General features: G+C 44.6%; 1 protein-coding gene and 2 pseudogenes across 2 annotated transcripts; 1 reads left to right on the top strand and 2 right to left on the bottom strand.

Moving 5' to 3' along the window:
• Nucleotides 1-39,507: 39,507 nt before the first annotated feature.
• On the bottom strand, nt 39,508-41,107 carry LOC142456354 (small ribosomal subunit protein uS5 pseudogene; annotated as a pseudogene).
• Nucleotides 41,108-53,959: 12,852 nt separating this feature from the next.
• On the bottom strand, nt 53,960-143,877 carry OGDH (oxoglutarate dehydrogenase). Of its 2 annotated transcripts, none has more exons than XM_075558109.1 (23): nt 143,793-143,877; nt 132,016-132,262; nt 101,645-101,836; nt 99,386-99,476; nt 77,669-77,784; nt 71,354-71,508; nt 70,727-70,873; nt 69,868-69,958; nt 69,229-69,408; nt 67,212-67,340; nt 62,281-62,460; nt 61,597-61,749; nt 60,817-60,919; nt 60,251-60,379; nt 59,696-59,846; nt 59,271-59,398; nt 58,974-59,152; nt 58,361-58,432; nt 57,601-57,729; nt 56,662-56,734; nt 55,411-55,574; nt 55,074-55,228; nt 53,960-54,982 (listed from the first exon to the last, which is right to left on the bottom strand). In XM_075558109.1, the coding sequence occupies exons 2-23, from the start codon at nt 132,235-132,237 to the stop codon at nt 54,862-54,864; spliced, it is 3,060 nt and encodes a 1,019-aa protein (XP_075414224.1). In that variant the 5' UTR covers nt 132,238-132,262; nt 143,793-143,877; the 3' UTR covers nt 53,960-54,861. The 2 variants fall into 2 exon arrangements, with proteins under 2 accessions (XP_075414224.1, XP_075414222.1); XM_075558107.1 differs by lacking the exon at nt 99,386-99,476 and adding an exon at nt 99,161-99,263.
• LOC142455970 (protein LLP homolog) lies at nt 139,103-139,458 on the top strand (annotated as a pseudogene).
• Nucleotides 143,878-144,179: the final 302 nt, after the last annotated feature.

Raw genomic sequence — 144,179 nt, 5'->3', positions numbered from 1 at the left:
AATAGAGGGGGCAAATCAGACAAAACAGAATGCTCTTGAACTTCCATCCACCATCCTTAGCCTCATCATAAGGCAGAGCTTTCACCCAAGTCAGGCCATTTTGTGTGAAAGCCAAACATCCACTTTCTAACAGGCTATAAGGTCACTTGCTGTCTGTGTTTTACCTTCGGATATTTCCTGTTGTGATATTTAATATTACACAACATTCTCAAAACAGCACAAGGATAAAAAGTAGCTACATAATTTAAAACTGTCTCAGTTAGTGTGGTAGTTACATAATTTCATGTCAACTTGTTAAATAGGTTATATGGGTGGAGTGTAGCCTGTCAATCAGGTCACAGCCTGATTGATGCCTTCTTCTTATTTTTTAAAATCATTTTATTAGGGGCTCATACAACTCTTATCACAATCCATACATACATCAATTGTGTCAAGCACATTTGCACATTCATTGCCCCCATCATTCTAAAAACATTTGCTCTCCACCTAAGCCCCTGGCATCAGCTCCTCGTTGTTTGCCTCCTTCCCCGCTCCCCCCTCCCTCATGAACCCTTGATAATATATAAATTATTATTTCATCATATCTTGCCCTGTCTGACGTCTCCCCTTGCCCACTCTTCTATTGTCCGTCCCCCAGGGAGGAGGTCACATGTAGATCCTTATAATCAGTTCCCCCTTTCCGGCCCACCCTTCCTCCACCCCCTTGTATTGCCACTCACACTACTGGTCCTGAAGGTATCATCGGCCCTGGATTCTCTGTGTTTCCAGTTCCTATCTGTACCAGTGTACATCCTCTGGTCTAGCCAGATTTGTAAGGTAGAACTGGAATCATGATAATGGGGGAGGAGGAAGCATTTAGGAACTCGAGGAAAGTTGTATGTTTCATCGTTGCTACATTACACCCTGACTGGCTCGTCTCCTCCCCAAGACCCTTCTGTAAGGGGATATCCAGTGGCCTACAAATGGGCTTTGGGTCTCCACTCCGTACACACACACACACCCCATTCACTATGGTATGATTTTTTGTTTTGATGATGTATGATACCTGATCCCTTCAGTACCTCGTGATCGCACAGGCTGGTGTGCTTCTTCCATGTGGGCTTTGTTGCTTCTGAGCTAGATGGCCTCTTGTTTACCTTGAAGCGTTTAAGACTTCAGACGCTATATCTTTTGATAGCCGGGCACCATCAGCTTTCTTTGCCACATTTGCTTATGCACCCATTTGTCTTCAGTGATCGTATGAGGGAGGTGAGCACACAATGATATGATTTTTTGTTCTTTTATGCCTGATAACTGAGATTGATGCCTTCTTATGGTGTGGCCTTCTCATGAGGATTCTGGGAGTTTTCCTGTCTTCCTCCCTTGATTGGGGGACAGGGGACCCCTCTCTCTGCTTCACATTCCTGTTAGTAAGAACACAGGGAGCTACACTGATGGAGTCAGAGCCCTGGAGCTGGAGGAGCCACGTAGAGACCCGGCCCAGTTCTGAGATGCTTTCACTGCCACTGGATCCACAAGACTTTCCATGCAAGGGTCTGTGATCTGCCTGCATTCCGCATCATTGCATGTGTTTCGTGATTCTGAAGAGGAATTTATAGACTGGTATTGGGCATATGGACTAGTATCAAACTTACGGACTAGATCTGGACTGGGCTGGGATGTTTTCTTAATATACAATTACTCTTTCATATAAAGCTCTCTGTTACACACATATGAGTGTCTCTGGATTTGTTTCTCTAGTCAACCCAGACTAACACAGTTAGGATAACCTATTTTTAAATGACTGAAAATGTTCTTCAAAGCTGGTCAATATTCTAAAGAATCCTTGGTAGTGGAATGCTAATTTTTCCGGCATGAGTAGGGAAGAGGCATTCTTTTTTTGTAAGTATCAATCTAGAATCTAGGTGATTTCAGCTTCATTCTCTTTTTTATCCCATCCTGTCCCCATTCTCCTCAGCCTCGACGTAGGCTTCTTCCTCTTTTGGTGTGAATATAATTTTTCTTCGTTTCTTCTTTTATAATAGTGGTGTCATGCGATATGTGTTCCTGAACTTGAGTCATGTTGCTGAATATAATGGCTTCCCAATTGTCCGTGTCATGATGTGTCAGACAATTTCATTGTTGTTTCTTTAGAGTTGCATAATATTAAATTATATACAACTATGTATATGCCAGTTTGCTGATCCCTTCGACCACTAATGGGCATTTTGGCAACTTTTTTTTCCTATTGTAGCTAGCACTGTGTAAACATGGATGTGTATATATCTGTTAATATTTCATTCTTTGTTTCTTTGGGGGATATACTGAGTAGATATTGCAGGGTCATATGGTATTTCTATTCATTTTTGTGTAAGGAAGCACCATTGTGATAGGTAGGTTTATTGTGCCAACCTGGCCAATGAACACATGTAGGATTAATTGAAGGGTGGAAAGATAAATGGCTCAATGAGCCTCGCCTTTCTTGTCCCTTGCTCTTTGATGATTGGACCAGTGTGTGGCTGCTTTAGCTTGTTCTCTGCCTCAATTTGCAAGCTGTACTACCTGTGGGACACCTAACCCATGGACTGTGTTGCTGTAGTTTGAGGTTCCTTCAAGACCTACTTCGCCATGCTAACAGAGTATACATCACTTGAGCTGGGGACTGTCGGATCCCGTCATCTGGCTGACTGTTGGTGACCCACCTTGCTGTTTGCTGCTTGTGGCTGGATTGCCTGAATTGCTCTACAGAGGATTACCCAGCAGCCCTCAAGACTTGAAGGACCGCCAGTGTATTATCTGTCTCATGTAAGTGAGTTGCACTGAGCCATTTGTAGTACTCTATAGATTAATTAGCACTTTATTTCTCATGTTATCTATCTATCTAAATATATATACGCTATAGCTTTTTGAGATTAGCCCTTTATCCAATATATCATTTTCATGTTTTTCTCCCCAAACTGTGGGTTCTCTTTTTACCCTTTTGATGAAGTCTTTTGATGTACACAGGGGAAACCACCCCCCTACCCCACCCCCAAAAAGAAAAAAACAAGCTCCACTGGGCAAAGCTTTAGTAGGACACATTTTTCCCACTAAGAAAACATCAAGCAACTTTCTCTGAGTTAGTGCACCCAGTGCCGTCACCTGGGAATGTTCTCTCTGTTAACAGTGAATTTTTGCATAGAGCAATTTTGTTCTAACCTCATTTTTTGTGATGGCTGATTTACGAGAACAGTGTGCGGCTGTGAAGTTTTGTCTCCTGCTTGGGAAAAATACCACAGAAACTGTTGTGATGTTGAACACAGTTTACAAAGACAGCACTATGGGGAAAACTCAAGTGTATCAGTGTTTTCCTCATTTCATAAAAGGTGAAATGTCGATTGATGACAAACCTCATTCTGGATGTCTGCCAACTTCCCAAACGGATGAAAATATCTACTCATAGTGCATTTGGAGTTCGTTCCACCAGGCCAGACTGTTAATCAAGTTTTCTATTTAGAGGTTCTGAAGATATAGCATAATAGTGTGAGACAAAAAAAGGCCTGATTTATAGCAGACGGGGGCCTGGTTTTCTCACCAAAACAATGCACCTATTCAAGCAACTATCTCAGTCACCAGTTTTTGGTAAAAAACCACATCTCTCTTGCCCCCACACACCTTACTCACCTGACCTCACTTCGTGTGACTTTTTTGTTTCTTCGAATGAAGAGGGACATGAAAGGACAGTGATTTGATGGCATAGAAGAGGTGAAGAAAAAAATGAGGGAGGTGCTGTCAGCCATTCAAACAGATGAGTTTGAAAAATGTTTCCAAGAATGGAATAGCAGATTTGGCAAATGTATTAAGTGTAATGGAGAGTACTTTGAAGGTGATAGGTTTTTTGTTTGTTTTGTTTTGTTTTGCTTTTAATGTAAATACATAGTTTTGAAAAAAAAATCATGGTTTTCTTTTTGGTAACCCCACATACATAAATGTAATATTTTTAGAAGATCCCAGCCCTCTATGTTGTCTTCTGTACTGTGGGTATTTTCGTTATGTTTGGTAGTATGTTTATGTCTTATGTTAGGGCCAATAAGTTTGTCCTAATTTTTCCTAGATCCTTACCATTCTAGGGTTTATATTTAGGTCTTCAATTCATCTTGAGGTTGTTTTTGTAGACCGTGTAAATTGTGGTTTCTATTTCATTCTTTTGCAGGTGGAGATCCAATTTTTCCAGCACTATCTGTTAAAAGACTATCCCTTTCCCATTTTATGTGTTTTAGTCTTTATAAACAACCAGATGTCTGTTGGTGGGTGGGGATTTCTGAGTTCTCTGTCTCGATCCAATTGCCTATGTATTTATCATTGTACCAAATATCAAGCTGATTTGATAACCATGCATTATAATAGGTTTTAAAATTCAAATGAAAACCCCTCAGGAACAGAAATGAGAATAAGGATACCAGAAGGGTAGGGGGAAGGTGGGGGGAGGAGGTGAGGAAAAGGGAACTGATTGCAATGATAGACACATAACCACATCCATCCCCATCCGACCCCAGGGGACAAACAACAGAAATGTGGGGGAAGGAAGACAGCAATCTGTGTAAGATATGAAAATGATAATAATTTATCAGGGCAGAGGCAAGGGAGGGGTAAAAGAGGAGTTGATACCAAGGGCTTAAATGGAAAGTAAATGTTCAGAAAAAATGATGGTAACATATGTACAAATATGCTTGATACAATTGATATATTAATTGTTATAAGAGCCACAAGAGCCAAAAAAAGAGACATAAGAGCCCCCAATAATATGATCTTAAAAAATAATTCACATAAGTACTTTGTTTTTCTTGAGTTTCTTTCTTTTATTTTTTTATCTTGAGTTTCTTTACTTTCCCAGTGAAGTGGGTGAATAGTTTTCCATTTATTTGAAGAATTGTGTTGGGACTTCAATCAGAATTGTATTGAATTTATAGAGTGTTTTCATTTAATACTGATATTTTCATTATGTTAAGTCTTCCTATTCACAGAGATTTCCATAGTCAACCCTGGCCTGGTTTTGACCTCCTAATATTGAGCTTCTCCAGTATCTCTTCCAACAGATGTAGTCAACTTGATTTTTATGTGTTCCACCTGGAGAAGTCCATGTGTACAGTTGCCTTTTGTGTTGTTGAAAAAAAGTATTTGCTATGAGTAAGTCGTTGGTTTCACAAACTCTACCATGAAATCTCCACCTTTGTTTCTCTCACCAAGTCCATATTTTCCAATTACCTTTCCTTTTTCTTTGTTTCCAACTTTTGCATTCCAGTCACCAATAATTATCAATACATTTTGATTACATGTTTGATCAATTTTTGACCAAAGTCATTGGCAAAATTCTTCAGTTTCTTCATTATTAGCTTTTGTGGTTGGTGCATAAATTTGAATATTTGCTGTATTAATTGTATTTCCTTGCATGTGGATAGATATAATCCTATCACAGTATTATACTTCATGACTGATCTTGCCATGTCCTTTTTGACAATGAATGTCAAGGCACTCCTCTGGTTGTGTTATACCCAAAATAGTAAATATGATTTTCTGACTCAAAATGGTCAATAGTCCATTTCAGCTCAATAATACCAAGGATAACAATCTTGATGCATTCTATTTTATTTTTGACCACTTCCAATTTTCCTGACTTATAGTTCGCACTTTCCAAGTTCTGTTTGCAGCTGTTTCTTCTTACCCTGAATGATGCCCCAGCAGCAAGTGAATATCCTGAAGGGTTCACTTCCACAGGCTTTGCCCCACTCACCTCACCATGACCAGCTGCACTCCAGGAATTAACTCTTCCTCGGTCACACTTTGAGTGCCCTCCAACATGACAGGCCAATCCTCCAGCACTATCTCTGACAAGGCTCTGCTTCTATTCACTGGGCCTTCAGTATCTGACAATGTTTCAAAGCTATGAGTAGGGTTTCCAGTGATTCTCCTCTGAAATGGCTAGCTGAGACCTTCACTATCTGTTAGTCTGGAAGCTCTGTTGAAACCTGTTACCTTTGGGTGACCCTGTTGGCATCTGAAATACCAGTGACATCGCTTCTAGCATCACAACAACACACAAGCTACCGCAGTATGACAAACTGACAGACAAGTGGTGGATGACATAGGAATCAAATTGACTATATTTGTGAGAAGAGATGATAAAATTCAATATCAGCAACAAAACCAGGTCAGGGGCTGACTGTGGAACAGATCATCAATTGCTCATATGTAAATTCAGGATAGAGAGGAAGAAAAGTAAAACAAGTCCACCAGAGCAAAAATATGACCTTGAGGCTATCCCATCTGGATTTTGAGAACATGTCAAGAACAAATTTTCTATACTGAACACTAATGACAGAAGACCTGATGAGCTGTGGGATGACATCAAACACATGATTCATGAAGAAAGAGAAAGGTCATACCAAGGGCCCAATAGAAAGTACATGTCTAGAAAATAATGATGGCAATATATGTACAAATATGCTTGATACAACTGAGTATGGATTGTCTTAAGAGTTGTAAGAGCCCCCAATAAAATGATCTTTTAATTAAAATAAAAGAGAGAAAGGTCATTAAAAAGACAGGACAGAAAGAAATGATGTAAGTAGGCAGATCTCAAAAGAGACTCTGAAACTTGCTCTTAGTTGTAAAGTAGCTAAAGCAAATGGAAGAAATGATGTCAAAGAGCTTAGTAGAGAGGGCAACAAATGTACAAATGTGCTTGACACAATAGATGTATGTAGTAATTGTGATAAGAGTTGTATGAGCCCCTAATAAAATGATTTTTTAAAAGAAAATTTTAAAAAGCTATATTCATAAAACACCAGAGAAATGACTTTCCAATCTCCTGTAAAAATATTTTTCAAAGCCTTTTGAACAGTTTAAATATGATTTGAAATGATAAAATATTTTTATGATCTGTGAAAAATGTGATTTAAAATGAAAAAAATTAACATAAAATTGAACCCACAAGTTGTGAAGAATCTTTTGCACAAAAATTCGTAAGTAATGCATGCAAGTTGGTTGACAAAATCATAAAATCTATTACACTGGCAAATAATTAGATGTATTTTTTTATTTCAAAGAAAATATTTATGGAACAATATGTGATTTTTATGGTAATTCATAGTGATTCTACCATATAAAGATGCTACTTTCCTTTGGTGCTGTGTTGTTATCTAAAAGTCTTTAGAAATAATGCAAAAAAAAGCAAGATTAGGCAAAAAAAAGAGCTTAATAGAAATCTTCACAGGGCTGATCAAGAAAACAAAGCTAAATATAATAAAATATGCAAAGACCTAGAATTAGAAAACAAAAAGATAAGAACAAGCCCAGCGTATCTTAAACGGAAAGAACTCAAGAAAAAAATCAAACCTCAAGTCGCAATTCTGAAAAATCCTATGGGCAAAATAACAAAGGAGGAAGGAAGCATCACAAGACAGTGGAGAGAACAGTCTCGGTGCCAAAATGAATTAGTCGACATCCCACCATTTCAAGAGGTAGCCTATGCGCAATAAGTGATGCGGGTAAAGGAAGAAATTCAAAGGGCACTGAAAGCATTAGCCAAAAACGAGGCTCTAGGAATTGATGAACTGCCAATCGAAACATTGAAATGTTTCAACAAGCCGATGAAGCACTCGAAGGACTCACTTGTCTGTCGGGAAATTTGGAAGACAGTTACGTGGCCAAGTGACTGGAAGAGATCCATATTTGTGCCCATTCCATAGAAAGGTGGCACAGCAGATTACTCACATTACGCAATATCACTGATCTCACATGCAAGTAAAGTTTTACGGCAGATCATCCAACAAAAGTGGAAGCAGCACGTCGCCAGCAATGTGCCAGCGGTCCAGGCTAGATTCGGAAGAGGATGTGCAATAGTGGATATCATTGCTCTCGACCGAAAGCAAAGAATACCAGAAAGGGATTGACTTGTATTTTATTGACTGTACATTCAACTGTATAGATCATAAAAAACTATAGAGCTTTGAGAAAAATGGGAATTCCAAAGCACTTCATTATACGCACGCAAAACTTGTACCTGGATCAAGAGGCAGTTATGTGAAGAGAACGAGGGAATATGGTTTAAAGTCAGGAGAGGATGCAGGGCTGCATCTCCTCTCTAAACGTATTCAATGTTTGCTGAGCAAATCATCAGAGAAGCTGAATTATATGAAGAAAAAATGTGGCATCAGGATTGGAGGAAGGCTTATAACAACCTGTGATACGCAGAAGGCACAACCTTGCTTGCCTAATGTGAGGAGGACTTGAAGCACTTGTTTGTGAAGATCAAGGAGGGCAGAGTCTCCAGTATGGATTATGACTCAACATAAAGAAGACCAAAATCCTCACAACTGGACCCATAGGGAACATCATGATCGATGGAGAAAAGGTTGAAGTTGTCAAGATTTTGTCTTGTTTGGATCCACCATCAATGCTCATGAAAACAGCAGTCAAGAGAACACAGGTGTGTTACATTAGGTAAATCTGCTATGCAAGACCTCGTTAGAGTATTGAAAAGCAAGGATGTCACTTTGAGGACCAGGGTGTGCCTGACTCACGGCATGGTATTTTCCACTGCCATATATATATGAAAGCTGAATGTTGAATAAGGAACACTGAAGAAGAATCAATGCACTTGAACTGTGGTGCTGGAGAAGAACATTGAAAGTACCGTGGACTGCTAACAGGATAAACTGATCTGTCATGGTAGAAGTATGGTCAACGCACTCCTTAGAGGCAAGGATGGCAAGACTTCATCTTACATACTTTGGACATGTGATCAGGAGAGACAAGTCCCTGGAGAAAGACATCGTACCTGGTAAAATAGACAGGCAGGACCTCAGCGAGGTGGATTGGCACTGTGGCTGCAACAATGGGCTCAATCATAGGAACAGTTTTAAGGATGGTGGAGGGGCATGCACGTGCCACTCTGTTTGCATAGGCTCTCGATGGGTTGGAACCGACATGCATGAATGCACATCAGCAACATATATACACACACCTTAAAAACCACTTCAACAGAGGACAGCTCACCTCAGTCAGTTTTTCAAGATAGGAAGAGATGGAGGAGATCATTCAGAAGAAGTCACACAAAATTGTTCTAAGGTCACCCCCACACCAACAGACCCTCCTACCAGAGTAATAAGGATCCTTTACTGGACATTAAATTCAAAATGAGGGAAGGGGAACAGGTATGCTTCTGAGAAAGCAATTCCATTTCTGTTGTAAGGAAAACAGGGAGGACCAATCTGTCGTGTGTGTGTGTGTGTGTGTGAGAGAGAGAGAGAGAGAGAGAGAGAGAGAGAGAGAGAGAGAATTAACAATACTTATATGGAACTCAAGGGGGAAATATGCCTGGAACTAAGTTCCTAATTAGATACTTTTTATCTAGTTTCTATCCAGCCTTTCATGACTCAGGCTATGTGCTATAGACCACTGGGAATTTAGACTGTTCTTTTGAGGCCCCAAAACAACATCCTTCACAGGCCACACCGAAAGGACTGAACGTGGAAACCCCACTAAGTGAACTGGGCTCTACCTCAAACTCACCTGCAACCTTGCTCTTAAGGCCGAAACTCCCCAGTGTGAGAAGAAACAGATGACTGAAGCCTAAAGCTGGTGGACATTGGATTTTGGCTTGAATCTCCTACCTTGAGGATGTCCAATGAATGGCGGCCCAGAACTGCCATCTATTACTATGGTAATGCCCTCCTTGCCTCATTATGACACATATTAATCTGGTAGGTGGGGAATTAATGAGAATGAATATTGAATATTGTTGAAAGCTTTGTCCTATCATCAACCCCCATCTAGAGAAGTCAATGTATATCATCATTTTTTGTGTTGTTAAAAAAGGTATTTGCTATGGACAAGTTGTTTTTTGTTTTGTTTTCTTTTAAAAGCATTGTATTGGGGGCTCGTACAACTCTAAACACAATCCATACATACATCAATTGTGTCAAGCACATGCATACATTTGTTGTCATCATGATTCTCAAAACATTTTCTTTCTACTTGAAGCCTTGGTATCAGCTAATTTTCCCCCTCCCTCCCCGCAGGCCCTCCCTCCCCGCAGGCCCTCCCTCACAACCCTCGATAATTTATAAATTATTATTATTTTGTTATGTCTTACACTATCCGACGTCTCCCTTCACCCACTTTTCTGTTGTCCGTCCCCGAGGAAAGGGGTTATATGTAGATCCTTGTGATCGGTTCCCCCTTTCTACCACACCTTCCCCTTATCCTTCTGGTATCGCTACTCTCATTATTGGTCCTGAGGGGTTTATCTGTTCTGGATTCCCTGTGTTTCCAGTTCCTATCTGTACCACTGATCTAGTCAGATTTGTAAGGTAGAATTGGGATCATGATAGTGGGGGCCGAGGGGGTGGGTGGGAAGCATTAAAGAACTAGAGGAAAGTTGTATTTTTCATTGTTGCTATCCTGCACTCTGATTGGCTCGTCTCCTCCCCAAGACGATTCTGTTATGGGATGTCCAGTTGCCTACAGATGGGCTTTGGGTCTCCACCCAGCACTCCCCCTCATTCACAATGATATGATTTTTTGTTCTTTGATGCCTGATACCTGGTCCCTTCGACACCTTGTGGCCACACAGACTGGTGTGCTTCTTCCATGTGGGCTTTGTTGCTTCTCAGGTAGATAGTCATTTGTTAATCTTGTATAGTTCTATCGTGCGATCTCCAGCTTCATTTCTATCACCAATTCCATATTTTCCAACTATTCCTTCCTCTTTGTTTTTAACTTTTGCTTTCCAATCATCAATAATTACCAATGAATCTTGATTGCATTTTGGATCAATCTCTGACCGAATTCACGGCTAGAATTCAACTTCTTCATCATTAACTTTTGTGGTCGTTTGAATAATAGTTGTATTGGCTGGACTTCCTTGCAGGCAGATAGATATAATCCTGTCACAGACAGCATTGAACTTCATGATGGATTTGCAAATCCTTGTTGACAATGAATGCCTCGCCATTCCTCCTGATTTTGCTCTTCCTGTAAACCATATGATTTTTTGACTCAAAATGACCAACACCAGTCCATTTCAGAGAACTTTTACCAGTCTTTATCTGTTCTATTTTATTTTTGACCACTTCCAGTTCCATCCCTGGTTCTAATCACATGTAAAGATCCTGAAGACGCTACTCCCACAGGCTTCCCCCAACTCAGAGCACCATGATCAACCCCCCTGCCACGAAAGCAGGGCCTCTGCTCCCACTCATTGGGCCTTCAGTATCTGACAATGTTTAGGAGCTATGCATAAGGTCGATAGTGGCTCCTTCCGCCCGACAAGGGCAGCTGCCTCCTTTGTTGTCTGTTCTTAGTCTGGAAGCACAGCTGAAACAGTCTACTTTGGGTGCCCCTGGGGCATTTGCAATGCCAGCCACAGAGCCTCCGGCATCACAGCAACACACAAACCACCACCGTACAACAAACTGACAGATAAGCGGTGGGGTGCCAGTCTAGTACCCCAATTTCCATCAAGGGCATACCCAGCCAAGTCCCCGAGGAAGAGGATTCCCTACCCATGGACTGACTAGTGTAGCGGTAATAATCGACTTTTGTTCCACTGAGTCCCAGCCTGGTTCTAATCCTCGGTTCTGTCTTCTTGGAAAAAAGAACTAAGCCAAGAGACACAGCCCACAGCAAAGCATTACAAAGTTTTTTTGACAGTAAGTATGCTCGGGAAAACATTAAAAAGTGTGAGTACGCTTGACAGAGATTCAAGTGGGCAGCTTGGTGCCCACCTGGTGGGTTTCCTGTTTACAGTCCCTTTTCCTTCCTTAACCCATGAGTCAGCTTCTTTGTGGTTATTGTTGGCCTAGCTTTTCTTTGGAACTGTTTTGCTGGTCAGTTTCTCATTCCCAGGATCAGTTCCCTTTTGTCCCCTACCCCAGCTCTAAACTATCTCCCCAGACTCAAGAGATTGGGACCAAAATTAGTTTTGGGAATTGGGCCAGTGGAATTGCTGCTGCTGCTGCTGCTGCTGCTGCTGCTAAGGTCCAGGATGCCTGCCGTTGTTTTAGCCAAATTCAGGTTGATTCAAGAAATTCTACATTTATTTCTGCAAACACTTGACTGAAGGAAGCAGCAAGGTTGAAACCTCCCAAAACTGCTTCAAAAATTCCGTGACAGGCGAGCAAGTTACAGACCTTCAACCGTGTAGTAGGTGGAGGGAAAGTTTAACGAGCAGAGGGCTTCAGCAATGGGACAAAGGAGGCCTGGTCACAGAAACATGGGACATCCTGTCACTCCCTCAAGGTCTCAGGCTCCATTCCTTATCTACAAGGCCCTGCCTGCTCTGCTGGTTTTGTTTTTAAAAGAATTTTACTGCACGGGGCAGTGGGGCAGGAGGGTGGGGTGGGGGCTGGGACCTTGACTGTTACATTTGGATTTTTCTGTACACCAAGTCTTAAACAGACCAGATCTCAAGCCAGGTCATATTTCCAGTGCTGATTAACAGCAGGCTAACTCAAGTCCCCCGCCCCCGTCTCATGAGGGTGGTACGGGATTTTATTTTGTTGTCCAGAGGGTCCCTAGGAACTAGAACCAACTCAATGGCACTTAACAACAGGGAGAAGCTTTGGTGATGTGATTGGCATTTCAAAACCACCAGCCGTTCAATGTGAGAAAGACAGTTTTCTATTCCTGTGAGAGTTACAGTCTTAGCACACGGGAGCTACGTGAATCGGAACAAACCTGATGGCAGTACGTTTGGAAGGCTGCATGGTCACGAGTCATAGCCCAGATAGGGTGGCCAAAGGCCGGGGACCAATCCTGAATGTTTCTAACCTTCCCTGGGTGTCTATGCCAATAGCGGTCCCTTTCCCAGTGATGAATCTCCTGTGCTGTCTGTGCCTCATATTTTAGTTGCTTGGCTGTGAATCCTTTGGACATTATGGCTGGTGTCACCCACGCGTCTGATTTGTCTTTGTCTTTTTAAGACTTAATAAAATGAGTCTCTATAAAACGTATTTCAGTTTAGTACCTCTTCATCCCCTGTAACGGCACCAGGTTTCCAAGCTGCATCCCTGGAGTGGCGGGCATCAGGATATCATATTTCGTATCGAGTTTAAATTCTGAGCACTAGGATCGTGGGAGACTATTGTTTATAGTAGGAGACTTACATCCATTTTGGAGTCTCCACTCAGATTCTGCCTCCATTGAGTTCTCTCTGTCCATTGAAGAGCTTTACCCTCAGGCAGAGTGTGTTGAAAAGTGTTAGGTAGTTGGACAGTGTGAAGCCAGAAGAGGGGAGGAAAGGGAACCCTACCCTATGGAGGAGAAGCTGGCCACCAAAATAACCCCGCAGAAGCTGGTTCAATAAGATCCAGAAATTGATGAGTAAAACAAGCCCAAAGAAGCCGATTCAAAAAAATAAAAATAAAAAGAAGAAGAAGCCAACTCACAGGTCCAGGTGGGTGGTGGGAAGGGCCTATAAAAAGCAAGCCAGGTGAGGATCTGTCTTTCTGAGCTGCTCTCCTGAACCTCTCTCAAGTGTCCTGAAACTTTCCTACGCTTTGTTGAGCCTCTGTAGTTTTACTGCCAATGAAACTTTGCCTATGCTTTGCTGCATGCTGTACCTCTTGGGCTGTAGTCTTCTCTTAGAAGACTAAGAGCCAAGGAAAAGCCGAACCAGTCTGGGATCCACAGTAACATTTTCGGTGCCATGACTCGTTAGCTTCTCTTGCGCAACAGAGTCCTTGCCATCTGTGTCAGGCTGGTTTGTCAGGAGAAACCCGTGACACTCATCTATGTACAAGAAAGAACTTTCTATCAGGAAGCAAATTGACATCAGGAAGGCATCTCAGCCCAGTTCTACTCAAGTCCATAGGGTCAGTGCTAGCTGGCGCCCTCTTAGAACTCAAAGACCCCAAAAGGTGAAGCAGGGAGATCACAGTCAGGTGGGCCCAAGGCTGGTGGAAGCCTGGCAGGACTCTGGTTACCCTCAAAGTCGTGTAAAGTGGCCCCACATGGAGGCCTACATGGCCTCCCAGGGAAGCCCTAGCACAGAGGAAGGCCAAGTGACAGAGAGGAAAGTCTCTGGTCGACCTTGTTCTTATACAAAAGGCCACACCCACAAGGAGGTGTCATCAAACTGCCACTTGAGTGACAGACTGAACTCCGCCCCTGGCCCGGAGTGTGTCTAGTGGACATGTCTAACTCCCACACCACTCCGGGCTAGTGCCAAAGCCTTTTCTTTGCTCTGCCGGCGCTACCTATTGGTCTGCAGCGCCCCTTGACTTCCTTCCCACTTGCTGATTCCCCCAAAACCTTCCCAACTGCACCCAGTATCCTGGAGCGGGGTGCCTCTGCCTGCCAGGGTAGGTAGGGGTGGGAAGGGGACGAGGGGTGTCCCTCTGTCGTGTTCCCTACATGGTGGTTGGCACATGGCCATCTCCAGGGAGGGTGCCATCGGGCTGACCATGAGCCCGAGCTGGTACTGAGGGGTCATGCCACAGGCAGAAGGGAGGTCCTGGTTCTCTGCCCACAGGAGCCGCTGCCCAAAGACCCTCGCAGGCGCTAACACAGTGCTGGCCTCCTCGCTGGCCTCTGCGGATGTCCCTGGCCTCCCATTTCCCCCAATCTGAGGATCAGAAGGTCAGTGGCTTGAACTCGACAATGAGCTGTCACGTGTCACTCAGCCAAACACTTATTCAAAGGGAAAAGTACGTTGTGAAAAAGAGGAACTGGTCATTCTCCGCAGAATCGAAAAGATGTGTTACAAAGCAAGGGTTTTTATACCATGCTAACAGATCTCTGTGAACGGAGAGGAGTAGTGAGTTGTTTTGTTTTCCGGGAATAGGAGGGGATTTCTCAGAATTAGGGCGCCTCCCCTTTCCAGCCCTTATTTTGATCCGCTATGGCTGTAGAGGGCGTGAGATTTAGTATGCTGGTAGAACAAAAGCTATCTCTGGGGCACTTGTGACCCCCTCATATGCGTGCCCCAATTTGGGAAAGCCCCTCACCCCCAAGTTTCCTGCTTTGTGGTTTTAGCTCCTCTTTCTTATTGGTCAGACAGTGTAGACAGTTATTTCTGGAGAAGGCACCAGGCTAGGCATTTCCCTGATCCGATCCTAACAATGGAGCCGAGCAACCACACCCCGCACCCACGGGGAAGGCCGGGAGCAGGTAGGTGCCACTAACCTGAGAATGGCAGAGCCCAGGCTGGGCAGAGGCGGCAGCGCCGGGGGCCTCCAGGGAGACTCAGTCAGCCATGGACCGTTAGCAATGGGCCTGTCTGCTTCTGCTGCAGAGTTCTCCTGTCTGCCAAGTACCCACCCCACGCCCACGCCCACGCCCACGTTCAGTGAGATTTCACTGGCTCTCTAATTGAGGTGGGAGGCCCGCACTTAGCTTTCACCTTAGTGTAAGGAGGGGGCCAGCGCAGCTCGAACCCCACCAGCTCCTGGGTCCCCACGCTGTGATTGTGCACAGGCAGCCACAACAGAGCCCAGGGCACGGATGGCAGGGAGGGTGGCACTCACGGGGCACAAAACAGACCTGCTTCCCACCACCTGTCTGCTTCAAGGTGATGCCTGACGGTGTGTGGCCTGCCCTGATGCAAGCACACCCACCGGAGACTCCTGTCCCAGGGAGCTCCCAACAGAGGCACTTTCTTTCTTTAACAGTTTTATTGGCACGTCATCCATGTATCATACATTTCAGTAGTTCACGCCTATCAAGAAGAGTTGTACAACCATGACCACAATTTGAGAACAGTCTCTACTTCCTGTTACTCATTGTTACTCATATAACTTTTCTTTAATTTGGACAGAAAACATGTGCAATGAAACATGCTCCAATTGAACAACTTCTACATGTATGATTCAGTGTCATTGATTACACATCGCATGTTGTGCACCATTATCGACACCCCTCTCCAAACTGTCTCACCACCACTAAAATGAACTCAGGGCCCGCAACCAAGAACGCTTCCTCTTCCTTTTTCACCATGGCAACCATAGGTCAAGTTAATTGTGTGTGTGTGTGTGTGTGTGTTTCTCCTGACATACTATTCATATATACACTTCCATAATTAAATCATTTTTATTTTTAAAAAGATTTTATTGGGGGCTCATACAACTCTCATCATAATCCATATACATCCATTGTGTCAAGCACATTTGTACATTTGCTGCCATCATCATTCTCAAAACATTTGCTTTCGACTTGAGTCCTTGGTATCAGCTCCTCATTTCCCCCTCTCCCTCCCCACTCCCCCTCTCGCATGAGCCCTTGATAATTTATACATTATTACTATTTTGTCATATCTTACACTGTCTGATGTCTCCCTTCACCCACCCTTCCATTGTCCATCCCCCAGAGAGGAGGTTATATGTATATCCCTGTAATCAGTTCCCCCTTTCTACTCCACCTTCCCTCCACCCTCCTGGTATCACCACTCTCAGCACTGGTCCTGAAGGGATTAACTATTCTGGATTCCCTGTGTTTCCAGTTCCTATCTGGACTAGTGTATGTACATCCTCCCATCCAGCTGGATTTGCAAGGTAGAATGGGATCATGATAGTGGGTAGGCGGAGAGGAAGCATTTAGGAACTAGAGGAAAGTTGTATGTTTCATCATCACTACACTGCACCCTAACTGGCTATCTCCTCCCTGAGATCCTGCTGTAAGGGGATGTCCAGTTGCCTACAGATGGGCCTTGGGTCCCCAATCTGCCCTCTCCCTTATTCACAATAGTATGATTTTTTTGTTCCTTGATGCCTGATACCTGATCCCATCGACACCTTGTGATCATACAGGCTGGTGTGCTTCTTCCATGTGGGCTTTGTTGCTTCTGAGCTAGATGGCCACTTGTTTACCTTTAAGCCTTTAAGACCCCAGACGCTATATCTTTTGATAGCTGGGCTCCATCAGCTTTCTTCACATTTGCTTATGCACCCACTTTGTCTTCAGCGATCGTGTCGGGAAGGTGAGCATCATGGAATGCCAGTTTAATAGAACAGTGTTCTTGCATTGAGGGAGTACTTGAGTGGAGGCCCAATGTCCATCTGCTACCTTAATACTAAACCTAGAAATAGATGCACATAGATCTATTTCCCCATCATCATATACAAATATATTTACATATGTACATACTTGTATTTAGACCTCTATAAATACCCTTTGCCTCTAAGTTCTTTCCTCTATTTCCTTTGACTTCCCTCTTGTCCCACTATCATGCTCAGCTTTCATTTGGGTTTCAGTATTTCCCCTGTTACATTACCCTTGCTCAAGCCCTACCAGGCCTGTTACATCCTCCTTGCCACTGATTTTGGATCACTTGTTGTTCCCTTGTCTCTGGGTTTGTTAACATCACTTCTTTTTCCCCACCTCCCCCTTGCTCATGTCCCCCGGAACCATTGGTCCCATTGTTTTCTCCTCCATTGTTTATCCAGGTATGCTCCCTTCTTGATTCACTCCATTTTGGGGGATTCAGACCATGCTGCTTCCCTCCCATGTGACCCCAGAAATGTCTTCTGGCACAGTCTGCTCCAGTAGGGGATAGCGTGACACGTGCTGTTGTCATTTGCCCCATTAGCTCCCCGCAGGGACATCATCCTCCAATAAATAATTTTTAAAAGAGTTATATATACTTCATCGCAATAGTTCTAATGCTCCCTCTCCCTTCCACATTCATTGACTCCTCCTCAATTCTCTTCACCCTGTCCCACCCACCCCCAAGCCCCCCTTTCCAATAAACCATTGATCAGTATTTTGTCTCTATGAATCCACTCCTGTGTTTTACAAACTAGGAAATCCAACAGAAACAATAAACAAAAATAAAACAGAAAGAAGAAAATAATAATAATGTAAAGATAAAAATAAAGAGTAAGAAAGAAAAGACAAAGAAGAAATTTTTGTCGTGAAACAATCAGGGAGTATTTGAGCCTAGAGTAAATTCAGGTTGGGTCTAGATGGAGGTCAACTCTCACATTCTACCATGGTTCAATCCGCCATGATCTAGTTGACAAGAATCTCTGTCTGAGCTGTTCAGTCTCTCAGCTGTCGCCAGAGGAGATCTGCCAGAGGCTTCATCTGACTAGACGCTCTGCAGATGGATTTTAGGGAAGTTCCCACCACCCTCCACAGCCGTCTACAAACTGGGTGTTCACATTTAAGCTCTGGTACTTTTCCCTTCATTTTCTTAATGTCATCTTTGGCTCGCGTAGTCTGATCACATAAGTGTGCTTCTTCTATGTGGACTTACAACTGAGGCAGTGCCCTGTGGGAGATGGCATTGGAACTAGCATTGGAGGGTCTCAATCCTGATGGAGAAAGCATCCCACATAGTTGTTAACCTGCACCCTCCATTTGAGTTAGCGGCATATTTTATTATAACAGATTTTTTGACATATAGTTCACATACCATACATTTCAGTGGTTTAATGATATTAAAAGAGTTGTACACTCACCACATTTGATTTTTGAACATTCTGTTCATTCTTGTACTTATTATTAGCTCCCCATCTCTCCTCAACTTCCTCTGTCAAAACTCTAAGAGTAACCAATCCAGTTACTCTCTCAATAAGTTGACCTTTTCTGGATTTGCATACATAAAATATGTATACCAAAAACCCCCACCAACAATGAAATGAAAAAACCCCAAAACCATCGATCCAAAAGAAAGAAAATAATAAAACTAGAACAAATTCAAAATGGGTCAAAAAGGAGAAACAGTGATAGACTTGTCAAATTTTAACCTGACTACATCTGTATCCATCTACTTTCCAATGCACTTGGATAGCAAAGTTTGGTTAGAGGGGATTAGCAAGGTCATATCCTAAGTCAATGGTCAGAGGGGATTCACCGGAAATTTAATCCAGGTGAGGGCTCTTCAAATAGAATTTGAACTTTCTCTGTCATTCATAACCCTCTGTAAAATGGGTGCTCAGAAATTAAGCTCTCATACAATTCCCTTCTCTGGTCTTGGATTTTATTATTGACAATCTTTGGATCACACAGGCTGGTGTGCTTTTCTGTACAGACTTAGCTGACACCTCACTTAGATTGCTGCTTATCTTAAGACAAGCCTTTATGTCCTTGGTCCACTCTTGAGACACTTAAAATTTTATAAAAATATTACAAATAATCCCCATGGGACATTTGGTAATTTTATTAACAGTATCATTAGCCTAGCCAATGATATAGAATTTTAGTTACTGTTGAGAAAAGGAAAACATGTATGTACATTACAGCTTTTTAGACTAAAATACGTGAACCACTGTCTAATACAGATTAAAAACGAGTGATTAGACACTATTTACACAAACAATGAGAGTTGAAGCTAGGACAAAACTAAGAATAATGCTCATTCACTAAGGCAGAACCTTGCCTTCTGGTCGAAGACATGTCATAAAAAAACAAAGTACAAAAACAGCAACTATGTGGTAGTCTTAAATTGCTAGTTATTGGACACACTCAAACAAGACATCTGAACCACAGCCCAATAACTTCCAAATCCACACCGTGTGCTTCTTCTCACAGTGGGGCGTTTGATCTATAAGTATAAGGGAGCATTTCGTCCTTTAATCTGTGTACAGTTGTGTTGAAGGTAAAATCCAGTGAACACTGCGGGATGTGGTGCGCCTTGAAACGGCAAATTCTAAAATGCTGGCTGTTTATAGTCTGTGGCCTGGGTCACCAAGTTCCTTTGAGTTTTTATACATCCCTTGGGAATTATAAATTTCATCTGTGCATCCTTCCTGGCAGAGAAGAACTCATAAGGGGCAGCCAGATGTCATAACCTTCATGGTATGAAGTGGGGGTGGGGTGGGGAATAATATAAAAATAATCATCTGGAACTTTAGTTACCTGGATAATCTCCTTGGGAACCCAAGACTTGGGTTTGCCTTTAATAGGGGTGGAGAAGGCATCCATCCAACTGACAGGGTGGGCTTCAGGGCAAGCAGGTTACGGGTAAGGATAGCTCTTTCCATTAACCTCAGGTGCTTTGACTCGGGATGCCTAGACAGACCCACCTGGGGTTTCCATTTAGCAGCTGGGAAAGGAGAAACAGGGACACCCACTCCTTTGTGCTCTCGCTTATCTCTTACTGTAAAAAGGCGCACAGGGGCCCATGTTTGAACTCTGACTTCCGATTTCCACCAGGCAGAAGTCAGACATGTCTCTACCCTCCCTCTATCTTTCTTCTCCTCTTTATACTTATGGTCCCCAAATGGCACAATACATTTACGGTGGGCTCATTTATTCATGGCAATGCACACAGGACTCACAAACAACACTCGTGAGCACAGGGGCTGACTAGGAAAGTTAGTAGGCTACCTTCACACATCAGGATCAGTAACAGTAAGGATACAGCATTGGTCCACGGCAACACCTCTCCTCAGTCAGCAGCCAAGTTCTTCTCTTATCCTCAGCCTCTCAGCTGTGTGGTCCTTGGCTTCTGCCTCTATGGGCCAGGAAATCTGCTCAGGGCTCTGCCTTACAGTCTGAGTCTCCGTCTCCGTACTGCTCCTCTGCTCTATCTCGTGGTCTCTTTGCCTCAGACTCTGGTCTGGCCTGGCTCCTTTGCTCTGTCCCATGGCATATTGAAGTTTCAGGAACCTGACCTTGGCCTTGGAATTAAGCTGGAAGGATATTACTATTATATGCAATCAGACCTTCTCAACATGGGGGAGACTGACGGGTGCAGAAGCAGTCTGACAGTTGGCTGATGGAAAGCACGTGCAGAAGCAAACAGCATATTGGGCTCCCCCAAGGATAAACCACCACTGGACAGCTAGCACTTCTGGGGGGACTTAATCCAGACCACATGCTCCGATGTGTAATAAAAGCTTATAGAATGAAGCCAGCCCAAATCACACCAAGCAGAGGATGCAAGAGAATGTCACAGCCTTTCTGGAGTACTGAAAAACGACCTTGTTCAAAGGTGCCAACCTAGACCCCACCTTACCTGAGGGAGAAATGGTTCTGAAGGACTGATCCCAGACTGGGCAGCCTCAGCTATTAGGAGAAATCTACAAAGATCAGGGGCTGGCGCATGGGAATCCCCTCAGTGACATTTAAAAATTGGCCTCCTCGGTCTTTTGGTGTCTAAATCAGGAAGAGAAAGAAAAACTTGAGAAAGAGGGAAGAAATGACATAAGGCGGGGGATCAGATGAGAGCAGTTTTACCAAGCGCCGACCCATGTCACAGAAGACCCACACCAACCCACACTAGTAACTACCCTGCTTCGGGGAAGCCTGACCAATTAGGAAGGGCACCGTCCCCTCCACGCCACATTTGCAAAGGGCTCAGGCCCTGGGAGAGGGTCTGTCTTGAGGGAAAGTCCCCCACCCCGGATCCAGGGCCTCAGGCTCTAGCAGCCTTAAAGCAAATTTCCAGCCATCTCCCCAGGGAGCTATCCTCATTGGACGGGCCGAAGCACAGTCAACCCCGGGTGTTCACTGGCAGGAGAGCCATGCACTGCAGTTCAGCGTGCGCAGGCACCTGGAACCAGCATGTACAGACCCCGGACGCCCTCTCTAAGTACCGGCTCCGCGTGCAAACGCTGCCAGCGGCCGCACACCTCCCACAGGCGGCGGGAGTTGCAGAAGGGAAGGGGGAAACGGAAGATGGTACTGGGGGGCAGAGATGCGGCTGCCAGGGAGCAGCGCTGCACAGACGCCGCCCACTGGTGTCTGCATCGCCACCCACACGCGAAAGCCTTCTCCCCAGGAGGGTGAACGGGGCAGACCAGCAGGGATTGCCCGGGATCCAGATGGTGGTTAGAGCCTCCTACCCCAGCCTTGCAGTGGAAAACACTTACAGCCCTGCATAGCTCGTTCCACCTGAGGAAGGGAAAAATCTACCCAGTTTGCAGCTGTGTCCCTTTTCAGGCTGCGCAAGGCCATTCGCCACGTCGGCCATACGTGCTCCTTTGTGCTTCCACCGACCCCCAGAACCAGGGACCTTCCCCTCTAGTGCAGCCAGCCCACCAAAGAGGAAGTTATCCCGGAGAGCGCTGTTACCCACACAAATATGTGCCAGAAGCAAGTGTACCCTCCTGTCTCCAAAGACACCTCTCTAGGATGGCTTGCGGCCCTCCCTACCTGGACAGCAAAGGCCTAGAAAATCTCCCCATTTTTATTACAAGAATGAATCCCTAGATTGGGCCTGTTGGAATCCCTCCACAGTGATAATGGCCTTGCCTTTACCTCCCATGTTAGGTAGCAAGTCACTCATACTGCTTGGAGACCCCAGTCCTCGGGCAAGCTGGAAAGGGCCAAGCAAACTCTTCAGTGCACACTTGGGACAGATGGAATCAGTGCAAAAAGATGGCCCTTTCTTCCCTTGAACTAGGACTTCTTACGGTAAGCTTTGGCGCTGACATACCTACGTTTCTTTCCTGTGACCTAGCTGCCATGAATCTCCGAGAGCTCACGATACTGTGCCATCTTCACAGTAGCAGTCCAGACCCCGGAAGTAATTTAAGTCCCCTCAATGCCAACTCTGACCCCGATGACAGGCCACCCCTCCCCTGGACAGATAGCAAGAGAGTGCACCAAAATGCCTCACTGCCCTGACTCAGCAAGTAGGTCTGATACAGAGTTATCCTGCTGTTAATCAATGTTGGAAATATGACAGGGGGAAAAAAAAACCATTGAAGAAAGAGGCTCTAGAAGGCATTCACTTTCTGATAGAAGAATTCCTCTGGCATGGGCAACCCTGGTATTGCCGCTATCCATACATCACCCCAATAGTCCTGGTATAGAAACTTGGAACCCGTGAGTACCATTTTGTGGGCTATAAGCCGGATTGGGTGAGACTCAGGCTTTAACCCTGACAGCCTGCTCCCTGCGCTCAGAACAGAGCCTCTCTTACATGATTGTGTAGAGAATATTGAGCAAGTGCTCCGGAGCCACCCTGACCTGCAGCACAAGCGTTCGCTCAATCCAGACTGGACTCTCTAGATAGCTGGAAGCAGCTTCATGGAGAATGGAGCCCAGAGAGTGGGACATGCTCTCGTCACCTTCCAAGCCACTGTGGAAGCTGCCATTTTAAGCCTCAGAACCTCAGCACTGAAAGCAGAACTGGTAGTACTTTCTCGAACCATATCAATTCAGGTATTTCTCAGGGAAGCCGGTCCAAATTTAGTCCTGCTTATATACCCGCTGATCTGCCTACAGCTGATAAGAAGGGCTTCACCTTGGAAGACTATTGGTAGAGAAAATGAAGAATGCTTCTCTGTCCTAAAGCTGTGGTTAATCCAATAATCTAACATGTACACCTTGACATTCACTTTGTCCAGGACTCCTTGGCCGATTCTCTCAGGCGGTGGTTAGCTGGTGACGGCTTAGATCAAGCAGCAGAGCTAGCCTTCCGGAGACGTGGACCGAACTAGAGAAGTCATGCAAAAAGAGAAATCCACCCAAATGGACCTGCCCAGAGTACCAGGGACGACAACCATTCAAGGATTGGCGGGTGAACTTTACACACATGCTCCGGGTGGTAATTCTAAATGTCTGCTAGCTCTTGTAGACACCTTCTCAGGTAGGGTGAGTGCCTTGCCAACCAGGACTAAGAGATCTTCTGAAGTCACCAAACCCGTTAAAAGAAATTATTCGCAGGTGTGGCCTGTCAGCCACCCTGTAGAGTGGCAACGGACGACTTTCATGTCAGAGGTAATCGAACCAGAGTAACACCATGGAAGGATTACACCATGTGGAGGCCTTAGCTGTTGGGAAAGGCTAAATGGACGACTTATACTCTCAAAAGGACAATGGCAACATTCTATCAGGAACTTCAACTGATAACTGAAAACAGATACGTATTTTTTCTTGCCTGGCTCTGTCTTCAGGTGACTCCCTGAAGGTGACTCCCTGAAGGTGACTCCCATTGAGTCCCTATGAAATTGTATATGGGAAACCGTCATATTAGTGTTTCTTTTTTCTGTTAGAAGAGCCAGTTAAGGTCAAGGCCTATGTGAGGCACCTGTCTCAGGCTTTGTCTCCAGGGCATGGTTTTGCATTGCGAGGTCTCCTTTTATTCTTACAGGTTTTCTATACAGTATCGAGCTTAGAATCCGAGTTCTGTGGAACACGTGGCAGACTTCCTCCCCACAGGACAAGCTCCACGAGCAGTGGACCAGAGCAGTGGACATGCTTCTGACCACACGGACTGCCCGAGAACTCTTACCCGTCAGGCCTTGGCTACCCACAACGGAGTGAAACCAGTCACCTCTGCAGAAGGGAGTGTGAAGCCGCGGCCTGGACTGAAAGGACACTTTGTATGGTCTTCATCGCTGATCTTTTTCTTATCAACGTCCCAGAGAGTGTGGTCCAGGATGCTATCCCTCTCCAGAAGAATGAGAATTTGTGGGGCTATTTAGTTATGCATGTGATGAACATTTCAGATTTCTGTCTACTCGGTGGTACCTATCTAGAACAAACCCTCACTCTAGACTGAATAGGGCACCAATATTTGCATCTTAAACAGACCTCACAGACGGGAGACCGTTCAGATGAGTAGTGGGGAATGGTAAGGGGGGATGGAGCTAGCCTACTGTGAATAAATGCTGAAAATGTGACCTGGTTTGGGATCTGATCTGTTTAAGACTTGGTTTGCAGAAAACCCCAAATGTAACAGCCCAACCCCGCCTCCTTGCAGCAAAATTCCCATTTAGACCTAAGAATGTTCTAATTCACCACGTTTGGACAAACAAAACCAGCCGAGCAGGCAGGGCCTTGTAGATAAGGAATGGAGCCTGAGACCTTGAGGGAGTGACAGGATGTCCCACATTTCTGTGACCAGGCCTCCTTTGTCCCATTGCTGAAGCCCTCTGCTCGTTGTAACAAACCCGTTAAAATTTCCCTCCACTTACTACTTAGTTGAAGGTCTATAACTTGCTTTCCTTTCACTGAATTTTTGAGGCAGTTTTGGGAGGTTTCAACCTTGCTGCTTTCTTCAGTCAGGTGGTGTTTGCAGAAATAAGCTTAGAATTTCTCAAACCAACCTGGCCTCCGTATTTGGCTAGACTAGTGAAAAGCCTACTGGACCTTATTAGCTAGCCTCATCCACAATGGTTCCCATTGTTGCAGACCCTCTGTCGGTCCTTCTTGTTGAGGGGTTTTGAGGTTTGTTTGTTTTCTTGCTGCCTGTCTCCTTTACCAAGTATTTTGCCCTTCTCCAGCGACCAGTCTCTCCTGACACGTCCAAAGTATGTAAGACTAAGTCTTGCCATTTTTGCCTCTAAGGAACACTCTGACCTTATTTTTTCAAGATAGATTTGTTGGTCCTTTTGGTAGTCCAAGATCCATCTGACGTCAGCAATGATATCCTTTGTTCTCCGGCCTCTTCTGTATCCAGCCTGAACCTCAGGCAGTTCCCTGTCAAGGTATTGCTATGTTATTGGATGACCTTCAGCAAAATTTATTTGCACTTGATATCAATGATATTATTCATAGATACAGTTTAAGCATTATTGGGTCACTTTTTTGGAGGATGGGTACAAATATGGCTCTTTTTCAGTCAGCTGGCCAAGATTAGTGCTACTGCAATTGCTGAACATGATCCGTTCCAAATTTGTGTTCAAACACCAAAATATTGGAGAATTGAACATATCTTTCCCATAAGAAATAATGGAAGCCAAATAACTGGTTCTGTGGCCCAAAAATTACGCTCATAAATTCATTTTTCCATGAGTCTAAATCACAACGAAAGCTTTCAGTCTTCTCACATTGCTGGCATACCATGCACTCTCACTATCGAGTTGTTTCCGATTTATTCAATTAACAGTAACATTTCAACGTCTTCCATGGCCTAGGTTCTGCGTCTCCTGGATATAGTTTTCACTCCTTTTACTACATTGGCCGTTTTAATCGCTGTTTCCCCCGGAAGGTGTGGATCATGTCGACTTAGCCATGTTGTATTCACCTGCCCCATCAGACAAGCAGTAACCCGATTCAGATTGCACCCTGCTGCCTTGCTTCAACTCTGCTGTGCTGCTCAGTTTCCTCCCAGCTCTCCGCCTGACATCACTCACTTCCTGTGGAACCAAGGTTACGGCATTTTGCACAAATAAAGCACATACCCCAAAAAGCACAATGAGAAGTGTTTGGATGCATCCATACACGCACTCTATGCTGTCCGAGCAACAGTGGCCGTTAGACTGCAGTGTGACCCCTTGGAGGCTGCAGCAAGATGCGACACGGGACTCGCTCTCAGCCTGTACCGATGTTTTTGAGTCAGACTTTCAGTTTGACTCGCTAGCAGAGTTATGAACACCGCTGAGCAGACTTTTCTTGAACTGTGCTGTTCCGGTTATGGAAAGTTCGAGTCGGCGCGTTTGACAACTGAGGTATCATGGCAGTTGTCTCCAAAATTCCTGGCATAGACAAGTAAGTGCTTCTGGTGCGTCATCAACTGGTTAAGACATTCCAGTATGGTACTCTACAAATACCTGGAGCCTTATTTTTGGCGAATGCTTCCAGTGCAGCTTGAACATCTTCCTTCAGCACCATCGGTTCTTGCTCATAGGCCACCTCCTGAAATGGCGGAATGCCGACTAATTCATTTGGGCACCGTGACTCTATCCTTTCCATCTTCTTTTGATGCATCCTGCATCACTTGGTATTTTCTCCATAGGATCTTTCAATATTGCAACTCCCGGTTAAATTTTTCCTTGAGTTCTTTCAGTTTAAGATATGTGGAGACTGTTCTTTCTTTTTTGGTTTTCTGTCTGTGTCTTCGCACATTTCATTATAATATTTTACTTTGTCTTCACCAGCTGCCCTTTGGGATTTTCTTTTAAAAAAAAATCATTTTATTAGGGGCTCATACGACTCTTGTCACAATCCATACATACATCAATTGTGTAAAGCACATTTGTATATTTATTGCCCTCATCATTCTCAAAACATTTGCTTTCTCTCCACCCAAGCCTCTGACATCAGGTCATCATTTTTTCCCCTCCCTCACTACTCCCTCCTCTCTCATGAACCCTTGAAAAATTTTAAATTATTATTTTGTCATATCGTTCTCTGTCCCACATCTCCCTTCACCCACTTTTCTGTTGTATGTCTCCCAGGGAGGAGGTCACATGTAGATCCTTGAAATCGGTTCCCCCTTTCCAACCCATCCTCCCAGTATCGCCACTCACACCACTGGTCCTGAGGGGATCATCCGCCCTGGCTTCTCTGTGTTTCCAGTTCCCATCTGTACCAGTATACATGCTCTGGTCTAATCAGACTTACTAGATAGGATTCAGATCATGACAGTGGGAGGGGGGAAAGGAAGCATTTAGGAACTAGAGGAAAGTTGTATTTTTCATCATTGCTGCATTGCACCCTGACTGTCTCTTGTCCTCCCCAAGACCCTTCTGTAAGGGGATGTAGTGGCCTACAAATGGGCTTTGGGTCTCCATTCCGCATTCCCCTGCTCACTCACTATGGTAAGATTTTTTGTTCTGATGATGCCTGATACCTGATCCCTTGACACCTTATGATCACACAGGCTGGTATGCTTCTTCCATGTGGGCTTTGTTGCTTCTGAGCTAGATGGCTGCTTGTTTACCTTCAAGCCTTTAAGACCCCAGATGCTATATCTTTTGATAGCAGGGCACCATCAGCTTTCTTCGCCACATTTGCTTATGCACCCATTTGTCTTCAGCGGTCGTATCAGGGAGGTGAGCACACAATGATATGATTTTTTTGTGCTTTGATGCCTGATAACTGACCCCTTCAGCACCTCATGGTCACACAGGCTAGTGAGCTTCTTCCACGAGGGCTTTATTGCTTCTGAGCCAGATGGCCGCTTGTTTACCTTCAAGCCTTTAAGACACCAGACGCTATATCTTTTGATAGCCGGGCACCATCAGCTTTCTTCACCACATTTAGTTGTTCACCCACTTTGTCTTCAGCAGTTGCGTCGGGAAGATGAACATCACAGAATGCCAATTTAATAGAAGAAAGTATTCTTGCATTGAGGGCATACTTAAGTGGAGGTCCAATGTCCCTCTGCTACCTTAATACTAACCCTATAAAGTTATGCACATAGATCTATTTCCCCATCCTCATGTATAAATATATTTGCATATGTACATTTCTTTATCTGACCTCTATAAATGCCTTCTGCCTCCCAGCTCTTTCCCCTATTTCCTTTAACTTCCCTCCTGTCCCACTATCATGCTCAGTCCCCACCAGGGATTCAACAATTCCTCTTAGTTACATTACCCTTGATCATGCCCAACCAGGCCTCCCACACCCTCCTCACCACCGATTTGGATTGCTTGTTGTTCCCTTGTCCCTGGGTTTATTAACACCACTACCTTTTCCCTCACCTCCCCGTCTCCCATGTCCCCACAGAACTATCAGTCCCATTGTGTTCTCCTCCAATTGTTCATCCAGCCTATCTTATTTAGACAGATCTGCGGAAATAATAACATTCACAAAAACAAGACAGAGCACAACCAAGCAATAATATACAACAAAACAACAACAACAAACCAATGACAAAAACAAAACACAAGAAAGAAAAGCTTATAGTTAGTTCAAGGATTGTTTGTTGGCCTTTAGGAGTGTTTTCCAGTCCAGTCTGTTGGGGCACCACGCCCTGGCCCCAAAGTACACCTTCAGCATTCCCTGGGGACCTTGCTGCTCCATTCCCTTACTGTTCTGTTGCACCCCCTTAATGTTTTGCCTCAGTGTGGCGGGATCAGATCAGGTGTAATTCCCACACTGTGTCTCTGGTGTTGACCCCTGTAGGGCTATGGGTCAGTGAGGGACGTCATGTCTCCTAGTGGGGCTGGCCATGTGGTCCTCTCTGTCAACTAGCTGCTCTAATCGGGAACATCGACCTCCTGGCCTGGTGGGCCATGATGTGCTTCCACTCTCTCCTCCTCCCCCTTCATCTGCTCCCGTGTGCGCCGATCAAATTTGTCCTTCTTCCGGAGCTGTAGATTCAGTGCCATCCTTTGAAATACATTCTTCTGAGGGGAGGGGCAGGTGTCCACTTAGTAGTTGGTGTTGGGGTCAGCCCCCCAGACCTTTCCACTGGTTCCCTACTCCCTGCCAGCATGTTGCATTCACATCTTGGAGCACTGGGTTGAAGTCTGGTCCCTCTTTCCCTGGGGAGACACAAACAATACCCTCCCCTTGGGTGGGTTAGTGCCCTGTGCCCTCACTATCCTTTTCTTTTTTTATTATTATTAATTTTTTCCTTTCCCCACCTCCTTTTTAGTTGTCTACTATGTGTATCCCTGTATTTAGTCTGGTCCCTGCCATATTACCTGGTCCTCACCCCAGGAATATTTGTATACCGTAGCTTTTACCTTTTATTTTTTAACCTCAGCAGCCTTTCAAGTCTTTCTATATTTAAGTCAATGCTATCTTGAGGTCTGTTTTCTCTTTTTTCCCCTCTAGGTGAGGTTGTTCTATGTGGTGGTCTCTTATTTATGCTTAGTAAGTATTGTTCTTCTGCCCATACTGGGTCGGCAAGGATCTTTTGTAGGGTTGGGTTTCTTTTAACATATTCTTTGAGTTTTTCCCTGTCTGGGAAGACTCTTACTTCTCCATATATCTTGATAGATAATTTGGCTGGGTAGAGTATTCAGGTTTGCATTGTTTTCCTTCAATTTTTTTGAATATGTTACTCCACCCTCTCCTGTTCTTCATAGTTTCTGCTGATAGGTCTGAGCATATTCTTATTTGGGAACCTTTATATGTGATTGCTTGTTTTTTCCTAGCTGCTCTCATGATTTTCTCCTTTTCCTCAAAGTTGGATAATTTAACTATTATGTGCCTTGGTGACTTCTTCTGGGGATGAAGTCTAGCTGGTGTTCTTTCAGCCTCCTGAATGGTTGCCTGGTTTTCATTCACTAAGCTGGGGACGTTTTCCTCCAAGAATTCTCTCACTATTGTTGCAGATGACTTCTTTGTTGTGTCTTCCTCCGGTAAGCCAATAATTCTAATGTTGTTCTGCTTCATAGCATCAGCCAGAGCTCTTAAGTTTTCTTCAGCTTCTCTGATGATCTCATTAGATTTTTGTTCGCGTTTGTTAAAGTCTGCTTGGCTGTCCTCCAAGTCACTGATGTGTTTCTCTTTTCCCTCCAGTCGCTTCTAGAGGTCCATGTGTGTCTGCTACTGGTTTTTGTTATCTCCTCCCTAAGCTCCTGCATTTCTCTTTGGTTTATGGCTTTTACCTCTTCTATCAGTTCATCCTTTATCTGTATTGTTTCCCTCATATCCTGTATGACTCCAAGTAGCATTCTGAAAATTTCTTTCTGTGGCGGCTCAATGTCTGCTTCTTCTATGCATGTCATTATGTTCAGGACATCTTCTGCCATTGCCTTTTGTTTCTCCCTTTTTTCATTGAGGTCGTTGGGACTGATGGCTGTTTACGTTGTGTTGTTTTAGAGGAGCCAGGTGACATTTTCCAGGGAGTCAAAGAGCACTGGCTCTCTCTGGGAGACTTGTAGGAGTGCTTCTTCGAACTGTCTATAGCTTATTTCACTATGGAATTAAACCTACCACTTTATCCTCTGTGGCTTCCCTCTCAGGGGAGTGACCCAAAAATGTTGCCTGCTTTGGTGTTGCAGAGGTTGGGCAGAGGTTCCTGCCACAGTGTTGAGGAGTGTTGGCGGAGCTGCCTTATACCCCAGGCAAACAGGCAGGAATTCCCCAGTAAGAAATTGAGCAGAGTATCCCCTGGTGGAGGTCAGCAGTGCTTTGTTCAGCCTCCCTAGCTACACAGGGTGGAGCGCACCTAGCTGGGTGTGGTGCAGGCGTAAATGCCCTAGGCTAAGGGGAGTGGTCTGGAGTTTAGCAGTAGTGTGTGAGAGATCAAGAAAGGGACAAAGAGGAGGAAAAAAAAGTTAAAAAGCAAGCTTGCTAAACCTGTGTGGGGCAGGGGAGGAGGAATATTGTGAAGAGATGGGAACAAAGCAACAATGTAGCTGCAGGGTTTAGTCCCTGCTCAAGGTGGCAGCAGCAAGCAGTGGCTGTGTTGAGAAAAGGCCCCTGTGCAGCCCTCCAAGACCAAGGGGGAGACAGAGAGGAGCTGCAAGAGTCCAGTCCCTGCCCCTAGGCGGGTGGCAGCAGACTGTGGCTGTGTTGAGACCAAGCCGCCCTATAGGTTCCAAATGGTCCCAGCTCTGGCAGAGACAGTGGCGGGGCCCAGGTCAAGCCCCAGCCAGCCTCCAATGAGGTAAGCCAAAAGCCCCCAGCCCCTCAAAACCCTGTGGGTCTGTGCCTACTTATCTTTATGATGCTCCTCCTGTGTTGAATTTCCTTCTAAGCAACTCTCCTGGGCTGAATTCTGAGGATTCCCTCTGCTATGTGTCACTCTGTCTCTGAAAGTCCCCCGCCCTTTGGGATTTTCCATTCAGCTCTTTGACATCAACATTTTTTCCATTTGCTTTAGAACAAGGTTCAGAATCTTCTGACCTCCATACTGACCTTTTCTGGTTAAAAAAAAATTTTTTTTCTTCATTCTTAAATGATGTTCTTGATGTCTCCCTACATCATGTCTTCTGTCATTAGTGTTCAATACATCAAGTTTTGAGATATTTTCTCAATTCAGGTGTGAAAGTCTCAAGTTTATATTTTGGCTCTCACTGACTTATTTTAATTTTCTTCATCTTCAACCCTGTGTTAGGCAGAGTTCTCTAGAGAAACAAAACCAGGACACTTATGATTATATATGTATATAAGGATAAGTTTATACAGAGAGAAGGAATATAGTGGCTAATTGGTCCACACAGCAGTACAGAGGGATCAGTTCAATTCACTTTCGTGGAACAGTTAATGTATGAAAGGTCTTCCAACTCACTGGGGCTGCAGGTCAAAGGTAAAGGCAGCAGAAAGTGAAGTCTGCCCTCAGGCAAGACAGGCAGGCTCGGGCAGCAACAGTCAGGAGCAGCGGGAACAGCAAAGCAGGGCCTTATGGGATCTCAAACTCAAGCAATGAATGCACAGTTACAAGATTTACCAGTGCAGGTCTTAAAGGAGCCTCAAGTTCTAGCGACAGGATCCACAGGTAGTGCGACACATGATTAAGGCAAAGAACTAGCTCAACCAGCAGCACACTGCTTCAATCACCAGGGAAGAAGAGAGAGATGGGATGCTGGTGGAAGAAAATATTTATCTGTTTAGCCCTCCAATCAAGCAGCTACCTGATTAAACCCTGCCCACATGTTCTTATGGAGGCCGAGTTGGCACCATAAACCTAACTATAACAAATGTGAACTGACATATGAGCAATGATGGTCTGTTCTACAGTCAGCCCCTGGCTTTGTTTTAGCTGCTGATATAGAGCTTCTCCGTCATTTGTTCCCACAGATGTAGTCAGTTGGAGTTCTCCATACTCCATCTGAAGAAGTTCATGTGTATAGTCAGTCACATTTCGTGTTGTTGAAAAAGATATTTGTTATAAACAAGTAGTTGGTCTTTGACAATTCTATCGTCATGCTATCCCCAGCTTCCTTTCTATCACCAAGACCATATTTTCCAACTATTGTGTTCTAGCCTCTTTTTTTTGTTTTGAACTTTTGCATTCCAGTCACCAATAATTATAAATGCATCTTGATTGAATGTTTGATCAATTTCAGGCTGAAATCATTGGTAGAATTCCTCAAATTCTTTTTACTAGCTTTTGTGGTTGGTACAGAAATTTGAATAATATATATATTGATTGTACTTCCTTGAAGTCAGATAGATATAATCCTATCACAGACAGCACAATGAATTCCATGCCATTCCTCTTGATTATGTTACTCCCAACATAGTAGACCATATTATTTTGATTCAAAATGGCCAATACTAGTCCATTACAGATCACTAATGTATAGAAAGCCACTATTTATGCATTCTATTTCATTTTTGATGATTTCCAATTTTTTCTTAGATTCATACTTTGCACATTCCAAGCTCTGATCATTAGCAGATTTTTACAGCTATTTCCCCATATCGTGAGTTGTGCCCCATCAGTAAATGAGGATTTGGAAGGCTCCAAATCTCCCACAGGCTTTACACGATTCACCGCATCATGGTTGGCTCCACTCCCCTCTCCAAGGAAGCAGCTTCTCCTCAGTCACATTTCAAATGCCTTGCAACCCGAGTGGCGCATCCTTGGGAACTGTCTCCGACAAAGTTTTTCTTCCATTCATCAAGTCTTCAGTATCGGACAATATATAGAAATTATACATAAGGTTTCCAAGGCCTCTTTTCCCCTAAGTGGGGGGCTGAGTCTTCTTTGTTCTTAGTCTGGAAGCTCAGCTAGAACCTGTTCACTTTGAATGACTGCTGACACATGGAATACCAGTGACATAGCTTGCAGCCTCACATGAACATACACACAGATCACCATAGTACGACAGACTGACAGACAAGTGGTGGCTGCTCAGCATACAGATTGAATAAATAGGGTGAGAGCATACAACCCAGATGCACACCTGGTTTTATACCATGTAGTACTCCCTTGATTCACGTATAAGTTCCACATGAGCATAATGAAGTGATCTGGAGTGCCCATTCTTCTCAAGGTTACCCAAGTTTGTTATGATCTACACAGTCAAATGCCTTGGCATGGTCAATAAAACACAAGTAAACATCTTTCTGGCATTCTCTGCTTTGAGCCAAGATCCACCTGACATTATCAATGATATGTTCCATGTCCTCTTCTGACTCCAACCTGAACCTCTGATAGTTCCCTGTCAAAGCACTACTGCAACCATTGTTGGATGCTCTTCAGCAAATTGTCACTTACATATGATTTTGATCTAAAGTTTGAACATTCTGTCGGGTCACCTTTCTTTGGAATAGATACAAATATGGATTTCCACCCTAGCTAGCCAATTTTCATTAAGGGCATGCCCAGACATGTCCAAAAAAGTGAGTTTCCCTCTCTCTGGATTGTCCTGAGTATTTGTAGGAATTTTTTTTCAAATACACTATACCTGAGGACAAAGATTTTACATTGCCAGTCAATGGTCAGAGAGAGCTCAATGGAAGCTGAGTCTTTGTGGAGACTCAAAAAGGATTTAGAGCTTCTACTGTAAGTTTAGTACACAAAATTGAAGCTGTAATACAATGCTGAATGTCAGGGTCACCTAGTGGTCTGGAATGACCTATTGCAAACTGCCCCACATGATCCCTTCTACAATAGGTCCAGATGACTCATCCCAATACCACCTCACATGATAATGAGGTCCACAAGACTAGAGCAACCATTGGCTGGAATGAGGACTAATCAAGAAACAAGAGTACGAGCCAATGGGAAATCAAGATAGGTACTGAGGCAAGCCAGTTGAGTCCCACTACTTGACTTCTGTAAGTTACCACGTTGTACCTTAGACAGAGTCATCTTCCTCTAATTGTGAGGCAAACTGCTCTGTCATTGAAGAATACTTTGGTGAGATAGTTAAAAGTTTATTGTGCCAACCTGGCCAATAAACACATATGTGGTTAATTGAATGACGAAGAGATAAATGGCTCAGTGAGTCTCGCCTTTCTAATTCTTGGGCCTCTTGCTTTCTGATGGTCGGACCAGGGTGCAGCTGCCTTAGCCAGGTGCCTGCTTTAGCTGGCAAGGTTTACTTCCTGCAAAACATCCCCAAGGAGAAGCTGCATGGACCTACCCGATGCAGCCTGGGTGCTGGAGTTGCCATGTGGAGACCCCTGCCAGTGCTGAAATGCTTACATGTTCACTGACTCGGCTTTCCTCCTGCAGTCGGCATCATAGTGTGTGTTTTGTGAGATGGAGGAGGACTTTGTGGATTGGTGTCAGACATATGGGCTAAAGTTGGTCTTGTGGGTTTGGGCAACACTGGGTTGGGATGTTTTCTTGATATGCGCTTACCCTTTATATAAAACTGTCTCTTATACATATGAGTTTCTATGGATTTGTTTCTCTAATGTCCCAGACTAACACATTTGGTTACTAAATCTTTGTTCTGCTTGTCATACTGTTCTGATGTCTTGTGTGTGTGGCCCCCTCTGTGGTGGCAGCAAAGCACTTGGGAGAAATGTGCTAGCTTTTCTGAGGAAGAAAAGCCTGGCATCATGGACTTTGGGCACATGCCACTAAGTGAATTGTGTTAGCACTTAAATTCTGAGCGCCCCTTTTTTAGAAAGCTTGATGAAAGTGAAAGCTAAAATTCCTTTGCAGAGACCCAATATAAATTAAGCTTCAGTTGAATTCCTTCTGATAATTAACCAAGGATGTATAAAGTCTTGCTCTCAGGTAAATTGGAAAGTGGATTACCTCCACCAGCCCAGCCCAGCCCAGAGAAGACTCTCTGAGGGTCTTGTCTGGTTGTTGTGGGATAAAGAAGAGACTTTAATCTAAAATATAATTTAAGGGGAACAATTATTAAGTGTTAATAGTGACAAAGACACCACAAAAATACAGACACATCATCAAGGACACACACAGGCAAGTCCTGAAGAGATGGCCCCTCCCCGGGATGACTAGAGGTAGAAGTATTCTACTTCCAATGCACGCTGCCTAAGGGCAAAGTTATCTACATCCTTAGTTAATAATCAGAAGGAATCCAATGAGGTTTACTCAACATGAGGACTCTGCCAATGGATTTTGGGGTTTCACTCTCACCCATAGTCTCCTGCAAACTGAGTGCTCAGAATTTAAGCTCCAATATAATTCCTTCTCTGACTATGGATTATGTTATTAATAATCTTTAGATCACACAGGCTGATGTGGTTCTGCAGGGTGAACTTAGCCGACACCTCACTTAGATGGCTGCTTGTTTTAAGACAATCTTTTAAGTTCCCAGATGCTCTATTCTTTCTGATTTCTTCACCACACTTTGCTATGCACCCATATCTTCAGTAATCACTTTATGAGAGCTAGTATTGACCTTGGTCACATCATAAGACCTAATTGTTCTTAGAGTTTAGATTATGTGTAAACTCAAAATCCATTCATATCTAATATATATATATATATACACACACATATATATATATCCTGTTTTGGAGGCAGCATTATCAGTTCGAGAAATAACATAAGTAACCTCCATGGGACATTTGATGAGCTAGTCAATGTTATAGAATTGAAAATACTAGTAACAATTAAAAATATATGTAGGAAGACTTTTTGGATTAAATTACATGATACAGGGGGAGTGAATTCTTTAATGTGGCCCTGCTAGCCAAAGTCTCTCATTCCCCCAACCTTTCCCTGCATGGGTCTAGTAAGAAGGCGGGGGAAGATACTGATAGGCTTCTCCTCTGGGTAATTGCAATGAGATTCCCAGGAATGCCATCCTGCTGTGTATAAAACCAGTCCTCTCAGAAGAAGGAGGAGGGATTTCATTACCAGCGAGACAGGAGTGGAGTGTGTCCTCGAGGCCTGAGATCCCTACACAGGGAATCTCCTGGATCCAGATGACGACTACACCAACATAGCAGAAGTGGCAGAATCAGGCGCCAGATCATAGAACAGAGTGATGGAACAGTGCTCCAAGTGACGGGACAGGCAACACTGTGTGCAGGAGGCTGGCTTGCAGAGTAGGGTGCCTCTGGGCACTTGCTGACCCATGAAACTTGAGCAGAATGTCTTTGAGTTGAGGCTTACAGCCGAGTGGTATGCCCCTTTGGGAATTTATAAGCAGATTGGAAAGAACTGTGAAATAAGTCCTGATAAACAACTCAACCCTGAGCATTTCTCACTAGCATTATGACTTGTGAACTTCGTTAAAAACCCTCTAATCATGAATTTTGTCTGTGAGTTCTATGTAACCATTGCGATGGATATCAGAGCCCAGAGTTTTAAGAGAGAGAACACTAATGAAGACTAGACACAGGCAATGATGTCAGTAACACTCATTCACTGAGCCAAAGCTATTTTTCTGCAGAATTAAGACACATCACAAAAAGCAAAGGCAATGTGAAATTAACAAATACATGGTAGTCTCAGGTTATCAATTGGACAACCTCAAAGCAATAGAGATCTGAACTCAAGTCCAATGACTTCAAATTAACCAAAAGTCCTCTGCTTCTTTCCACACCATGCATTTCAGCTTTACATCCAAAGGAGTATTTCAGGTCTTTTAATCTGCAATAGGCGTGTTCAAGGTCAAGTCCAGTTCCCTTAGTGGCATTTCCATCCTAGGTCCTTCTGTTGGGACCTAGGAAGAATGCTATACCTCACAAAGACAAAATCTAACACCCAGGTGGTCCAAATCATCAACAGGATAGAAGTTTGGAACACCAAAAAATGCATGACCAGCATCAAATAGGACCTGTTCTCCCATTTGGGGTTCTGTATGAGTGAGGTTAAGGGTGTTCTCCAAATACATCACCAAATTGTTTTAGAAGTATATTGCATGAGAGTGACTGGGGAACACTGTCATATGGCAGGAACAATTTGGTCCTCTCTTACTTTGCCCCCAAATGAAGAACTGAGACTTCCTTTGAAGAACTAGTTTTTAAGTACAAATAAAGGAGTGTGGGTAACAATGATTTCTTCCAAGTTGTCTTCCCCAAGTATATTCCAAACGTAGCTGCTTGCTACACATGGCAATGACTATACACTTGAAGGTCAACAAAAGTAGGTCAGGGGTTATTCTCCCTAAGGGTTATCAGCCATCCAAAGCAATCAGACTGTATAGTCTGTCCCAACCTAAGTAGGGCCCACTCCTTTCTGATAAAGATAGTAGTAGATTGTTTCCCTGGAAAGCCCAGGAAGGTCAAGCCCCCTCAAACGTGGCCAAGGTTAGACTGCCATCATGAATCTAGGGTCTGCCCATCTTGTCATATGTATACCCCTAGTCCCTCCCCTTCCTATCATGTGTACCCCTAGCTCATTCCCTTCCTGTTACGCTCATTCCCTTCCTGTGACGTATGTCTTTACCTGTAATTAAGGGACATGCAAGCCCTTAAAGATATATAAGCCTTGATTAGAAATAAATCCCTCTATCTCTCCAGCAATTCTCACCTTCCACATCCTGATATGAACCACCAAACAGGGCTGAGGTGAGCATGCTACTATGAAATGTGACTGACTCTGTTATTTCAATGTCCCTTCTATCTTCGTGCTCTCTATGACTTTACTATAATCCTTACTTATTATCGCTGTACAATTGCGCCTACCAGACCTGTGATGCTTTGTTAGGGGCTGGCTCCCCTGACAGTACAAATAAAGGAGTGATCAATTATAATCATTAGACAGACACATCAAAACATTGCTTGGGAGACCAGATTAATTGATTGCATGACCTGCTCTAAACTCATGACTAGTCGTATTTTCTGTTTTTGAGGCTGTTTCTGGAAGCAGACTGAATTATTCAGTAAGACATTATGCTCCAAGTGAAACGATCTCCTACTCTTTCTGGACCATCATACAAACTCAAAATGGTTTTTAGACATCAATTTTTTGTTTGGGTCTGTTTTTAAGACACATAATTTCAAGTAAAGAGCATCTAGGGGCAAATAGTTCACAGATGGGTTATTCCAACTTTCACAAACGCCAACGATAGAACAGAAATATTTCGAAAATAAGGCTAAGCACATTAAGTATCATAAAGTACTTGCTTATATCTAAGTAACCAGTAGCAGCTACTTTCTGTAAAAACCTCAGATCATATATGAACAAAGACATGAATATGGAAACATTCGTTTATTAAGATGCGAAAGTGTCTCTTTGGAATGCAGCAGGAAATTTTACTGTTTTTACTATTTTGTAACCCATAGCTCAAATCTCACTAGCTTCTCTAATCATGATTTTTATAAATTTGTTAAAATTTTCCAATAGAAGCTTTCAATAGTTTAAACCCTTAAGTTTAACAACTTGGGAGAAAGGAGAAAAGTAGTTACCTATATACTGAAGACACCCTTGAAATGCCCACAATATTTCATATAGCATTTGTGGAAACATTCGATCTATTTAGTGATTAATCTCCATCCTTGAATTTTGGATCAGTTGTTATGTATGTACCCTTGAGTTCTAGAAACCTTGATTTAGACTTGTGGGCTCCAACTCAGGATATGAGTCCTTGTTGTTGAACGATTTTGGTCAAATGAAATGCCTTAGCAGGTCAGCAAAGTCAAAGCTTATCTATGGATTACAAAACTTGATATGGCTATGGTTAATCAATAATATATATATGGTTATGGTTAATCAATTAAATATATATATAATTTGTAAAGACTTGATTGGAATTTCCTGAACCAATGCAAAGCCAAACAAGTCAGGAGGAACATCAGAACAAAAGGGACTTTCTTACTCTACAGTGCTGACAAGTTTCAGATGTCTCAGATATAACTCCGACCTAAGTTACTGACCTTCTTTCATCCTTTCTCAGCTGTATAATTGAGAAATTGTTGGTGTGATCTATTAGCAATGTGTCCTCAACCTATTTCTACTGGCCAGATGTGCTATATTAATCATTATAAACTAGCTGTGGCATAAAGGCTTTAGGTTTACTCTACTAAACCTTTTTAAAAACTAGGATCCCTTTGCTATTTAACATCTTGTGAGTATTCATTAGTGTTTTTCCATCTTAAGGATAAACCCATCAAACTTAATCTAATATCATCAGGTTTTACAGCATTTCATTGTTTCTTATTTCTACACCAAAGCAAAGTCCACTTCCCCTCAATCCTCGAACTAACCACATACCTGTAAGTTAGCCTTTACTGCCATTCACATTTTGGTACAACTAGACATTCCACTTCAAGACAAAACTATTTTCTTTTTCCATCTTACAAAAAACAAGTAAACAAAATACAAAAATTTACTATTTGCCATTCTGTCTTCTTTCTAGCTTCCCAACCTGTGATAACACTTTTAACTCAGTTCTTGAGGTGATTTCCATCTGGTAGCCTAGAACACACCACATGCTTTCACGTGGGCTCACTGTGCTGCATTTTATTGATTGGATATGACACACATTTTAAAACAAAGGAGGCATATGCTAACAGGAGTATAGAAGACAAATCTTAAATTAGACTTATGGATTAGCAGCTAGATTGAAAAGGAACAAATTAGCAATCAAAATAATTAAAATTCTCTTACTAAGTGAAACCGAAAATCACAGATATAAATTTATCTGCTACTGCAATCAGATAAAACAAGTAGAGTAACATTTATTTTTCAGGCTCAATTCCCTTTATCATTTTTTAAAATAAAACTGATTAGGTGGTAGCCGCAGCTGGAGCCTGGGTCCTCTGCACGGAGATTCTGGTGTGGGTCTTCACGAGAAGGTCAGGGAATGCCTGGTAGGGAGACTTGGTGAACACCTTGCAGGGGACCGTGTGGGCCTTGCCCATCTTGTTGCCCCAGTAACCTCGCTGCACGGGGGACAATGGACAGCTTGGCCAGGACGATGCCCCCGCGGATGGCGGTGGCAACTTTCCTGGAGCATTTGACACCCAGGCCAAAGAGGCCGTTGTAGTCCCCGATGGATGGCAACAAAGGCCTTGAACCTGGTCCACTGGCCTGCTCGGGTCTGCTTCTGCGCAGGCACGATCTTTAGGACCTCGTCCTTGAGGGTCAGCCCCTGGAAGAAGTCAGTGAGCTCAGACTCCCGTGATGGACAGGGAGAACAGACAGATCTCCAGGGACTTGATCTTCATGTCCTTGACCGGACGACCCAGCTTGGTGACAGGGAGTCACTCCTTGTCTTCGGCGTTGCCCCCGCGAGCTCCGCGGCCTCGTCCACGGCCATGACCATGTCCATGACCACATCCTCGCCAGCCGCTGCCAAAGCCTCCGTGAGCTCCCACCTCGGCCCCGGGCCCCCAGGCCCTCCTGCTGCACTGGCGTCACTGGCCATTTGGTGTTTTCTCAGAGAAGAAACTAGAGGAACATTTATGAGGCTTGATGTCTTAATGACCTATGGTCTTTGATGGCCCTCCAGGCAAAATTATCCAAACACCAAGTCTGGTCTGGAGCAAAGTAAAAGGCCATAAAAGAAAGAGAAAAAAATTCCAGGAACGCTGGGGTGAGGAGCCATGCACGCAATTTGGCTAATACAAAATAGGAAGTTAGTTCAGGTTCCACGACTTTCCATGAAGTTTTTGGAAGTCTGGAATGTTCTCAGAAATGCCGGGGCATCAGCCTTGTGTTGAGGTCATATGGTTGCGTAAATCTAATCTACCTTCCACCGAGAAGTTAGACTTTCCAGAGAATGAATTAGATTTTTAAACGAGTAATAATAAATTATAAAAAATGTTCCCTAATGGCAATTGATGAAATTCTTTGTTAATACTATTGAATATTGATCCTCTCCGACTCCACCCCACCCCTCCAAATGAAAACTTTGTCAGGTGAGTTAAGTTTTGTATATCTCTTATAATAACCTTTTAAAATAAAGAAAAACGAAGAAAAAATAAAAGAAAAATGAACAAAATAAAGGGAAAATGAACGCAATATGTAACTGATGTGGATATAGATATATCCTTTTTAATGTGAATTTCTAATTACAACAAATATATTAACTCAATTTTTTATATTAACTCAATTTTACGATTAGCAAATCACTAAAAAGATCTTAAAATTATGTACCACAAGATACTACTGAAATAAAATTTAATTAATTTTGTTTTTCTTAACTTGTTTGATTTAAATTTAGCTTTTTCTCATATTCTGTAAATTTCTCCAAGAAGGAAAAGAACAAAGACAACGCCCTCGTCATTGAGTGGATTCTGACTGATGGGGCCTCCCAGATTAAATTAGACACTCTGCACAGCGCTTTGAGATTGTGAAGCCTAACACCGAAGCTGACTGGCTAATGATCTCTTTGCAAGCAGCCCTTTGGCTCTGACTGTGGCATTTTGACGAGAGAAAGAAGAGGCTTTCTACTCCCGTAAAGAATTGCAGTGGTGGAGTGGCTAGCGTGCTGGCCTGCAATCTGCACGGTTGGCAATTCAAAACCACCAGCAGTTCTTTGGGAGAAAGACTGCGCGTTCTACGCCCGGGATGGCAATGAGAGTTGAAAGAGTTAGGGTATGGAAAACTCACAGGACCAATCCCTACCCGGTCCACTAGGGTAGGTACGAGTCCACATCGACTCGAAGGCAGCGAGATTCATTTGGTTTGGCCACTCTGAGCAGCCCAGAGCGTGACTCGCTGCGTCACTTAGCCATTTCTACTTAGACTTGGATAGAATTAGCCCTAGTCACTTGCATATCTGAACTAAGGACTACTGGCTAAGACACATGGAAAAACTGTTTTTTCCTCTGAAATCCCCTCATTGGTGAAATAACATTCTGTAATTTTAATTCAAGTGATGTGGAGGTCTAGCTTCCCAAGTTGACGTGCACATACAAAAACCTGTCAAAATGAGTGGCTTCCTTAATTCTTCATCGTATTACAATTCAATTCACAAGTACACATGCGTTCTAAAATCAACCTAATTCACAAATATGAACGTTATAAAATCAAAACTGAGTTCTTAAAAAGAAAATTATACATATATATTTTTCTAATTTAGAATACTATCCAGAAGTAATAATTATACATATTAATATATGTCTTGCTTTAGAAAGGCCTTGTTATATCAATAAAAAAATTAACAGATTTTTCTATAGTACTCTCTTTAAAAGGGGTGTCTACTCACAAACTTCCAAAGGGTAGTTTGTTAGTGGAAGGATAAAAATAAAACTCAAAATTGAACCCTCTTGAGGTTGAGAGGCCAGTTCACGGCGGACTTCCGAATGCCATTCCCGCCCAACCACGAAGCAAAGCTTTCACTCAAGGCAGACACCTTTTTGTGTGAAGGCCAAATGCCCGCTTTCTAATAATCCATAAAATCATGCACTGCTTGAGTTTTCCCCCTCTGAAATTTTCTGCTTTGAAGCTGCACAACATTCTCAAAACAGCACAAACATTGAAAAGCAGCTACCTAATTTTAAACTGCTAGGTTAAGTTGTTTTAAAATTACTGAAGAATATTCTTTAAAGGTAGTCACTGATATGCTGTCCTATAGGATCTTTGTTGATGGAATGCCAATTTCCACGGCACAAGTAGAGCAAAGGCATTCTATCTACACACACACACACACACACACACACACACACCCTGTTCTTGGGTGAAACCACTCGAAATGGTGACAGCAATCCCAGCAACAACAACGAGTGACATAGTGATGTATATGTGTATCAAAATTTACTGCCTTGACGTCAGTGTGACTCCTAGCGACCCTCTAGGACAGGGTAGAACTGCCCCTGTAGTTCTGAGGCTGTAAATCATTGGAGGAGTAAGATCCCTCTTTCTTCAGCAGCGCAGTTGGTGGGTTTGAACCACCTGGTGGTCCGCATCGGAACCCAGATTTTTAATAGAATTACCTCATTCAATACCAAGCACTATTTTCCAGGTTTACAGTGAGTCATGAAAAGAACCCACTATACCGCCAAAGCTCCTGTTCCAAATATTATATACATATATCATATCCTTTGCACTCCCACTAAAAGTGCACAAAACAACACAGCGTCAAAGCCCTTCCCCCAAACCTGGAATTACCTCTGCCACAAGCCACAGCAGACGGCTCAGAGCAGAAGATTCTGAGTCATGCAAAACTCAGACATTGATGGTAAACAGGTCAGAGAGAACCACTGAACAATTCACAGCTAAGACTTATTAAAACTCAGGCAAACATGGATTAAATCTTTAAAAAGGCAAAAACAACACAAAAGACACAGACAATACCATCTAGAGGAAGGAGGCTGTCAGCATGAGGTCCTGAGGAGTCACAGTCAGGACACTAGGCACGGAACAAAGGAAACTGCCACCAATTCACGTCAAGTGGGCTTGGAAGTGGAAACAGGCCTATGACTGGAACACATACTTGATGGTATAGAAGAGTTTACGAGATGGGTCCAGGACCTCCTGACCCTGGCAGTCAGGGCACAGCTTCGGGGGCATGCCTCAAGACTGCAAATCCTGGTGCTGGCTATCAAGGACACACCGGGCAAGTCCTTAAGAACCAGCGCTTCTCCAGGCTGGCTGGAAAGAGGTGGTGGTGGTTACGCCCTTTCCAAAGCACTCTTCCTGAGGGCAAGATGATCTACATCCCTGCTTAATGATCAGAAGGAATTTAGTGAAGCTCAATCCCTTGGGGACTATGCAAATGCAAATGACTTTGGGCTTTCACTGTCATCCCTAACCTCCCGCTGGGGTGCTCAGAGCTTAAACTGCACAACAGTGTGTCCTTGATGGAGGTCACTGTGCGAGGGACAGTGCTGGGGGGGGGGGGGGACATAGTCATGAGTCATGCCCTATCATGCCCTGGCTGCTTGGTCGGAAGGCCATAGACCACTTTTGTAGGCGCTTCTATCTAATTCAATGCGCATGTCCCCATGATGGGTCTGTTCCTGCTTCTGTATTCCCACCTGAAACTGTGATATATGATTTGCCACCAGTCATGAAATGGTGACATTTCCTTTGTCCCAGGCCTTATTTAACTAGCTTCCTGACTGTGAATCCTTGGACACTCTTATGGTCTCATGCTAACAGCACCAGCCCCACCCCCTGCAGAGAATACATCTGTCTTTGTGTTGTCTTCATCCTTTTGAAAATTTAATCGATGATTTCCTTACATCCTGTTTGAGAACGGAGTCTCTGTTGTCTTCTCAAGCATAAGTCAGCCACCAAGGAACAAGTATTGAATGATCGAACTTATTGAAATGAGAAAATCTATGACAAGTCAAGCAGCTCCCAAGGGTGATAGAAGGGACCCTGGTGGTGCACTGGGTTCAAGGCTCGCGTTCCAAACCTGCTCTGCTCTGGGGGAGCAGAGCTGCGGCTGTTGGTGCTTGTCAATAGTCACCATCTTGAACACACTAGGGAGCAATTCTCTTTACTGCAAGAGTGTCACTGGACCTCTGAATCAACTGTATGGTAGTGAGTGAAAGGCAGGCGTGTGTAAGTGTGAATTCTGAACTCCAGGTTGGCAGAAGGCTGCATGGTTTATGTTGGGTTGTTAAAGTCAGAGCCCGCAATTCTACTCCCATCGAGAGAGAGTTTTGGAAACCCACGGCGCAGTTCTGCCCTGTCCTATAGGGTCACTATGAGTCAGAATCGACTTGATGGGCCCGAGAGTTAAGTTTAGTTTGGATTCTGACTAAGAGTGAAAGCCCCAAATTCACGTGCACAGTCTCAAAGTGGCTTCAGCCTCCAGTGCATTCCTTCTGACTGTGAGTGAACAAGGAATGTGGACAGCCTTGCCTTCCTTCCTTCCGGCAGAGTGCATTGTAAAGCAGATCACCACCACTCCCTCACAGGCCCAGTTTGACTCAGTCTCCTTTAGGGCCTTGCCTGGGTGTGTCTTTGGTGGAGGTTGGAGTATTAGGGACACTTTTTCATGAGCCATGCCCATCACTTGGACTGAGAACCTTGGACCTATCTTCCAAGGTCTTCTATAACATATGTTTCCTAGTCATGTTCCTCTTCCCGTTTCTGTAGTCCCACCTGCTACCAATCATGCTTCTGTGAGAGCTTCCTTTGCCCTCCCATGTCCTATTTACACCATCAGTTCTCTGTACTCACTGGATGACATTATAACCTTGGGCTAATGGTCTCCCTCATTTGGATAATCTGCTTTTTTTGGGGTCTTGTCTTTGTCTTGTTTAAGACTTAATAAATGTTCTCCTTAAATTATGTTTGAGATTTGGGATCTCTTTTGTACCCTAAAACAAGAGAGAGGTGGAAAGAAGTTTTTGTTGGGTGGTACTGAGGTTAGAATTTTGTAATATAAGAAAGAATAGCCCTCTCTCCTGCCCTCTCTGCCCGCTGTGCGTGGACCTGGCTGTTGAGATCATGGCCATTGAGGAGGAGCGCTCTCTCTGCCTTCTTGTCCGCCACCTCCATGTGTGCCACAAAGGGGAGCTGAGCACATGTTCCCAGCATGCTACTGGTACATCTCAAAAGCAAATTATTTCAACTGGTCATGTTCTTAGACTGGTGACTAACTAGCTCATAACTAGCAGGCCCAGACATAATAAAGCCCTGTGTGTGGTAAGGCGTCACAAGACTGGTTTTGTATTGGGCTTAGTCCAGGCTCTTGGAACCGCCCTTAGTTGCACCTTGTACTATATTAGTCCTTCTCAAACAGGAAGAATTTTCTTTCTAGCACCTTTGGAAATTGGACAATCAAGAAATGACTAATTAAGAGTCTGCTGTACTTGTGAAAATGATGCCAGAATTCCAGAAAGGTTCTGTTCACATCAAGAAACTTACAAGAGTAGAAGAAATTATCTGTGGTCTTTTGAAAGGAGGAGCTGCTAAACTTCAGATAATAACAGACTTTGACATGACACTGAGCTAGTTAGTTTATTGGGTCAACCTGGCCGATAAACACATGTGGGGTTCATTGAAGGGCAGAGGGATAGATGGCTCCGTGAGCCTCACCTTTCTACTTCTAGGGTCTCTTGCTCTGTGACGGTCAGACCAGGGTGCAGCTGCCTTAGCCAGTTCTCTGCTCCAGCTGGCAAGGTTCACTTCCTGCAAGACATCCTTGAGGAGAAGCCACATGGACCTACCCTGATGCAGCCCTGGGTGCTGGAGCAGCCGTGGGGAGACCCCTGCCATCGCTGAGATGCTTACACATTCACTGATTCGCTTTCCTCCTGTAGTCGGCATCATTGCCCTCCTGCAGTCGGCATCATTGCATCTGTTTTGTGAGATGGAGGAGGACTTTGTGGATCAATGTTGGACATATGGGTTAATGTTGGACTTGTGGGCCTGGGCAGCACTGGGTTGGGATGTTTCCTTGATGTGCACTTAACCTTTATAAAAAGCTCTTTATATAACCTTTATATACATGAGTTGCTGTGGATTTGTTTCTCTAAAGTACCCAGATTAACACAGACACTAAGTCAATTTTCCTACCAAGGGAAGAGATGCCCAACGTATCATTATGTCATTGAAAACTGTAAACTGGTTACAGAAGAATATCGTAAAAAGTTTTTGCAACTGAAGGATAAATACTATGCTATTGAAGTTGATCCTGTTCTAGCCTTAGATGGTGGAATGGTATACTAAGTCACATGGTTTGTTTATTGAACAAGCATTACCAAAAACTAAACTTAAAGAAATTGTGGAAGAATCTGACCTTATGCTCAAGGAAGCATATGAAGATTTCTTCAGTAAGCTCCAGCAACACAGCTTCCTCGTGTGGGGGAAGGGCCAAGCCCTCACAACTAATCAAGGTTCAGTAAGTGCAACTGTACGGTTGAGCTATATAAAGATTATCATAAAGTCATAGAGAATGAGAGAGATAGGTGAGAGAGTCGAATAAAGAAGTCAGATACATTGCATGGCAGCATGCTTACCTCCTGGATGGCCATGATCTCAACAGTACAGGTCCACACACAGCATGGCTGAGAGGGCAGGGGAGAGAACAGGAGAGAGCGATTTATTGCTAACCAAGGTTTATATCTACTTAGGGGGGCGTGATTACAGGTAACCACACACGTCACCGGAAGGGGTTGTACAATAGACATAAGTGTAACAGGAAAGAGATGAGCTAGGGGTGTGCATGTGATAGGAAGGGGAGGGCCTAAGGGTATACATGTGACAAGAAGGGTGGACCCTAGATTCGGCCTAACCTTGATCACCCTTGAGGGGGCTTGACCTCCCTGGGTTCTCCTTCAGGGAAACAGTCTACTACTATCCTTATACGAAGGGAGTGGGCCCTACTTGCTGTGGGATAAACAGTGCTGTCTGCTTGCTCTGGAGGGCTGATAACCCTTAGGGAGAATAACCCCTGACCTACTTCTGTTGACCTCCAAGTGTATAGTCATTCGCCATGTGTAGCAAGCAGCTAAGTTTGGCATATATTTGGCAGAGACAACTTGGGATAAATCTTTCTGTTTCCCACATCCCCGTGTTCATGTTCATATTTTCTGCTGGGACTGGTGGTTCCCGTTTTCCTGGCAGAGTTCTGTAGGCAATTTTTAAAGATTTCTTCATTTTGCACAGATTATACTGTCTGTATTACCTGCAATCTTCTGGACTACATGTACTGCCTCTTTAAAAAAAAATCTATCGTGGACTCGGGTGCTATTATACCAATGAATTTATTATCTACTCCTCTTGGTACTAACAGTTAATTCTTTTTGAAATTGTGACTGGACATATTATGCCTCTTCTGATTCAATGTTAATTTCTGGTATGTTATTTAGGTGTTAAGGAGCTATTGTGGTTTAGTAGTTACACACTGGACTGTAAACTGCAAGGTCCACAGTTTGAAAACACCAGCCAATCCTCAGGAGAAAGGGCTTTCTACTCCCATAAAGAGTTGTAGTCTCAAAATGGGCGCATAGCAAATGTGGTGAAGAAAGCTGATGGTGCCCAGCTATTAAAAAATAAAGCATCGGCTCACACCTCACATGCTGGGAGACATAGCAACTGACGAGACACATGGACCCACCCTGATGCAGCCCTGGGAAGCCATACAGAGACCCCTACCAGCACTGAGATGTTTCCAATGCCACTGGATCCAATGACTTTCTACCCAGTGGCCTGTGATCTTCTGCATTTGGTGTCATTGCAAGTGTTTCATGAGTCTGAAGAGGACTTTATAGATTGGTATCGGACATATGGGCTAATATCGGACTTATGGACTTGATCTGGACTGGGCTGGGATGTTTTCTCAATGTTCAATTGCGCTTATATATAAATCTCTTTCTTACACACACACACACACACACACACACACACACACACACACACAAGATATAGCATCTGGTGTCTTAAAGACTTGACGTTAAGCAAGTGGCCATCTAGCAGGAAAGCCATAGAGCCACATGGAAGAAACACACCAGCCTGTGTGATCACAAGGTGTTGAGGATGGAATCAGTTATCAGAAGATCAAAAACAAACAATGATATCAATGTGAAAGTAAAGGGTCAGAGTGGAGATCCAGAGCCCATCTGTAGACAATTGGACATTCCTTCACAAGAGGAAGACGAGTCAGCCACCAGGGTGCACTGTGGCACCAATGAAACACACAACATTCCTCTAGTTCTTTCATGCTCCCTCTCCCCCACTATCATGACCCAGTTCTACCTCACAAATCCTGCTAGACTGGAATGCGTACATTGGTACAGATAAGTGTTTTCGACACACAGTTTCCGGGACAGGTAAACCCCTCAGAAACTGTAACAGGAGTAGCAATACTATGAGGGCACAGGGAAGGGGGGCAGGGGAAAAAGGGGGAACCGATAGTAATGATGGATGCATAACTCCCCCTCCCCACGAATAACAGAAATGTAGGTGAAGGGATACACCGGACTGTGTAAGATATGAAAAAAATCTCTATATGTAATTTATTAAGGGTTCACAAAGGTGGGAGTGTTGGGGAGGGAGGAAAAAGAAGAGGAGCTGATATCAAAAGGCTCAAGTAGAAAGATAATATTCTGAAAACTATGATGGCAACATATACGCAAATGTGCTTAATACAATTGATGTATGGATTGTTATATATCTATAAGAGCTCCCAATAAAATAATTTATTAAAAAAAGAAAAGAAAATGATGATGGTAACATATGGACAAGTTCACTTTATTTAACTGATTTATGGATTGGTGTAATATCTGTCAAAGCCCCCAATAAAATGATTTTAAAAAGAGTTGTAGTCTGGGAAACTCACAGGGGCAGTTCTGCTCTGTCCTGTAGGGTCACTGTGAGTTGGCATGGACTCCATGGCAGTGAGCTTGGCTTTGATCTAAGTGGTGCCATAGTTTAATACAATTTAATACAATGTGACAGCTAAGGGCAATGTTGAAATCGTGGAACCGGCTCCATCTCCTCCTGTGCTCACACCCCTCGCTGGATGCAAGTTTGCGTTCCACATCCTGGGAAAGGGGCCTCCTCAGATGCAGGATTCGAAGTATGCTTATTTGGTTTCGTTAACAAATGAATTTGCTGAAAACTACAGGGTACGAATCTTGGGTACATCTTTCTAAGAAGAAGAAAACTGGAGTCCCTGACTGAGTGGTCAAGCCAGCTGGGGGGTGGAGGAGCAGTAGTCTCAAAATTGCCAGTCAGCAGAAACCTGAAACAGCAGGAAGACTTGAGAGGAAGGACAGGGGTGGGGGGTGGGGGGGGGGAAGGGTACATTAACCAGCGTGGCCCCTTTCTAGGAACTACCTAGAACTAGAGGAGCAAACCCCTGACATGTAGGCCAGTTGGGTGCAGGAAGTGAGGTGAATGACTGGCTTCACGTAGAGGGCAGATTAAGATTACAGATGAATCTGAGGGAGATTGAGTCACAATAACGGGCCGTCCTGGCTGCCCTGGAATGAGGTGGAGCCGGAGGGGCTGGCAGAGAGGCGGTGGATGAGAGAGCAAGGTGCAAAAGAAAGCAAGGTCCTCTAAGCAGAGAAGGGGAACGGGTGGCAGAAAAGCACTCTGTGGACGTCCGGGAGTGACGTCCAGTTCTTTCCACCACATCAGTCCCGCCTGCACCACACTGTCTACACTCATCCTGATCCAGCTGTTCTTCACCCATCGCCAAGGCCTTTAAGATCAGGACGGCGCTCTTACTGGATTCCTCTGGGGCCTCACCCCCACGCTGTGCGCAGTCCTGCGCGCCTCTCTCCGGCAGCCTGCCCCCTCCCAGAGCTCCTTCCCCATGGTCTCGGACGTGGACTGCTTCCCTACCCCCAAGAGCGCCACCCTTCCTTTGAAGCCCCACGATGGTCTGACTTTCACAGTTGTTTGGGTGCCCAGCACAGGGCAGGCAATGACTGACCGGTTTGGACCAGGGGGCTAAACTCAGGATGGGGCACTTTGCACATGGGACGGAGGTGGGAGCAAGGCCCGTGCATGCCTCCGCCCTTGCCCTGAGAGCTGGGCACCCAGGAAGGAGGCCTGGCCATTTGTGGACCTGGTGGCATTGCCCAGCCCTGGCTAGATCACGAGAGGCTGAGGTTTTGGAGAAGGTAAGTGGGTGCAGGGCCAGAGAGAAAATGGAAACCGTCTGCCCGGGGCCTCTGAGTCCACGGGTCTGGGACCTCGGTTCACGAATAGGTCCTGGGGCTGGAGCTCTGGCCTAGGCTACAGGGGCAGGGATGAGGTTTCCTTGTATGCCCTTAGCCCTCCCCTCTGGGTTCAGACTGAGCCCGCCCTTCATTTCTGGGGCAGTCTGCAGACGGGGTGTAAAGAATGCAAAGCTGAGGTTCGGGAGCACATGCAGTGCCCTGCGTCAGAAACTCAAACCCTGAAACGCACTGCCATCGAGCCCCTTCCCACCACAGCTAGTGACCACATCGGACAGGGTAGAACTGCCCATGGGGGCTTCCAAGACAGCAACTCTTAAGGGAGTAGAAAACCTCATCTGTCTCCAGCGGAGAGGCTGATTTCGAACTGCTGACCTTGAGACTCTAGCAGCCCGGCCGGGTGCACACCCCAATCCACAGGGCTTCTCTGTGCCCAGCACCAGCACTAACAAATGGCCCTTTCCTCCAAGGGTCACGTGTTTACCAGGAACTTGATGCCTGAGCTCAGTCCCTGGTGCTCCACATAAAATCGCCTGCTGGTAGAATCTGGTTTATGCACCATCCTTCACAGTCCAATCTCCCAATGAAAACTCCCAGTGTCAGGGAATTCGCTACCCCACCAAACTTAAGAACAGATTTATTGTTAAGCGTTGATTCCAACTCCCATATTTGCACAGGAGAAAACTGACACCCGGACAGAAGGGCTTCAAGTCCCAGCTAACAGTCATCAACCTTTCTAGAAGGCTGGCATTCTTAAAACCATTGTAATGCCTTTAAGCATCTCTGGGCTAGTTCATTGTACACCATGACCATTGAGGACTATCTTCCCCGCACTTGACCCAGAAGCTATCCCCAATAGCCATCCTGTCTTCATCTACCAGAGGGAAAGCAGAGGTCACTCTTGCACTAGACAATGCTCTTTGGTGGGAGAGGAGAGCACCCATTAGGGGGTGCTGTATCACTCTGGTTTGGCCCTGGGACCGGCCCTTCACCACAGAGCAGGCCCACAATCCTCCCCTGGTTTGTGCAGGGTTTTGAAAGCCTCTACCAGTGGTGGTGGAATGGTAGCCTTGAGGCATGGTGATAGTAACTATGGTCCTGGCCACACTAATTGTGGTCATAATTCTCAGCTTCCCAAGTCCTCCCTCCTGCCAGGGCCCTCTTGTGCAGGGCAGCCCGATGGAATCAGAAATCTTGGATCAACTGGTACGTCAGAGGGTGATGCAGAATCAGTAAGCGCCCTGCTCTTGACTGGGCAGTCTCATGGACATGCAATGGCCTAACTACAAGATTGGCAGTTTGAGAGATGGGTTTCAGCTCCTGTAAAGAATGTTTCAGACACTGACAGGGGAGGGGCTGTTCTCCCCTGCTCTATAGGATCAGCAAGCCTTCTCTCTACTAACATACAGAATTTGGGTTTTATATGCTGATAAAATGCAGGCTCTAGGAGTCCTGGTGGCATAGTGGTTGGGCTACTGCACACATGATTGGCAGTTTGAAACTACTAGCCGCTATGAGAAAGACTGGGCTCTCTACTCCTATAAAGCCGGTCTTGGAAACGCATTGGAGGTTGCTGAGTCAGCACTGACTCGATGGCATTACATTTGGTTTGGTTTTTCACTTGGCTCATAAAAAGATGAGGCACGTCTCCTCTGACAAAGCTAGAGGCCAATGTTGCTGGTATCTCAACTCATGCAACTAAGTATTCAAGTTTCTCTGCCCTTGTCCCCTGAGGTCCAAATACAGTCACCTTACAGGACTACACAGGGGTCCTTGGGTGGCTGTATAGGTAAGCACTCAACTACTGGACAAAGCTTTGGCAGTTCAAACCCACCCAGAGGTACTTTGGAAGCAAGGCCTGGCAATCAGCCTCACACAGTGGGTACCTGACAAGCATAACTGCTAGCTCACTGGCGCAGCTGGATCCCCTGGGCAAGTTCAGTCCCGCCAGTAATGAGTCAAAGACCCTACCAGTCACCTTTGAATCCCACTTGGGAGCATCTTCCCACGATTCTTGGACTGCATGCCAGACAGCACCTACAGCAGGTTCAACTGGGCCTGTGTACAAAGCCTCTTTGACAATGGCCAAATGAGTGTCGGGGGCATCAATCTAGGGGGGTTTTCACTTCAGCTTTTGTTCTTTTTAGCTTTGTCTCTTCCTGCCCTACGCCCCACCAGAAGTGGGGAAAGTGTACATTGGGGGACTGGCTCCCTTCAGCTCTTCCACCTCCGGGGCCAGGCTTGACCATTAGAGGGCCCTCCAGTTAGCAAGGATGTACCGTACGTCAGTCAGGTGAGACACTGAGGCGGCTTCAGGGGACAAGGGGCCCAGGAACTGCCAAGAGAGGGTGGGTAGGTTCTCCCCATCAGCACACCCAGGCCTTTTCCTTGGCTGTTCCAGGGATGGGCCCAGTTGACCTTCCAATAAGAGGCCCAGACTCAGGTGTGGGACAGAAATGACACTGAGCTCAAGAGCTAGGCCTGGTATGGGAGATATTCAGAGGTCAGTGACCTACTTGGACTCTGGGTAATCTGATGGCCAAGTGTTATTGTTCGTGGGGTCACTGGCTCCAAAGTGAAGCAGAGCTGCCAGGGCTTCTTTGGTCAGGATGGGTGGTGAGTCCAGGGTTGTGAGCAACCCCAGGGAAACATCCCGTGTTTTCATTTTCATGTTCTTCACAAGCAGGTATTATTCTGATACTGACAGGAATTTAAAACACAACTTCAGGGGGAAGTGGGGTATTCTGAGAGCAGAGAAGGATCAGAAGATGGGCCATGGTGAAATGACTGCCGAGGCCCACCTGAGCTGCGGTGAAGTAAAGGTCAACTCTCTAGGCCACTGCTGGGGCCCAGGAGTTTGCTGCAGCTCCTTACTCTGCTCACGGTCTGGGGCCAGGGTGAGGTCGCCACCTCCTGGAGAGCATCCGTGGGTTCAAACAGACCCACCCAGTCTCCCCCGCCCTCCCCCCCAGCCCAGAGAGCCAAACCACAGCCCCCAGATCTTCCCCTTGGGGATAAGAAGCTAGCACGCCGAATGATGCTGCGGACAAACTCAAGGATAACTTATTTTATGGGTCAAGCCAAATGAAAAATTTTTTTGTTTTTTTTTTAAACCAAAATAAATAATCAGATCTGTCACCACGAAGAACCTAGGTGGTGGTGATGACGGGCAGCTGTGCTCGACCACACCCATCCATTCCCGTCTCCCTTCACTCGCCGCCCCTCCGCCTTGCTTTGGCACAGCCGAGAAATGACTGCATCGGGCAATCTCCATCTTGTTAAAAAGACGTAAAAGAAAATAAAGTTGGGGCTGGGGGAAGAGAAAGTAAGTTGGAGAAACAAGCAGGACATCGGTCCTGATCGCTGGGACCCTGGGGGCTCCAGATCCCGAGGCCAGGCAAGAGCAGACATACACACTGCCACACAGGGGCAGGAAAGGACACTGGAGAGAGGCAAGCCCTTCCTGACTTAGGTGTGTCTTCTGAACCAAGGTCAGAAAGCTGCCCCTGTAGCCTGGAGTCAAAAGTCTGACCAATGCCCTGTCCACCCATGGGACCCTTTCCACAGCAGACCCGACTCCAGGCTGTGAGTACTCTTCTCCCTGCTGACCCTGACGATCAGCTCTCTGTACTGGGTGGCAAGGACCCCGGGGCACATAGGGAGGCCCCCAGCCTTCCCCACTGCAGGAGCCAACCTGTCCCACAGCCGGTACTCCCTTCTCCTTACTCCCTGAGACATCGAGAGAGGCAGGGGGTGGGGGCACCAGAAAGCTGGGGGAGGTAGAGGGAGAGACATCTGGCAAGGGCGCGGGGCAGCCAAGCGCTGGAGGGGACGAGACATCCCGTGTCATTGCAGTGGGAGGCACTATTCTTTAGTGGAGAAGCGGGGCAGTCATGGGGTGGAGAGGGCAGCAGCTGCGGCGGCAGTGGTGGTGGTGGTGGCGGCGGTGGGGGCCTACGACAGGTTCTTGAAGGCGTCCAGGTTGAAGGCTGTGTCCAGGAGGCGCTGCAGCTCTGTCAAGTGGGTCTTCTTGTTTCCAGTAGCTGGCGCAGCTGCTGGGTCCCGGCCAGCATACCTGTGACAGGAAACAGAGGACCATGGTGAGGCCCCCGTGGTGGGCTAGCTCGCTGCCCTGGGCGCACGCTCCCCTGGGCGGCGGGGCCTACCACACAGGCCGGGCACGGCTGATGGTGGTTCGCAGCCGGGGCTTCACGTAGTCGTAGTAGCCTTGGTTCTTGTGCTCCTCCTGGCACCAGGCCAGCTCGGCATTAGGGTACTTCTGCACCTCCTTCAGCAGGAGGTCGAAGGGGAATGGGGAGAGCTGGAGGGAAGCAAGGTGGCAGTGTGAGAGGGCTGGACACACAGAAGGAGGCCCTCTTGCCAGGATGGCTGTCTCCCTTTGTCCACTAAGACATGGGGCGTGGCCTGGTATGCCTGGCCTCAGCAGGCCAGGCTTTGTCTGGTGCTCAAGGGGGTGACCTCTACCAGCTACGCGGCCAGCACCTGCTCGATTCTCGTGATGGCCACCTCTTCGGTCATGTTGCGAGCGGCACGCTCTCGGGTGAGGTCGTAGTACACCTTGCCGGTACAGAGGAGAAGTCTCTTGACGTTCCCAGGGTTCTGAGCAGCAGGGCCGCTTTCTGGAATCACTCGCTGGAAGTGGGTTCCTGTGAGAGAGTCCACACTGCCAATCGGCTGTCTCCAGCATCCCGGCCCGAGGAGCCCCAGATGCCCTTGGCCTTCTGCTGCGGCTGGGGCACCTCGGAATCTCACAGGAGCCCTGTGGCACTGCACCTCCACAGCACGCTGCTTCCAAGGGCTGGGGGGGGGGACACCCCCAGCCTTAGCCCCAGAGCTCCGTAATGCTGAGCCTGAGCGTCGGTATTTGTTCAGAAGTCCAGGAGGACTTTGAAAAGCACACCAGATGTAACATAGAGTGACCAAGCGCACATCTGATATGAAGTATGACTAAGTGATTGTTTAAAATCATCTACATAGGTCGCATAGGCCCCCGTAGATAGGAAAGTCTCAGACTTCAGAGGCAACTGAGCACCTGAAGTACTTACCCGCTCATGCTGCTTGTACACTGTGTGATCTTACTACTCAGTTTGTACACCGTATGACTGTCTACCCAGCCACGGAAAGACGTAAGATTTCCAGGGCTGGGAATGAGTGCGTTAGGTTAACTTGGATCCAAGAGAACGGCCCCAGCAGAGAACAGGAGCATGTGGGGAGCCTCCTGCCTACGGTCGGCCTGCACTGGACTGTCCTGGACTGTCGAGGGTGACAATCTCGGCCCCATCCATTTGTCCGTCAGCCAGAGTGCTGTGTAGATGAGGACACTGGGCTTTACCCTTGTACCACAGGCATGTGAGGTGGCAGTTACCGCCCCTTGTCAAAGAGTCTGCCAGTGCCGAGCAGCTGTGCGTTGCCAGGATGAAGAAGGCAGGCAGTGGCTATGACTTCATTTCAGATTCCCTGACCTGCCTCAAAAACAATTCTACCAAATAATATCCACAGCTAAGTCCTTCCAGTCCTGGGGCAGGCGGGCCAACTCTGCCAGGGACTAAACTGTGGGGCCAAACCACAGCTCTTCCACCCGTGCTGACCCGCTACTCCGCTGCTGAAATAAACGTACGGCAAGAGGCACATGGAAACCAAGTCGATTCCCCACGACAGCGGCCTAGGACCCCAACCCACACCTTATTCTCCCCTCTTAGAAACGCGGGTCTGACCCTCTACCTCCATTCGTACCTGGAAGCATTTCGTCAAAGCTGGTTCTGGCTTCAGGGTGACGCAGCAGGGACTTTGGAGTGAAGATGATTAACTGCAATACAGAACAGATGAACAGGGGCCTGAAGATTCCAGAAGGGAGATTAAATTTCAGGACAAGGCTCCCCTCACCCCCCAGCAGTAGGCAGAAAAAGGAGAAAATGAACAAGCACAAACTCCGGCTTCATTCCCTCCTATGATCCTGGCACGGGCACGCTGCCCCCAGCCTGGGAGCCCACAAGTGCACGAGGCTTCCCACCAACAACTCCTGCCCCAAGCAAGGGAAGTCACGCACCTCCTCAGCGGCTCAGAGCAAAAGGCCATTACACCTGGGCCACCAAGCCGTGGGGGCTGCCGGCCCCTTGGCGACTCCTACTGGCCCTGGGGAGACTGGTGTTCCCCACCCAGCAATATCTTGGGGGCAACAGGGCCATGCTCCCTCCTCTTTAGGCCTGTGTGCACACTTCATTCTGGTTTGCCTGCCTCACTCACCCCTGACCAGCTGGCCAGGCTCAAGGAAGGAGAAGCCCTTCGTCCCACCTAGTGAGTGAGCACGAGTGGCCCTGCCTCCCTTCCTCTCCCTTGTTGCTGGCTCATCCCTTACAGAGCCTGACCCAGTGCCTCGGGACACTCCAAGGACTGAAATCGCCTGACCCTCTCTGTACAGCCAGCTTGGAGCCCTGTGCAGATGAGGGCCCAAATCATGCGTGGAGCAGAGGGCGAGGGTCGCTGGCTTGGGGAAGAGAAAGTGAAAGAGCAAGTCTTGAAGACTGTTCCAGAGGACTGGCTTTAGCGCAACGCAGTAGCAAAAGTAATGAGACCATAGACCAGAGCAAGAACGGCCCTGAGGAGCCCTTGCCTGCTTCCCTGGTCTGCAGTCAGACCTGAGGTCAAGCCCTTACTAAGAGACATCCAACTGACCGGCTTCCGGAAGGGCAAGAGGATCTGACGCCGCAGCACATGGAAGAAGTTGCCAGGGGAGGAGCAGTTGACAACGACCCAGTTGCAGTCATACAGTTGATTTATGTCGAAATTGGCCTCCTCCAGGTCCTGCGGCACCAAGAGAAGGGTCAGAGGCCATGCACATCCTCAACACATTGCTGGTGGAAGGCGCCTGAGACTGTAGGGCAGGGCACAGGGCCAACAGCAGGGGAAGCCCACAAACCCACCCCGTGGAGTGACACTTCCCCCAGAGCGAATTTGAGGGCATGAGCTTGTTACTCCTCACATGCTTTTGTATGAAGCTCTCTATCTTCTTATTTCTTGAAAACTATCTACCTGGGGTAAAACAAGCCCTACTACAAGACACACACATTTTACCTAAAACCAATCTGTGAGTGTCCCATGGAAATGTACTGACTTCCCAATGATTTTCCTTGAGCTCCAGCTTCACTGAAATTGCCCCAAATCAAAACAGTATTAATTCCCCCAAAGCTTCGTTAGGGCTGTCCCATTCGAGGCTCCCTGCAACAGCTGGAAGCTGTCCTGCACCTTCCTCTCTTCTGCGCCTTGCACTATAGTGTCCCCAGCAGGCACAGTGGCTGCTCCTATGCGCCCAGCCTGGTGAGCACCTGCCTGGCTGACTCCTGAATTCCTCAGCTACGAAACAGGGCGGCAGCGCATCGACTGCTTCAGCCCCCGGGCACCCAAGGGGGCAGTGGGCAGTGATGACGTCACTCACCGGCAGGACATCGGGGTCATCATTGCACATCTGCAGGAACCTCTCGGGTCTGGCTGAGGAATGTTCTGGGCCCTGGAACCAGAGTTTCAAAAACATCCGAGAGTTCCTCTCATGCAACAACTTGCTAATCTTGGTATGCCAATGCTAATTTCTCTTTCCTGAAGGTCTTTTCCCTCCTTCACAGACAGTGAGTACAGGGGCTTTTCTCCTTGTAGGACTGAACCCAGGACTTTGCTCCGTTTCTTACAGGTCCCAACTGGCATCTCGAGGCAGGGCAGTTTCACAGAATGAAAGCATCACACAGGGCGCCGTCTGCACCCGTGACAGCCCTGAATCCATGGGTAGGCGGGGAGGGGGGCAGAGCAGCTTTCCAAAGGGAGAAAGGCCGGCGGGTGTGCTGGCACTCTCTGCTTGTGATCGGGGCGGGATAGGGGACGAGGAGGAAGGAAACTTCAACTGCATCCAGAAGACTTTACTCTTGCCTTTTGAAATCCCTCCCCGATCTAAGTCCCAGGAACCGATGGATGAGCCGTGCCTGCGGGAGGTGGCTTGGAGCCTGTCTCCGATACAGGCCCCAGAGCAGGGTGTGGTGGCAAGGCAGGAAGGTACTCACCATGCCCTCCATGCCATGGGGCAGCAGCAGCACGATGCCATTCTGCCGCACCCACTTGGCTTGTCCTGGGCAGATGAACTGGTCGATGATGCACTGCGCTGTGTTGTGGAAGTCACCAAACTGGGCCTCCCAGAGCACCAGGGCATTAGGGCTGGCCATGGCAAAGCCCAGCTCGAAGCCTGCAAACAGCGAGAGAACAAAGTCCCGCCCGAGCATCAGACTGCGGGGATGGGGCTGGGGGGCCGGTGTTGGGAATTCTCCCCTCCATCGTCTGAACTGGGGGGTGCCGCTACTCACCCAGGACCCCGTACTCGGACAGGGAGCTGTTGCAGACAGTGTAAGGGGCTTGATTGGGCCACAGGTGGTTCATTGGGATGCAGGTCCTCTTGTCCACATTCTGGTCATGCAGCACGTGGTGTCGGTGGCTACAACGGAAGACCAGTGCTATTAGCCAGGAACCCACGCCTCCTCGGCTATATCACAGGTTTGTGTGCCCAGGACCCTGATGGGATGCGGCAGAGCACGCGGCACTTGAGTTGCCCACCACCAGACAGCTGCAGAAGCCCAAAGCAGCCGGGAAAATGGCCCCTTTAAGCCTTTAGGACAGATGGAAGCTAACAATTGTTTCTGGGAAATGATTTTTGTCGGGAAGGAAAGCCCCAGAGGCCCTCTCTTTCTACTTCTGGCCTCTGATGGTCAGACAAAAGCTGCCAGTGTCTTACCTGAAAGTGCCTCGCTCAACGTCTTGGCCACTCAGGCGGATGTGGATCCCGTCTTTCAGAAGGGAACCAAAGGCCATGTACTCGGCCAGGGCCCAGTCCACGGTCCTGTTCTTCACTAGTTCACCGCGGGTTTTCAGGATGCGGCTTAGACCTGCACAGACACTGCACTTACCGCTGGTTGGCGTCCCAGCAGCGGCACTCACTTTCTACGGGGCTACACGACAAGACCCGGGGCAGCTTTCACCATGTCTCAAGACCCTGATGGCGGGAAAGGTGTCCCAAAGGTGTACAGTTACAGATCGTGACCAAAGAGAACCGGCTGGGACAGCTCATCCTTTCCTTTAAGGCCAGCCAGAGTAGTGGGGGAGCATATAAGGGCTCCCTCATTCAGCTTGCCAACACTTTTGCATGAGGCAAGGGTTGGAGTCTGTGGGCCCACAGACCCCAAGATGAGACTGGGGTCCTGGGTGCTTAGTTCTGATACAATCCTGGACAGAAGCCTCCACACAACGTGCTCTCAGGAGTTCTACCGCCAATGGTCACAGGTGTTACTACCTCCATGAATGGTGAAGTTCTCCACAGGTACAGAGCTGGCCACACTCCCAATGTGCATCAGAATATCTTCTGATAAACCCGTGGAAGGGCAAGACATGCTCCGTGGCTGCCCGTCCAGGGTGAAGAAACCTGGAAGAGAAAAACGAAGTTGAGGGCGCTGACTAGACACTGCCTGGGGCAGTGCCGGAGGAAGCCTTCCCACAGGCCCGGGGAGTATTTCCCCCTGGCCTCGGGCAGTGGTTCTCAAGCCTCCTCATGCTGCCACCCTCCTGTTGTGGTGACCCCCCAACAATAAAATTCTTCTCATTGCTACATCATAACTGTCATTTTGCTACTGTTATGAGTTGGATGATCCCTGTGAAAGGGTCGTTAGACTCCCACAGGGGTCACCATCCACCGGCCCAGGGTCTGGACTTGACTGCACGGCATTGTGACAGGAGGAGAGCGAGCGTGGTCGCCATCCTCTGGGAGAGGGGCCGGGGGTACATCAGTTCCCAGAGGAGTCTGGGCCCCTCCACAAGCAGCAAGTTCTGGCAGGAACTTCCCCGTGTCCTCCTCTGACTCACCAGGCCAGGGCGAGTCCAGCCAGTGCTTGATGTGCAAGATCTTCTCGTCTTTGGACCTGGCAAAGGCCTCCTCACAAATCTTGTCATACTTGGAGATCTCTTCCTGGAAAGCCATGACAGAACACGGGCTCTCAAGACACTGCCGCCCACGCCTGCAGTCTCCTGGCAGCACCGCTGCAGCATGCCCAGACGAGCACCCCCTGCCATTGCTTTCACCTCCACGTCCACGTCCACTGGCTGAGACTCCTCCTCAAGGTTCAAAACTGTTCTCGTCACCCCGATCATCCGGGTCCAGTTCAAATTCCTAGCACAGCCCCCGAGGAAATGGCCTAGGCAGTGCTGCCTGCCAAGCCTCTGCGCTAACTTCTGCCACCTGATTCATACACTCTGGCATGGCTGCTTCATAAACAACGCAACCCACCCCTACAGCCCCCATAACCTGACAAAAGCACCGCCGCAGAAGTCCTTGTAATTCAACAGTTCAACTCCCCAAACCGTCAGGTTCATCACTCCCAGGAGCTTTACTAAGTGGGAGCTTTCATATGATTTGGAGCCACTGCCCCGCCGCATCTCCAACCCGACCAGACTGGCCCCACCTTCACAAGGCTGCTGTGACCTGTCTCTTGCCACACTTCCAAATGTGATCGATCATTGTTAACATTCCCATGTTTTCCCCGGGCGTCTAATAATTCTGCAAAGCCAGAATTACACTATAACCTCCCTATCCTACGCCCTTCCAACATGAACAGGTCTATGACGTCAAAGCTGGGGGGACTGCACCTCATACTCCGGTTGATTGACCACGCCCTGGGACACAAGCGCCTCGGCGTACTTCTGCAGGACGGGCTTCTGTTTGCGGATCTGCTTGTACATGAGTGGCTGTGTGAACATGGGCTCGTCCATCTCGTTGTGGCCATTGCGCCGGTAACAAACCTAGTCACGCGGGGGAAGCCAGGATTAGGGGAGCAGAGCCCCAGTTCCTCAGGAAGCAAAGCCATCAGGGAGAACAGCCTGCCAGGCTGGGGCCCAGGAACATGAGGGTCTATTTCATGCCTTCTCCTAATGCGGCAGTCAACACGTCTCTCGTGTGCTCTGCCTCTTTCCCCTTTACAAACTAGATTTGGTTTGACTATCAAGTGAGGTAAAATGAAATTCAGGAATATAATTCCATGTTCAATTGATGGGACTAACTAGCTCAGTAATCGCCTTCACCTGCACAGCTCGGTTGCCATGAAGCAAAACACGCCTCGTGTGTTTGCATACTCCCTGGAGTTACAGGGCACTCATGGCGTTAGGGTTTAAAGGCGAATCTGGATGAGACCCACTGCACTGCCATCGAGCTGAAGCTGACTCACAGCGACCCTGGGTATGAGACCTGGGACTGGAGAAACTGAGTTCCTGCATCACCTCTCCGGCGCTCAGGTTGGTGATGTCTGGTTCTGAAAGGGTTCCAGGGACACTCACCAAGTCAACGACCACATCCTTGTGGAAGGTGCTCCTCCACTCGGCTGCCACATTGCACACGTACATCACTGCTTCAGGGTCATCCGAGTTCACATGGAAAATGGGGGCATTCACGACACGGGCAACGTCTGTGGGATAGGGAGAGGACCGGGCCATCCGGGGGTCGGTGGTAAAGCCAATCTGCAAGAAGAATGAGAGTTCTCACCAAGCAGACGACTGCACCTGGCCACAGACGAGGTCAAGTGCCGGCACGGGTATGCTTGGTCGGAGCACTAGCGACAGGGAGGCATCCGACACTTATTCAACACATATGGAAATATTAGGGACCGAGAGTCTGGAGACAATGCTAAATAACTCTCAAATGGTTTTTCCGGTTTCTCTTTCTCATTTTTCATTTCTCCGATCCTCATAACTGAATTCATGTATGTTTAACCAAAGAATTCAGAAACACCACACGTAAAAATTCCTATTATCCTACAAATAACGTGTGGATCCTACCAAATACCATGTACATACTGTGAAAGCATGTGTCCGTGCCTGAGCGAGGACAAGGAAAGCACTGCTCTGGGGGCTCTGGACCCAGGCTCATTCCACACGGAGAGCTTAGACATGGCTGCAGAGGTGCCTTCAGTGATGTAACCTATACGCGTTCAAATGCTTAGAGAAAGGTCCAATCCAAGCACTATCTTTTGAGAAGATCTGCTGGGCCAATGAAATTCAAGGCAGAGGTCAGCTCAGAGATTATGGTGGTTGGTTTTCGTGAGGTATACTAAAGGGGCAGTCTGAATAAGAATTTCTCAAAGAACACATGACAAGCACAGGGGCTTACTATGAAAAAGTTTTATAAAAATTGAAAATTGCACTGGGAATAAAATGGCCAGAAAAACTGCACCATGAAATTTCAATTCAAACCTCAAAATGCAGTATTAAAGGACTCCATAGGCATCAAAAGAAGTAAATGTCCATTAATTAATGGAAAAATGAAATATTGTATATGCACATTATAGAGAAATAAAAAGGAAAGGAGTCCTACTACGTGCAACAACACAGATGAAACTAGAAAACAATATGCTAAGTGAAAGAAGCCACTATAAAGTACATATATTACAGCAATCCATTAACATGCCATGTCTAGAATAGGCGAATCCATAGAGACAGCACGTAGATTGATGAGTGTTTAGAACTAGGGGAGTGGGGGAGGTAGGAGACATGAGTTAAATTTTTGGTAAGACAACACAACTTCAGAAAACTAAAGACAGTGAACAACAAAAAACCCTCCTACAGTGAAATTTACTAAATATTTACAGAGGAAATATTAAATTGATACACGTCCCCTGGGAAAAAGAAAAGGACACGATTAATAAAATTGGTGTCACAAAGCCATCTACTGAGAAAGGCTGACTTAGCAAACACTGTGGGCAGACAGATGTAAGGCACCCAGATAGTGTGTTGGGTAAACATGGGGCTGCTAACTGCAAGGTCAACAGTTTGAAACCACCAGCAGCTCCATCGGTGAAGGATGGGGCTTTCTGAGCCCGTAAAGACTCCGTCTCGGAAACCCATAGGGCAGTTCTTCTCTGTCCTGCAGGTTCACCATGAGCCGACATCAACTTGATGGCAGCAAGTTAGTTTTTTTTTGAGTCTGTTCTCATGAATATTTCATCTCAAGAACCCTATGGACAATACTACTCTGTCCTGTCCTATGTGGTCGCTATGAGTTGGAACTGACTCAGCAGCAGGGGCTTTGGTCGGGGACACACACACACGGAAACATGTGTTTCTAAAGGAGCTCTGATGGTGAAGTGGTTATGCACTGGGCTAACTACAAGGTCAGCAGTTTGAAACCACTCTACTCCTGTAAAGAGTTAGAGAAACCCACTGGGGCAGTTCTACTGTCCTATCGGGTCACTCTGAGTGGGCATCAACTGGAGGGCAGTGTGTCTGGTTTTGGTTTTATTATGTTTACAACAATGCTGGTGCTGTTTATGTACGACAAAATACCACATGGGATTGGTTGTGTGTGTATTAGTTACATTTTTTGGGACAATCTAATCAATTGGGCTAATATTGTTCCTAGGGTTTCTGTTTTACCTCCTAGCCTGTGACATAGTGCCTGGAGCCATAAAGGCTCGGGAATGGCCACCCAAGGTATAACCACGCCACAAAAAAAAACCCACTGCCACAAAGCGAATTCACAGCGACCCTATAAAGACAGCGGCTCCCTAATGGTTTCCAAAACGGTACATCTTGTTAGGAGCACACAGCCCATCTTCCTTCTAACATACAATTGGTTTCATTCACCTGGACCAGTGACGCAAGGGGGTCGAGATCGGGGAGGAACCTGTCAGGGAATCTAGACTTTCCGGCCGGCCTTCTCAAACTACTGCCCTGAGATAATCCTTAACCCTGAAGCTGAAACGATCCCCCCGTGGTCATCTTGAGGTCCATTGAACAGTTTAGCTTTAATTAGTACAGAATGTTTTCCTTGAGCAACTCTTAAGGAATTAACTATAGTTCTCAAATCGATAGCAACTTGAAAGGCGAGGTGAGCAGCTTAAGGGGCAATGAGATGATGGTCTCAGTGGTGAAGTAATCTGGGAAAGGATCGCCGGGGTGGTCGCACAACTCGAGGAACGGAAGTCGGTGCCACTGAACTGTACATACCGTGGATACTCGTGTATAAGCCGAGTTTCCCAGCACATTTTAATGCAGTTTTGTGGTAAAATTGGGTGCCTCGGCTGATATTCGGGTCAGCTTATTTATGCTCGAGTATATATGGTATCTAAAATGTTGACCTTGTACACGTTTTCACCAAGAATTACAATGAAAAGAGGGAAAGGAGGAGAACAGGAAACATTTTATAACCAATTTAACATTGCCCTGGTATCATAATCTGACAGAGATGACAAGAACTACACACCAGTACCCTTCCTGAACATACACCAGAATCCTCGCCAAAATTATGAGTAACTTGAACCTGTCCAACATGTTAAAGGCAATGTATTAAAGGTAATCCAATACAACTATGTATGGTGGCAGCAGGATGTCAGCTGGGATCTTCACTGAAAGTAGAGAATAACAGAAAGACGTTTCCTTGAGTTGTATGACTGTGCAAAGGTGTTCAGCTGTGTGGATCATAACCAACTGGGAGTACAATGAAGAGAATGGCAATCCCAACACTTCACTGTGCATCAGGTTGTATCCTTTCACCATGCTTATTGTTCAGATTTAACATGACTTCAGGGGATTTTGTTGTTGTTTAAAGATTATCCCAGGGCAGCTCTTCTCAGGGGTCATCCAGGCTACATGGTGTCTGAAAGTTCAGAGTTTGTGAGGACTTGAAATTCGGATCTGCATGTATCTTTTGGTCGGCATTTTCTATAGACCCTCATGCACGGGTCCTTTAGTGGTAGCCATGTGCCATCCAGTTGTGGCAGGAGCAAAGGAGGTGCTGATGACAGCGGTTAGCCACGTATTCCATCAGACTCTCCTCCCATTCCTGACTCAACTTCGTCTTGAACTGAGACTAATTATTCTTAGGACGGCAGCTTGTGAGCGTTTTCAGACCCTAGATGCTACACAGTAAACTTGGAGGTGGAACAGAGGTCCGCAACGTGCTATTACCCAGCCCCTGCTGAGTCTCTTCCAACTCACAGCCACACTGTAAGGACAGGGCAGAACTGCCCCATGGGATTTCCAGGGCTGCACAGCAGACTGCCTCTTCTTCCTCTTGGGGAGTTGGTGAGCAGCCCAATGCAAAACCCACCGCACCACCAGGGCTCCGTAAACATGTTACCAAGTGAACGGGAGTTTCATGGAACCATGACTGCAAGCCAAGGAGTCAAACTGCATGAGGTGTCTGGTTATGCATAAGCAAGCACTCTTTTTTTGGCTGTGGCAATCTATCACACATTTTCCAAATGTACAACTTATTGACAGTAATTGGCTGTATAATGTTACCCTGAATCAACGTGACTTCCTATCACTACTATCTTCCTCCCTGCTGTCCCTTGGTAACTACTAAACATTTTTTTCTGTATACATTTGGCTTCACTTATTTATCTTTTTTTCAAAGTGAGGTCATATAGTGTGTCCTGTTATGATCGACTTACTTCAAGCAGCATTGTCTGATAGCTCCACCCACACTGTCACATGTACTACAACTCATATCCAACTGACTAATGTTCCATTGTACCCTTTGTATATCCATTCATTTGTGGATGGGCATTTATGTTGTTTCTACCTTTTGGTTATTGTGAATAGTGCTACAATGAACATATAAAGAGTTCTTTGAACGAAGTTCGACCCCCTCACCTTCCTTCCCTCCAACATTGTTTTAGCTGTTTGAGGTTTTTCGCTATTCCATATAAAGTTAAGGATTGGCTTTTCTATTTCTGTGAAGAGACTGTTGGGATTCTACCAGGACTGTATTGAATATCCAAATCGCTTTCAGTAATGACATCTCACAATGAAAGTTATCCAAATCCATACACATGGAAAATCTTCCATTTATTTAAATGTTCTTTAATCTCTTTTGAGCAGTGTTTCATACTTTACCTGGTTAGATTTATTCCTCAATTTTTTTTTTGCTTAGATGCTATTACATCCCTAACTTTCATTTCAGATTTCTCACTGCTGTTATATAGAAACCCAACTGATTTTTGTTTATCTTGTACTTTGCAATTTTGCTACATTCCTTATTAGCTTTGGAAATTTCTTCATTAATTTTTATAATACATTTTTTAATTTGAAAGGAATAATTCTACATAATGAAGAGATACCAATGGTAAGTAACAGTGATGTGATTACAGAATCATCAAGAGAACATATAAGATATTCAAACGCAATGGGAAACGCGAAGAACATTTCCCGTGCCCTCCCCACTGCAAAGACGGCCCCAGGAGGGCTGTCCACGTGAGCCTTGAAGTTACCTGGTTGTTGACAACCACGTGCACAGTGCCATGTGTGGTATAGGATGGCAGGTCACTCAGGTGGAAAGTCTCATACACAATGCCCTGGCCAGCAAATGCAGCATCTCCATGCAGAAGAATGGACATGACCTGAAGACACACAGAGAGACGTCCTCACTGTCAAAGCCCACAAGACAAAGAGTGAAATTAAATTCATGTGCTTTCGAAAGCAATTGCTTGAAGCAGTTTCATATATAGAAGATAGTTGCAGAAGAGCAAAAGAACTCTAGTATCCCCTTCCCCAGCCTCTCCTAACCATCTCCCTTTGCTCCCTGTCTGCCTATCTCCGCCTTTAACCTGACGGGCCATGAGCTTCCATGGGAAGGTCTGAGTGCACACAGCTGTGTGAGGCTGCATCCTTTGTCAGAGCCACTTTCTTTGCAGCGCACACCCTTCAGATGCTTATTTTCCTTGCATTCTTAAGTCCATCTCCCGAGTGCACACTCCCTTTAGCCTCTGACATTATCTCCATTCTCTAATAACACTAGAAGAGCTATTTTTAATTAAAGAACGAAGTATATTAACACTTGACTTCACTTCTAAACTAAACCTGACTTTCTCCTCCAAAAAACCAAGCTCACTGCCCTCATGTCAATGCCCACTCCTGGTGACCCTCAAGGGAGGGGTAGAACCGCCCCTGTGAGTTTCTAAGGCTGTCACTCTTTTTTAGTCTATGAGCTGCCACAGCGAGCACGAGATGTACTCCTTATGGGAGTAGAAAGCCCAGTCTTTCTCCCGAGGGGCGGCTGCTGGTTTTGAGCTGTGGGCATTTCGGATCACAGCCCAACTTGCAATCACTACGCCACCAAAGATCCTTGACTTTTCCTCCTGAGCCGGCCTTACTCTCCTTTTGGGGGAAGCTGATCTCTGCCTGCTCTGCCCAACTCGCCCTTCTTTACCTTTGCTCCTGTCTTTCATCTTCACAGAGTATTCTTCCCATCTGACTCACCTATGTCTTACCATGTCTCTCTCTTCTCAAGAAATGAGAGCGTTCTTCTCCTTTGGAAAGAGGTTCAGAGTCCATGTATTCCTCCCCTTTCCAAACCCACACCTATACATCCCTATGCTGAAGTTCTTTACTGGCTAACTGAGAGGTTTTTATATTACGTTGTGTATGTTCTATTAGCTTCTTCACATATGAACCTGACTTGAGCCTTCTTGAGGGGCAAGATCATGCTACTTACTCCTCGGGTGCACATGGTAGACCCTTAGCAAATGTATCATTTTCAATCGCTTGGTTTTAGGTCTTAACTAATAAGAATAATCAATTGGGACAGTGGTCATCTTGAGGTTAAGTACGTGGTAATGGTTACAATAAATTGAGGATAACTGCCACCAACTGGCTGGCCAACCAATATTTATTTAAAAAATAAATCCTGAAAAGGATTTTGAAAGAGTTTGAAAGAGCCAGTCTCATCCTGCCAGGAGAGACAGAGCAGCCTGGCCACCGTCATACACAGTTAATGTCAGAATGAGGCACAGCCACAGCTTTGGGTCTGTTTCCTACATTTATAAGTAGTACCCTGAACTTATTTCCCTGATAACAATGAGAATTTCTCACGGATTTGTCACCTTGGCATGTCTATTTCCAAGTTTATCGAAAGTTCTCTTACTAAAATTGTTGCCTCTTTTGCATAAACAATGCTTCTTTATTCATTAGTAATATCTGTGTAAGACAGTTAACTACCTATTTTTGGTGGTTACAACTTAATAAAAATAACAGCAAAAGGAACCCTAACCCTAAACCCTAACCCTTACACTAACCCGAACCCTAACCCCTAAAAAAAAAAAAACAGCAAAAGAATCCTACTTATAAATACTTTCTACCAAAGTTGATCCGAGACATGCCAACAGTCTTCACACCATCGCCAATGAGTGCGGATGCCATCGTTGGCTTGCAAGGACTTACTTGGGGTTCCACTCGGTCTAACAAGCTCTCTGGAGGCTGTTTTCACATGCTTTCTCCAGTAGCTCTTACCTTCTTCCCTTCAGTGTCCCCACAGTAAAACTGCTCAGCTTTGGTTTTGCCCATCACCACCGGGTCGGCAGCCTCGAGGTGGGAAGGGTTGGCCACCAAGGACAGAGTGATGTTTCTGTCTGTCACACGATTAATCCTCCGATGATACATGCCCAGATGATACTTCACGTCTCCCGAGCCCTGAAAGCATAAACGACGCCTTTCTATAGTGGGCAAGCGAAATGCAAATAATTTCTACAGGGATGCTGTAGGTCTTCCCACAGACTCTTTATATTTTTTACTCTCGGAACAGTGTCCCTTCCCTGCAAGATCAGCAAAGTCTTCTGTCCAGGACAGCCTGGCCCCGGGTAAAGAGACGTTTTTAAGCCAGACACGGAGTTACTTGCCTCTTGGCAAGGTCTTACAGTACCTGTCCCCTTCCCCCACCGCGACAGTCTCAAGTGGTCTTCCCTGGCCACTGGCTTTGTTTCCCAGGCTCCAGCCCTCCTAAGTCTTTTCTCCAGAAACGGACGGAGCTACGGAGGTCTGGTGCAGGCATGGATGTTCATGCACTCAGTCCAATCAAACTGCGGCAGGCACGGAAACAGGGACCCGAGTTGAAGTCTGCGGGGAGCTCCCTCCAAGCCACAGGTGACTCACCTCATCAGCTGCCTCCAACTTGGAATCAAACTGACAGAAGATCTGCTCCAGCTCCTTCCTGATGACGTTTGCGAGCACATTCAGCCGTCCTCTGTGGCACAGAGGGTGGGTGAGTCCCTGCAGGGCACTCTCGGGGGCTGGCCCCAGGGAGCCCCCACCCCAACCCAGTGTTCTACAGTCAGCCACCACCCTTCCTCCTATTGCTCCCCTTGCCCGCTGTGCATGGCACCACTTCAGTGTGCAACACAAGGTGACCTGAGTACCGGGCTGCTAAGACACTGGGCCCCTGGTCCTGGGTACCTGGGCTGCTACAGGCTACAGAAGGGCAGGGCAGAGGGACCTGGCCTCCCGTGCACGGATCCCCTGACTTCTGAGGTCATATAAAGGAGAGTGGCATTCCTCCTAGACAAGCACGCTCCCCTCTACTGTAGTCCCTGACAAAAGTGGTTTTGTTTACGTAACAATATAATCCCGGGCTACAACGACTGTCGAAAACAGGTGGCTTGGAGTATGATGACTCTCAAACTGAGAAAAAGCAACTTGCAGCTGGAATCCTGGCTATGCTAACACAAGGATGATGCCAGAACCCCTGGACAATCAGACAATCCTCACGCCCCAGAATGGGAGTCCTCCTTCAATCAGACAGGCTGGCATTTAAAATGGAAGGGCTATTGGCTCAGCTACTCCCCATGACCCAGTGACTTAAATGCATGAAAGGCTACACAGGGTTAAGGCAGGAAAGACAACAGGTTTTCCTCCATCACAGCAATGGTGAGAGAAAGAGGCAGGCAGTTCTTACCCAGTTGGTAAGGACCAGGCAAAAGGGCGCTGGCTGCTGCAGAGCCCCCGGGAGAGTTACCTGTGCGGCATCCCCATGATGACGTAGTCAACGCCGTTCTCACTCGACTTGTCAATGATGGTCTTGAGGGCAGGGATCAAGACCTCACAGCCTTCCAAACCAAAGCGCTTCTCAGAGGACCACTTCCGCTGAAGGAACTCCTCAAACCTGGAAGGAGAGCCCACGACATCTTGAAGAAAGCATTAAAAGGGACCAAAACAATAAAAAACCAGTTCAGTTGCTACTGAGTCCATTCTGACTCATGGTGGCCCCAGGTATGTCAGTGAACCTGCACCCCAGGCAGGCGGTTCGCAGGGGCTCCCATCTAAGGAGGAGATCCTCGTGACTCTCCTGAGACACCGCCAGGGGGACTGGAAGCAAGCACGTTTCTGTTAGCATATGAGCCAGTTCGCACCTCGCAGGGATCCTACGCGACAGCAGTTAGGTATGAAAGGGCTTTACTTAATAGCTGCATGCCACCTCCAAAGCCCGCTGTCCAAAGAGGGGAGGATATAAGGCCACATCACAGGACAATAGGCCGTGCTGCAAGGATGAAGGGTTTGCACTTCCAGGACCACTTTTTCCCCTGGGAAGGTTGCGATTTGGGAGTTAAGGTCAGCTGGACAGCCTCCAAGAGACCAGAGGTACCTGGTGGACCGCACAAGCCTGGCCAGCAGGGTTCGTTTCTCCTCATTTGTGAACTGCATGATTCCAGGAGTCTCGAATTTCTGCCGGATCCACTGGCACTGCTCCAGGTCATTGATAAACATAAACTCCACTCCAATATGCTGACAATAGGCCATCTATTTCACAAAGAGAAGTGAAGAGGCTCCTTAGTCAGATTTGGTTTGAACACAAATAAAGCAGAACAGTCATCCACCTAGAAAGCAGGAGAGGCACAATTAAATGGCTTTCTTTTAAAAGACACCCAGACACAGGTGGCGCCTAAAGGAGAAAACTGGTGCCAGCAATAGGCACCTTCTCGTCAGGGACCTAGCTGCACAGAATCAGGCGAAGAGGCAAAGAATAAGGAACGCTGGGCCTCCCTCAGTGTCCAAGCCAAAGAATAACTTCCGCTTTGGGCAGACCACCAGCTCTGGGATCTCGACAATTCCTCAAGAAAGGCAAGCTTTCCCCGGCGCGTGAGACATTTCATCAATTGGAATTCCATCCATTCTTGGAGGCTGTTTGTAGCTGATGCTCTCAGTGCAGAGAATGAGATTAGTACACTGACTCTGAATAACTTGCACCTTCTTTTGGGGCTTCCTGCATCATTCATTCAATATCTTGTCCTTGGAATCTTCCAGTAACACAACTGAAGGCGTGATTTTTCCCCCTTCATTTCAAGAATATGCTGAGTAAGTTCCCCCTTTTTTTGCTTTCTAGATCTAGGTCTTGGCACATTTTAGCATAATAGTTTAACTTTTGTCTTCTCCAGCTGCCCTTCAAAATTTTTTGTTCAGTTCTTTGGCCTCAGACCAAGAGGGAACTTTGTGGGAGCCCGATGCTGACTAAGCTGCAAAAGACATAATATGATCTACAATGGACACACAGTGAGGTCAATAAAGGTCTTAAGACTACTCAAGGAGCTTCGGGCTGGTAGCCAAGCATGGGAGAGGCAGTGCACCACGCTTTGAGGATGAAAGCTGCAGCCTCACTGTGTGACCTCTTCCCGATCTCCCCCGACGGGCTTCTTCATATGCATACTTTTAGGTTACAGTCACTCAAGAAAATATGGTACACTGTCTATGGGTCATTTCAGAAAATTATTAGTCCCAAACCATTTTTCCTTAGCTTTCTTCTTTTCTAACAGTGGTAAACCCTGGTGGCATAGTGGTTCCACGTTGGGCTGCTAACTTCAGCAGTTCAAAAGCACGAGTCACTGTGAGAGGGAAGGAAGGAGTTTAATGCTACTGTTGTAAAGATGTAACAGTCTCAGAAATTCAGTGTTAGTTCTACCCTGTCCCATAAGGGTTTTTTTAAATGTTAAAAAAATTGTGTGTGTGTGTGTGTTCATGCATTGTGGCTTTTATGAGATTGCCTAACTTTGCTGAGCATGTCAAATTTTCCCATGTCAGGAGGTATTTGCATTTCATCATTCCTTTTCCGAGATGCATGCAGTATTGCATCGCAGGTATCTACCAGAGTTGTCCGTTTCTACAGACAGGACTCTGGACTGTTTCCATCATTCTATCATTGTACACAGTGCTATGATAAATAGTGAGTGCATACGTCTATTTGTATTTTGTTCTTTATCTCTTTGGGGCATATGCCAAGCAGAAATCACAGGGTGTAACTGCATTTAAAAAGGTAATACGGTTTTCCATAGTGGCTGTACAATTCTGTAATCTCATCAGCTGGGTATAAGTGTTCTTATCTTTCCACACCCTCCCCTCCCAATATTTGTTATTATTTTTAAATTTTGCTATCAGGGTCAGTTAGTGTGATACTCATCATTAATTTGTATTTCTTTGATAACTAATGAACTTGAGCATTTCTTCATGATTGCTGGGTACCAGGATGTCATCTTTAGCCAATTATTTATTCACGTCCTCTGATCATTGTATTTTTATTATTCAGGTGCTTAAGGATTCTATAGATTTTCAAGATTAGCCCTTTATCCACTACAGTAAAAAAAAAATCTGTCCCACAATCTGTGGGTTCTCTTTGGATCAAATCTTTTGATATGCACAAATGTCTTACTTTTTCCTTAAAGGTCCTACTCCTCTCGTCTTGTGTAGTGTGGGTGTTTATATTGGTAGTGTATTTACGCCTTTAGTTTGTCCCTATTTTTTTCATTGATAGTTCTTATGATTTTAGGGTTTATATTTTGGTGTTTAATCCAGCTCGAGTTTCCTTTTGTACATGGTGAGTGGAATGGGTCCTGTTTCATTCTTTTGCAGGTGTAGAGCCAATATTCCCAGCCCCATTCGTTGAAAACACTATGCCATCCTCCTCATTTAATGAGAGTTCTGTAGGTGGTTGGTTATTTCTGGGTTCTCTGTTCTAATCCATCGGTTTACAAAACAAGTACCAACACCAAGCAGTTTTATTACTGTGGTTGTATAATAGGTTTTAAAATTAGGGAGTGAGAGGCCTCTAATTTTGCCTCTCTTACTAGTTTTTATTTATCTTGGGTTTCTTTCCATATGCAGTTGCTGAATAATTTTTCCATTAGTTTGAAGAATTGTGTTGGGATTTGGATTAGAATTGTTTGAAATTTATAGAGTGTTTTTAGTTAATGTTGACATGTTCATTATATTAAGTCTTCCTGTCTAAGATCATGGGACATTCTTCCACTTATGTTAAAGGTCTCTTCAGGCTTTTTATAGGCTCATAGAAGTATTTTTTAGTTTTCATTGTATACTTCTATTTTTATTTTGGTTAGGCATATTCCTAAGTATTTTATCTTTTGAGTGGTTATTATAATTGGTATAGTTTTCTTAATCTCCTTTTCGGTATCCTCTTCCTTAATATATATAAAAATCCTACTGAGTTTTGTAAGTTAAACTTACAGCCTTTTATGTTGCCAAATTTTCATATTTGCCCACTATGAGACATGACGCCCCTCACTGACCCATACCCCTACAGAGCACAATACTGGAGACACAGTGTGGGAACTGTGCCTGATCTGATCCCGCCACACTGAGGCACAACACTAAGGGGGTGCAACAGAAGAGCAAGGGAATGGAGGAGCGAGGTCCCTAGGGAATGTGAAGGGGGACTTTGGGGCCAGGGCGTGGTGCCCCAACAGACTGGACTGGAAAACACTCCTAAAGGCCAACAAACAGTCCTTGAACTAACTACAAGCTTTTCTTTCTTGTTGTGTTTTGCTTTGTTTTTTGTCATTGGTTGTTGTTGTTTTGTTGTATATTGTTGCTTGGTTTTGCTGTCTTGTTTTTGTGCATGTTATTATCTCCGCAGGTCTGTCTAAATAAGATAGACTGAATGAACAATCTGGAGGAGAAAACAACGGGAACGACAGTTCGGGGGGACATGGGAGAAGGGGGGTGGGGGTAAAGGAAGTGGTGTTAACAAACCCAGGGACAAGGGAACAACAAGCGATCCAAATAGGTTGGGAGGAGGATGTGGTAGGCTTGGTAGGAATAGGGCATGATCAAGGGTAATGTAACCAAGAGGAATTGCTGAAACCCAGGTGGGGACTGAGCATGATAGTGGGACAGGAAGAAAGTCAAAGGAAATAGAGGAAAGAGCTAGGAGGCAAAGGGCATTTATAAAGGTCTAGATAAAGGCATGTATATATGCAAATATATTTACATTGGATGATGGGGAAATAGATCTATGTGCATATATTTATAGGTTTAGTATTAAGGAAGCAGAAAGACATTGGGCTTCCACACAAGTACTCCCTCAATGCAAGAATACTTTCTTCTATTAAATTGGCATTCTATGATGCTCACTTTCCCAACACAACTGCTGAAGACAAAGCAGGTGAATAAGTAAATGTGCTGAAGAAAGCTGACGGTGCCCGGCTATCAAAAGATGTAGTGTCTGGGGTCTTAAAGGTAAACAAGCAGCCAACTAGCTCAGAAGCAACAAAGCCCACATGAAAGAAGTACACCAGCCTGTGTGATTACGAGGTGCAGAAGGGATCAGTTATCAGGCATCAAAGAACAAAAAATTCCTATCATTGTGTGCGCACTTCCATGATAAGATCGCTGAAGACAAATGAGTGCATAAGCAAATGTGGTGAAGAAAGGTGATGGTGCCCAGCTATCAAAAGATCTAGCATCTGGGGTCTTAAAGGCCTGAAGGTAGGGGGCCATCTAACTCAGAAGCAACAAATTCTTCATGGAAGAAGCACACCAGCCTGTGCGATCACGAGGTGTCAAAGGGACCAGGCATCATCAGAATAAAAAATCTTATAGTGAATGAGGGGGGAGTGCGGAGTGGAGACCCAAAGCCCATTTGTAGGCCGCTGAACATCCCTTACAGAAGCGTCTTGGGGAGGAGACGAGCCAGTCAGGGTGCAATGTATCAACGATGAAAAATACAGCTTTCCTCTAGTTCCTAAATGCTTCCTTCCTACCCTCCACCCCCCCACTATCATGATCCCAATTCTACCTTGCAAGTCTGGTTAGACCAGAGGATGTACACTGGTACAGATAGGAACTGGAAACACAGGGAATCCAGGGCAAATGATCCCTTCAAGACCAGTGGTGAGAGTGGCGATACTGGGAGCGTAGAGGAGGGTGGGTTGGAAAGGGGGAACAGATTTCAAGGATCTACATGTGACCTCCTCCCTGGGGGATGGACAACAGAGAAGTGGGTAAAGGGGGACGACGGACAGGGCAAGATATGACAAAATTTATAAATTATCAAGGGTTCAAGAGGAAGCGGAGAGGAGGGGGGAAAAATGAGGATCTGATGCCAGGGGCTTAAGTGGCCAGCAAATGTTTTGATAATGATGAGGGCAATGAATGTACAAATGTGCTTGACACAATGGATGGATGTATGGATTGTGATAAGAGTTGAATGAGCCCCTAATAAAATGATTTAATAAAAATAGCTGGATAACAGGGAAAAAACTAATAAAGGAAGACTTCCTCCTTCTAAAAAAACCAAAAACAAACGAATTTTTCTACTTGTTCCAGCAATTTAAAATTGAGTCTTTTGGGTTTTCTATATATTTACATGATCATACTTCCTGAAAATAGAGCTTTGCTTTTTCTTTGTCAACTTGGCTGTCTTTGATTTCTCTTTTTTGTCTAATAGTTCCGGGTAAGATTTCCAGCACGCTATTAAATAAGATAGTAGAATGATTTCAGTTTCTCTCTGTTGGTTTTGCAATATATGGCCTTTATTATGCCGAGGAACCACTCTTCTATTTCTATATTATTGTTTTTGTGAAGAAAAAATTTGAGTTTCATTGACTGTCTTTTCTATATAAACTAATATAATCACATGATATTCTTTCATTTATATGCTAGGTCACACTTAGGTTTTCTAATAGTGAACAACTGTTGCAATATCAAGTTGAAATCCCACTTGAAAATGGTGTTTTGGTTTTTTAACAGTTTAATTATATTACCCAAAATTGTGTTGAAAATTTTAACTCCTACAGTCATAAGGTGGTGTAGTGGTTATGTACTTTTTAATATTCTCTCTGATTTAGTTCTACTATATTGCCTAGGCCGTAGCAGTTTGGAAAGAAAACCAGTGATTCTTTTGTTAACTTTTCTTGTGTAGATGAAAAAAGTGGATGTACAGAAAAGGTAAGTAATTTGTCCAAGGTAAGTAAGAGCTTGAACTCAGACAGCCTATTTCTAGAGTCAACATTCCTTTCCAATATACCATCGTGTCTTCTGCCTGCTGATGTTAACAAAGGCTACAAAGTAAAAGAAAAATAGACAAAGTAGGAGGACAAGTAAAGTGGAGGAGGAGAGAGAAAATGAGAGAGCAGACAGACTAATAGTCTGGAGAAACAGTATATGCCTGGAGCAAAGTATCCTTAGCTCAAGTAATATTCTTCTTTAAGGAATATTACTCTTCAAGAAATCACACAACTGAGTCCCGTTGGAGTAGTAATTACGAGTTGGGTTATTAACCAAAAGGTCCATTCAAAACCACTAGGTGCTCTGCTGCTCCTTGGGAATAGAGTCAAGGCTTTCTAGTCCTATGCAAAGTCCACAGCCTGAAAAACCCTCGAGGGGAGTTCCACGCTACCTACAGGTCGTTACGAGGCAGAATCTACTCGATGGCAGTAAGTTTGGTTTTGGAGGGGGGGGGGGGGCATCTGAAAACAAGTCCTCCTCCCCCTTCCTTTCTCTGGCTGATTAGAAACATGGGCTTCTATCTGTAGCCTACAAATTAGGGGGGAAAGCCCCTTTTCCTTTAAGATTTCAAAAAATATAAAAGTAATTACTCTTGGTATAATATTGCTAACACAAGTCCTTGGGAAGTATATTTCATTTTGAGAGGCTGTGAAATGTATTTTCTTACCTCCAGCCGGCGAATGATTTCCCGAAGTGGCAGAGCAGATTCATTTCCCCCAATGAAGGTTGTGGTGGGCAAGTGGAAGACTTTGTCAAGGTCAGATTCATGTAGTCCATAAAACCCTGCAGGATTATTATAGGTGGGACAAGCCGGATGAGATAGGTCTTTGTAAAACATAGGTCAGTCATATAACAACCTACATTCTATGGAAAACAGAAGGAACTTCCTGGAGGAAGAATTGGAGGAAAAAGTCACATCAAAACATAACCGATGTATATGAAAATACACATACATACATTTTACAGCACCATTTTACAACCAGAAAGACAAAGTTCAGAAATAATGAAAGCTGAGAGAATGTCTTGGTGTCACAGGTAAACCAGAATACAATTCAAATTATGTAAGCAAATGCACAAATTAGTCATAATTTAGAAACATTTATTTCAAGGTATCAAAGACTCAACCCCATATTGGAGGTGGAAAGAGCCACAAAAATGCTTGAAGCAAATTAATCTAAAAGCATGTGAAAATAGGTAAAAAGGGAATTAAAGTGGAGCAGGAGGAATTTCTACAAAAGAACAATTTAGTCGGGCATTAGATGACGATAGTGCCCGGAGTGACAGAAATGTGGGGAGGTGCAGGAGTGAAAAAGAAACACACCAAGAAGCCAGTGCAAGTGGTAAGAACAGCTATGCCCATCATCTGGCTCTTGACAGCTTTCTTCTGAAAACACCAGATACTATACCTCTTATCAGGAGCCATCCATTTCACCTCCCTCCGCCAAATCCAATTACTTAACACTCACTACTTGTCTGGAAATGCAATTCTTATGGATTTAAAGAAAAAAGAGGGGAAACAAAGGAAAGTTCTTTCTTTGGCATTAAAAACTTGTTTCACTTCGTACTTCAGAGATGGGACGATACCTGGAGTCAAGTAAAGGGGCAATCAAAGGAATCACTGGTGCTTGAGTACTTTATGCCATTTCCTCAGATTCCAAGAACATACATGAAATAAAGAGCTAACCTATAAAGTCTCCAACATATGAGTGGTCAGGTGAGATGGTTTCAGTTTCCTAGCCAAGTTAAATGAGTGATTGTTTCCAGACAGGTTTGGGAACAAATGACTTCACTTATCTAATGCTTTAACATACTTTAAAAAGTCTTAAAAGCAAACTATTTTAAGCACTGTTTTATTAAAAATAAATTGGCTTTCCCCTCTAAATTTAATAGTATGCTTCCCCACCCTCCCAAAAAGTATGCTGAGAGCAAGCAATGGTTTAATTAAGCCTACCTACCTCATTTCCCCCCCAGTGCATCACGAATGATCACTTTCCAGCCATGCAGAAAAGTAAAGAGGACTGGCCAAACAGAGGCTCATTCACTGGCAAACTATTCTACGGTGTTTATTGGAAGTGGGGAGAAGGATGGATTAAAACCATTTGGGGGAATTTTTTTCCTAACTGATAAAATTAGACCACGGGCAGGGGCAGGTCAGAGACCAGCATGTTAAAAAAAAATACACATTTGAGGGTGAACTTTTTTTTTTTTTCAACTTAAAAAAACCCAAGTTTTCAATTGGGTGAAGGTCAACAGAGTAGATCAGTTTTACACTCAATTCATACACATTGTTTCATCTTATTCATTTTAATCCCCTAAACGTAACATCTTCCACCCAACCTCTGTCTGTATTTCCCATCATCCCACCTTTCCTAACCCTTCTGATTTTCTACCTTGGGCAAATGCGGCTCTCTTGATTCCAAAGGCCCTTTACTACTTTTCTCCTCATAGAGCTGTCAATTATTTAGCTAAAATCTGAGCAACAGGGGCAGAACTCAATTCCAGATTCAAAAAAGTGACCAAGGGCCATAACCTTAGGGATTCCACCAGTCTATCTGACCAGCACGCCTAGTCTCGCTCATGAATGAGTTTTGTTCCATATTTTTGTCTCATTCTATGCAGGACCTTCACATACGATCCCTTTCAGAGCAGCTGGTAGTTTTGCAATAGTTGGGCAGCATCTTGCTCTTCCGATCTAAGGATTATGAAGACTGTTATTCTCGTGAGCTATTAGCCCCTAGACTACTTTTTTATGTATCTTTGATTTTTCATTACTCTCCCTTTCCCGGGACAGGGAAAAAACAATAGTTGTACCCCAGGTAGCCACTCACAAGTTTTTAAGATTTTAAGCGATAGTCACCAAATTAAGGTATAGAACAATGTCTTTATTACAACAATTGACCTTGGAATCACTCAAGACTCGGTTCCGAGTGCCCAGAGCCAGAGCCAAGGTGTCTGGTTATGTCTACTAAGTTTTCAAAACTTAGTCCATTCTATGCTCCGTCACATCCACAGATATATTTGCAGCAGAGGTAGATGGTGTTGTTAGGTGCTGTTGAGTCGTTTCTGACTCATAGCCATCCTGTGTACAACAGAAGGAAAACACAGAAACTCACAACTGATGCCCTCCTCCAGGGGTTGGTCTCGCTTGACGTGACCAAGTATGTGAGACAAAGTCTCATCATCTTTGCCTCTAAGGAGTATTCTGAACGTACTTCTAATGACAGATTTGTTTGAACTTTTGGTGGGCCATGGTATTTTCTAGATTCTTCACCAACACTGTAATCTAAACACATCCATTCTTCTTTGGTCTTCTTTATTCAGTGCCCAAACTCTCACATGCATAGAAAACACCATGGCTTGAGTCGGGTGCACCTTAGTACTCGGAGTAACACCTTTGCGTCAAAATGTTAAAGAGGGCTTGTACCTAATGCAGCGTGTTGTTTGATCTCTTGACTGATGCTTCCGTGAACACTGAAAGTGCAAGACAAAATTCTTGACAACTTCAACCTTTTTTTCCCCATGTACAACTCTGATGCACACTTCTCGATTGTACGCCATGCAGTGTTCCCTTGCTGTATGCACAACTGCCTCTTGATCCATGTTGCAATACTGAAGCTTGAGGGTTGATTTTTTCCCTTTCAATTCTTTCCATTTAAGAGTATGCTGGGTGTGCTCTTGAAATGTCCTTTTGAAGATGAACGCGATACTGTTCCTCTGAGAATCTGTCATTCCCAGCATAGTAAACCATAAAATTTTCTGATTCCAAATGGCCAATACCAGTCCATTTTGGCTCACTGAAACCTAGGAACATCAATCTTCACCCATATTCCATATCATTTGACAACTTCTACTTTTCCTAGATTCATACACTCCAAGGTATGCTTACTAATGATTACAGCTATTTCTTCTCACTGAGTCACGCTCCAACAGCAAATGAGGGTCTCAAAGGCTTTACTCCACCTGCGTCACTATGGTCAAGTCCACGTTGAGAAGGTAGCTTTTCCTCAGCCACACTGAGTGCCTTCTGATCTGAGGCGTTCATCCTCTGGCACTGGCTCTGCTTCCGTCCATTCAGAAGGTTTTCAGTGTCTGACCAGGTTTCAATGCTGTCCATAAGGTTTTCTGTAGCTACGTCCTCAGAAGTGCAGTCTGTTCCTTCTTCCTAGTCTGTTCTTAGTCTGGAAGCTCTGCGGAAACCTGTTCACTTTGGGTGACCCGGCTGGGATTTAAAATACCAGTGACATAGTGTCCAGCATCACAGCAATACATAAGCCACCACAGTACAACATACTGTCAAGTGGTACAGCAAACTAAATATCCATAAGAAATATCCGTCAAGCCTTACATATTTGTGGATACACTCCCAATCTCCCTCCCAAACCCATTCAGCGTATATATCTATCCATACATCTACTCATAGGTCAGTTATCGCACCATTCACCGTTGCTGATTTAACCCTTACATTCCCCCCAATGTCTTACCCTGCCAATATCACTTTTTGACAGTCTCTCTTATTAATATTGACTTCCCCATAAACCAAGTTCTTGAAATTCAGTAGACACACTCTGTATTTGAAAATTTTGTAACTACACTAAATAAAGTGGGGTTTTTGATTCTCATAAGGCCAAGAATATCCCCATATGAGAATCCTATACTTCTTGAACTCTGAAATGAGGTGAAACCATGCGTATTAGGAGTATTAAACAAAGATTCAGATTGTAGTGATCCCAAACAACTCTAATACTCTGGTCCTTACTAAATGTGACGTCCTTCACTTAAATTACACTGAATTTACCAAGGAGACGTATAATGAATCTCAAAAGTGCTGGTCACTACTCTGAGTTTTTCAGTCACTTGAAAAATTAAATCTAGACACTTTTTCTCAGAAGATGGAAAAGATGTATCCTTTTATATGAAAAGTCCTGGAAAAAAATATATAACTACAAGATGACTCCGAAAAGTAGAAATATTAGTAAGGGGCCAAGGGACCCAAGAAATTACACAGCAGAACTCCTTTGGTTTTCTTTGGGTCTCATATCCCAAGCTTGAAGCTGAAGACGCCAGCAACTCCAATTAATAGATTTTTTAAGTTTCAATAAAAACATGCTATTCTTAACCAAAGAACCAACAATAAGTCAGCCTAGTGAAACAGGAAACTAAGACAACAACAACAAAATCCTGTTCTCTCTAGCCAATGAACCAACAAAAGATCTGCTATAAAGAAGATTTAAATAAAATGTCATGTCTTAGGTTCAATAAAAAGATTAATCACTTATAACAGCAATAAGAACCAGTAAAATATCAATGAGAAAAGAGAAAACCAAAACCAAGATAGGTTAGAATGAGCTGACAAATATCTTAAATTGTAATCATAAACAGGTTTAAATAAATCATTAAGAACATGCTTTAAACACAGGAAAACAAGGCTCAGCAAAAGAAAACAAACAGAAAAATCAAGTGGAAATTTCTAAGCAAAATATGTAGTGATAAAATCATTAGATTTGTTTAACAGCAGAATGGATAGAAAAAGAAACCCAGTGAATTTGAAGACAGAACAATAGCAACTACCAAATCTGAACAGAGAGAGAAAAGAAAATGAATAAGCTCAGAGACACGTGGGATTATAACAAAAGAATTATCAGTTGGCTTTAGGAATGAAGAAAGGTAGCAAGCTTAAAAAATTAAAGAAAAAGAAAACTGTCCAAGTTTAGCAAATGACTTAGCATAAAGATTCAAGGTTAGAGCACTCAAGGGATAAATCCAAGTAAATCCACACCAAAACACATTATAAGTAAATTTCTGAATACTAAAGAAAAGTCTTGAGAACATTGAGAACAAGAACACGGTACCTTTAAGAGGGTAAAACTCAAGCTCATGGTCAGTGAGTCATTAAAGCTCCTAATGACCCTAGAGGGCAGACTAGAAATGCCTGTTTGGTTTCTGAGACTGTTAATTTTCATGAGTAGAAAGTCTCATCTTTCTCCTGCAGAGCACCTGGTAGCTTTAGACTGCTGTTAAAAATTTGATATGAGACTTGTCTGCAAAATAATTTTTCCAGAGTACAAAAATATCTTTAAAAACTATGAAGATGCACTACCGAGAAAACCTGTCTGCTGTCATCCACTGATCTTATGTGTTTAAACACATTGTGTTTGGGCTAAAACATGTAAGAAATAGAAGCCTAATAATATTTTTTTTACTTACCTTCACATTTTACTATAATAAAAAAAAATCACTATAAAATCATAGTTTTAAAATGTTAAGCAACTCAGAAAACTAGAAAAAATGAGTCAAAAATAGAAAACAAAAATTAAAGTAACATTTCCATTAAATATAAATAGTCTAAATACAAGTTTGTGCCACTTTATCTCTATAAAATATTTGTAAAATAGAACCATTATGTGGCTTGTATATTAAAACCTTTAATAAAAAAAACCTTATAGGAACCCAAGCTGGTCATCCTTGCTGCTGTCGCTGGAACTGCTGGCCGAAGATGGAGGACGGGGTGGCGGCAGCAGGGTTGGAATGATGAGAGGAAGCGAGCAGAGGGGTATGGAGTACACCCCATGCTGCCCACTGCTCAGCCAACCAGAGCAACAGAAACAGCCCGGGGCTGGCAACCATCACACAATGAACAAAGCCCCAAACTCATACTCACAGCCACATCCTCTCCCTAACCTGCCTGGATCCCACCCGTGGATCAGTGCTGGATCTGGCAACTTTTAAAACCATTAGGGGTAAACAAACAAAAAGGAAGCCTCTCTCTTTTAAAGCAAAAAGCACAGAACAATCTTAGGGGACCAAAAACGGTATACAGTTGGATACTAACCAAACCAAAGTCACACATATCTGAAGCACAAGACAGATTTAAAAGGGAGGGGGGGAGCATTCCCCCCCAAAAAAAACACCCCCAACCCAAACAGCTACATGAGAAGGCTTAAAAAGATAAGTGAATCTTTCCATTAAAAAGAAAAAAGATCATTGACACACACCAGCCGGTGTGACCTAAGGATCCTAAATAATACTAAGTACCAGGTTTGCAGCAAGCTATTGAGGACAGTGAAAACCCAAAATGCATAAAGAGACTTTGCAGGGATTAAGCTTCATGGGCCTGCTTGAACTCCTGACTATGGGACTGGAACCGCCTTGACTAGCCTCTCAGAAAGAGTTCCTCCGGACGCCTCCTCACAGTGCCCTCACAGGCCAGCGGGGGGACTGCTTCAGCGGGATGCCGAGACGATGATTCTTTATTTTTTAATGTGATTCTTGTCTTTCTCCTGCATAGTGGCTTGCTAGACTTTCTGTTAGCAGAATGCAGATATAGTTAGGTTAAAATTTTAACATCTTATCATTTGATTTCCTGTTTGACATATTCTAATTTTATTATTTTCTCTTTTCTTTTAGATCTAAGTTTTATGTATTTTATTTTTCCTTATATGATTTTCTTCATAGGAAATCAGGATAGGCAAATCTATAGAGACAGTACAGATAAATAGTTTCTTAGGATTACGGGAAGGGTGGTTGGGGAAATGAGTTAATAATGGTAGCACAAAAGTGAAGAAATATTTTTAAAATGAAGAAAATGTTCTAAAATTGGTGATGACTGTATGGCTTTTTTAATATCTTCAAACCATTGAATTATACAGTACATGAATTATGTCAATAAAACGGTTTTAAAAATCATGAAAAATATCTTTCCATTCATTTTTCCCCAAAATTTCAAGTGTTGTCAAAAAAAACCCCCAACAATTTGAAGGAAAAGATGTCATATAAACATTAATTACATAAACCAGAACTTTAGAACAAAGAAAATTACCAGACAAAAAGGGATATTATATATAAAGAATAAATCTACTAAGACTTTCCATTCCTAAATGTCAATGCACCAAATAAGAGTTATAAAATACATAAGCCCAAAATCAACAGAAATGAAAGGGGAAATAAATTCAAAATTAGAGTCGGGAGACTGTTCAACAAGGGATAGAACAACTAGAAGGAAAATCAGCAAAGACGGACAAGAATCCAAAAGCCACTGTCCAAAGGATGTAATCAGCAGTTGCTGAATACGCTGTCACACAAGGGCAGAATACATGTACTTTTCAAATGTCCAGGAAAAATACCAAAATAGACCACATCCAAGGCTACAAAATAAATCTCAACAAATTTAAGAGACTTAAATCACAGGACACATTCTCTAACTTCACTGTAAGCAAATAATTGAGAAATAACATACACTTCTAAATAACACATGGGTTAAAAAAAGTCTCAAGAGTATGTACACACACACACACACACACACACACACAGGGTAAAAAATTTGTAGGATAAAGACTTCGGAATCTTGGAGGGCAAAAAGTCAAGAGAAGTAAAACTTCCACACCCCAAGACCGTGGGTGCAGGTGGAGGAGGAGGGGGGAGAGGAACAGGATCTGCCAAATCTGGGAGCAAAAAGCAGTAGGAGCTAAATCAATGCTGTTTCTCCAGAGATCCAGATGCTTGGAGCAAGTACAGGCCCCCACGCCCCCAGGTGGATTGGGGCTATGGAGTCAGTACTGAACTGGTGGAGCTGAAAGCAAGAGGCAATGCTCACTCCTAGCACCCCAAACTCCCCTGCCCTCCGGCACCCGGCACTCTCCTGGTGCCCACCCACAGATACCCCACAGCTACACACAGCTGAGGGAAGAGCCTGCCCACACCACTTAAAACCACATACCCAGGCAGTTCTCCAGGACTGAGAAAGAGCCCTCAGGGGGAAAAGAAACCTTTTCCAATTTCTTTTTATTTTGTGGTTTCCATTATTTCTTTCCTGCACATGATCCAACATCCTTCCACCCTTAACAGCTGCAATATGAAGTCACAGAGACAGCAATCTGGTCCAAGTGAGAAACTGAAAAATAAGGCACAAAGAAGTGAACACACATAGATCAACACAAATGAATTCTAACAAGAGATGCTCTGTAAAGATCAGAAAAACATTAAGAATGACAAGGGCTTTCAATGGATAAAAAAAAAAATGACCTAGCCAGTTACAGAAAAGAAAAAAAAAGAACAACCTAAAATTCTAACACCAAAAACAACCAAACAAATCCTGAAGGAGGGCTGCTATGATTTATAATGGTTTCAATGAGTCCATTTAGCTTTGGTTTTAGAGCATTGCTTTTAAATGGTCATTCTTTGTCCACATGATGGAAAGGGAAACCTCTCTTCCGTCTCCACACCACGTTAAGTTCCTGCGCTGTGCTCATCAGAAATTAGACACTTTAAAAGCGCAAAGTAATATAACTGAAGCAATTAAAAACCAAATTATTGAGGTTGAAGACAAACCTCTCAATTTCACGATAAACAAATAAAAGATAAAATCTGAAAAAAAAGGCTAAGAATTATGTGGGACACCATCAAGAGGAACAACTGCATTCTCAACCGGGATTCCTGATCAGGAAGAAACAAAAAAATCCACAGAGAATATACTACAAGAAAAATCTGGCAAAAATGCTCTCTACCAGCATAAAAGACAAAATAACTAAGAAGCTGAGAGAACCCCAGGTAGGATAAACCCCTGGAATTCGTGAGGAACAGCTAAAACATTACTAGGAAATTTACAGCAGCAACCACATTAGTTCGAAAAGACAAAGAGTAAAAAAATTACCAACATCACAATGTCATTATGGATTTTGCATAGATCAAAGGGTAAGAGCACTGTAAACAATACTACCCACAAACATTTGAAAACCTAGATGAAATAAACCAATCTAATGGCAACCTCGAGAAAGGACAAAGCTGAAATAGTAAAAGGCAGAAATCAATGAAATTCCAAAAACAGAAAAATATTTTTAAATTGAATTCTTTGAAAACAGTCAATAAAATTTGACAGACTTCTAAACAAAGAGAAAAATCACCCAACATCAGAATGTCATTACACACCTGGCAGACATCCAAAGGATAGTATAAGCAATTCAAAGGTTAAGAATACTATGAAATAAACCAGTTCCTCAAACGAAATTATTGCTATTTACCCAACAGAAAATTTGAATCGCGCTGTGATTATTAAGGAAATTGAATTAGTAAAGTTCCTGAAAACGAAATCTCTAGGCCTGGAAAATTTTGCAATGGATTTAAGACTCATACACTGAAAATTATAAAACAATGCTGAAAGAGACTCAAGACCTAAACAGAAAGGCATTCTGTGCTCATGAAGTACTAGACTTAACATGAGGGGACTTCAAAAAGTTCTTCAGCTGTGCTCAAGAGACAGATGGACTTCCGGCTCCTGTAGCCTGAAAAACCCCATCCTAGAGGGTTGCTTTGATTTGTAAATAAGTCAATGGCAGTCAGTTTAGCTCTGGTTTCAGGCCCTAGAATGACATGTTCCTTAATAAACACTATCTCCCACCCAGGAGATGGAAACTGTAAATGCTGACCACCAACTTCTAGAACGTGTGGTCTGGAACCCAGTCTAGTGCTTCTGTAACCTCACTAGAGGAGCCAGAGGCCATCAAGTCCAGCACCAAGACTCAAGGGGACAGACAGATTAGGTCAGGGGAGAAGCAGCAGCTTTTAGCCCTGTGATAATACTCATAGGCCTGTGCTTTCAGGGAGTCATCCCAGATGAAATCCTTCCCTTCCTCATTTGACCGAGTCACGCAGAGAAAGGAACTGCCACACCTGTGCTGAAGGAAACGAGTTTGCTGAAGCTTGACCCAAACTTCCCACTATTGAGGTGATCCTAAAAAAGGTGCAGCTGCACTATGTGTAGGAGGCGGGAGTGCATTGTAGATGGGAACTGCACAGCCCCAACTGGTTTGCTACTCACCTGCACATACGCCTCTCGGGACTCATCCTGGGTTGCAGGGTGTCATGGAGGGAGGACGGAGTCCTCAAGCTACTTGCCCAATGCACCTTTCAGCTCTCAGTCCGCATCAGCTCCAGGACCTCATCCTGGAATCTGTCTTCTTGCTCAATGACCACACCCACCGGGGGCTCAGATGCTTGCAGCCCCCTTGGAGTCCCTTACGATAACCATTTGGATATATAGATATATTTTTAAATTCTGGCCTGACCTAACTGTCCTGTGTGCCAGCACCAGCCACCTAAGGGCTGTGGGTTTGAGTGGTCTTCCCAGGGTTAGCCTGTTAGAGAGAGCCTCAGCTACCCTCTAGTCCATCCGAACTTAGCTGCCTGTGGCATCAATGACTCGAGCTCAGGACCTTGTAGCCTGCTCTGGGCCACCACTCCCAGCTCAGAACGTTGATGTCATGGAAACCCAGTTTCTTTGCATGTCCTGCAGGACCTGCTGCATCACACGACTCTGCACTGCAAGTTCACCCTCAGGGAGCGCTCTTTCCTCCTGCATTTCTACATGGGCTCTCAAGGTTCTCTGCACCTGGGCACTCTTCTTGGTTGGTGGAAGATCTGAAGCTGACCCTGAAGGCTAACAGGCCCTGCTCTTTAACCTTTGCTCAGACTTCCTAACAGTGATGTAATCATTACCCATATGGACCACTGCTTTTTTTCCCCTTTAAGTTGGGATTTCATGCATTTATTAAAATTTCAATCACATCACGTAGAATTATATAATTGCTACCACAATCAGTTTCCAAACAGTCTTTTTCTACATGGATTCCTTAACATCACCTCCTTTTCACCCCACCTCCACCATTGTACCCCCAGGCCCGAACCCCTTATTCAACTTGCTGTCCCTCTAGGTTCATCAATCCTAGATTTCACATACCAAAAAATGGAAAAGCATTTAACATACAGCTTCAAGAAGGTGACCTCCATTGACATAACACCTCTGAGATACACTCTAGTATGAGCAAACAAAAACAACACAACCCAAACAAAAAATACAGAAAGTTTTTGGAACCAGATCAGGTCCAGCCCGCATCATAGGTGGGATTGAGTGACAAAGTTTCAACTCTTCAGGTCAGATTTATGCCTTCAATCTTCTATATTCCTCTCTGCCAAGAGGCAATGTGATGGGCCCTTAGCTCAACAACCAGCGGTCCAGGCCAACAAAAAGGTAAGCTAGCTTGATGGAACTTTTCCATCATATCAAGATTAAGGGGTTAGCACTCCACCCCATTCTTCCAACCACTGCTTAGCTACTCACAGAAGATCCCATTATGGAGTTGGTTACATTTAGTTAGGTGACATCTCAGAAGAATTTGGAACAGCCAAGTGGACTTAACCCGAATGATCACAGGTGCCACTGAGTCAGTTCTAACTTAGAGCTATCCTACACAGAAAACAAACCAAACAGCCCAGTCCTGTGCCATCCTCGTAAGCTTTCCTACATTTGAGGCTGTTGTTACACGGTCTCAAATCACCTTGTGGAGGGTCTTCCGTTTCTTCATTGTAGCTCTACTTTGATCAAGCACAATCTCTCTCTCAAGGGACAGATTCCCTTCTGATAACATGTCTACTGTATGAGAGCCTAACTCTGGACATGCTTGCTAAGGAACATTCTAGCTATGCTTCTTCCATGACAGGTTTGTTCACTATTCAGGCAGTCTATGGTCATATTCAACAGTCTTTACCAACACCATAATTCAAATCAATCAGTTCTTCTTTAATTTTCCTTCCTCGTTGTCGAGCTTTACTTGCACATGAGGCAATTAAAAATACTACGGCTTGGGTCAAGTGCACCTTTGTCTTCAGAGTGACAGCTTTGCCTCCTAAGGGGTCTTTTTGTGGCACATTTGCAAATGCAACTCGTGGCTTGGTTTCTTGACCGCTGTTCCCATGGCTATTGAGTGAGAATGCAGGTAAAATGAAATCCTAGGCAGTCTCAGTCTTTTCTCCATCTATAACATTCCTGCTTTAATCCAGTTGTGGATATCTTTGTTCTTTATGTTGAGGTTTAATGCACACTGAAGGTTATAGTCTTTGATCTTCCTTTAAGTCCTCTTCAATTTTAGCCAGCAAGTTGTGGTACCTCATATGTGCAAAGACACACATGTATAAGGTATATTCATAAGCACACATATACGTGTATGCTTATACATATGTGACTATATATACATAATAAAGAACATGGGGATAATTTGAGATACATCTGAGGTACAACCAAACACGTCACAGGATTGTTTCCTGATTTGAAGGTCTAGGACGACAGTCTTGTGGAATCAGAATATAATTAATAAAGTTTACATTCTACATCCTAGTCTGGGGCATTAAAATCTTGCAAGTGGCCATCTAAGATACAACTATTAAGTATTAGTCTCTACTTACTCAAAGCAAGAGAAAGTTAATACTATTCATAGGAACTACTATGAATAGGACTAATAGTCTGCACGACCCACAGTCTCATCTAATCTTTGAACAGAAGAATTAGAGAGTACCTGGCTATCACTCTGAACTTTCTGACGAAGGCCATGACAAACAGACCCTACAGAATGGGGTCTACAGAAAAAGTCAGATAAGAACCACAAATTCCCAAAATTAATTTTTAAAAAGCAGACCTACTGGACTGATGGAACTGAAAGACTCCTTGAGACTACTACTCTGAGGTACTCTTCAAACCTTGAACCACATCTTAACTTGATAGTGTAACCAATTTCATTGAGCCACCGGCGTCAATATTATTGAATGGAAACAGAAACGTATGCAAGCTTTCACTGAAAACATAGTATTTTTTAATAAAAAATGTAATGTACTATATTAAGTGAAATACTACTCAATCATAATAAGGAAAGCAGAAAAAGCACTTAAAAATTATTCATGATAAAAACTACCAGAAAAATGGGAATAGCAGGAAACTTACCTGGATAAAGAACATTTCTCAAAAATAAAAGAAGTACAATGGGCTAGCCAGGAAAGTCATGATCTACTTTAAAAAAATATATATATACAGCTAACAAAGCAAGAAAAAAATGAAAATGCACTGAGATAATTTACAAATTAAACTGTTCATATTTGCAGATGACAGAAAACTCAAAGGGAAAACTAGGCCACAAGATATAAGATATACATGACTTTTTAAAAAAATTTCTACCTACCAGCAATGAACACATGGACACCAACATTTTAAAAATAAAACAGGGCTAAATCTAAAATATGTACAGGACTTGAGAACTACAAAGCATTGGTGAGAGAAATCAAAGAATCTCTAAGTAAATGGAGAGACATGTTCACAAATGAAAGTTTAAACACAATTCTCCATAAAATAGTCTACTGTTTTATACTCAATTCTTATCAAAATGTCAAGTTTTTTTAATCTGGATATAACATGCTTATTTTAAAGATTTCGAGAAAGGAAAAGGCCCTAGATAGCCAGAGAATTTTGAGCAAGAGAAAAGTTTCCAATGTGAAGGCTAGTACTATATAGTGACAGCATGGTTTTGGTGAAGGGTTAGACAAAGATTTTAGGGACAGAACAGAGACTTCAGATATAGGGACATTTACAAGTACAGCCAAAGGATTTTTGACAAGGAGAAAAGGAAATGCAATGGAGGAAAAATATCCTTTTCAATAAATGATGTTGGAGAAAAAGACCCTAATCTTGATATAATTTTGGACCTTATATAAAAGTTAACTCAGAATGGGAGGGGAGTTTAAATGTAAAATGTAGAGTTATAAAGCTCTTTGAAAAACAGGTGGGGAAGTAGGAAGCGGGGAGGGAGGGGAAAAATGAGGAGCTGATACCAAGGGCTCAAGTAGAATGCAAATATTTTGAGAACGAGGAGGGAAACAAATGTACAAAAGTGCTTGACACAATGGGTGTATGTATGGATTGTGAAAAGAGTTGTACAAGCCCCCAATAAAATGATTTTTTTTAAATAAAAGAAAAATAGGTGGGGGGAAAACTTATAGGGTGGAGTAGAGTTCTTAAACTTGACACCAAAAGCACAATCCATAAAATCTGTAAGAGGTAAGAGTTGATAAACTGAACTACACTCAAATGTAATACTTTTATTATGCAAAAAACCTTAAGAGACTACAAAGCAGTTCTTGAACCCACTTATTAGGCCCAAGAACTAGACTACTGTGGCAGTTACATAATCTAGTGTCAACTTGAGGATATTAAGAATGAAGGGATGGAATCTAGCCTGTCAATCAGGTCATAGCCTGATGACTCCTTGTGGGTGTGACCTTCTCATGAGGATTCTGGGAACTTTCTCTTTCTCCCTGGATGAGGGCCACACTCTCTCTGCTTCACATTCCTGTTGACAAGCCACACTGAGCCACACTGATGGCAGGCAGAGCCCTGGAGCCGGAGGAGCCACATGGAGACCTGTGCGGGTGCTGGAATGTTTCCACCACCATCCCTGGATCCATAAGCCTTTCCACCCACCTGCTTGTGATCTTCCTGAATTCGGCATCACTGCATGTGCTGTGTGAGTCTGAAGAGGAATTTATGGACTAGTATTGCACATGAGCTAATATTAGACTTATGGACTTGATATGGACTTGGCTGGGATGCTTTCTTACAATACAATTGCTCTTTCATATAAAGCTCTCTCTTACACACGAGTGTCTCTGGATTTCTTTCTCTAGTCAACCCTAAGACAACTATTAAAAAACCTCTAAAAATGCAACAGTTAAAAAAAAAGTAGTAATTAGAAAATGGGCAAAAATAAATAAAGGTTTCACCAAAGACTATATGAAGGTGGCAAATGAACACATGAAAAGAGGTATAACCTCATTAGCTAGTGGGAAAATGCAAAGTAAAGCTACAATGGAATAGCACTACACATCTATTAGATTGACTAAGAAATAAATAAATGACAAACACTGGTGAAGACGCAGAAAGACCCTATCACTCAAAACTCGTTAGTCGGAGTGTAAAATGGTACAATCAATCTGCAAAGGGGGACAATTTCTCGCCAAAACTAAACATGCAACTATGACACAATCTAGTAACTATTCTCCCAGGTCTTGCTGCCATAGGAATAAACCTTAAGTTCACACAAATGTTTATAGCAGTCTAACTCTTAATAGCCAAAATGTAAAACACCCAGACGTCACTTCAATGGATAAGTGTCATTACCACAGACTGCTTCTTAGCAATGAAAAGAGAAGAACTACTGGTATGTACAACCTTCATGAATCTCCAGAGAATTATGTTCAGTGGCAGAACTCAACCCCAAAAGGGTCGGTCCATTCTGTGATTGTTTATATAACATTGCTGAAATGACAAAATTAGAGAAAGAGACTAAATAAATCATTGCTTGAAGTAGAAGACGTGGTGTAAGAAGCACATGGAGGGTAGTTACACAAGGTCAATGTGAGTGTAACCTGTGAGGGAAACATGTGCTGCGCCTTGACTAGAATGTTCTGTGTCGTGGCTGGATTAGTGTCAATATCCTCGGTGTGATCGTTTAAGATGCTACCACCGGGGCAAACTGCGAAAAGGACACACAGAATTTCTCTGTATTTCTTTTTACAGTTGTATGTGAACGTACAATTACTCAAAATAAAACAACTGAAAGGTGCAAATCTTTATGAGTTTCAGGTAATAATGTGGACGATGGAAAAGGATCTTAGAGATGCTTGGAGAAGGCACAGGCTGAAGGAGGGGTGAGGAAGAGACTGGCCAGGTGGGAAAGAGACCAGGGAGCATCTAAACTCTGTATTCCTCAAACGCACTCTGTCCAGAAACAAGCATCACCAAGATTCCCAGTAAGTTCTTAGTAGTTGCTCAGGCGTCCTTCAAACATGAGCGATCAAAAGGGAAATCTTGTCAAAATGACCGTGCACAGAAACTGAAAGAATGCAGAGACTGGTCAAGGGCAGACTAGAACCTGGTGCGGGCTGCCCCGATGCAGCTGGGTGAGTGAGCTCAGGACTGGGTCTAGCAGCAGCGAGAGACAAATGGAGGAAGAGAGGCTGCAGTGAAAGTCAAGCACACATGGAGATTAAAAATGCTCCACAGACCTCAAAATGGAAACAAAAATACTGTCTTTCAGAGGGGAAAAGACTAGCTGGCTAATGATTAAAACGAAAGGGAAAACAAATTTCAAAACAGTACACAATCATCAAATAATTGATAGAAATTTTGTCAACTTTCCCCAAATGGCATGCTAGAAAAGATAAACATCCTATTCAAATAGCATCCTTGACTCCAGATAAGTGAAAGTCTCATTATTTTCATACCTCCTACTGTTAGCATTCGAAGTCGTTCCTTGAAAACTGCAAGATCTGAGAGGCAGAGTGAGGTAGCAGGGGTAAGTGCAGAAGGAAAAAGACAGTTGAGAATTAGTTTAAAAACAAACAAACTCAAAATCTACGTAACACTACACCATTAAAGCAATAAAGAGGACACGGACAGCTTCACAGACACACAAAAGGGAGCAGAGATGGTGCTTTACCTGATTAGGTGATTGGCAAGTGAGAACTACTTTGGTTAACAGACAACAGCTGGAATGAGGTGAATCAGAAAACAGGGAAAGCAGGGCTCCCTGACACTTGGAAGGCATCAGGCAGCGTGGTTTGAGGTCCCCTCATTGCCCTATTCTGATAAAGGAGCTGGCAGAGTTGTGAAGTCAGATACATCTGTGGTCCACACTACTTCGGGAAGGAACAATTAGACAAGTGAAAGGACTCTTTCATAGGGCACACACTTCAGGAACTGAATGATCAGACAAGCAGCCTGCTAAGACTCCCAATGGTAAGATTCTGAAGGATTAAAAAGAACGGAGGAAGGACCCTTTGTGCCACAGACCTGAGTGTCACCCCCCTCAGAAAGGCAAACTAGAACAGAAGAGGTTACTGGGTACAAACAGTAAACCAAGAGCCACAGACAGCTAGAAATGGACAGCTAGCCAACATTTCTAACTGCTATACACTCTTCATCCCTAAACTTTGTTTGCCACTGGGAAAAATCAAGATGCTTGTCTGGATACACACACAACTTGTCCTAACTCCCAGGGACTGGGAACATACACTCAGACAGATGGAGTCAGGCAGTGTAACAGACTGCTGACACACAGAAGTGTGGACAGCTGAATTCTCCCTGTTGTGACCACTGTCACTGCGGAAGCAAATGAGGGCAAGGGAAGCTGGTGCATCCTCTGAAGCTGCTGCAAAGCCCAACTACAACCGATTCAAGGAGGATTCCGGGCAGGCTTGTTCTCCAGGCATCCCGCGAGGGCTCCCGCTCTGAGAAGCATGCTTGGTACGGAGCAGCTTCTTACACAGGGGCAGCACAACAAGCAAAGGCCAAAGGCATAAAACTATCTCAAGAAAACATCTAAATTCAACATAACATTTTAATGCTTTGCTTAAGGCAAGCATAAAGAAACTTGCCACTTAACCTCATCGCCAAAATAAAGATGACAGGAACCATGTGCTCATCACTCCGATGCCTCTTGGCAAGGAACACAAGGGGACTTCAACGGGGCTAGTTCTGTGAAAAAGAAATCTAAAAGCCATTAAAGATGTACACTGTTTCTTCTGGGGAATGGCCAGGTGGATACTTTCTGCTTCTGTGTCTTATTAATTTTCAAATAAAAGGCAAGAAAATGACAGAGACCCCAAAAAAGAAACAGAAGATATTCTAGCTGTCACTTACAGAAAGCACATAGGTTTCCCAACAACTGTGGGGAAAGAGGCGGCTGTGGAACTTGGCCTACAAGGCTTTAACCAGGGGTGGCCTGTGGAAACTAGGGGCTAGAGGCAAGGAGTATCCATTCACGGATGCTCACGGGGAAAGAGAAAATTAACAACTCCCTTAAATGTTGGGCTTCCACTAGGTTTAGACCCGTTCCCCAAACTAATATTTGTTCTATTGCCCTGTTTTCCCTGGCCATAGTATAGCCCATAATCCAGGATAAAATGTAGGCACTGCTTTGGGAGTCAGTGCCACCCCTCCCTACACACACACACACACACATACACACGCACACACACACAAACACACCCCTACCAGTGTCCTTCGAGGGCAACACCTCACACTTTAGGACTGACTGGTTTGGGGAAACCTTAGTTCTCTCAAAAGTAATCATATTTGTCAAGTAATCTGAGGAGACGCAGCTAGAAATGGAGAGCTGGTTCCAATTTAGAGACTCTTCAGAGTCTAGGCTATGAGGAGATCATGAATACCAAATACTATATAATGTATAGTGTTAAGTTTTTGAATAGTTGTTTTCTTGAAAGTCTTGCATAAATCAAAGATCAGGTAATCCAATCCAATATATTCATATTTTAATTTTTATACTGAGAGAAGAAATTTGTTAATGTTTTTATGCCACACTATTGAAATTTACTCCCCCCACCCCCACCCCAAAGTGGTGCTGCTCTCTGATTTACTCTTACTCCTGAAAGGCCCGTTCCTCAAATGATTTCAGGAAATTCTGTGCCCCCGAATGTCTTTAGTAAAGTGCCCAGCACTTGTTTTTTTTTAATGAACGACACGGGATTGTACTGACAATGGCAGCTGTGGAAAGGGTAGGCAGTCCAGTTAGAGGGCACTGAATGGATGTCAGCTGGAGAGGGACAATTCTGACAAAGTGGGTGCAAATGATTGTGTAACTTGGGAAAGTGGAGGCAATGTCAATGACTTGTACAGAACTATCTGAATTAATGCTTGTTCTGTGTACATTTTTAACGAAAACAAAACAAATTTCTAAAACCCAAAAATGATATGCCCCCAAATTTATTTAAAACACAATCAGCAGACTCTGGATTAAAAAAAAAGCAGCTCTATGGCTACCTCTGTTTTAATCTCAAAACACCTGAAGTCCTCTTGCCCGTATGTTTATTCCCTCTCTCTGTGGTTGTCAACCCCAGAATCACATACCTCGGAACAGTACTACCATATCCCACAGTGAGACCCTAAGCCACGGCCCCATAAAAGTATGAGTACCCACTGCCAGGGAGTTGAGGCTGACTCTTAGCGACCCTACAGGACAGAGTAGGACTGCTCCTGTGGGCTTCTGAGCCTGAAAACCTTAGTGGGAGTAGAAAGCCTTATCTTTTTCCCAAGAGCGGCTAATGGTTTCAAAGTGCTGACCAAAAAATAGTCCACTATGCCACCAAGGCTCCTCTGTGGCCCATAGTCACGTGGAAACAGCACCAGAGTAAGGACATGCTGGTCCTGGCTTAGGCAGGCAGGTTTTAGGAATTGGCCATAGCAATCGACTTTAGGCTTTCTCACGCAGAAGAGACAATATTGGGTTGGAATCACTTGGGGAATTTTTAAAAAATTCAAGCCTGCTGTGATAGGTTTTTCTGTGCCAACTTGTCACCTGTAAGACGATGGGTGGAGTCTAGTATATCAATCAGATTGTGGCCTAAATATAAGATGATGCTCTGGAGCCTGGCCATCCCTTTTGTTCCTTCCCTTCTTGATCAGACCGGCCACCCCACCTCCCTTCCTGTTGGATGCCTCACACTGTCACGCATGAGGTCCCACAATGACTCGTTTCCCCGCATGGCGCTACTGGCTCTGTTACACTTCACCACTCCTCACCTTTTGCCTACCTCCTGCTGCTTCGGACTTTGGCCTAGTAGCTGCCTGAGTTGGAAAGACCCTCAGTATATTAACTGATCCATGATAGTGAGTCAAAATAGCTCTCTGTACAGCTAGGTGGGCTGCTTTGCTGTTATAATTTTCTTTTGCATGTGCACACACACACACACACACACATTCTCTCATTCTTTCTGTCTCTCTCTCTACTTACATATATTCTTCAGCCTAACATACCTACTGACTGTTCCTACCCTCTGATTTAGAAAGGCTGCAGTGGGGACAGAGCATAGTTTCTAGAGCCCCCAGGTCATTCTAATGGAGTCAAGGTTGAAAATCAATCACAAGAAACCAAGAAACAACTGAACACCTGTGTAGAAGAACCTGGGAAAGCGTTTCTCTCAAGGGAGAAGAGGCGCGCTCTCTCATCTTCTCTGTTCCTTTCCAGTTTGATATCTCACCAGACATGGAAAACTCCCACAGGTGGCTATCTTTGTCTCACATCTCCGTGGGGTGCTCCCAGAGAGGCGACCCCCGCCCCGGCTTTTCCTTAAGGAGGCTCTGTAAGACAATCACTACTCCAGAGGATTCACAGGCTGAGCAGACTGCCCCGCACTAAGCAAAGGGCATCGGCTCCCCATTCTGGGAAGTGGCCTGCACATACTCAAGGCTTTGGCAAGAGCGGGAAACATGATGTTTCTAAGGTCCGAGGATATTCAGGATCCAGCAGAAGGTTGGTCCCTTGGGAGTTTTAGGGCACATGTGTGTGGGAGAGTCTCACTGCTCCACACGTTATGAGAGAAGGGAAGGGATGGAAGCGCTGAAGGGGGAGAGGGGTTAAGAGATGCCTTTTTTTCTTTACAATTTCCCCCAAATGAGCTTCCAGAGTAGGCTGAATTTATCCCACTGCCCAAGAGCAGTATTTATGCAAGTAATTATCAGTCTTATTAGCATGCATGATATTTCTAGTGAACATTTTGGCCATTTCAAAATTAGTTGCCATCATCTTTGTTTCAGTACGGTTAGCAGCTCAGTTAACTCAAAGCAGATTAACCTTCAGAAAGCCACTGGGATGAGCGCTCAGCCCTGCGCATCATAAGCACCAGGCCTGGCGGTGATCAAAGTCAGAGGGGAAGAACAGCAACAACTTGCCTGTGGCTCCACACAGGCACTGCACATTGTGGAAACACTTCTGAAGTTTCCTCAGTGTGATCACCAATGAGAATCGGAGAACCCAAACCACACAACCTTCTCTAAATCTGCTCCTGCATGGAACACAACTGGCCCCAACCAAATCAGCGCCCCCTCCCCTGGCCCCCATCCTTCAGGATGGGAAAGTGAACAGCAGAGCCCCCAGGCCCTTTCCTGGCCTCACCAAGGAGAGCCGGGCCTCCTCTTGAGAAGAAGGGCAGCACGGCACTGGAGATCCAGGAAGCTCAAAGACCGCCGGTCTCTACGGCTTTGCGTGGACATTACTTCCCCTGGCAACAGGGGAAATTTTCTGCCCGAAATTTTCTCTTTCAATTTTGAGAATAAGCTCCCTGATCTGATGCAATCCGGCAGAACAGCTGGGATAAAAGTAACTTGCCCAGATGTACTCCAGGACACCCGGCTGCGGCCTCCAGGAATTTCAAGTGATCAAAACAGGAAACTTAAGAGTCTTTCCCTCCTGTGGGTAGACAGCCTAGCTGTGACAAGCTGTGACGAGAGGAGCTCAAGCAACGCAGCACTGACTGCTCCCAGGACCCTCACCAAGTTTGTCTGTGGATGAGATAATATCAGCTGGCACGGAAGAATCCAGATCAGCATCCAAAATTCCCAGGGGGTCCAGCTGTGCTACATGGTGCCCTCGTATCTATGGATGGGCCAACAATGGAGAGGGAAGGACACACACAAAAGGACAGGAGAAAAAAAAAGAGGGAGGGGTAAAAAAAAGTAAAATTACATTAAAATTAGCATTTACAGATTCATTCTCACCCACGTTTGAAGAAACAGTTACTGGAGCATCATCAAAATTTACACAACTAATTCCGAGAGGATCAAGTTTTGCAATGTGGTGACCCCTGACCTGGAAGCAACAATACAAATCAGTCATTAAACAGATTCAATGGGACATGAAAAAGGCTAACAGAGTTATGATTCACACAAACCTTTTCCAGAGAAGACTTTCAGCACCAATAAACTCATACAACAAAACTACTTTTAAAAGACTGTTGTCATAAATGAGTCCCGGAGGTGCTGTGGATTAGGTATTGGGTTGTGACTCCAAGGTCAGGAGTTCAAACCCGCTCACTGGAAAAAAGGTGAGGCTGTTTGCATCTGAAATGATTTACAGCCTCAGACAACCCTTATAGGGGGACTATGAGTCAGAATCAACTCCATCAAAATGGTTTGGGGTATTTTTAATTGGGCAAAATACATTTTTTTAAAAAAGTAATATTGTTCAGCTTTTAATAAATTCTGGCAGTCTACAAAAGTATCCATTTCTTGAGACTCTGCTTCTCACCAGTTCCCCAGGATGAATGGAAATGAGATATGCCAGGGAATTCTTAATCCAGTGCAAACTCGCCTTCAATTTTCAACATAAATATCTTTCAGGGAAAAATGACAGCTTTTGATTAGGGAGGGATACAGGAATCATCAGGGCTAACTGGATGTTTTCCTAAGGGAAAAAGCTGCCTTGAATGTTGTCAACTGAAGGCAACTCAGGTGTTGGTGACTATGTCAACATCTAGTCACCAGAACAAAACAAAAGCCCAACATGGATTTACATCACCCAATATGAACTGCTTTAAAAAGGACACTTCTTCAAATCTGTCAGTTTAACCACAATACCCTGCTTTCAGTTTGAAATGGGGAGCAGATACTGACAAGTCACCAAAGATCAATGTGAAGTTGTGACGTCTGTGGACTTAATGCAGCTGGTGGCCACCAACGCCACTGCGCATCTCCCCTGAAGAAGGTCCCACTGCATACTATTAACCGCCTCCCCTGTCTATGGAAAAGGCTCAACTTCCTCCAGGAGAGAGCCTAGACCATGACAGAATGGACTAGGGACCCACCACCTTTACTCTACTGATACCAACACGTGGTCCCCTATTGTCAGTGGAAAAACCTGGGGCGGCAAGATTATAAAGAAAATGGTCCATATGCCAACCTCCAGGGAGCACACAATGTCAAAGAGCAAAACACACTTGGTGGCCTAATTCCACTTGTTCAGAGGTTGAGGCCTCCCTGCAGCCATGGAAGGAAGGGGCAGCAGGAAAGAAACACCAAGAAGCTATGGGAGGAGTCCTGGTGCTACAGTGATTACAAGCGAGACTGTGATCCGAAAGGTCCTTAATTCAAAATCACCAGCTACTCCTCTGAGAAAGATGGGCTTTCTATTCCCATTAACAGTTACAGTCCTGGAGACTGACAGGGGCAGTTCTACCCTGTCTTACAGGGTCGCTATGAGCTGGCATCAACTCGATGGCATTGAGTTTGGTTTTGTAGGGAGCAGGAACACAGAGTTTGCTGCCCCTCTTCTCTCCTCCACTGAACGTTGCACACTGGGAAATGTATAAAGGACCAGGTGGGAATTCTGAGCCATCTCCCACAAAAGCCAGGGAAAATGCTGAAAGCTGCTGGGCAATCACGTTCTGAGAAAAGGACTCAGAGCAAAGCCCCGATGGCCGATACCCACACGATGAGGCTGGCCACTCACCAGCAAGGGTCTGGGAGATTGCCTCATTCCTCACCCATCTTTGGGAAGTTTGGTGACCCTTTCACCTGCCTCTCCCTTTTCCTCAGAACTTTGCTTCTTCCCTCAAACTTCACAGGCTTATTTTCTCGAAAGACACTTAGTTGTTTGCAACTGAGAAAAGTCAATAACTAACCCGACAGACGTTCTTGTCGCGGGTGGCCCAGCCAGACTGTCACTGCTTACTTGTAGGACCAGGTATTTTTCCTTCATGGGCAAATGATAAGTGGGTTTTTCTCTATATACAAATCACTGCCTGCTAACTCATTACAAGAAGGAGCTACTTATAAGGCAAGTACCAAAGGTGCCAGAGTACGCACTCCGATAGGGTTAGAATGTCCTCCTTCTTTATTGCTTGTATTATCTAATGTATTGCCTCCCACAAGATGGCACAATAGGGAGAACCCCCTTAGAAAGGCTACAACGAAACCCCAAGGGGCTGTAAAATGCCATGTCCTCCCAGGTGGGCAAAATCTAGTCTACGTTTGTCTTACCTGATATGCCCTGATGAGAGACTGCACAGCCAAGTGGTCTTCCACAAGCTTGTCAACATTGGGCTGGGCCTCCACCAGTGACTGTGCTCCAGCGATGGCAGAAAGGGAGGCTTGGCTGAGGGGGAGGGGGCTTTGGTACGCAGTGCCTGGGGGGGCTCCAGCATTCGTGTTGCGGAAAAATATGTCCCATGACTAAAAACAAAGAAGATGTCCAAATATTACTGACTTGCTGTCCCACGCCCATTTCCTAACTGAAGACAGCCAGAAGGATGGACTTTCAGCAGCCAACTACAGACATGTCATCCCCCAGGCATGACATGTCTACCTGTACTGGCTGCCGAAAGGCAGCTGAGGTCCATCTCCTATTTGAAAGACCTCCCTCAGGGCTTGGGACCTCCAATCTTTCCTTATTACCATTCTCTTAAAATGCACCTCACACCTCCTTACTGGAATGACAGTCGTGCCAAAATTATGACCCAGAGCACCCCCATTCTGTTGTCCTTCGACCTAACATTTCTCTCTCATCCTAACAGTCAAATGGTTTCTCCTCATTCCCATGTTGACCTGCCTTCTGCCAGCCAGGGAGAAAACCTTATTGCTCAATCTATGTCCCCAGCCCTATGCTATCTGGAATTTTAGGTGCTCTTGACCTTCCTCTAGCTGTAAGTATTCAAAAATAACAGACCCTGCAGAACTCTACTTCACCTTACCACTACGCAAAGGGGGCGTGTGTGGAGAACTTCCTGTGTCTGTATTCAAGATCTCCCACGGATCAGCCCAATCACTATAAGCCCATCCATCAGACTGGCCATCTGTCATGCTACCTTGCTCTCTGGACTAAACTGGTACTTGTAAGAGGTAGGCCAAGGCTCATATTTATAAAGCTGAACCTTATTAACCACGCAGAGAAATAATATCCATATTACTGTCAATATTAACCGTCAATCTCATGTAGAACCTGTGCAATTGATCAAACACAACAAGGTAATATTACATGATTTATAATAAAGGTGTGCATCAGGGTTGTGCTCTTGCATCATACTTAAATCTGTATGCTAAAAAAGTAATCTTAGAAGTTGAACAACAGGAAGAACAGTAGCATCAGGATTAAAGGAAGGTTCATTAACATCAGAAAGTAAAAAGGCTTACAGTACTTACTGAAAGATACACACAATGAGACACTCTGAAATGTTCAATAACAATAATGAATCTGTGAAATACTTCATGACATGGATGAGACTGGAGGGCATTATGCTGAGTGAAAAATTTAACAGCAAAAAGACAAATATTTTATGATAACACATTTTTTAAAAACCACGAAAAGGTTTTCACATTAAAAGAAACAATTGACAATGTAAGATATGGAAAATATAATCTATAACTTATCAAGGGTTTATGAGGGAGGGTAGCTGTGGGAGAGAGGGGGAAGAAATGGGTAGTCATAGCAGAGGCTCAAATGGGAAGAGAATGCTTTGAAAATGATGGTGGCCTATGTGCAAATGTGCTTGACACACTGGAGGAATGTATGGATTGTGATACGAGATGTAAGAGCCCCCAATAAAGGTATTTAAAAAAGCAATTAAAAAATTAAAAAGAAATAAAAAGGAAACAGACTTTCATGGTTGGGGAAAGTCGCAGGCTAGAGGGAAGACAGGAGCAACATGGGTGAAGGGGAGACAATGTCCAACAGAGGGGGATGGGCAAGACGCGGGGAGGTTTCAAAAACCCAGCTGACCACCTGGGGGCCTGCAGATAATCTACTCACGCTGGGAGGTTCTAAGCCTGGGAACCTGTTCTGTAAACCTCATAATTCACAGTTACAGAAAACAAACCAACCCGAAACCACACAGGACAGGTAAATCTGGAGACAGTAAGTGCATTAAAAACTACCTATGAGAATTGTAAGGGAGGCGGGAATGGGCGCCAACAACGACTAAAAGAATAAAGAAAGTGGTTTAGAAAGGACGGTGCTGACGACCACACAACTCTTCCACCTATGACTAAATAACTGAAGTATGGGATATGTGACTTATATGCCAATAAAACTATCTTTTCAAATAAATGAGATATCTTGAAAGAAATGAATAAATGAAATATATCTTGAATAAAAAGCTCAGCTATTCGAAAGGAAAAAAAATCTTCAGAGTTACAGCCCAACATGAAAACAACAAAAATCCTCCACAAAGGGCCAAGTAAGCAGCATCATCACAGAGAAAACACTGACACTGCCAAGGATTTCAGTTGATCTGACGCTCAGTCAACTCTGTAAACAAGCTACGAAGAACTAGGAATTGGCACGAGGAGCAGCTTCTGTCAAAGAAGCAGGCTGCACTTGCTTGCGTGCCTTTGATTGCTTATTCTGAGTTGCCTTTCAAAACCCATCAAGCCAGCCCCCTTGCAGGTAGGCCTCCTCTGAGCTCTTCTCCAGGGAGAGCATTTAGTCAGGCCGACCCTCAAGATACCCACAGATTACACTGGTAAATGACTCGGACTTTACCGCGTTTGCCAGCCAGTGCCACTCTGATGCGTACCTGTTAGAGCCTGGCTTTATAAATGGCAGCCGGTCAGAAGGATGGTCCTGCTTCCTCTGCATTTCAGCTCGGTGAACAAGTCCTTCCACTGCAGTGCTCCAGTGAACCTTCACTCTCTGGGTCATTTTGTTCCTTCAATACTCTCTTTACTTCAATTTAACAGACGCTCCAGTTCACTATTTGTCAATTATCATGGTAGTAACAGCCAAGAAATGAAATGGCCAAACAATAAAAACAAACCAACAAAGTAGCCTTTGAGGCTATTTGTGTACAACCATACACCTTGAGACCGGTCCTTGGTTTGGAGGTTTAAGGGCCTGGTTTCATGAAGCACCCAGTCAACTGACCTGGTCATGTATAGTACTTCTGTTCTCTTTCTGGGCTAGCTGCATGATGCTCGGGGGTCTTAAAAGCTTTTAAGAGGCATTGCCACTGCAATCAGTTTGTACTCACGTGGGGAAACGGGAAGGAAGGTCTGAAATAAAGAGTGGCTAAGTGCCTCCATGAACAACTGCTTCACGTTTCAAAAGACCAGAGCAACTGAGTAATGCCCAGCTACCAACCATTTTAGAACACTCTGATCAGACACGGTCTCAAAGGACACCAGGGGTCTATTGGCTTAACAGAGTGCACAAAGGCGATGCTCGACATCCCACTTTGCTGAGTGGTGACCAGAGTTTTCAAAGCTCATGAACCGCCATCTAAGGTGAAACCACAGGTCACTCCTTATCCGAAAACCAAGAAAACCAAACTCACCGCCACTGGATCAATGCTGACTCTGGGTTTCCAAGACGATAACGTCTTTATGGGAATAGAAAGCCCCATCTTTCTCCTGCAGAGCAAACTGGTGTTTTGGAACTCTTGACCTTGTAGTTAGCAGCACAACACATAATCTACTATGCCACAGGATGCCAAGTGATAAAAATCGAAAGACATATGAAAACAATTAGTACAACGAACTAATACACCCACAAACATCAATCTCCAGAAACCTGAAATCAGAAAAAACTAGGTGGTGCCTGGCAGCCCCACCAACTGCTCTAAAAGGGGTCACATTAGAAGATCCTGGAGAGGGGAGGAAAGGCAGAACAGACTCTAACATAAAGAAACCAGGCTTACTGGTCAAACAGGTGGAAGTCCTGAGGTTATGGGCCTCAGTCACTCTGCCAAGATAGGAACTAAAACATCCAAGAGATGTAACAATCAAGGACTTAAGATCAGAAGTTCAGAGGATTAGGAAAGGACAAGATAGGACGCACAGGGAGGGAAAAAGCAAAAGCGTATACGGAGGAGGACATGGCAGAGAAGGTGAAACCAAGTACGGACGAGGTATTGAGTGAGAAGCCGATCATCTGCTCTGTAAACCTTCACTTAAGTCATTATACAAAACTGACCACCGTGGAGCTGAAGCTGACTCAGAAAGACCCTACAGGGCAGGTCAGCAATGCCCCGTGAGACTGAGACAAACTTCACAGGAGTGAAAGGAGAAAATCCTTACCGCAGGGTAAAAATGCAGAACAGAATTTCAAAGTCAGAACAGAATTTCAAAGTCAGGAGCTCTAGAGGCTAGATGAAGGCCCAAAACTATTACCTTGAGTTAAACCTTTAGCCAAATTTACCCCGTGATGTCATCCTAAAACCAACAGTTTAGCCAAACTACTAGTAATAAAAAGGTGTTCTGCTCGAGCATTATTTTCTCTTAAGAACTAATCATATAGGCTCAAATGGCTACCACTAACTCGAAATATTACTAGGAAGCCAACAGAAGACTGAGCTGTGTGTTAATGAGGCAAGAATAACTCAAAGGAGGAGGGTGAGAATAGCTGTACAAGTCAAATAATGTAACCAATGTGAGAACTTTTGAATTAGCATATGCTTGGCTGTGTACATTCTCAACATTTAGAAAATAAAATAATTAATCAAATGACAGACTGCACCAGGCAAATCTGCTGTCAAGAATTTTGTCTTTGCTTGGATCCACGATATTTTAATGCTTATGGATGCAGCAGTCAAGAGATCAAATGATACATTGCATTGGGTAAATCTGCTGCACAAGACCTATTTAAGGCGTTGGAAAACTTTGAGCTGTAAGGTGTGCCTGACCCGAGCCATGGTATCTCCAATGGCCTCAGATGCATGTGAAAGTTGGACACGATAAGAAGGGCTTTAGAAAAACCAATCTGTTTGAATTATGGTGTGGGTGAAGAATACTGAAAGCACCAAAAGAAAAACTGTATCTGTCTTGGAAGTACCACCAGAATGCTCCTCAGGGGGCAAGGATGGCAAGACTCTAGTCATGTTAACTTTGACATGTCAACTTTGGACATGTTGTCAGGAGAGACCGGTCCCTAGAAAAGGGCATCATGACTAAGGAAAGTAGCAGGACAATGAAAAAGTAGAAGCTCCTCAACAAGATGGATTGACACAGTGGCTGAATTGACGAGTTCAGATATAAGAAGGAACAACAGAGACAATGGCACAGGACAGACTGTCTAGTTCTGTTGTGTATAGGGCAGTGGTTCTCAACCTTCCTAATGCTGAGACCCTTTAATACAGTTCCTCATGTGGTGGTGACCCCCTGACCATAAAATTACTTTCGTTGCTACTCATAACTAACTTTGCTGCTGTTATGAATCAGGTGACCCCTGCAAAAGGGTTGTTCAACCCCGCCAAGGAGTCGCGACCCTCAGGCTGGGAACTGCTGGTGTAGGGTTTCTGTGAGTAAAAATCAAACTCAAGGGCACTGAACAACCAACTCCTGGGTGCTGTTTTCTTTTGTCTGAACGTCTGACAGGCTCAGTCTCCTCAGCCGCTATCTGGACAAGACCACAGGCTGTCTCTGGACCTTGAATTCTCTGGCCAAGTACTGCCTTCTGAAAGCTGTGTGGGAGGAAACCCATTTCCAAATACAGATGCTTGAGGCAAGGCAATCCGCCCTACCCTTGGTTGGCAGAGGCATCATAAGATGTGGACCTTGGAGAATCAAGGATGGCAAGGAGGAAGCTGGTGAGCAAAAGGTACACAACCCTGTCAGGGAACTGGGACTCTGAGCAGGAGGAAGATCCCCAGCACAGCCGTGGAGCAGCACACAGAGCCTCCAGGGAGGAAACGCGAGTGGCAGCCTGGAGACACCAGGCTCGCTCACACTCACATAGGCCTCCTGGCTCGAGGTCAATATCCTGCTCCTTCTCTTTGTTTTCAAGCTTTATAGAAATCATGGGACACGACACTTCCCTACCTACCGATCCCCCATTGGGAGGCTTGCTGAAAATACGAAGAAAATGGATTTTAACAGTCTCCTTAGAAGAAATTGATGCTCTTCTATAACACCACCTGGCCTGCCTATCAACTAAGGGACCAGAAGTGGCCAGTTCAAGGCCGTTTAAACCAAATTACTATTTTACAAATAGATCTGTTTTGTAAAAGAGAAGGAAAGAGTCCAGCAGTTCCTATGTCCATACTGTCTTATATTTAAGGGACTCTTACAAGTGTGTGAGGGATGTGTAGAAATGCCAATAAACCAAGAAATGGAGCTTCCTGCTCCCCTTCTGAGGAGGCGGAATCCTCTCCTACCTCTGCAAACCTGCTGCAGTGCAAGCATCACAAGCAGCTGTCCTTACAAGGAATGTCCGGGGCAGGAGGGAAGCCCCCGAGAGCCCACGGGGCGCCTTTCTCTGGCGGATCCTAAGGTCTGTAAGAAAAAGTCGGGCAACTTCGCTGTTGATCCTCCACCTTCATTAGAACGCTCGAACACATGACCTTGGTCTCTGACTTAACCTGGAGAGACACGTGGGTTTTACTTTTTCATTGATGCATCTCTGATGAAGGAAATTGCCCCATTGCTGTAGAACAGTTATGTGGGAACTGCCTCCACATTCACCAGCCCCCTTGACACCCTAGAAATCAAGCAGTTCCCACTCAAGACCAGAGTGGGGATACCAACTGGGGCAAGTGGGGGCCACCTGGAGGAATCGCATGCTAACTTCCTTAATGAACCACAGTTAGAACAACGAAAACATATGAAGTTCCACAAACTTGAAGACATACAAGAAAAGCATTAAAAACATCATCTTGTGATAAGAGTTGTATGAGTCCCTAGTAAAATGTAAAAAAAGAAAGAAAAGAAAATGATTAGGGCAAAGAATGTACAGATGTGCTTTATACAATTGATGTATGTATATGTATGGACTGTGATAAGAGTTGTATGAACCCCTAATAAAACGTTTAAAAGAAAAAAGAAACCAACCCTCAGATGCTTACGATGCCATTGGATACAAATACTTTCTGTCACTGGCATGTGATTGTCCTGCATTTGGCGTCATTGTATGTATTTCATGAGTCTAAAGAGGACTTTATAGATTGGTATCGGACATATGGGCTAATATTGGACTTATGGGCTTGGACTGGACTGGGTTGGAATGCTTTCTTAATGTACAATTATACTTTATATAAAACTCTTATACACACACACACAAACCATCATCGTGTATAGGAATAGACTAGTAGAGGCTGCGCAGAAATATGCAAACTTGAATCCTGATCCCCCTGAGGCAGCTCTAGCTGTAAACATCCATTTACTAATCAACTAGCCTGTGAAGCTACAGAAAATGGCATTAGCTCTTAGATGTGGGTCCCAGTCTCCAATAGTCAAGACAGAGAGGTAACAGAGGATGGCAAAAAGACATAAATTCTAACCACAAATCCCTGGCTGCACAAGGTAAGCTGCCTGTCTTTGGGAGCCCAAGGGAAAAAACAAACAAACTCACTGTCATCAAGTAGGTGCCAACCGACAGGGCAGGACAGACAGCCCCTGTGAGTTTCCGAGACTGTAAGTGTGTATGGGGTAGAAAGGTCCGTCTCCCTCCTGAGGTTTCAAGCTGCAGACCATGTGGATCACAGCCCAGTTAGTAGCCACTGTACCAACAGCGCTCCTTCCAAGGGCCAAAGGGGAGTGTTATTGGTGTGGCCAGGCGGGGCACTTCCAACGTAACTGCCGAGCACTCATTCTTGGAAAGTTTGCTGCCTTGAAAATACACGTCAATGTGCCCTGAATGCCATGCCTCAAATACAGCTAAGTTGGCCACTGTGCACATGACTGCCCCTTGTTCTCAAGGGGGTGTGGAGGAGGTCACAATACACTGGTGGCAGAAGAATCTCGGGGACGGAGGAGCCCAGGGTCAAGAACTGCTCCCAAGCATGCCATCCCAAAATCTTCTGAAGAACCACGAGTAACTATGGGCGTAGTGGGTAGGTTCAGGTAAATTTCTTATTGACACAAGAGCAACTCCCTTGGCACTTCAGTGTTTCTGTAGCTTCCTCTTCCTACTGTTGTTGGCATTGATGGAAAAGCAACGAAGTGTTACAAAACCCTACCCCTTCTACGCAGCTGCGAGGGAGTTCCCATATCTCACTAGTTTCTTACTAATCCCTAAGGTCTTAATCTCTTTGTTGGGAAGACTCCTTAGCAAAATTAGGGCTCCAGTTACAATCGAATCCTAGCCCAATATTGTGGCTCCAAAGGCCAAGTGACTTGCTCCAGCCAAGTGCTTCTTGAATTAGTCAATATGTATTGGCTGGAAAACTCCCATGAAGAGTTGTAGGAATGGATCCTGTACAAATTCAACTTAAACCTAAACTACCCCACCCGTGGTGAGCTCCAGATCCCTTATGCTAGAAGGATGAGAAGGGTAAACTTCCACTACAGTCTATTTCTCACTGGCTTATTAAAAGAGACCTCTAACTCTTTTCAAAGCCATAGTGAATGAAGGGGGAAGTGCAGAGTGGAGACCCAAAGCCCATTTGTCGGCCACTAGAGAGCCCCTCACAGAGGGGTCTAGGGGAGGAGATGAGCCAGTCAGGGTGCGATGCAGCACCGATGAAGAATACAGCTTTCCACCAGATCCTGGATGCTTCCTTGCCCCAACTACCATGATCAGAATTCTACCTTGCAAGTCTGGATAGAGCAGAGGTTGTACACTGGTGCAGATAGGAGCTGGAGGCACAGGGAATCCAGGGTGGATGATTCCTTCAGGACCAGGGGTGTGAGGGGCGATACCGGGAGAGTAGAGGGTGAGTGGGTTGGAAAGGGGGACCTGATTACAAGGATCCACATGTGACCTCCTCCCTGGGGGACGGACAACAGAGAAGGGGGTGAAGGGAGACGCCAGACAGGGCAAGATGTGATAAAATAATAATCTATAAATTATCTAGGGCTCATGAGGGAGGGGGAAAAAAAGAGGACCTGATGAAAAGGGCTTAAGTAGAGAGCAAATGCTTTGAGAGTGATTAGGGCAAAGAATGTACAGATGTGCTTTATACAATTGATGTGTGTATATGTATGGATTGTAATAAGAGTTGTATGAGCCCCTAATAAAATGCTTAAAAAAAGAGATAGGCCCCATTTGTTTGGAAATATCCTCTAAAAATTGCTAGAGGACCTCAAATTAGACAGTCATCATGGAGCCCAGGAGGTGTAGTGGTTATGTGTTGGTCTGCGATCGATCTGCATGGTTGGCAGTTCAAAACCTCCAGCAGCTCCCCGGGAGAAAGACTGGGCTTTCTACTCCCATGAATAGTTACGGTCTCAGAAACCCATGGGTTTGCTCTGAGTCAGCACTGATTCGATGGCAGTGAGTGCAGTCATTCAGTGTGTAGATGACTTTCTGGCCAGTGTGCCTGCACTCTAAGAGACACAGGAATGACTCTAGAGCTTCTGCCTAGTCCAGGGTTTGAGGTGGTCAGAGAAAAGGCTTCACTGTGTTTAACATAAGTCACTTACTTATGATTTATTATCACTCCAGGATGACAACTGTGCCCAGAAGAGAACGGCTTCCATCGGTTCTCTCTCTATTCCCCAGTAATGAAGAAATAACTCAGGGAATTTCTAGGAATGGTTGGGTATTGCTGAATCCGGATACCTAGTTTGAAGAAATTGTAAAACCTCTTTATGCCTCTCTAAAAGCATAGGGGAAAACATGTATCTTTTCACTTACTGAAGCGGGGTTTGACTCAGGCCCCCAAGTTGGGCATCCCCAATCCTCAGAAGTCCTTGGAATTGGATGTTGATGGGGAAAATAAGATGACAAGAGTGCTCATCCAGGAGCTAGGAGACAGAACCAAGAGCATAGGAATACCAGTGCCATGGGGTGGGGAGGTGTCATACCATAAGAATGCCCTCTGTAAGTTAGCCAAGTCTCGTGAAGCAGCCCTATGCTTACCAAAAACAAACAAACATTCCTTAGCCCAAATAGCTCTAGACCAAAAAAAGAGACAAATTCAGTGCCAGAGTCAATGCTGACAAATAGGGACCCCAGTGGGTGTCCAGACTGTAACTGTAACTATTTATTGGAGTAAAAAGCCCAATCTTTCTCCCAAGATGCTGCTGGTGGTTTTGAACTGCCCACCATGCAGATCAGAGGCCAACACTTAACACTTAACTACTACACCACCAGGGCACCTCAGTTCTAAATCATGTAGCTTTGGATTTTTGTTGGCAGAACATGGAGGCCTGCATGCCCTTGCAAAGGTCTCCTGTTGTATGTATTTTAATATTTCAGGGCAGGTTGAACAAAAAGTCCCAAACACCTACACACCAGCAAGATGGCTTCATAACTAGAATCAAGTTATTGTTTCAAACGATGTTTACAGTACTATACTTTACTTCCTATAAGCTGGGGTGTCCCCTGTCAGCACCCTTACAGATGTAGTTTTTCTACTTATGTTTGGACCTTGCCTATTCAATTTACTAGTACAGTTTATCTCATCCCATAGACAGGTGATCAAAATCCCGTGGTACCCTTTTTGCTCACTATACTAAAAATCACACCCACTAGCACCAGGACAATTTACCATCATCTTGGAGATCACCATGACACAAAAGTAAAGTGAGGGATGGACCTCAATCTTATCAGAAGTCCTCCCGGCTCCCAAACATGAATATTCCTCCTTAGCTATCAGATATTTTTAAAAGTGAGATAAATATCTTTGCACAGTACCAAGGTCACCTCCATTCCACAGAGATTGACTAGTCCCTCCTTTGGAATGTACTTTCGCTTTGAAATAAGGGCTTGGAGTGAGACATTTATGCCTGTGTGTCCTTTTCTATCAGAGCTGAGCCACTGACTCCAATTTTTCCAAGGGAAGTAGAGTGGGAAGCCAGGACAGCCATAGGAGATGTCGTGAGGATATGGCACTTGGTCTCACAAAGTTTGGACGTGTTATCAAAAGGGATCAGTTCCAGAAGAAAAGCATCCTAATGGTTATGAAGGTCAGTGAAAAAAATAAAGACCCTCAATGAGATGGACGAAACAGAGACTGAATGAGGAGCAGGGCTGGGCAGCATCTAGTTCTGTTAGAAACACGACCACTATGAACTGGAACCACGCAACGATACCTAACAGCCATGTTTAGTATTGAAGTGCATGGTATGGGGTCAGAGACTGAAATCAAACCCAAGTTCTGCTTTAGCTAAATCTGTGGTCCAGCAAGCTACCTAATTTTCTGTACCTGAGTTTTTTCATCTATAAAGTGTACTCCCTACCCCCAATACACACACAAATCACTAGTGTATTATAGAAATCAAGTAATGTAGTTAAAAAGCACCCAGCATACAATCTGACAGAAAATGCTCACTGCTATCAAATCAATGCTAACTTATGGTAACTCTTCTGTGGGTTTTCAAGACTGTAATTGTTTATGGGAATAGAAAGCCCAGTCTTTCTTCTGAGGAACAGGCAACAGGTGACAAGTAATATGTATTTCATAAAAACTGAGTATTATTGATTTGAATTTCCTTTGTAAACTTATTCATTTATCTACTATTTTGGGTGATTTCATGTTTAATACCTGGACTAAAAATGTATCTATATAGTAAATATAATCAAAACAAGTAGTTTGCCATACGGGGGTGGCTTCTGTGCTGCTGTGGTGCTTGAGGATTTGCCACCAGTAAGTATGACAAATACCGCGGTGCACAGGTTTCAGTGGGGCTTCCAGACAAACTCAGAAGAGGGACCTAGCAAGCTATGTCTCACAACAACTGGCCAGTGAAACTTTATGAAAAACAGCTGAACATTGTCTAATACAATGCCAGAAGACTGGCGCCTAAGGACAGAAGGCATTAAAAACACAACTGGGGAAAAGCTGCCTTCTCAAAACAGAGTTGACCTTAATGACGTAGGTAGTGCAAAGCCTTCAGGACGCTCATTTATTGATGTGGCTTGGCTCACACTGAGAAGAAACAGACAGCCATCAGTAACTGAAATGTCGGATGTACAAAGTATAAACCAACGAATATTGGAAGTTGTCCAAAATTAAATAGAATGCTTGTACATCAGGATCACTGGCATTTGCAAACTAAAATGGACTGGTTGGCTATTTTGAATTACCGTATATACTCATGTATAAGCCGAGTTTTTCAGCACAAAAAAGTGTGCTGAAAAACTGTGGTTCGGCTTATACACGGGTCGGTGGTACCCCAGTGAGGTGTAACATCTCGCTGAGGTTCCCCAGGCAACAGGACACGCGCCCGTTATCTCACGGGTGATTGTCGTTTGTCCGTTGTTCATTCAAAGCCTCCCTGATACGGCAGGGCTTTGAATGTTTGTTTACTCACATCGACCAATCAGAGCCGTCCTATGACGTGGACAGCTCCAATTCGCAGAAGCTCCAGTAGTGATTCACTCATGCTGGCAGCTGAACTGGTAAGGATGTGTCTGTGGCTGCACTTCGTCTCTCCCCTCTGGTCTCTGTGTTAAGTCACATCCTGCATCCCCCGCCCCCATGGACTAGCCCCCCCCTCCTCCTGGGGGGGGGGTATTGCCATGAAAGTTCTTTTTCAAAGTCTTATTTAAAATATTTAAATACATTACCCCACTGATGTCTCAATTTTTAGTAATTTTATTTTCATTTGTTTGATTAAAACTCACCAATAGCTTCTGCGTTTTCCACCCTAGACTTATACTCAAGTCAATCAGTTTTTCTGGTTTCCCAATAATTAGGTACCTCTGCTTATACTCGGGTTGGCTTATATTCGATTATATACAGTAGATAATAATATAGGAATGACAAATTGAGGAAGAATGGCCTTACATTCATCATCAAAAAGAACATTTTTAAAGTTTACCCTATAGTATAATACTGTCATTGATATGATCTGTAGACTTAGAAGACTAGTTGATACAAATATTCAAATTTTGTTACCAACCACTAATGCCAAAGATGAAGAAACTGAAGCATTCTATCAAAGAGGAAGGATCAGAAGATGGAAAATATGGCGCCATCTATATAATCAAATTTTGCAAGTCCAACAATCTATTCATTGTAAATACCATTTTCAACAGCAGAAACAGCAACAATACAGGTGGCCCTTAACAGATGGAATGCACAGGAATTAAACACACAGGACAGAGAGTGTGGAGAAAGGTATTATTATTGATCAGTACAAGACCAGGAGCCAACTAAGGAATAGATGACCGATTGGATAAATTCAAGTTGAGGAAAATTAAAATAAGTTGTTGAGGACTAAAATTTACCCTTCAGTAAATCTCACCTTAATTTAGAAAAGTTCTCAAGAATAAGATATGATGCATTGAACATTAATGATTTTGCAAAGAATTATAGCCCCCTCCCCGCCGCTGCCCCTACAGTTTTACAATGTTTGAAGATCTATGAAGTAGGTCTACTTTGCCTTACAGGGACACACTCAATCAACTCAATGACTGTGTAGAGACATAACATTGAATGATGCAGAAAGCATCAAAAGAATATGGCAAGAATGCATAATAACTACCACAATGAATTGGTCGACATCCTACCATTTCAGAAATTAGTATATGATCAAGAGCCAATGGAAGACCTTCAAGTTGAAGACAGTAGCAAAAAAAAAAAAACAAAAACCAAAAAGACTCCAGGAAGCGACCGAGTGTCGTTGAAAAGCTTTGACACACATGCAATGGTAGAGGCACTCATTCATCTACACCAGCAGTTCTCAACCTGTGGGTTGCAACTCCTTTGGGGGTTGAAACGACCCTTTCACAGAGGTCGCCCGATTCATAACAGTAGCAAAATTAGTTATGAAGTAGCTACGAAAATAATTTTATGGTGGAGGGTCACCACAACACGAGGAGCTGTATTAAAGAGTCGTGGCAGGAAGAAGGTTGAGAACCATTGTACGTCAAGAATTTGGAAGACAGCTTACTTGACCAACCTGACCAAATTCACTGGCATCAAGTCACTCTGAGTGACAGCAACTCTAGAGACAAAGTAAAAGTGCCTCTGTGGGTTTTCGAAATGGTTCACCTTTACAGAGCAGCGAGTGCTTTCGAAGTGCTGATCTCACGGTTAGCAGCCCAATGTGTAACCTGGTAACGCAGAGTCCGTGAAAAAGAGGAAACCACTCTCAATAAGATGCCTTGACACCGTGCTTTCAACAGTGGGCTCGGACAGCAATGATTGCGAGGACAGTGCGGAACTGGAGGAGGAGAGTGTATTCAGCCAATGGTACAGTGCTGGGAGGAGTCATACTTGACTTGAGAGCATCTAACAACAGAGCACATAAAACAGTTCGTTGATCTCACACAAAGATGTGAATTTTTTTTTTAATTTAAGAGACTAGAGATGGGGAGAATTAATAAAATGCTACTGAGGGGAGTATTAAAAAATAGATTAAAAAAGAAAATATCGTTCCCTCTGTGTCTATGTTCCAGTTTTTATAATTCCTCTATAAATAAAATCTGATCCTCTATAAGAAAAACTTCCCTGAAGAGAATTTCAATTCACAGAATATCAAAGGAACCTATACACAATTTGGTTAATCATTGCTCAATAAAAATAAGGTTTAAGACTGAGAAATCACTGAGCTGTTGGCAAGAGAAATAAGGGGAGTTAGAGAAACAGATGAAGTCTAACATAGATAGGCATACCTGCCCTGTATAAATTAACAGAGCAGCCCATACAGGGTAGGAAAGCAGGGAAGGTAGGGAATTCATTTAGGAATTGTACATCTGAGCCAGAAAGAACTCATACATCATGCAAATTAGCCAATAACTTTGTAGTACTAGAAAACATCAAGTCAATATTGTGAGCTCAGGTTCACTGAACATGTTCATTTTTAAAGAGTGCACAGTAAGAAAATAAATTTACCTAATAAATAGTCCACTTAACAGACAAGCCACAGAGACTAAGGGAGAAAAGTACAGGTCGTCCTCAATGCTAAAAATGTTAGGCTCTTGCCCAAAACCCATCTACAGAGCATCTAGTCAGATTAAGGCGCTGGCAGATCCCCTCTAGCCACAGCAAAGAGCTTTACTATCAGAGATTATTTTAGTCATGATCATATTGGATCAAACTTGATACTTGGTCAGTTGACCTCTCTCTTGACCCCAATTGTTCTAGATGCAAGTTTTTCTTGCTTGTTCCATGAAAAAAAACTTCTTCCCTGGCCTTTTAAATATTCATGGTGGTCTTTTCTTTCTTACTCATTATGTGTATTTTTATCTTTATATTATGATTTTATCCTTACCACTGTATTTTGTTGTGTTTTAATTGTTGGGTTTTCCAGTTTGTGACGCATGAAGGAGCAGATGCAGAGATAAGCACTGGGCTTTTAGAGGAGGCAGGAGTGCGGGGTGTGAGTTAGGGAGGGTGTATGGGGGGGAGTTAGGGGAACAAACTGCATGTGGGAGTGGGGAGGGATCACAAGAACTGATGGTGATTACACAATGCACTTTAAAAGCGATATAACTATAAAACAGAGAGAAAATGCTCTACAATTGATTATGGTAATGATTTTACAAATCTTGATAAGATTGAACTATTGAGTTGTATGATATGTGGAAGAAGTGCTAATAAAACTGTTATTTTTAAAAAAAACTATTAGGCTCTCTTAACAGGTGGACAGAAAACATGGAGGCTCATGGCAGAGTGGTAGGTATTTGTGGGAAGATCAAGTTCAAGAAATCAACAACCACTGTGCCTTGTACCTCCTCACCCCACTTATACTTCAAGCCCTCTCAGCCTTCTTGCTCTAGGTTTTTTGTCCACTAGTTTAGCTCTAAAACCCAAACTCACTACCAACAAATTGATTCCAACTCATAGCAAGATTCTAGAACAGGGCAGAACTGCCCCTGTGGGTTTCAAGACTATAACTCTATACAGGAGTAGAAAGCCCATCTTTCTCCCCCTTTTGCTATACCCACCCTGATTCTGGGTGGACTCTAATCACCTTCTCAAGAGCTCCCACCTCAGAGCTTCCCTACAAACCTTAAGCTTTAGATGCTATGGCTTCTGGGAACTAGCTGTGTACCATCAGAAGGGGGGATCCTTCACTTCAGGGCCAGCTGTCCCTAGGAGCCTCTGAAGAGTGTTCAATGGTGCTGGGATCCAGCAGCAGTCAGTTTAGGAGTACTCCATTATCAGCTCTCCCTCTTTCCAGGTCTGTCCTCTCCCCTCACTCCTGTTTCCAGTGCCTGTCTCCTAAATAGCATTGATGTCTCAACCTCAGGCTCTACTTTCTAGAAAACTCCAATTAAGACAATCACCAACTCCAAACAAACGAAGTCACTGCCAATCGTCAATCTTCCTCATAGTGAGCCCGCTGTAACTGTGTATGAGAACACAAAGTCCAGTTTTCCTTCTGAGGAGCTGCTGGTAGTTTAGAACTGCCCACCATGAGGATCACAGCCCTACAGGTAACCAATCGCCATTCCCTAGAAATCAGGAGAAAAGAACTGGAGGATGTGCTCGTGCACGTTAGTGTAAAGATTCTACTCCACTTTCTAGGCCACCAAATGATCACGACATTTTGGACAAACCAGGAAACTCTGGAGATGGGAAACCTTTACAGGAGTGTGTGCCGACCTTCCCAGCAAATTCTGTCATGCAGCTGTCCAGACCTGCTCATCAGGGCTCTGGGAGCAGGAAAGGATTGTCCATGTCTTGGGGCGGGTGGGGGTGGGTGAACACACTTTAGGCACTGCACTGTATACTTTTCATGAACACTGCATTGTATACTGTTTATCCATTGATGGCAATCTCCTGGAGCCCCTCAGAAAACCCACTGCTCAAGTGCCTTATACCAAAGCCTAGCTGACAATTGGGAACACCAGAAAGTCTGTACATCTCCCATTTCAACAAGAAAATGCTTGCCCCAGAAATCCAAGATTTGGAATCCAAGATAATCTTTCAATGTTCTTCATTCAAATAGGTCCTGGTCAAAACGCTATGATGAGTCCTCCTCTAAGAAGTAGTGAAGATGGTATTTCTACCAGAGAAAATAACTTCTCGTGACCAGGCCCCAGAGAGTGCTCATTGAGTTAAAGAAAGCAAGGCTGCTCTCTTAACACATGAGCCATTTCCCACCTCAGTCAAAAGCCAGTTATTCATAAACCCTCTGTGTTAGGCCGCTAACCACAAGGCTGGTAGTTGGGAACCACTAGCTGCTCCGTGAGAGACAGGGCTTTCTACTCCTGTCAAAAATTAGCTCTGGAAACCCATGGGGGCATTTCAACCCTGCTCTTTACAGGGTCATTAGAAGTTAGAGTTGACTCAATGGCAATGAGTAAAAGGAGCTTGGATTTATAAAGTGACTGCATAGACCAATAAATTGGGACACTCCCAAGAACATGACATTCATGTAACTCTTATAGCACAGCCTTCTGGAGGCTGGCAAAATCGCCTTACAGAAGCCACTAACGACGCTCCCCTGCAAGTCTAGAAAGGGAAGCTCCTGAAGTACAGTAGCACACTGGGCAGGGACCCGCCAACCCTAGCCCAGTCCCCACACAACAAGCTGCTTCCACCCAAAGCCTAGGCTCCCATTTCCATGAGCCGGGCACTCCTGGGCAGTGAGTTCGTCAGGCCACCTACATCCTTGAGGCTGGAAAAAGGCTCAAAGAGGAGTATGCCCTTAAACCAAACAGCTGTCAAGGAGCAGCACAAAGCTAACTTGCTGGAAGCCTTAAAACAGATTGCATTTTTTGTGCTTTAAGCCTAGTCATTACCAAGCAAAGATACTAATTAGGGCAAATGAATAATAGAAGTCTTTGAAGACCTCTAGTGCCAAATACAAACCATGTCTCACCCTAGCGTATATGCTCATCAAAGTGAGTCCAGCAAATGCTTTTGTTACATCTGCATCCTATTTACTTCAGCAGAGGACTCTTTGGAGAAGTAAGATGCCCTGGGCACTAACTGGTGGAGCTAACAATGAGTCTGTTAACAGGCCAAGGACTAAGGAGAAGACTGCCTCTGGGCACAGCGAGAAACTATCCTGACTGAAGAGCTGTATCCTGAGTCATTCCTGATCCTCAATTGTAACTTGCTGCTTCCCTAAAAATATTCCCAGATTACAGATGTGCTTTATACAATTGATGTATGTATATGTATGAACTGTGAAAAGAATTGTATCAGCCCCAATAAATTGTTAAAATACATAAATAAATAAATTAAAAATAAATTAAAAAAAAAAAGAAAATCAGAAGAAGGAAAAAAAAAAAAGGTCAAAATGTCAGGCTTAGAGGAAAGAGAAAAAACATCACCCTACCTCAGAAAAATTACAAAAATATCCACTTTCACCACTGATATTAAAAATTGACTGTACAGTAAGATTACAACAATCAGAATAAGATTTATGATATTTTTAGGGATGAGGCTGCCAAAGATTAATAAAAATTTCTCTAATCATAAAAAAAAAAAAAAATTCCCAGACTGTAAATCTGGTCTGTGAGTTCTATGTGGTCACAGCAATGAATTATCAAACAGTAGGAAAGTAGAGTGCCGTGGGAGGTATGGCTGGTGTCAGGTGGGAGAGGTGCAGCAATGAAGAAATGGGTTAAGTTTGGACACGTGCCATGGCCCCCATTGACTCAGCTCATGGGGGTTAGGGATGAGAGCAAAGGGATCAGATGACCTGAAATCCAGTTCTGTGGATTATTGAGCAGGGTGGTGCCCTTGGGCCTAGCCCAGGGGTCACCAAACTTTTGAGACAAGAGTCGATCCTGTCACTTACAATAATTTAAAAATTAGTTGAAAGCCATAAATATATTTTACAAATAAAATTACTATTACCTGAATAATATCCATTGAATTTTTTCAATTATACTTCAGAACTAGTTTGCCAATCTGTGGCCTTCCCCATAGGAGTTAAGGCTTCGAGAAGTAGTTGGGGGTCTGACTGGTTTGAAATGCCAGGTGTCTGGACTCCTGAGTCTACCACAGGTAACTACTGGTCAAGGCCACAAGGCAAGAATGCTGTTTGACACCATGAGTTAGTATAGACTGCTGTCATACGACTTGCTCTGGACTGAACTTGGCTTATGACTACAGATCCTCAAGTTCCAAGATGCTTCGGAGCAAGGAACAAACAGGCTTGTCTACTCAGGGTACTGGTTTGGTAGAGGCAGGCAATTTAGAAATCGACTGTCTAAAACAAGGGTGAGACAAGGATGAGATGCTTTCTTGGCTGTGCCGACACTAGATGAGGGGGACGAGAGGACCTTCACTGAACAGATTCCTCCATTCCTGACAGGTCTGGGGAAAAGGTGGAGGAAGATGTTGATAACATTACACGACTGTGTTGACTGTTAACAGCATGACCTGTTCTTTTACAAAGCAGTCCTTGTAAAAGCGTTAAGTGTGAAAGACTGAAGGAAGGAGAGAGGGGCAGTGCTGGACTGAAATATAGTGGCCAAACCTGAAGTCCTTAAAAGTTCTGCTGCACTGATACTCATGAGGCTCAAGCAAGCAAACTCAGAGTTACATTTTATTACACACCTGTCAGGGTAAAGTCAGGAGGACTTTTAGGAACATGAATAAATCAGGTGCATAGCCTTCTCCTCAGTCTACTGGGTGGACTATGCAAATAAGATGCTTATGGTCCACCTAAGGAAATGGAGGGCTCGCCAGTAATGGAAATCAAGTGCATGGCATCATTCTGGAAGTGAGACCATGTAAATAAGGTTCACGGAAGCCCAATAAGGGGGTTGGTTGGTTTTGCCACCATACTAGGCTTAAAATGAACTACCCTAGTGGCATCAAGAGGAGACCTCATTACCACCCAGGAGAAGAGACAAAATCAGGTAACAACCTGTGTGCCTGGAGTCCCTGAGTTGAGCCCTTCCTAGGTCCAAAAGAAAGAGCTCTACTACATCAAAGTACAGAATCGGCAAACAGCACCCCCCCCCCCCAATGCCAAAAAAGAAAAAATTAAAAAGCAAGAAACTGGCACCAAACAGAAGTCTGCTTCCTGGTGGACAGAAGCAGAATGGTTTCAGGAGTGTGCCAACTCAGGGAGCTTGAAGGCAGGAGGCTTTCTGGGGAAGGGAAGTGCCTCTAGACACAGAGCTGCCAACCATGAGAGTACCTTCAGGTTCAAGACTTACCAGTAGAATGGGATGCCCTTGAGCACTAACTAGTAGAGGTAAAGAACCATGTCACACTGAGCAAGGTTAAGTCCTGGCTGACCCCTGAGGCCAGAGAAAGGCCTGCCTGTGGGCACAGCCAAGAAGCTGTCCTGCTCAAAGAACTGTATCCCAACTCATTCCTGATTTTGAATTTTAATGGGTTACTTTAAAACTCCATAACCATAACTATGATCTACAAATTCTCAGTGGCCATTGCAAATGATCAAATCCAGCAGCGGAGTGAAAGGGGCTATGGGAGGGTCAACTACTTTAGAGTTAAAGCCACTGCTTTCCCCTGTGCTTTTTATGGTAATGAACTGCTAAGGCTCTTTGTCCACTCTTTAAAGGCCAGTTTCCTCTGTAGCCGCCTATGGAATCAAGGATAGTGCTCTACATAGTAGGTGCTCAACAAACACGTACGATGTGATATTCAAAGTTCTTCATAGGCTGAAAAGTAGTGACGCATAGAGACACTGGACATCTCGAGGGACTAGAGTTGTAGGGAACATTACCAGAGTCCAGAGGTTCCGTTTCACCTCAAAAAAGGTGTTTGCTCTCTAACCAAGGAACAACTTGTGTTTACACAATCAGCTGTTCGACAAGGTAAGTGGACTTTGTCCTGTTCTTTAAGTCAGTACAGTCAAAATGGACCTCCAGGCCAAGTTCCTGCGGGTGTAAAGTTCACAGCAGACAGCACTGCACACAGGACTTTCATTTTTGAGTGCTGGCACAGAGAAACCACACACCAAGGACAAGCACACCCACTGATGTTCCTTAACCAATCTCGGTCTGCCCCCACCTCCTAAACCCAATTCTTCAGACAGCACTTCCGTTTCCAGGTGCCTCACCTAACAAGGCCTTTGCCCTGACATCCAGTTCCGCCTCTAGCAAGTTGGTAAGGGCCAAGGAGTCGCTCCAGCTCTCTAGGCTTGTTTTCCAGTTTGAGTATAGTGAGCATAAGTATTTTAACAAGACAATTCTGTATTTTCACAGTTTTTATTAATCATTTAAAAAGGATTTACACATAGGAGGGAGTTTCAAGAAACATTCGACTCTCTTCCAGTGCTCTTTTTCCACAAACTTTTTGAAGTCCCGTCATGTACTTGTATTTATTCAATAAGTCTACAGTAGGAACCAATTTCACTCCTACTTTTACCAAGGAGGGCCTCCAAAATGAAAGTGGGACTTCTAGCCAAAATGGGGGTTTAGCCAGACACACACCATCCCCCTACATCGGTGTCAAGAACCTAAGTGAAACAGATACAGAAGACACTCCTGGAACCCTGAGCATCAAATGAAAGGGTAAAGAACTAGTTTAAACCCTGGGGAGAAAATAAGAGCTAGAGTGAGTGCCTCTGCCAGCCAGCCGGCACAATGTGGCCATAAGGAGATGAAGACAGCCGTAGTGCTAGGTGAGGACGTCAAGGAAACAGCACAGAATTCCCAACAGGACATGCACTAACTGTAGAGATGGGGTAGGGATACCCAGAGTGAAATAAGGACCTGAATGCTGGCTGAAGTCAACAGAAAGAGCCCAAGCACCTTCATCTCAAATACAGTAGCCTCCTCCTCCTCCCATCCTCCTAGTGATTACCTGTCCTGACATTCCTGCAACCCTAACTCCCCAGGACTAAAATATGAGCCCCAATTATCATTCTTCCCTGTGTCCCAATTGCCACCTTTCCGCTAACAAGTCCCATTCTTCTAGTTCAAATGAGGGGCAGAACCTGCCCCCAGCACCACAAGACCCTCTTCTGTTCCCGGGGCAGGGAATCGGTCCCGTTCCCCTGGCACTCCTTAATGGCAGACACATACTCCAGAGCCGAGGTGGTGACGACGTCAAGGAGGCTATGGGGCCCTTCTGAGACCCGGAAGACCATGGTTCTATCCTTTGAGAGCTCCAATACACTCTGCTCGCGGCTCTTCTTGGTGGTGGCACGTTCCTCTGATCTCTGCCCGTTTGTCTCGATCTCAAGCTAGAACCTAAGCCTGGAGATTGGATTCTACCTCATTTACATCTAATGTTAGCATTTACAGCACACAGGATGAATGCATTCTACTTGGGGAAGGTGGGAGAAGAGGGGAGGAAGGGGGAACCGACCGCAATGATTCACACAATACCACACCACACAGACACACACACCCAAGGGGGACGAACAACAGAAACCTTGGGGGAAAGGAGACGGCAACTGGTGTGAAAGTAATAAAAATGTATAATTTATCAAAAGGTCCATGATTTGTACAGTATTTGAAATATATCTTAATAAAGCTGTCTCTTAAAAAAATGTGGAGTACTAACTATAAAACCTACTGCCACTGCGTCCATGCCGACAGCAACCCTCAAGGACAAGCTGTCGATCCAGAGAGGAGCAGAGAGCCTCCTCTTTCCCCTGCAGAGCAGCTGGTGGGTTTTCATCATCAACCTGGCAATTCGTGGCCCAGCACTCAAACCGAATGCACCAGCTGGCCTCAAGCACTGACTAGAGCGGACCATTTCTTCCTGCCCAAGGAAACCTACGGAGGCAGCCCTGGCTATCATCCTCCATACCCCATCTTCCCTCCAGACGTGACCTTACCCAACTCTTAGCGTTCACCTTTGGTGTAGGCATTACCGCCCTCAACACTACACAAAGGCATGCAGAAGGGAGAAAGAAGGAACTAAGCTCATTTAAGGGCCTCACACTTCAGACACAGAGACAATCACATACACTTCAAGGACTGACCAATATGTGCAGAAATAGAATCGTAGCAGTGTCACGTACACAGTTAATAAATTCTGACACAAGTATCTAGTTTTTGTTATAAATATTAAATACATACAATGCAACACGTCACCAATGGCAAGTGTGCATGGCGAGCATGAAACGCAGGCCTGGCTTGCTGTTTCTAATCCCGCTAGTGAGAAGGCAAAGACACAGGCACCTGGACTGGGCTGCTAAGGAACTGCTCGGCCAACCCACTGTCATGGAGGCGTGCCCAGGAGAAAGGGTACTTCTAGCTGAAAAAGTCCACGCCTGAGTGGACACCAGGAATTGTCAACTGCCCCCACCCCCACCCCCTTTGGGGTGCTGTGCACTACAGCTTTAGAGGTATACTACTAGACTCACTTCTTCGCTGCCAGCACTAAGCAGATGGCCTCCATAGCTCCACCCAATGCCGCCCTATGTCAGCTTAGGTGGGCCCCTAGCCCTTCTTATAAATACCCCGGGATGAGATTTCACTCCAACCTGTCCTGAAATGTTCCCAATGTGAGTGAGGCCTGTGGACCCATTGAGCATTTCCATATATAACCTCTAGCAAAAGATGTTTGTTTTAGGCTCAAGCATTAATCTCAACCACAGAGAACCGAACAATGCTCGGAACTGAACTTTAGACCCCTGGACGAGAGAAGACAAGGCACCCAGGAAGTCAAAGGGCAGACTAATGGCAGGGCGGCGTCCAGAAGCAGCTTCCTTCCCAGTTCAGGGTCCATTCCCCTGCCAACCGATGCCCGTGACAAACACCCCCGCGGCTTGCCTGAATTAGCACCGCTCAGAACTGAAGCCAATGAAAATGTGGGGCTCTTTTTTCTTTTTATAGTTTGAGACCAAATACATGTAGTCATTTTTTCTGGTATAATAAGTGAGGGACTCTCTTCTCTATTGCGCAAACTAAACATCAAAAAGCACCCAGCATTACAAAGAAAAGTTGCCTAAGTTTTGCCCTATGGAATCTGCTGACACTACATCATAGTCTCTAGGACTTTGCTTTAGAATGAAGTGCAACTCAATAAAAGGACAGTTGTAGACAGTGTAATGCCAGAAGTATTTCCCACCCAGGACACATGGCCCATTCCCCATAATTTATTTCTTCTTACATCCAGAGGGCCAGTGACTGACTCCCTTACCTTCTAGGTTGAGCTACCAACTTGCCCTGGTTAGTGAAATTTTAGATCTGCACACAGGTAGCTAAAGCTTCGTAGTCTTTCTAGTGCCTTTCCAATGCACAGCTACCAAGACCACATAAAAAACGTCGCTCCAGCCTGCTCAGGCAAGAGGAACAGCAGACCCCAAAATCATGAGAAGTAATCAAGTGTCACAGTTTTAAAATGCTTCCTACTTCCGTTTGGGGTAGCTTGTAATACAAACACGCACTGAAACAAAACGTTCATCAGCATAAAAAGACAGGAAGGACTGTGGCCGCCCTCCCTCCTCAATACTCTCTCGACATTACTCTCAAAAAACTGGTGCTCAGTTCCTGTCCACCAATCTACGGCTGCGCTGGCTCCTTGACCCAACATTTCCATTTATCTCCACTATCATTCTCAAGGCTATACATCAGGGGCCTGACTTGGGGCCAAATACTGATCATCCTGCCCCACTCCCCTCCCCACTCCTAGACAGCAGGGTTCCTATGTGCATTTGCTCTGGGGTTCCAGAGAGAATTCTGAAGTCTGTAAAAGGCTTGAAGAGAAGGTTCTAAAAGACCTATTTGTTACTCTCACAACTCCATCAAGGATGCTGCAGAGCTATGTTAAGAGTCCCAGAACATCTTCAGACATACAGGAGCAGCTCTGGATGGAGGACAGAGATACAAAGAACCTACAGGTTAGACTACTTTAAATCATGTGATGACTACATTCAAAAACCGAGTCCTAAATATTTTAATAACCTTTCTTTACCTCTGTGGCCCTGGTGTCATATTGGTTATGAGATGGGCTCTTAAATGCAAGGTCAGCAGTTTGAAACCACTAGCCACTCCATGGGAGAAAGACAGGGCTTTCTACACCAGTAAACTGTCTCTGAAACCCAAAGGGGCAGTTCTACCCTGTCCTATTGGGTCACTAGGAGTCAGCATCAACTTGGGGGCAGTGAGTTTGGTTGTTTATTTGTTTCCTATCTCTAGGTCAAACATCTCACTGCCATCCATTTTAGGATTATAAGAAAAGGCACTTTATATTATTTTAACCTTACCACTCTATTTTTTACTGTTTCTATTGGGTTAGTGAAACACAGTGAAAGACAGAAGTGGATGCAGAGAGGTAATAATTGATGTTTATATAATAATAAATGACGGTTTATAGGGGATGTGGGGGTGGGGTGGGAGATAGGGAGGGTGAGGGAGTTTCAAAAGTAAATAAAGGTGGGAGGGAGCACTAAAACTGATTGTAATTAGACAACTCATTTTAAAGACGATTTAACCATGGGGGGAGTGTTCTAAAATTGATTGTGGTTATGATTTTATAATTCTTTTTGACATGATTGAATGACGGAACTATTGAATTGTATGATATGTGGATTAGGTGCCAATAAAAACATAGAAAAGAAAAGGCTAAGAACTGCCACGCCGGACTTAAAAAGCACCAATCTTATTCCATTGCCTCCAAAGAAAAGGAGAGAGCCTAGCTTAGGGAACCCATATACACTGTGGGGATGGCCGGACTCACTGTGAGCTTCACAAAGACTAGCCATCAGCTACTAATACTCTGTTCCTTTTTACTTTTGGTGCCTGCTTCCCTTAAAATTAAATATATATATATATATATCTCCCTTTAATTGCTTATAGTACAAAATCATCATTTAAAAATACCATGTTCCAAATAAATAAATAAATGACCATGTTCCAAAACATAGTTGCAACTCTCAATTCAAAATCTGCCCTTCCATGCATTTACTGTTCAACCAAGCTCTCTCCCCCGACCTCATTTTCAATAAATTCACCAATAGTTCCTCAGGGCCCCTATGCTGTACATGGTACCTAGCACCCATCCTGAGGCTGGGAGCACCCAACTGCTACCACGGCAAACTCCTTCCCCTTGTTCAACATGAGACACTTCCCCTGAGAAGCTTTCCAAGCTGCTCCATGTACTTTAATTGTTGCTTTATTTATCTAAGTATCCTATTATACACTGGGACACCCAGACTTCTTTACTTTGGAGGAATCTCAACACCTTTTCTGGCATGGAGCTAACGGTCAATACACTGGATTACGAGAGTACATTTGCGTTATGAGCACAAGCAACTATACAAATAAAAGAGAAGTCATTGTTCCAGGTTTTTTCCGTTTCCCCAAAGCATTTCTCTTCCTAGCTGCATTATAAATACAAGCCCTGAAAAGCAGTGTGCTAAATAGGGAAAATACAGTTGACTTGCTTACAGTATTGAACAAGACCACTGCTGAAATCTCTCTTTAAGTAGGAAGCAGACTACCTCCAAAGTGAAACTTCAAAATGCTGCTTAATAGGTTTGACTGCTGAAACCTCATGTAAACATACTATAGGTTGTAAATACCTTGCTTCAAGAGCAAAACCATCTACACAAGAATGACAGCATGTTACAAATCTGGCTAGACTGGAGAAGGCACACTGGTACAGAAAGAGCTCTCACCACATGGAATACAGGACAGATAAACCCCTCAGGAACAGTAGTGGGAGTAGCAATATCATGAGGGTAGGGGGATGATCGAGGAAGAGGAAGGGGGAGAAAGGGGAGATCCATCACAGGTTGGATATGAGCCCCCCCCCCCAAGGGGACCAATAACAGAAATGTGGGTGAAGGAAGACAAACAAGCAGTGTAAGATACGAAATACTAATGATATATAATTGATCAAGGGTGGGAGGGCGCGGGAGGGGGGGGGGGAAGGAGCTGATACCAAGAGCTCAAATAGAAAATGTTGAGGGATGGGGGAGCAGGGAGGGAGGGGGGAAATGAGGAGCTGATGACAGGGGCTTAGTGGAGAGCAAATTTTTTGAGGATGAGGGCAATGAATGGACAAATGTGCTTTACACAATTGATGTATGTATGGATTGTGATGAGAGTTGTATGAGCCCCCAATAAAATGATAAAGAAAATGTTTTGGAAATGATGATGGCAACATATGTATAAATATGCTGGATACAACTGATGCATGGAATGTTATAAGAGCTGTACGAGCCCTCAATAAAATGATTTCTAAAAAGAATGACAGCATGTGAGCACTCCTAACACTCTGCCTGCTTGCTCTTAACCAGGGAGAGCTGAGCTAACCTCAGACAACCAACCCCAACAGTTAACAAAGCCTGACAGGCTGCCTGACAGGCTGACGGTGTGAGAGGGCAACCAAAACAGGTGGCTTTCATTTGAACAACACCAAAGATCGGCATTAGGGTACAGTCAGAGGAGGAGATCGGGGCTAGGAGAGTGACTCTTGGAGCAGAGGAGACGACAGAATCCCAAAGGGAATCCCAGGGCCAGAGAACAGTGGGAGTTCTGTAAGCCCCTCAAGAAGGAACGCCAGCACTGACCTCAAGGAAGGAACACTGACCCTAGGGTGCAGGCCCGTCAAGAAGGAAAATAAAAGCCTCAGACCCAGGCCCAGATGGGCGACTCCCCAAAGTGAGCCCAGATCCTCTTCAGCAAGGCCAAGGCCAGTGCTACAGAATGCATCAGGGGCTGCGGACTACTCTGCCCCTAGCAGGCCCAGGTTTCCATCCACAAAATGTGACCAGTACACAGGCTGGAGAGCACCACAGTTATTGTCTGAACTTTAACAGGGCTAAGTTAGCAACTGACCTTGACAGGGCCAACACTAAGTGGGATAGGCCAGTACTGAAGTTTTACAAGAAAGGATCAAGCTTCATCTGTATTTAAAAGAGGGTACCACAATGGGCATGTAGAAATCAGACTAGAAAAAGCAGAGAGGAGAATAATAGGCCAGAACTAACCTAAACAATGCTAAAGAGTAAGACCTCTGGGTGGCTCACTCCAGAGGCAGAAGCCACGGACTGCTTCAAGTCTCTGTGGGCAATGGGGCTAAAACTGAGCAAAGGCATCTAACTCTGGACTTCTAGAACACTTTACCAGAGACTTGATGTTTTGCAATTAGACACATTTAAAATAAAAATACCTTTGATTGGGGGGGGGGGGGCGGGTGTAACAATCACTGAAAATTATAAAACAAAATATAAAACAACTTTATTTTTTAAATGAATGTTTTAGTGTTCTGAAGCTGGCCATAAGCCTTCACATAGTTTGAAAGGGTCTGAAATCTGCCTGTAAAACTACACTTTTGTGGCTGAGAATCTTGGTCTAATCTGAGTCTTTATTTAGAGCTTAAAATTGCTTTGAAACTATTTTTCATTAAATACTTTGTGAGACACTTTACATTCCCTCATATATTGTGCTTTAAAGTAAGTCTCTACATCATCCAAAAAGGTTTTTAAAAAAAGGAGCCTTTACATTGCTCTTCAATAACAACAAAGAGCCTGCACCATCTGGAAACCATATCTATAGGGCACCTTGCTACCCCTACTGAGAACTCTGAGAGCACAGAAGGTCCTACAAGGACAGGAGAGGGAAAGCTGAATAAAATGCACCATTGTAAAAAAGACCAGAGGTGCTGGTCTGACAGATTGGTGGAAGACCCACGAAGAGGGCCCTTAGACACTCAAATCTGGAATGAAGCCACCCCCGGGATCACTGTGTAGCCAGACAACACAAGAGCCTTCTGAAGTGAACAGGAAGTGTATTGCTCAGAAGCATCATCATGAGCAAGGGTATAAAGGGATGTCATGGGCTCAAGCTAGACAATCTACAATAAGAGGGAAGGAAGGCTGGCCAAAACCCCAGAGGCAGGGGAAGACATGGGAAGATTTGTAAGAACCAAAGGCAACAGTAGCAAAACCTGGCACACATATAATCCAGCAATTAACGGACATCTGAAGGTAGATGCTTAAACAGAAGTGCAGGCTGAGCAGGTGGGAGGAGGACAGTGGGAGTACACCCATGAGTATATATAGATTTGACATGATTATTTATGTGTTTATACTTTTGGTATATATATACATATATCACAACACATAGGGGGCAAAGTTAAGAAAATGTCAGACAGAACCAAATAGGTTTTGAGGGCACAAGTCAATGGGGGACACACCAAGGTACTCTGGTCTAACACAGTTCACAATGTTCTCCGGGTGAGTAGTGACTAATGTCTTAAAAGCTCACAAGCAACATTGAAGGTGCTACTATTAGTCTCTCTCCGATGGGAGGTAAGAAGAGCGATGAAAATCAAAAGATGTGTGCAATCAGTTCAGTGGACTAATGGACCACCCAAACATCAGTCTCCAGAACCACGAGACCAAAAGAATTAGATGGTGCCCAGCTATCACTACTAACTTCCCTGAGAAGAATCAAATTAGAAGATCCTCGATAGAACGGGAGAAAGGACTTGCCAAAGACAAAGTTCAGAAGGAAAGAAGGGGTGAGAGGAGGAACGGCAACAGGAAGCACAGGGAGGAAGTGGGATAAATTACACTGTGAGAAATGCGATCAATGGCATGAAGCAATATACATGAACTGTTGAATGCAAAACTGATGTTATGAGCCTTCATTCAAGGCACCATCAAGTTTTATTTTTGATTATCTATGACTCCAAAGGGTGTAAAAAAACAAACAAAAAGAGAACATAAAAGGCAGGGAAACTAGATTAAGGGGTATTAAACCAGATCAGAAATAAGAATATCCATATATTGTGAAGAATGTAATCAATGTCATTAATCAAGTTACGTAAAAACTGATTGATGAAACTCCAAAGTAGTATCTAAACCTTCACTGAAAACACAATAAAAATTAGTAAAGGAAAAAAAAGTTGACATTTGTGAAGCCTGTCCTTCAAGCCAGATGCGGAGCACCAACCCAGTGTCTCTTGTAACTCTCCCACCAGCCCAATGAGCGTGGCCAAGGGGGGTGAGGAGCTGTGAAATCTGCCCTCCTTCCACAACATACTGCCTGCCTACTTTCAAAAGGGGCTGACCTGAAAATCAGGACATGGCTATCAAGGCCTACACATACTCATCAGCCCAGGAGGCCATGAAAAAAATTGTGGAAAAATGGAATTATCGCTCATATTAAGCAAACATTAGAAGGGATCTCTAAAGGGGAAAGCCCTTACAAGAAATAGAGAATTTAGATATAAACCTGCAAGGCATTTACTTTCAAATATAGGAGAAAATTGCATGAACATAGGTTATCTACACGTCATTTTACAGGAATTACATGAGACAATGTAAGATACAAAACTGTCTTCTTAGGACTGCTAGGGCATTAAGCACGTCAGAGATCCATCCTCTTCCAAGAGCTTTCTTCTTAGCAGAGACTGTATCCTAAAGCAGGCCTTAGTGAGATCCCGGAACTTGAACAAGTGTTGCTTCAGTCCTTCACAAGATGAAAATGTTGTCTAGCCCAGGGACCAAACGCTGCGAATGTGGTGGACATCAAGCAAGCCAGGGCGGCACCTCCAGAGCATGTTGTTTTGGTGAGGCTGGTCCTGACAGCCAGGCTTCTTTGGACGGATGTGCAGGCACTTGGCAGTCGGACTTCCTATTTCTTCCACTGGCTCCTCAGACACACACACTTACCTGAGCTGCCAAGAAGCATCCAGAGCAAGACGGCAAACATGAGGACCCAGGGCCCTGGCAAGCCTTACCTTATGTACACTTTTGGGGTTTTCCAACCAAGCGTAGTACATTTCCTCCACATAGTTCGAACTAGTCCCACTCAAGAAGGGTTCGGCAGCAACAGGTGCGGTGTAGCATCGGATTTGTTGAAATGTCCTAGCTGTTGCTGGTCTGTTTTGTGAAAATGTCTTAACAGTCTGGGAAACTGTCAATGGCCTCAACTTAGCAGCACAAGTCCTTAAATGAAACATTTTGTCTGAAGCCTATCACAAGTGCCTGTGTAAAAAATAGAGAAGAGAATTTTAGGAGAAGGCAGCTTGAAAAGATTTCCCAGAGCCGATTCTTTAGGAGAAAGATCAGCTCTATTAATGTATTTGCACCAGCATGCTATTTCTATCGATGACTCCCGTGACAAAGAGCACACAAAGTAGCGAGTCAAACCCAAACCCAAACCAAGAGCTGTGGTAGTGGTTACACTGTACTAGAGCCACTGTGCTAGCTACAAAGGGAGATGAACACACAGGGCAACAGTTACGGTCTGCACCTGAGAGTTGAAATTTTAACTCGAGAGCTAAGATATACTGTATATACTTGTGCATAAGCTGAGGGTTGTTTTTTTTTAGCACATTTTTAAGCAGTTTTGTGGTAAAATTAGGTGCCGAGGCTGATATTCGGGTCGGCTTATACTCCAGTATATACAGTAGTTTACAATGATAAATGTATGACGTTGTCCAAGTTAATTTTTTACACATTTTGTAAAACCATTCTAAGTCAACAAGAATTAAGATTAATTTCAAAATGAGGAAGACATTTTTAAATCTACCCACACACTGCTGTACCCTTGCTGTACTCACGGTATTCTGGAAGGTGGACACATTGGAAAGCATTTCACTTGCCCTCAAATAATTTCGCTTTGAGCAGAGGAGAAAACATACAAACAATATTAGAGAAAGCACTGAGTTCTTGGAGAGGGACACAAATGATCATCAAGTGCTCACTCCTTTCAGGTTGGAGGAAGCACGGCAGCCACGAAAAGCTTAGGAAAACCCTAGTTTTGAGTGGGGCTTTGGGGTCATGAAGGACTTGGACGTGAAGGAAAGGAGAAGGGCAGGTAGCATAAATGGAAGAACCAGGGGAGAAAAGACAGGGGGACAGAAGTATGAAGTGGAATGGAAGGGACAGACGGACACACACACACACACACACACACACACACACACACACACACACACACACACACACACACACACGGGACTTCCGAGGGGCCAGGCTCTCTCAAGCCAAAGAGTCAGCACGCAGAAAGCCTCACAAAGCCTCACAAGACAACTCTTAGACAACAAATGTACTACTCCCACCAAAGACAGTAACAACAAAACTGTGGCCCCAACTACCCATCAGGCTATAGGAGATGCTCCATCCACCAGGGTGATAACCAGTAGGGAGAAGGGCATTTCATTTGCCAATAAGTAATGAGTCAGTCTCACCCACCTGTTTTCCCTCATCTCGGTGTCTTGGAGACTACTACATGGGGCTCCCTAGACTTCTATCCCTCCCTATGTAGCAGTATGGACGTCTCCGTGTCCCTCCCAAGCAAGGTGTTATCAGAGACAGCCAAAAGGGGAGCTGAAACTCAATCACCAAGCACCTCCCAGCCCATATCAAGGAAGCCCAAAACAAAAACAAACTCACTGCCATACAAAGTGGCTGCTGGCTCTAGCGGCCCTACAGGACACAATAGAACCGTCTCTGTTACGTTTTCCTGAGACTGTACTCTTTACGGGAGCAGAAAGGCTCTTCTTTGTCCCTTGGACTGGCTGGGGCTGGTGGTTTCAAACCGCTGAGCTTGCAGTTAGCAGCCCACCTTGTTACTTCATCACCAAGGAAGCCAGGTGGGGTCAGGTTGGACTTGACATCTACTGTCAACTGGCGGTAACCCAGCGGCAGCTCCTTTCCCTGACTAGTGAAGGTCTGAGTAAGCCTATTATAAAATAAAACTTACATAAGGTCCAGAGTCTCAATCTTGCACTGTAAGATTACTCGCCATATCAAGTACCAGCTTTTCTTTTTTTTAAAACATTTTATTAGGGGCTCATACAACTCTTATCACAATCCATACATACATCAATTGTATAAAGTACATTTGTACATTCATTGCCCTCATCATTCTCAAAACCAGGGGTCCTCAAACTATTTAAACAGGGGACCAGTTCACTGTCTCTCAGACCCGTTGGAGGGCCGGACTATAGTTTTAAAAAAATATGAGCAAATTCCTATGCACACTACACACATTTTATTTTAAAGTAAAAATACAAATGAGGCAAAAACACCTGGAGGGCCGGATAAATGTCCTCGGTGGGCTGCATGTGGCCCGCGGGTCTAGTTTGAGGACACCTGCTCAAAACATTTGCTCTCCACTTAAGCCCCTGGCATCAGGTCCTCATTTTTCCCCGTCCCTCCCTGTTGCCCCCTCCCTCATGAACCCTTGATCATTTATAAATTATTTTGTCCTATCTTGCACTGTTCGATGTCTCCCTTCACCCACTTTTCTGTTGTCCGTCTCCCAGGGAGGAGGTTATATGTAGATCCTGTAATCAGTTCCCCCTTTCCAATCCACCCTCCCTCCATCCTCCTGGTACCACCACTCGTGCCACTAGTCCTGAAGGGATCATCCGCCCTAGGTTCCCTGTTTACAGTTCCTCTCTGTACCAGTGTACATACTCTGGTCTAGCCAGATTTGTAAGGTAGAATTGGGATCATGATAGTGGTGGGGGTGGGGGTGAGATCCGGGGAGGAAGCATTTTTAGGAACTAGAGGAAAAGTTGTATGTTTCATTGTTGCTACATTGCACCCTGACTGGCTCATCAAGTACCAGCTTTTCAATGTAAACGAAAAAGGACAACCTACAGACATCAATTACAAGATAGTATATTGGAATTACCTGAAAAATATTTTCAAAGCAGTCAACATAAAGTATTCCCAGGCACAATTATGAACATGCTTGAAATGAATGGAAAAAAGTCTCAGCAAAGAAATAGAAGGCATAGAGAAACAAATAGGAATTTTAGAACTGGGGGGTGAGGGTGGAGACCCTCAATGACTGGGCTAAATGGCAGTATGGTGGGGGCAAAAGAAACTGAATGAACTTGAAGGTCAAACAGCAGAAATTACGTATTTCCTGGTGTCTCAAAATGGTTAGTTTCTCCAGATACAGCTCAGGCTTTAGTCGGGAAGAAGAACCTGGAACTACAACAACAAAAAATCTAATAAAACTAGTATGCCTGTCATCAGTCTAACAGAAGAACGGGGAAGAAGGAGGGGCTGAACAGCACTCGGTGAAATAATAGCTGGTGGGCAGTCCTGCTAACTTCTTAGGCATACTCAAGCCTTGTTAAGAGTCCACAGCCTCAGAGGACATCAAGGTCAGCAGGCACAACAGAGTCCACAAAGATAACATCTACTTTGCTGAGCAGCAACTGAAATCTCAAAAGTAGCTATCCCCTGTCCTAAGCAACCAGAAGCAAATCGAAGATACATAGAAACTATTATTCCAAAGGACTATGTGAACCTCAGCCTCCACAAGCCTATGACCAGAGTAAGTAGAAGGTGCCAGCTACCACTACTGACATCTGAAGATGGATAGAGCGAGAGAAAAATGAATAGTTCAAAATAAAAAAATGAATAGTTCAAAATCATTAAAAATATCAGGCCCACTGGTTGGGCAGAGACTGTCGAAACACCCAAGAGTATGGTGCTTAGTCATCCTTCAGGCCTGGACCTGAACTCACAACCACAGCTCAGTTTCATACAATAAAACCAAAAGTTCACTGCCATCAAGTCAATTCCGCATCACGGTGATCCTATAGGGCAGGATAGAACTGTCCCTGTAAGTTTTGAGACTGTAACTCTTTATAGGAGTAGAAAAGCTCACGCAGGTGGTTTGGAACTCCTGGCTTTGTGGTTAGCAGCCCAAGGCGTAACCACAACACCACCAGGCTCCTTCGAATCAATGGGCACATACAATAACACGAGGGAGGTAATCACTTCTTAAAACAACCAACTGTTTGAGATCACATGGGCACTTCACGGGCACAAAGCTCAGAAAGCAGGTAGAGATAGAAAAAACTCAAAAACTCACTGCCTTTGAGTCAATTCAGACTCATAGCGACCTCAGTGATTTTCAAGACTGTAAATCCATACTGGAACAGAAAGCCCCATCTTTCTCCTGAGCAGCAGTTGGTGGTTTTGAACTGCTGACCTTTCGGTTAGCAGCCCACATAACCCCTGCGCTATCGGGCTCCCCAGAGATAGAAAGAGGAATGGAAATGGGAACAAGAAGGAAGGAGGATGAGTGTAGTTACACTATGGGGACTGCAACTGACGGCCTCAAACAAAAGGGGTATGAATTGTGGAATGAAAAGCCAATTTGCTCTGTGAACTTTCCCAGGAATCACAAAAAGTTTACAAGAAAAAAGGCAAAGAATGGCCGAAATGTTTTCACAATTTGCCACAAGTTCAGAATTTCAAGAGGCTGAACAAATGACAGCACGTTCCTCATCAGAAACCATGAAAGCCAAGAGGAAGTGGCCCAACAGTTTTCAAAAACAGAAGGACAAAAATAACCAAATCAGAATTCCCCGATCTAGCAGAAATAACCTTCAGAAATGAAGTGGAAAGCGACCACTGTCAGATTGAGGACAAGGAAGAGAACTTGTTACCAGCAAACCTAGCGAAAGAATGGCTAAAGGACGCTATCTAAACCGAAAGGAAATGTCGAAAGGGAAACCTTGAATCATCAGGAAGGAAAGAACAGGAAAAGAAGAAATAGGGCAGAAAACGCTTTCCTTCTACTCTTGAGTCTTCTAAACTGTTTGACAGAGCAAAAATGTTGGCACTAACATAGCTCTAAATAAATGTTGAGAGAGTAGTGAAGACCATTTTAAATGCGGCAAAGGAAAAGAAGCAATAGGACGTAAGTTTTCAATACTTCTGTCAAACTGGTAAGATGACACCAGTAGACAGTGTGTGCTAAGATCTGTTTGCATAATGTAATACCAAGACAGCCACTAAATAAAGTTGCACAAGGCATACACTCCAGAACACTACATAAAAATGAATTTTGGTTAGGAGTAGTAAGCGTAACACTATCATCTTTGTCAGCTGCCACTGAGTTGATTTCGACTCATAACAACTCTGTATGACAAAATAAACTTGCCCCTTAAGCTGTAATTTTTACAGGAGCCCTGGTGACATAGAAGTTACACTCTGGGTTGCTAACCACAACCTCCGCAGTTTGAAACCAACAGCTGCTCCTCAGGAGAAAGAGAAGGCTTTCTACTCCTGTAAACACTTGGTCTCAGAAACCCACCAGAGCAGTTCTACCCTGTCCTAAGGTCACTGAGTCGGCACTGACTCAATGGCAGTGATTTGGAGTGGGTTTTCTGTTGTTGGCGTTTGGTTTTATTTTTTGTTTTTTTTTTTTTGCTTAATTTTTATAGGCACAAATCACCAGGTCTTTCTCCCCCAGAGTTACTGGTTGGGTTCAAACCTCCAACCTCTTGGTTCTATTGCAGGATACAAAGCAGACCCCAAATGTCAAATATAATCCAAGGAGAGTATTTTCTAAATCTAAACCAGGACAAAAAATATATAAGACAGGATCTACTTGCTGCATATGAGATCAGAACACTGCCCAGGTAAAAACATAGTGTGTTAGTCCGGGTAGACTAGAGAAACAAACTCACAGACACTCGTGTATAAGAAAGAGCTTTACAGAGTGTAATTGTACATTAAGAGACCATCCCAGCCCGGATGAAGTCCACCAGTCCGATATTGGCCCATATGTCCAATACCAATCTACAAGGTCCTCTTCAGACTCACGAAATATATGCAATGACACCTAGCGCAGGAAGATCACAGGCCAGTGGATGGGAAGTCTTGTGGATCCAGTGGCGCTGTAAGCATCTCAGCGCTGGCAAGGGTCTCCACTTGCCTTCTATTTTTATCTCTTGAGTGCCTCCAAATGAGGTCATTAAGCTGCGGCCTGACTAAATTCCACCCCTTCACTCATCCTCTCAAATGGACAACAGATTTAACTACCACCGACTAGTCCTTGTCAATTCGACATTTTCACATACCATATATACTCATGTATAAGCCAAGTTTTTCATCACAATTTTTTATGCAGTTTTTGTGGTAAAATTAGGTACCTTGGCTGATATTCGGATTGGCTTATACTCGAGCATATACAGTAATTCTTTAGCCTTATATAATTTTCAAATGAACAGTAATAAAATCCTATCAGTACCTAACAGGATAAAACTAAAATTCATGCAATTTAATGTGCCACCTTCATTTAAACATAACATTCTATAAACAAAACAAAAATATGCTACACATAACTATTGTAGTTAAGTAACACCTACACCTTAATCCTATAAATATATTCTCCTACCTATGAAAGTTTGTAAGCCAGCCACTTCATTCCTTTATCCTCCAATTTTGGATATCCAATTTCTATTCTGCCCACTTACATCAACCCAGTGCACCGAGAAGACAATTCTTTGATGTGAGAGTCTTCATTCCTGTTGGAACCTTCTAAGTCGCATCCATAAGCAAAGTCAAATCAGGAGAGGCCATCCATAAAGTCTGCAGCAATATGCACCAGTTCATCTGGTGGGGTTCTGATCAACTCAGTGTGGGCTGCCTCACTTAGCCTCACCAGGGTGTCCACTTGTCACCTTGCCTTAGACCATAGCCACATCACAAATTCTCAACAACCCTAGTCCCCTTGGGCTAGGTCATAAACTTCAGACCAGTCAGCCTGCTCTAGTCTCTGTGAACCAGGTCCACAGGTGTCAGTGGCCAGGCAACCCGTCTCTTTATTGCTGCATTTCTCCCACTTCCACTCAACAAGTGGATCCAGGTGGTCACCTAGCAAGCATTTCAGGCTGCCACAGCCTCCCTTTAATGTTCAGTCCCAGAGAGTTTTCTTCATGGTTCCAGATATTTTTTCCAGCTTCTGACAAAGACCACTAGAGTTCAAATTTCCAAACACCAAAGAGTTCCTTTTATCTCTTCAATCTTTCAACAACTCCCAGGCAGATTATTTAACTACCACACGTGGCTAAAAGCTCACAGAGTAAGTGGAAAAGGAAAATGAGCACTGAAAGAGAAAAAAGAATGCCCAAAGCAGCTCAACAGATTTTAAAACATTCTCAAAGTAGATACTGATGCTTTAATAAAAGATGTTCAAGAGATAGCAACTGTTGTGCCCAGACATTGCCAAGAGAAAATGCAGTGTGAGGTGAACGTGACATGAAAATGGAGACTGATATTAAGAGGAATAAAAAGAGCCATCTAGGCCAGCACGGACAGTACCCAGTAAGGATGAACCCAAGGCAGAGAAAAAGCTGAAGGCCAAGGGGAAAAACAAAGCCAAAGCAGTGAAAGCATCGCGAGGCTCAGCCTGGTAGACTGGAAAACATCACTGGAAGGGGCGGGGGTGTCAGGTGTTTGATGAAAACCTATGAATGGATTTCAGCTTCTACTCTCTGGTGACAATTTATTTTATCCCAAGTCCCTTCCTTTGACTTGAACCTCACAGAACTCAAACATACTATAGAACTCAAACATTCTAAGTGCCAAACATATTGACAAATTTAAGATCACTCAGACTTAGCTGTAGCAACAATAATTGTAAAAGGTAATGCCCTTGGATCTTGTGGGCAGTGCTTGTTTGGAGTTTAAATTTTGTTCAATCCAGAAAAAAAACTATTCTGCGTGTAAACACGTAAACACACACACACACAAACACACACAGGACAAGGCACATGAACAAGAGCCTATTAACATGATGTCATATGGCGTGTACGGATTTGCAGATTCACACTTGAGGACATGAGAGAAGAAAACTGTTACAAGAACATGACTGACAGCAGACCAGAATGCCAGTTACAAGCATGACTACAGAAGTGGGAGCAGGACCGTGACTGGGACAAGTGCGCAAGGTTTGGCAGAAAAGCTTACAAGATTAGTCCAGAGTGTTCTTTCTGACCAGGACAGTAAAAGCTTGGATCCCCATATTGTGATCTCCATCAAGAACTCATCCATGCAAGCCCCTAAAAATGAACCTCCCAGGGCTGGCCAGAGGGACGGGGATTATCCACTCTCTGCTGAAGGGCAAGAATGTGAACATTCCTGGTTAATGATTAGAAGGAATTCTTTTTTTATTTATTTATTTTTGGATTAGAAGGAATTCTATGGAAGCTTCATCCATGTGGACCTTCTTCAAATAGATGCTGGGCTTTCAATTAGCAACTCTACAATTAGAAATCGAATGCTTATCCACATCTCCAGAGAGCACTCCGTGCAATGTACCTATAATAAACATGGTGAATAGTTGGTATTTTAAAAACTGTGCACTTAAATTTAAACAAAACCAATAGGAATTAGTGTCTTAAGTTTTAGTCTTTAAAAGTAAATTAATTCTGAATATAGTACTAACTACTAAAATGTAAACTTTAAATAGGTTGATGTCTGGCATGAGTCATATCAATAAGGCCATTTTGGGGTTTTTTTCCCCTTAGAGAAATTAAAATGTAGAACGTGCTCTCAAAAAATAAAACAAACATCCACACACAGTTCTTATCTTTTATCTGGGGTGTTTCCCAGAGTGAGTCATACTGCCCCCTGTGGGGGCACTGGAATGATTCAACCCAAACTCCCGGCCTTCAAGGCAATTCTGACTCATGTGGACCCATAGGGCAGCGCAGAACTACTTCACTGGGTTTCGAGACTGTTGACTCTTTAAGTAGAAAGCCTCATCTTTCTCCCTAGGAGCACCTGGTGGTTTCAAACTGCTGACCTTACAGTTAGCAGCCCAACTAGTAACCACTACACCACCAAGCCTCCTTGGAACATTCTCCTAAGGTTTTCAGTGGCTAATTCCTTTGGTGTGGGCAGCAATTACTCCTCCTCCTTTGCAGTCTGCTCTTAGTCTGGAAGCACTGCTGAAACTTCACTTTCGGTGACCCTGCTGGCATTTGAAATGCCAGTGACATAGCATCCAGCATCACAGCAACACACAAGCCGCCGCAGTACAACTGACTAATGGAACAAGAACACTGAGGATGGCGCAGGAAGTGACTCAATGGCATCTATCACCACACTTTATCCTGGTTGACGGGCTATAAAACATAATGTAGGGGAACCGATTACAAGGATCTATATGTGACCTCCTCCCTGGGGGACGGACAACAGAAAAGGGGGTGAAGGGAGATGCCGGATAGGGCAAGATATGACAAAATAGTAATTTATAAATTATCAAGAGCTCATGAGGGAGGGGGAAGTGAGGAGGGAAGGGAAAAAAGAGGACTTGATGTGAAGGGCTTAAGTGGAGAGCAAATGCTTTGAAAATTAGGGCAAATAATGTACAGATGTGCTTCATACAATTGATGTATGTGTATGTATGGATTGTGATAAGAATTGTATGAGTCCCTAATAAAATGTTAAAAAATTTAAAAAGGAAAACATAATGTAATTGTTGGCCAGAGGGGGAAGGGGAAGCACTGAGTTTATTTTTACTTATATATTTTTGTTTGTTTGAACAGGGGGCAGTACGCAAAATAAGTTTGGGAAGCTCTGCTCTAGAACAGTGGTTCTCAACCTTCCTAATTCTGCCACCCTTTAAAACAGTTCCTCATATGTTGTAGGGACCCCCAACCATAAAAATTATTTTCGTTGCTACTTCATAACTAACTTTGCTAATGTTATGAATCAGGAGACCCCTGTGAGAGGGTTGCTTGACCAGCGAAGGGGTCGCGACCCACAGGCTGAGAACCGTTGCTCTAGCATCATCTGTCCTCTCTGCTCTGGGAAAAGGCTTAAAGAGAGTGGGGAATTCATAGGGTCAATAACTGTTTGCTTATGAATGTCATGAATATCCTCTGTGTTCCTATTGTATCTCAGTATGTAATTAATAACTAGTTTCCCTAGGCTAGGTGGGCTAACAGTTTGAGCTCAATTAGAAACCAAAGGATGAGTTTTGAATACACCCAGCTGCAGACACAAAAGAGACCTAATTATCTACATGGTATAAGGTTACAAACCTACTATCCTCTAGTTTATTGACCGGTGTAAGTCTGCAAGCAGAGAACTGCATTATAGTTTTCACAGCTGTAAATCCTTATGGAAGCAAGAATGAATGCTACATCCTTTTCCACCACAGCAGTTCAATTAGCAACGTAGAGCTTTAACCAGTGCATAATCAGGGCTTTTTCACTAAGATTACGGCCACTGAAAACTCCTCTGGAAGTAGGCTCGTCACTGAGTCAGAATTGACTGCACAGCAACTGGGGGGCCTTTGTAATAACTTACAAGTATGTCTAGTACTTTTTCGAAGAGGAAAAAATTACACGAAAAAATTTTTGTATGAATTGATCTTCATTTTGACAAGAATGTTTTCTAAAACTTGGAGAAGAGTTGGATAGGAGCTGACATCAAGGAGTTCAAGAAGAAAACGTTTTGAAATTGACATTAGTAGTGGTTGTACTACACTACTTGGTCTGACTGAACTATGGAACGGTATGGCTGGATGAGGTAATAAAATGGTTTGGAAAAAAAAACAACAAAACGGAATGTTATAGTGATATACTACTACACTACCATCAAATAAGACAAAACAAAACCACCACCACCATCCTACAGAGGTAAATCTGCTTATCCAAGGTCACTACAAAGTGAAGCTGCAGCAAGGGCAGCCAAGAATTCCTAGTACAAAAGATGTAGCCATCTAATTTTAAGTGTATCTGACAAAAAATGAGGGGCGGGCACCGCAAAGTGGCACCGATTTCGTGAAAGTCTCCCTTTGGAAGGAGTGCTTCAAATGGGGCACTTTTAGGGGGCGGGGGCCCGTCACCCTGGGAAGCCTCTGGGGGGCAAGGAGCGCCGAGCAACCGCGCCTACCTGACGAGCTAAGGAGAATGCAGAACTGAGGACAAGGGAGGGTCAGACTTCGACACACAGGGGGCCCGGGGAGGCGCGCAGCCTCCACGTCCCTACTCTGGAAAACTAAGGGGCTGGAGGACAAAACGGAGAGGCAGAGCTGCGGCTTCCGGACACCAGCACGAGTGACCGCCTGACGGATGGCCTGCGTCCCGCAGCACCGCGCCCTGGGCGGCCACGCAGGCCCACGCCCTCCGAGGGGAGGAAGCCAAGGGCCGCCGCCCAGGGCGAAGTTGGGCACCCAGGACCAGAGTTCGACCCTCCCGGGGGGACTCCGAGATCTCCGCAGCGTCCAAGGAGACCCCGAGGGGGCCAGACCACCTCCGAGACACGAGCCGGCGCGGAGTCGGGGAGAAGGGCCGGCCAGCCAGCCCACCGGGCGCGACCCTTCCCACGTGACACGCTCCCCTTGACCTTGGGGGTCACCCCGTTAAGAAACTGGGGTAGATGCCCTCACATCCGCCCGTCCTCGGCGAACCCGCCCCCAGCCGGCTGGCAGCGAATCCGATGTCTCGCGCGTGCACCTCGTCCACCAATCGCCACGTGCCGGGCAAAGCTCGCCTTCTTATTGGCTGAAGCTGCTGTCTTCGAGAACCCCCCCCCTCCACCCGCCCACCCCAGAACCCACTCCCGCCTTCTGCGCCCACCTCCGCTTCATAGCCACTCCACTCCCTGTCACCGCAGTGGCGGCCAGGACGCGGGGGCCTCGCGTCGTTTCCTCGGCCCCCGCCGCGCTGGCCAGCACACTCGGTGCTCCCCGCGTCGCAGGGCGCGGGCTATGGCTCGAGAAGCTGCGGCCACCTACCTCGGACTCGGGCTCCGCCCGGAATGAGGGCCCGCACCCCGCTCCAGCAGCGCCCAGTCTCCGCCCCGCCCGCCGGTCCTTGCGCGTGTCGTCAGCACGTCGCCCCGCCCCGCGCGCCGAGCTCGCCGCGGCCCACGCCCTCTTAAACCCTGGCCCGGGAGCGCGAGTGGGCCCGCCCCCTTGGCTCCCCGTGACGTCACTATGCCTGGGATTAGGCCGGGCGGGAACCTCACAGAGGTGCTGGCAATGCGTGGTCCTGGAGCCCCCAGGAGCCGGTGAATGCAGGCCTTGCCCCTTGTGGGTGAGCTAATGAGCTACCGACCTTCCTCTTTGACTTCTGGGTCTATATTCAGAGAAATTGCTCAAGTCCCAGGTCACAGGATGTAT

This window comes from Tenrec ecaudatus, chromosome 9 (genome assembly GCF_050624435.1).
Source record: "Tenrec ecaudatus isolate mTenEca1 chromosome 9, mTenEca1.hap1, whole genome shotgun sequence".
In the NCBI taxonomy this organism is placed as follows: domain Eukaryota; kingdom Metazoa; phylum Chordata; class Mammalia; order Afrosoricida; family Tenrecidae; genus Tenrec; species Tenrec ecaudatus.
Note: the sequence above shows the minus strand (reverse complement) of the source record. Positions and strands in the feature narration are given on the sequence as shown.

Excerpts from the sequence above, each read along its gene's own strand:
- OGDH (XM_075558107.1), bottom strand. The coding sequence starts at position 132,237 with ATGTTTCATTTAAGGACTTGTGCTGCTAAGTTGAGGCCATTGACAGTT. Across the intron at positions 60,920-61,596 it reads TCAATCAACCGGAGTATGAG|GAAGAGATCTCCAAGTATGA; the intron begins GTGCAGTCCCCC and ends ATGGCTTTCCAG. Across the intron at positions 59,847-60,250 it reads GAACTTCACCATTCATGGAG|GTCTAAGCCGCATCCTGAAA; the intron begins GTAGTAACACCT and ends GTGTCTGTGCAG.